Source organism: Eupeodes corollae, chromosome 2, assembly GCF_945859685.1.
Source record: "Eupeodes corollae chromosome 2, idEupCoro1.1, whole genome shotgun sequence".
Lineage (NCBI taxonomy): Eukaryota > Metazoa > Arthropoda > Insecta > Diptera > Syrphidae > Eupeodes > Eupeodes corollae.
In genome coordinates this window covers 10300300-10444478 of record NC_079148.1, presented here as the reverse complement: position 1 = coordinate 10444478, position 144179 = coordinate 10300300, and the positions used below count along the sequence as shown (strand labels likewise).

Sequence of the window (144179 nt, the reverse complement as noted above, 5' to 3'; positions counted from 1 at the left end):
TGAGTATAAATGTACTGACTAAACTGAGCAGTTAGGTCTGGAGAGCATCCCAACATATAGCGTTCATAAATCCTGCCAGTTATTACTTTATAGCCGACCCTCTCTAATAAAGGCATCATTTTACAGCAGCAACAATATAACGAGTACAAAAACAACAACAACAACAGCTTTAGATACATTTTGAGAATTTTTTTTCATTTTTATTTCACTAAATAAAACCATTAGATAACGATTGTTCATGGGATTTTGACCGCATGGCACTAAATTGGGGATATTTTCGTTTATTTTTGTTGGTAATAATTTGTGTGTAATCCGATAGAGCGGTTAGGGAGTGACAATATTTTGTCTCCTTATTTTTTTATAAAATAGTTATTGGGTTAGGAAATATTGTGTACATATTAAGAGATTGTTTTTTCATTTCACCCCAAAGTGGTAATCGATAGATTGTTTGTTTTGAGATTGAAAGTGTAAAGTTTTTGGAGAATTGTTTTGGGAGTTTAATATTATACGATGTTCAAAATTTATGAACAGAAAAAATTGTATGTGAAAACTTATTGATTTTGAAATTGTAGGCCTCGAAAATTTTTAAGTTTGCTAAAAGTTAATGGACATATGTGTTCCATTTTCTTTTTTTCACCTGAATGACATAATTGTTGTTCTTGTTAGTGAAATTGTCGATCCTTTTATGAAAATATTTGATTTCTTAATTTCACAAGGACGAAAAACAACTTTTCCAAATCGTTCTTTGTCAGCAAAAACCTTAGGCAAGATAATGCGCTGTTATTCGATTTCTTCAACATCGTCCTTGAAAGAATTATACAGAGCCGACACGTCATCACTGGAGGCACTTTCTTTTTAAGGTCTGTCTAATTACTCGCATATGCGAATTAAATAAGTCGTTGTCAATAGCACTCTTGTCAATTTTGAGTCAGTGGCAAAAATGGGTTAGGTGGTAAATAAATAAAAATGATCTGCAACATTGACATTTCAGTCAAAACGTCACCATCGGCAGTCGTACTTTGAGGTATTTAAGGACTTTTTCTACCTGGGATCCGCTATGAATGCAAAAATCAACAAAATCCCAAGCCAAAAAAAAAGTACTCTGAATCGATAAACCAGGGTTTTCGAAAGCGGTTATAGTCTTCAATTCATCCACTTGTTAAAATAGCTTAAAATATGCTACCCGTTTCTACTACTTAACTGATCTTCCACTGTTGACCAAACACAACATTAATATAACACCTCCCATAAGTTCAGATTGTCAGCAACATTTCCGATTGAGCATTTACAAAATAATGACATTGCTTGTTTCGAAAAGTGTCCAGACTTTTAAATAAGTTAGAAAGTTTAAATTAATTCGAAAGAGTTGTTCATTTATTAAGGGATGCGTTATCAGAAATAGCAAGCATTGGAATTGAGTATGCAATTTCGAAAAGGGTACATGTAGATATTTTGTCAAAAACTTTTTTATAACAATGTGAGGTAAATTCTTGTCTACACCTATTAAGATCGAAAACAGCAAATCTCTGGTATTAATTCGACTGCATATAAACGTCATCGCCTGTACATAAACAACTTCGAAAACGGCACATTATGGGAGATGTGCCTTTTTGGAACTTCTTGATTTAAAAGTACGTCCGTTATATCTCTCTCTCTTTTTTGGTTTGATAATATAATCAAATATTGCATCAGTCACTGTTTTGCAAGCAGTTAGCTAACACGTCACGTTGTGCTTTCATAATAAGTTCTTATGATTCCGACAGTTCCAAAAAAAGGTGTTACAAATACTGAGAATTATAAAAATATCGTCATTAAAACTTCTAAAATCAAAGGTTTACTTCATTTAAACCACAAAGGGAAACGATTACCAGTATGACAAACAGGAGTGAGTTTCCGGTGCCCCCAAAAATGTTTTGCAAAAATGTCTGAAGACAATATATATAGAATCAACTTTTTTTGGACAAAAAAACGAACAAGATATATATATATATAGAGTTATTTGTACCTAAAGACACCACAAAACGAACCGAGGATCAGACTAAGACAAAACCTAAAACGGTTTCCTTCAAATATTTAGTCGACATTGGCGCGGAAAAAAAAGGTTTTTAAATCTGTCTTTGTAAGTTTACATGAAATAACCGTTAAGAGATGTCGACGTTAGGCAGAACTAAAAAAAACAAAATAAAATACCACAAGACCTGAGAGGCAAACCAGGAGGTTTAATAAGTAATGTTGGTGAATATTGCATTAAAATCCACGAATTCATAGATAATCTTAAAAAGAAGGAAATCCATTTTTCCAACAATATAACAAAGCAATACTTGTCATCTTCGTTAAAAATAAAAAAATTCCATAACGTGTTTTTGAATCGGTTCCCTGAAATGACAGACAAAATTAATTATAAGTTTTTTCGACAATATTTTCATCAAAATTTTGACTTGTGTACGAAGAACTGACTTTTAAAATAAAGGATCCTCATTCAAATGATGGCACTAAGAGAACAGCTGTAAATTTTATAAAAAAGTTAAGGAAAAACAAGAAAAAAGTGCCAGTGATGAAACGGTTTTAGGATTGTCTTTCGACTATATTCAAAATTTACCTTTGCCTACTCTGCCTGTATAAGAATTTTGTTATTATAGACAACTTTGGGTATTCGAATTCTGTATACATAACATGAAGACTGGCAAAAAAACATTTTATTCTTATCATGAAGGACAAGCTTTGAAAGGTACAAACAAAGGGCCCAAGACAGAACAAAAATAACACTGTTATAAGATTTTTAATGGCCTTGTCTGCCCAAAAAAAAAATGATGATCAATTTATATTTTCCCTTCCGTGGCCATTCATTTAATGGCTGCGATAGAAATTTTTCTGTTGCCAAAAGGAAAAAATAACGCGGAGATCGGGTGTTCAGTCATGAACATTATATTGATCTGATTATAAAAACAAGTAATACCACGAAATTTAACGTGGAAAAAGTCAATCCAGAGGACATTTAAAAATTTAGGAAATGGGATCGGATAAATTTTAAAGCTTAACCTTTATCAGTGAGAAGTTACGGATACTTTCCAAGTATCGACTTATTATGAATTTGTTTTTGACCCAATAAACCTGGTAAAGTAATAGTAAAAAACTATATAGATAATGACATTTCTCAAGAAGTTTACATTCTTTCAAAAGTAAAAGGTGCCTAACCAAGCAAATTTAGTTTACAGTGGCAAAGAACCTATAAATAGTCTAAAAATTGCTGACATTTCATAGGTGAAACAATACGTACCTGCAGAATTTTATGAAAAAATTCGACAATGGCCAACTACTACCGAAAGAGAGCCTGCAGAAAAAGATTTTTAATAAAAATTCATTACTAATCATTAATATTAATAATATGTTGAATTTAAGATTCCAGAAATAAAAATTACATATACTATTTCAATTGTATTTTTTTGTACTTATTGTACTCAAATCAGTAAATTTCGACAAGGGCACATCTCACAAATATATAGTATCTAATAACACATTTTCATGAAATTAAAAATAAATCAATTAAGCATTTTTCGAAGGATAATTAACATCAAAACATAACTCAATACTCACTTTTAAAATGTATGCAAAAGTTTGAAAAATAAACAGTTTTTTTCAATTCCTAAACATTTTAAGTTTTCAGAGGTGTGGTCTTTTCGAAATTACATTTTCAATTAAAATATGACACTTCAAATGACAGCTCAGTTACCAACTTGATATCACGAAATGAAATACCCTAAATGACTCTTAACACTGATGTTTAAAATGGATCATCTAAGATTGGTGTTTCATGTTATACATGCTTGCGTTCAAATTATAAGAAAGTTTTAAAAAATCCATTTCATTGCAAAGTTTTTATTATCTCTAAAATATATGTTTTTTAAAAGAAACATACAATCGAATACCCAACAAGTGACTTCTTCTTTATCATGGAAAAATCATTACCTGATCATAAAATCTAACAAAAAATAAACTCATTTTATCCATCCCCATCTCTATAGGGCCTCAACATTGCAGTGCTTTCTTTATTATGGTTCATATAATATAAAAGTACATGAAAAAAAAACAAGAGTTTAAAAAAAAAACAAGGATATAAAATTATTCCTTTGTTTCCATGACCTCTTTTGATCTTAGGTGAACAAACTTAGTTTAGGTGTAGTAAAACTTCTTATGTTTGTATCTTTATCCTTTTTTCTTCTTTTCCTATAAATTTATTGTATAGAGGTGTTTTTTTTTCTTATAAAACTTGTGTAGTGGAAACAATAAACTCTTTCAAGGACATTATAAACGATTTTTTACAGTAAATTGTTCTACGAAGACGGTAGATGAGCTTGGAAGAATTAGGTTTGAAAGACTTTGTCTGTGTCTATTTTAAAATATGAAAGAAAACGTGAACAGGGATAAAGTTTAAGTTAATTTCGTTACAAACAAGATTGTGACGATGTTACATAATGTTCAATGAGCGTATAACATTTTGTATTTATTACAGTCACACCTGCAACTTCACATTTTCGAAACAAGATGTGTTCTTTGGGTTTTATAAGGCTCTGTTATAGTAATTGAGTATAGTCAAATATTATCTGAAGAATAATTTTGTCTACTGAATATAATAAATCTTTTTTTAACACAAGAAATAGAAGAAAGGAACTTGAAAGCTTGAGTATAAGAACATGCGTATAAAACCAAGATGTTACCTACCATATTCCAACTTTCTAAAATTGTGTGTATGTCTTCTGCAAACATTTACCATGTTCAACCTCATGTTTTATATCCAATCCATTTCTTCCAACAAAAATATGACACCATAAAATGTGAAAATATTTGGTCCTTAACCAGGAAATGATTCTGCAAGAGGTAACAGAAGGATAATAATAATTATTGATGAAGTTGAAAACTTAATGTTGCAATTCGATAAAGCTTCAAAAACAAATTAATATCATTCTTTGCATATATAGAAAATTTGCATTTGAATGGTATGTAAATTCGACTATTAATAAAAGAGGATTTTAAAGTTGTAGTGTTTTAGTATGTTAAATAAATATTGGTCTAATTCTAATAACTAGCTGACCCGGCAGACTTCGTACTGCCTCAATCGATAAATAAGACCTAAACTTTTGCATAAACTAATTTCAAAACAAACAAAACGTATTGAATAAAAAAGCATTTTTTAATGAAGCATGAATTTTTATTATTTTTTTCGACACATCATGTTGCTTACTTAAAAAAAAAACAGAGTTTTTCTGAAATACTGGCTATTTATAAGGTTTAAATTTATATTACTACCTTCACACACTGTTATAATACAGTTTGTTAATGAATTTAAACCTTGCTTATAAACTATATTTTTTTGTTTTGTGGCGCTTAAATAAACAAATAAGACGGTTTCTGCGCGAACACGCGACGCATAATTGTCCATGCGCGAAACAAGAAAACTCCAAGTTGTTCTTGCGATTTATTTAGTATCATCGCAAAGGTCAGGCGTACTGAAAATTGTAAGTGTTTAAAATCGAATGGTAACTCCGTTGGAATCATAGGTATTCGCGGGATCAAGACATCCTCTCCTTTGTATTTTCCTTTTATGATTGTTGCCTCAATCACGTTATTCATCAGCTTTTTCATAGCCAGTCTTTTTCCATTGCATAGAAGAGGTTGATTAATGTTACGCAGCATGATGACAACTGATCCTATTTTTGACTGCAAATTGTGAGGTGGTAATCCAGATCATTCCAGTGAATTTAAAAACTCCGTGGGATAGTTGACTACCTCATCCTGGTTCATAATGGTGTCGACTGATTTGAAGGAAGCCAACTGTCCTGCAGGAAAATTCTGAATGTTCGCTTTGAGATCCTCGACATCTTCATTTTTCGCTTCCAATATTGCTCTTTCACCCATCTAATTATTGTTATTGAACTTTTGTGCTTTATCTGGGAAAACACTCTGAATAAGCTCCTCTTTTGAATCTGTGATGTGACAGAAATGTGTGGGTAATGTGATGAATCCGGTCGAGGTGTCCATTGCAACTTTGTTATTTTCAATATCTAACAACTACTTCACAAACACATTTGGAGTTTCATCATGTTGCAAAAATACTCACATGTTAGTTGTTAATTGGAGTGTCTTTACGTACTCCCACAAATACGATGATTTTAGGCATGTATTTAGTTCATCATCAACATCTTATCGGGAAATGACTTGAAGAGTCTGACGAAAAATCACCTCACAACAGAAATTGTTTGTCAAGAAGATCTTTCAATGTTCTGTCCAGCGCCTCCATTGACCTCTTATGGCCATTGTGCATTCATCCCAAACGACCTAATCGAAGTGAGAAAATTTGTAGCTCAATTAACAGTAAAGTGTCACTATCACAAAATATCAACAAAAAAAGAGCACACTACTTGGAATGTCACTATCACAACGGATCACAAAAGTAAAGAAAAGTCTTGCGCACGTAGCGGTAATCATCACTCACAAAGATAGAAGGATGCACTCATAGAATATCGTAACCATGATCGTAACACAATATCGTCAAATGAAATACTTTTTTCCGTGTTCTGATTTTTTTATTTATTTTTTCGGAGTTCTGAAGTGCGACAGAATAATTGATATATTAGTTAGTTGTCAAATATTATGGTTGTGTTCAGAAACTTAATTTGTGACAAAACTTACGATTTATCACACTTAAAACATTTTTTGTCGCGTTCACGATTCACTTTTGTTTATTTTCGGAACGCGACATTAGATCCTCCAAAGCACACGGGAAGACTATTTTCATTGATATGTTTGAATTTGAACTTTATGCAGCGGTAATAAATTGCAAATTGACTCTTTGACGTTAGGAACACACCTAAATTGCTTAGACAACAGTAATGGCTAAATCACAAACATGCTTCAGCTTCGGCTTCGTCTGCGTTACGATGGGCCTGCTCCGAGGTTGCTTTGAAGGACATTTCTGTAATTACATCCCTCCAAACAGCAAACATTTTGTTTGTTGAAATTTTTTTTCAGCTTTTTAGCTGTCAAAAAAAGCAAATGTTCAGAAAATTGAACTAGAGCTTCCGTTTGGAGTCACTTTACGTAACATTACGTTCTTTTCCTTACGATTGTCAAAGGAAAAGTGAGGTCGAAGCTCCATTGTGATAGCATGCATTGAATTCCTTTGGCTGAACTCGTAAACGTCAGGCGAAGCCGAAGCTGAAGCGTGTTTGTGATTCAGCCATAAGTGATTATAATTTGATATGAACTTTATTGAAAAGCAATAAAGTTCAAATTTACTCTAGAAAACGTTTGTATGGGAAATAGAAAAGGGCTGTTTTAAGGGTTTTTCCGGAAATTATTCGATTTGTTCTAGCCTTTTAAACCTTCCCTAGACCACGAACATTTCAAGACTAAGATATGATAAATCCGTTCAGCTGTTCTCGAGTTTTAGTGAGACTAACGAACAGCAATTCATTTTTATATAAATATTATAGATAGATTAACTTTAGAAAAAAAACCTTTTCAAAGAAGTACATAATCTTATAAAATATATTTATGTAAAGAGTGTAAATGGTAAGTGCTATCATCAACCAACGACATTTAGTAGCAACCATCAATTTTTGTCCAAATCAACTTGGTGACAACAGTTTTTTTATGAAGTAGTCCTGTTAACTGGATCGTCGTTCGTGTGATTTAACGCCTCTAGATTAATTTTGGTCGTTGGTCAACAAAACCATCAATTCAAGAATTTTTGGAAGCCAATATTTCAACAACCAAAGGCCATACTTCAATAGCTGAAAAAGTGAAAATTTGAAATTGGCAAAAGGCCTAAAGTTATACTGAGATCGATTTGCTTTCATAATTTGTGTATCACATCAGATTAAAAAAAAAAAAATTTAATATTTGGATTCAACCAAAAACGATGTTTTCACGGAAAACACAGAATAGTTCTAAAAAATTAGTACAAATCTTTGTCTTCTATAGATTTTATTTTGTAGCTTATTTAGTTTCTGAAAAATTCTTGTAGGTCATAAGTCTTCATTAGATTCTATATTAACTTTGAGAAAAATAATGAATGTAATGCTTTTATGGTTTCAAAAAAAAAGTTTTTGGAGTTAATTTTTAAGCTAATTTTGTATTTTAAAAGAGGAATCGAATATTGGAGGTTGGGATTATAACGGATTATCCATTTTGTGGTTTCAAAAGTAGTTAGTTTTTTTTAGTTTTATTGACTTCAAAATTTGAATACTGTTAACAATTTTCCTTGTAAGTTTATCTTAAGCTCTAAATGGTAAGGCCGATGGGCGTCAACTAGACTGACGTTTGCATTTTAATTTTTTTAATACTAATACTAAAGAAAAATCTAATATGACGTTTTCAAAAATTAAATTTAACTATTTTGCAAATAATTTTGCATGCATTAAAAACTTTCATTGATTATACAGGTTTTGTATCGTAAGGCACTCAAACAATATTGGTATAAGACTTTTCAGTCTCGTTCTCCATTCATCAGTTTTATCGTTTCCTCTAGACTGATTACACCAATTCCAAACTATCTCTTGTGGAATTCTTCCAGAAATGAACAATCTCTCAAAAATGGAATAAAGTTTAAACTGAGGAGTTCACCTCTGACTTTAAAGATTGTACTGATTTTGCGCATGTGATTGGCCAATAAGTAGGTCTTTTTTTCCAAAAAGTGGTTAACTTTAATGTTGTAAGCTTTATATAATAATGATTCCTCTGTCTCAGTTAACTGATCGTACATCCTATTTCCGATTTAAATGAACAATTCATCAAATTTCGAATTAAGTGAAAAAAGGTTATCTTCAGTTGATATTGAAAAGTTGTCGCGCAATCTTTCGCCATTTTCTACCACTCACCCACGCTTACTCTTCTAGAACTAATAATGTGACTGATCCTGTTTTATCCCATCTCCATAATTCTTGACACATGATGAAAGTGTAATTTGATAGTATACAAGAAACACCTGTTTCTAGGTGCAGCATGTAGTTGGGTGTCGCACTCGGCAGCCTTAAGGTGGTTTTGATGAAAAAACGGAGGAACTTTTCCACTGCATTGAACCACATGTATCCCCACACTTGCACTTCGTACAGAAGAATTGCAGTGGCAGTTGCTTTGCTCGAAAAAATTTGTATTCAGCAATATGTGAAACGTCATTTCTCAAATAACTGCTTCTTCACACGTTACACATTGCACGCTTATCTTCCGCTACTTTTGCTCAGAGGTTGTTATCGAGATTCAGGTTTAAGGGTATTATTAAGATCAGATACTTGTAATCCTTAACTATTTCTACGACTTCTTCTTGAAAAGTTAATTTTTCCATTCTAGAGTATCTCCCTCCACCGTATCTTAATATAATTATTTAAGACTTTGATAAATTAACGGACATAGGTTCCAGACTTTGCAATAGCTCGGAAGTCTATTCATCATCAGCTGCATTTCGTCTATAGATTCGGCCAGGAAGACTATATCGTCAGCATACATGAGACCAGGAATGGATTTTAAACTAAGCACTATACCGCCTCTCACTGAGTTTGTTATATCATTTACGTATAGACTGAAAAGTAGCGCGCTTAAAACGCATCATTGCTTAACTTCCATTGAAGTTTGAAACTCATTGGAAAGTTGTTTTCCATCACACACTCTTGCCGCGTTTTTTGTTCACACTGCTCTGATTTTTTAAGAGATTCCATAACTGTAGAGCTTTTAGAAGAGAGCTTCCCTAGGAAAAGCATCGAATGTTGCCCAAAAGTCGAAAAAGACATACAGATTTTTGCCACTCTTCTTGTATATTTCGGCTATAGTTACTAAAAAAAATATTTGATCAATTGTTTAATTATTTTTTCTGAACCCTATTTGAAAGTCAGTTGAAATGTCCTTGCTTTTAATCTAATTGCATAATCTAGTATACAATACTGAAGTAAAAAGCCCTGTCGCAGTGTTTAAAAAGAAAAACTTCTGTAGTTTTTTTGATCTTCAGGGTTGCCTTTTGTATGAAAGGGAAATATGAATGCTGATCGTAAACTCACATCTCAAAAATGTTGTTGAATTCGACTGAAAGGATTTCAAGAAATGTTGGGGGTAAGATATTTATAAAATTCAAAAGGTAGTCTGTCCTCCCCAGGAGCTTTGCCATCTTTAGAATTTTGGATAACTTCTTCAATTTCGGAAAGAACAAATAGGCCATCAAAAATTTCATCGGTTATTAAAGGGCTTGCATATTGATTTGGAGGCGATATTTCAGTAGTGTTAAGAAGACTCGAAAAATGTGTTTTAAGAAGGTCGTCTTTCCACTCAAAAGCTTCACTGTTTTCCAGAAATCAGTTGAGTTTTTATCCTTGTTTATTGATTCAATATTTCTGAGGTCAAAATTTTCTTTTTTTGATCTTACAGAGCTCATTGTATTTTTGTTTTGCAGATGCATACATGACTTTAAGGTTAATGTTATTTGACGTTCTGAGTAACTTTAAGTACGTAAAAGAAAGATTTCTATCTGTTTTCTTTCGAACCACTTTCAAAACTATAAGTCTGGAAATCTACTTCTGTCAAACTAAATTGTTAGACAATTTTTTTCAGTTTAAAGTCTGGCATTGAAAAACATTTATTACTTAACGATCGTACAACGCATACAAATTATTAAAGCATACTACAAAAATTGTGATTCTGCCACAGCCACATATCGAGCTTTAAGATGAGATTGTGGTTTATATTATATCATCGTCCAACTACACAAGCAGTTGGTAAAAATTGTGAAGAAATTTTAAGAGACTGCGTTTGTTACAGATATTGTAAGGCCTGTAAATCATCGTTTCGGTCGTACCACTGAAAATATCGCTGCTGTTATCTCACACAAAAACTGAAGCTAGCTGTACATGCATAACGTCGTAGATAAGTAGAATGGGTGCTTAAACAACAGGCGGTGGACGGTGATTATTGAACAAAATTTTCTTCAGCGACGAAGCACATTTCTCATTCCGTGGGTATGTTAAGAAACAAAATTGTCATATTTAGGGTTTTAAGAATGCTCAATTATTTGAAGACAGGTCATTACTTACTTACTTACTTAAGGTGGCGCTACAGTCCGCTACAGAGGAAGACCGTGACTCAGGTGGCGCACCCAGGTGGGAGAGGACCTCAACCAACATGCGTTTCCAGCCAGCTCGGTCCCTAGCTAGCTGTCTCCAGTTTCGCACGCCAAGTTGGTTGAGGTCCTCTCCCACCTGGGTGCGCCACCTGAGTCACGGTCTTCCTCTACTGCGCCGTCCCTCGGGATTGGATTCGAAGACTTTCCGGGCTGGAGCGTTGATGTCCATCCGCTCTACATGACCTAGCCATCTAAGCCGTTGGACTTTAATTCCTAAGACGTTCTCATCTTTCTTTGACAGGGTCCAGGCCTCAGCGCCATAGATGAGAACTGGGATGATGAGTGTCTTATAGATGGTGATTTTACATGCTCGAGAGAGGACTTTACTTCTCAATTGCCTTCTAAGTCCAAAGAAGCACCGATTTGCAAGAGTTATTCTTCGTTTGATTTCAGCGCTGGTGTCGTTGTCTGAGTTAATAGCGGTGCCAAGGTAGACAAAGTCCTTAACTAGCTCGAAGTTATAGCTGTCGTTTTGTCCAAGACGTCGTTTTTCAGTGTCCTTTTTTGATGACAGAATATACTTGGTTTTGCCCTCATTGACCACTAAACCCATCTTCTTCGCTTCCGTCATAATGCTCAAAAACGCTCCACTGACATCACGCTTTGATCTTCCAATTATGTTATGTATGAAGACTGGTCATTATATCCACAAAAAGTCACTGTTTGGTGCTCTCTTCGGTCTGGAGGTGTGATTGGACCTTACGTCTTCGAAAACGACGATGGAACGACTGTCGCCGTCAATTCGGAGCATTATGGTCATATGATAACCGACTTTTTTTTCTATGCTTTTGAATAAGACAACTTACAGAATATGTGGTTTCAACAATTCGGTGCCACATGCTAAACAATTTGAGCGAATATTTATTTATTGCAAGAGAAATAATAATTTTTAATTGTGGCGATATAAATTGACCACCAATATTATGCAATTTGACACCGCTGGGCTTTTTGTTTGTAGAGATAAACTTTTAACTCTTGAGCACTTAAAAAATAAGATTTGTCTAGTTATGATTAAAATACCGCCCAGTATATGTCAAAAAGTGAAAATTACCTTAAACGAATCGATGCTTGCAACAATTTGCTTGGTGATTATTTAAATGATGTCAATGTTTAAACTTTATAATAAAAAAGAAATATAATGGAAAGAAATATTTAATGTGTGTTTTACTAACGTTTAATTTTGAAACCGCGAATCGGATAACCCTGTATATTCATAAAACCATAACGAATTTTACTGACAAAAAACAACTTGATACTTCATGAATTCTATCTAGCCTTAAAAAGCCCTTTTTTTTATTTTGTAATATTATATCCCAAAAACCTGTTATTAGTGATTTCTGAGTTCGAATAGAATTAAAACCACCAAAACCTATCGGAACATAACAATTTGATTCTCAACAACAAACCCTTTTTCGCCAGTATTAACAGAGAGTTATGAATATTTAAGTTTTGAAGCTCTTTTATGGAATGAGGTTAAACTAATCGTAGATATACATTGACTTCAAGTTCCAAAGGCAGTCTACCTCAAAAATGAAGCTTCATGAAAAAACTAAATATTGAAGTGTTTTTCTTCCTTTAATAAATTTTATAAAAGATATCAATAAAAGTACCTGCTGTTGGCGATGTTTAAAGTAAGTAAACCACCATTTGTCTTTTGTATCTTTTCTCTTCTTTCCGATTTTAATTATTTTCCAGTCCTGCTTGTTTTGAGATGATTTTCAGTGCACTGTCAAAATTAAGATTAAAGAAACTATATGGAAAGGTAGAGGAAGAGATACATTTCGACTTCCTTCAGTCTGAGCAGCAACATGATGAAAAATGGTCCTCATCGTCATCCTGTCTGCCTGATGACGGCTTCCTGCAAGAAATGGAGCAGATGGATATTTCAACCAATACAGTAGACCAAATAAACAGTGGAGAATTTTTCGAATTCCTTCGAAAACAGTGTGTGAGGAATATGTTCGTCTTGGTTTTATTTCCTTCACGTCAAACGACACAACGCAAAAGTGATTAAATAATAAAATGGAGTTTTCATGTTTTAAAGAAAAAGACAATTACTTACGTTTTTATTTTGACAGATTCGTCCTTTTAAAACAGAACACTCCTTTATTTTGCGCCTTTAATACCAAGACGAAAAAAAAGAACAAAACAACAAAAAACAAAGAGGAAAAGAAAAAAGAACGAAGAATCCTTACATATTTTGTAATGAAAATTGAAAAACTGAACGTATGATGGATTAACATTTTTTTTTTATTTTCCTTTGGAAAAATTAAATAATTTAAATTATTATTTTTTTCTTTTTCGCTTCTTCTTCTTTTTCTTTCTCCAATGATAAATAGCAGGATTATACTGAAGAGATGGAGTATCTCCCCTCTTTATGTACTTACCTCTAGCCACTCGAGGAAGCACTTCAGGATGGAAGCGGAAAATAATTATTTACCTTCAACAGCGAGATGTTATGCCAACGAGAGTACAACGAGACTACATATACTTTATGATTGAAAGTTAAATACGCAATATTGAGCCCATGATTTTTTGTACATTTTTTCGTTCACTTCTTTAAATTTTAAGCAAAAGTTGAAATGTACGAATCTGAAAGAATGTGTGTTGTAATACATTAAAAAATTTAATAATTTAAGGATTTAAAAAAAAAATAAAGTCATGAAAAATTATCACACTTATTGACACATTTTATTCGTTCGTGATAAAATAAAATAATTAAAGTTCAGAACTGTAACGGTGAAACTTTTCCTCTGAGTCAAATTACCAACAAACATATATTTGTGCCAAATAAAAAAGAAAAGATTGGGCAGTCGCAGAGATAAAATAAGTTCAAAGCCAATATTTTAATTTTTGAAAAGATAATCGAGTCGAATATCAATTTTTACCAACTTTGAGTAATATTTTTCTTAAGGTTTTTATTTTTTATAAAAAAAACTGTCAGTTCGATTTTACTCAAAATTTTACTAGACCTTGAAAACGTTATTCTTCGTTGCACAAAATTGTTTTGGAGATAAACCATTTTTTGTTACTAAAATTTTCAAGGTTTCAAATATTTTTGTTTCAGTTTCTTTTTAATTTATAAAAAACCTTTAATTGGAATTGTTTCTAAAAACATATTTACTTGGTATCACGTTACAATATCTAATACATAAAATTCTCCTGCCACCGTGTTGTTGTTGCCATACTCCTCCAAAACAGCTTTACCAATTTCAATTAAATTGTACATATAAATTCGTTAGGTCTGAGAATAGGTTTGTATCTCTTTTTTATATTCCTAAGTGCTATTGATTAATTGCATCAACATCGTACACGGTGCAACGATCTTACAATAGTATTAACCCTGCAGTCGTCGCGCGGATTACTATTGTAATCCACTCATACAAAATGGAGTATTCCTAAGAAACTAGTGGCGGGGATTTTTCGTCTCTTTTAGTACTTACAGCTAAATAGTTAGAACAGTTAATTAACTTTACTTAATATAACATGTAATTGCATTTTAAAGCCAAAATTAATTTGAAAAAATCAAAGCATTTTGGTTTTATTCTAATTTTAAAATGGATTACATATGTAATCCACGCGACGACTGGTGTTACATTTTGGTGCGCGACGACTGCAGGGTTAAGTGAGGCTATGTACAATGAAGCATTGATTGCTATTGAGAATTTTTGCGTCATTGCCAATTTATCACTCAGTAATTTCGGTAAATCGAAATGCATCTGATTTAATAGACACAGAATTGAATTTTGAACTATAATACAATATTGTAGAAATTTCAACGATATATGCTCGCAAAGTCCCACTAAAGGATGAAGAACAAAGAACCATTTTTGACCGCACCATTGTCGAAGTTTCGGCAGGACATGTTGGATTCTTTTTTTTGATGCACCAGGTGGAACTGGCAAAACAATCCTTATTTCGCTAATTCTTGATTAAATACGATGAAATAATAAAACAAAAATAGCACACAAACATTCGCTTAAGGCGTTGAACAGGATATTGAAAGATGTAAAAATAAATGTTAAAAGCTTCAAGATCTACCCGCTGAAACATTCTCAAAACAACTGTTAAATATAGGAGGCGGAAAAGTTACTGCAGACGAAACTGGATGCGTAAAATGACCGGTCGAATTGCTGCACTCATTGACCAGAGTGGCTGGCAGAAAAAACAATTTTATCAGCAAAAAATGTGGATGTCAACGAGTTAAATCTCAAGATACAAAATTGATTACCAGGAGACTTGGTGTCATAAAAATCTATTGTTACAGTTTGTGATTCTACTGAAGATGTAAATTATGAAACTAAGTTTTTGAAAGCCTTCAATTTCCAATTATATTGGCATTTGCAATATCTATCACTTATATATTACATCCTAACACACTTATACATTCAGGTATTTAATTCTAGCATAATATCCTCCAGAAATTATTTATAATTACAAAAAAAGCTTTTGTCGGGTCAGCTAGTATATTATAAAATATAATTCAACTCTCTAGCGTTATTGATTCGTGAGATATTTAGGGTTAACATACGAACGTACGTAGAAACGCATGCAAAGATATCTCTTTAAAAATCTTTTATTTCGACTCAAGGGACCTTGAAACGTCGAGAAATGTCATAATTTTCAATTTTACAAATCGGACCTATTACAATTACTTCCTATGGGAAGTTAAAAATGCATCAAAGAACTCCACGTACCAAATTTAAAAAGTTTCATAATAGTAGGCAGTATGCTCTCCTTTGGAGCTAATAACATTTCTGACACGGTTTTTATTGAAACCAGAAGAATTGAGGTGATCTACGAATGTATTTTGCCGCTATCCTGTACCAGTATAAAGTCACCCTGTTGCCCAATTTTTCCAGCACTGGCCCTTAAATTTGCAGGTATTTGTGTTTGACCATTGTGTTCCCAAAAAAAAATATTGATGATACCATTTGCATTCATAGCTCCACAAACAATAATGCATCCTCCTCCATGTTTCGCCGTCGGTTTTAGATCTTTTACATACAAGGCTGTATTCAGTTTCAGCCACACAAATCTTCGACAGTGTCGAATCCAAAAATGTTGAATTTACTTTCGCCAACAAAGATAATATTTTACTGAAAATCATTCGTCTTGGATACGTAGTTGTGAGCATACTTTAACGGGTTTAAAACATAAACCTTGGAAATAATTTTTTTTTATTGCAACTCTTTGTACTCAGGACATGTCTCTCTGTTTGAGGGACAGTGACACGTTAGGGGTTTGAAAGATATTATCTGCATTTTTAGGGGCAGTCGTTTTAGGATCACAATTTGTGTACGAGTATTTCACTTTTTTGTACTGATTTCAAAGGTTTTATTTCTTTTATAGTTTTCAAATATACTTTGCGTAACAAGTGGAACGTGTCTTTATAATTTTTGAAATTTCAGCAGAACTTCTTGTTTTAGCTTCAAAAATAAATTTTAAACTTCAATCGGAATTTTTTGAAAAAGACGCAATTTATCACAAATCAATCCGGGACATAATTGCATTAGCCAGCTTACCCAAAAATGCATATTCAATGCAAAATAAAAATCCTTACATGATAGTCTTCCAATGGAATGCAGTCAATCAATTTTGGTGACAAAGCAGGACAAATTGATAACAAAGTCTTTATACAAACTTCTTAATATATTCACTTTTTTTCTACTTATGCAGATCCTATGTAGCTTATAGAAAATACTGAAATCTTGAAATCTACAACCAGGGCTTAAAATTCTATCTGCTTTTTATTGTAAGTTTGAGCAATATTTATTCTGTTGAAAACATTTCTTTAAAACTTTCTGCAGTTCGTGTGTTTTTTTAAAAATAAGCTCTAAAAATAGCTTTGAAGCAGCATTTCGGAAATATATTCTTCTGCCACTACCAGTGTTCATGAAACTCTAACACTTAAAGAATATGCTTAAGTCTAAATGGTTGATTAAAATATTCATCAATTTAAGATGAATTAATGCACATGTATAAAATATATATATGAAGAAATGTCGCAACGTTGTTTCTTCCCATTTAAAAGTTTGACTGCTTTCAAAAAGTTCGAAGAAGATCTGCTACTATTAAATATGGGCATATTCTGATGCCTATTTATCTATCTATCATTTTTTGACACTGAAGATGTTTTCAAATTCATTGACATCTTTGAAGTTAAAAACTTTTAAAAATATTGCTGTAGCGTTTTCTTAATAATTTAAGGAAAAGAAAAGACTTGATTCTTGCTTCTATGTAATTTTTATCGATATAATATAAATTGATTTAGAGAAAAGTTTTTAAATCTACTTTCATTAAGATCCATTAAATACTATTTCTTCTTTATTGGATTTTCTTGTAATAACACTGGTCAGCAAAATGTTCGCTTCCCAGAAATCAAATTTCACTTTTGAGATGGATTTGTGTGCTCTTTATTTGAATCTAACCCCAAACTACTTATTTTTTAAAACACTAAAAGCATTAAATTCAAGTTTTCTGAAAGACTAAAAGATTGAAATGAAAACTCTTAACTAATGGGAATTTCTAGAAATTATTTAAGATACTAATTAAACTATTAAGATACTTAGCTTAAAACTGTAGGTCCCCTCAATCATTGACAACATTATTAGTACACAAGAACGGTTGAGGGAAATCACTAAGCCCTAGTTCTGGACGGAATATTGCACCACCTAATTTATTTAATTTATCAAAGGGTTTCTTATAACCCTTAACATTTGTAATAGGTTGAGGTTTACCATATTTTTGATGCGTGGCTGAAAAAAAAATAACTGTTTAGTTGACAGAACATCCGAAATTGAGCTCAAGGGTTAACTGATTAACAGTAAAATGTTAGAGTTGTTAGAGTTTCATCGTCAGAGAGTTCTTAAGCACCTAGCCATATTTTTGAACAGGTTGAATATGCGACCATTATGTAAGACGCTATGATTTATGACACGAGTACTAAAAACTAAAAGAAAATTATTTTTATCGATGAAAGTGCTTCTCATGGAAAGGGGCATTGGAAGAAATGGAATTTTGGAAGCATTTAATCTTACACGATTGATAAAAGCTAGAAGTTTCACAGCTGAATGCAACAAATATAAAAAACTAAAGGTACTGTCCTCACCAAATCAGTTCAATTTATGCGAAGTTGTTGCAAAGATATCTTTTAAGAATATAAATAAAAGATTTGGAGACAAAATGGAACCTTGCGGAATACCAGAATTTCATTAGCGAATTTCAGACCTTAAAACATTTGACACAACCTCTGTATTAAAAACTTTTGATTTTAAGTAAAATAATCTTTCTTTCTCAAATAAAATGGAGAGATTCGTTCCATTAATTACCGGTTGAAACTTTAGTTTTCAAGGTATTTGAGCTAATGATTGATTGAAAAAAATGCGATCTAAATTTTGAATTTATATTCTGTATATATATCTTAAAAACGTGATAAATCTAAGTTTCCAATGTGAAAGATCGGATTGATTGCACTGATTTCTAATGAGAAGTAAAAACCCCAATAAATATTGGTAAAATTGAAAGACTCTTTTCACTTGAACTGAAACATGAATTGTGAAATAAATTCTATTGGTACTAAAAATAGAAAAATTCTTTTAAACAATAAGCAAAAATGCTGATCTAGCAGATTTCTTTAAAACCCATTGATAACTACAAAAATATCTTCATCAGCTGTCTCTTGCCTTAAACAATTCAAAAGAATCACAGCCAATTTCAACACTTTCTAATGATTGACAAAAAAAAGTATACGACGAAATTTTCGAAACAATAAATTCTCAAATACACTTTCACGCGCCACCCTCTCAAAATAGTAAACGAGGATAAATCTACAGGAATACTTCAGTCTATGAGAGTCTGTATGCCTTCCCAGTTAGCAAACCCCAATCGGTCTTTTTTATTCCCATTTTATTAGCTCTATTCAAGGAAATCCAAGGATTTCTTTTCCCCTAAAAAATCCTCTTCGAACGATCAAAAACCCTGTTTTTCATCTCATGTTTATTTTTTTTCTGTTTTCTTTTCTTTTATTGAGTCTTCCAAAGCTACCGTAGTCATGTTTCCTACACATTCTATTCGTCATGGTGACTTGATGTAAATGGATTATGCTTGGCTGGCTTTTGCTGTCGTGTTGTATGTTTAGAACCGACACAAAATCCAAATATGACGGTAGGTAAAACGGCCGCCAACGCCAATGTCATCGTCGCTTGAATAATGTCAATTCTTCGTCATCGTATTTACTTCTTCGCGCTAGCAAATTTTTTGTCCTTCATCCTTTTTCCTTTGTAGCGGGCTATATTCCAACGTGAGTATATTCCAACACACGACATTACGTTATTTAAATATTTTGCCTCTGCCGTACAAATTTAGCTTGTTGTATTGAGGCACTGGCCTCGTACGAATAACGCGTGTAATTTGTTGCATTTGAAAGGGTTAAAAAGATTTCGTCTAACCCTCAATTTTTACTCTTGTTTAAACTTTACACTCGGGAACATACATATAATCACAAAAAATACACAAATACATATTTTTGTAGGTTTGTACGTACGTACATACTCGTACTTACCCCTGTTTACTTTTCTTTAAAATTGAAATTGACAGCGTTGTTGGCAGGATGTCAAGGATCAAGGATGAGTGAGGGTGTTGCTAGCTGCGATGATGTTGAGTGAAAATAAAAACAAGGATGTGCTGGAATGTTTTCTATTCTTTTTTCTTTAGTTGGGTCTATTTTATTTGTTGGTGTCTTTATTTCTTTTATATTCCTTCCTTTGTTTTCTTATTCCTAAGACTGAAAAAAAATCATAGCTCTTTCTTTTTTGTTTTGTGGTGCGATGGTCCTTTTTGAAATAAAATCAGCATAATGAAACCATTAAAATTCTTGACCTTTTCTTCTTTGGGCCTAGGAAACGTTATGGTCGTTTATACCAAATTGAATGAAATAAACTAGCTAATAGTCTTGGAAAAATTCTTATGATTTCAAGGGAGACGGAAAAAGTTGTATAGGGATACCAAATCGTGGCTGGCAATGTTAACACAAATAAGAATAAAATATTCATATAATTCACTTGGAGGAATTCAAAAATATGCAAAATAATTCACGAAGTCGGTAACAGCGCGATGAGATTACTGTACCTACATAGTAAGATTTTCAAAAAAGAAATTATAGAAAAAAAGTACGTTTACGACGTAGTAAACTTAAAATTATTGAACTAAAAATTATTGAATTTAAGTAATGTTGCAATTCCGAAAAACTTTAAAAATTCAAACGAGATCACAAGAACGTTTTAGGACAAGTTTGTATAGGTTCATTCATTTTTCGACAAATTATAGTACAATTGTGGAAAGATCATAATTATTGAACATTGCATGAATAGGAAAAACAGAGTGCGGTAAGGCATTCAACATTCGCGTAGTTTGGCTAAAGAACGAATCTCTGCACTTGAAAGTACGAGTAAAGTTGGGCTCGAGGTTATACTGATGAGCATTCCTAGAAGTGCAAGTATTACGGTTGAACTGTTTAAGGGGAGGAATGCAGATGGCTATTTCTGTTTAAGGGGGAGGAATGCAGCTGGCTATTTCAATAAAGCATAAACCGTTAAATAAAGGTAAAAAATGGTTAGACAAGAAATCTAAGGACGATGTTCAATCGAAGCAAATGAGCTTTAATATTATCATCTATGAGTATCAATTTAAATGCTCCACGCTCAATACTATCCATGAGACTTAAGTAAGTTGAAGTTACACCAGCCCAGATAATGGGAGTTATACTCAAGCCTAGGGGCATTTTTTGCGACATCGCGTATGTGATCGGTCCACAAGAGGTTGTTGGAGACACACGTACCGAGAATATGGAGATGTTCAATAATGGAAGTCCCACCAATTAATATTGGAAGGGGGTATATCTCGCTTTAATGATACAAGACAGTCTTGGATTTTCGAAGAATTAAATTCCGGGGATTTTTAATCCCTATTGTAAGATGATGTCCAAGTTAGAATTAAATGATCGTATCATATTTTGTCATTGCTGTTAAAATTCCGAAGAAGAGGGATGTGAGTCTGGAAACGAATATGAAAGCTAAGAGTGCTATATATACCTAGTTGCGAAGCAATAACAAGATTCCCATACGGACGGATATACTGTTGAGAACCTACGCAAACGAATTAAGGACAACAAACTTTGGATATGCACGTGAAATGTTAGGTCCCCTAACAGACCACGTGCAGCTGGGAAGGGAAGACATCTTTGGTGGAATAATCGGAAAAAAAAAACCTTCACGACAACACTTTCGACAACGCAATTAGGCTCATAGATTTTGCTGCGGGGCGAAACGTCATGGAAGCCAGTACGCGTTTTCCACACCTCAACATATACAAAGGAACTTGGATTTCTCCAGATCAATCTACCGTCAACCAGATTGACCATAGTGCGATCGACGCTAGCATTATGGATGTCCGAACTTTCCGTGGAGCTAACATCTACTCGGAATACTACCTCGTTGTAGCCAAGGTAGCACTTCGGGTTTCAAGACCCAACACAATGTATCGCAAACCAAAGGCAACATTGCCAAGATGCAATCAGAGAAGCCGCCTCTGGTATGCTGGGTCTCAAGCAAACACAAACACGGAACCCCTGGTTTGATGATTAATGTCGGCAGGCGAATGCCGGTGAGGATATGGAAGAACCACTTCTGCCGACTGTATAACGACGACGACGAACCAAAGTCCTCCATGATGATCCATTCAATATAGACGATGAAAGCCAACAATCCCGTCCTACCGACTAAGATAAAGTAAAGATTGCCATATCTAAGCTGAAGCCGCTGGAGCAGATGGCTTGAATGCCGAGTTCTTTAAAGAAGCTGGAGATAAGTTGGTTAGCAACTTATCTGTAGGATATGTTCGGAAGAAAGCATGCCCGATGGATGGAACCTCAGTATTTTTTGCCCGATCCTGTAAAAAGGAGACCCTCTTAACTCACCAACTACAGAGGAATCAGTCTACTTAACATCGCCTATAAAATCTTCTCTGCCGTAATATGTGAAGGTCTAAAGCCCATCGTCAACAACCTGATAGGTCCTTACCAGTGTGTTTTTAGACCAGGAAAGTCGACAGTTGATCAAATATTCACATTACGACAGATCCTGGAAAAAACCCAAGAACACCAAATCGACACCCACCATCTTTTCATCGATTTCAAGGCCGCATATGACAGCATCTACAGGGACGAGCTGTATAGAGCCATGTCTAGTTTTGGCATCCCTGCCAAACTCTTCCGTTTGTGCAGGATGACCATGGAGAATTCACGCTGCTCCATAAAGGTTGGAAACAACTTAACAGAACCTTTTGATGTCAAAAAGGTTTAAGACAAGGTGATGCGCTGTCATGCGATTTTTTTCTTTGGACTAAGAAAGCAATTGAGTGGTAAAGTCCTCTCTCGAGGGACCAACGTGTTGCTATATAAGACCCTTATCATCCCCGTCCTGCTATAAGGTGCAGAAGAATGGACTATTACAAAAGAGGATGAAAACACCTTGGGTTGTTTCGAGAGAAAAGTTCTTCATGTGACCTAAGGTCCCGTATGCATCGAAGGGGAGTGGAGGAGAAGATGGAACTACGAGCTGTACTGGCTGTACAGCGACGACGTAGGTGTAGCCAGAAGGGTAAAAGTCCAACGACTTAGAAGGCTTGGTCACGTAGATCGCATGAAAACCAATGCTGCGGCCAGGAAAGTCTTTGAATCCACACCCACAGGACAGCGCAGTAAAGGAAGACCGCGAATCAGGTGGCGTGCACAAGTGGAAAGTGACCTCACCCAACTTGGAGCGCGAAACTGGAGACATATAGCTAGGGACCAAGCTAGATGGAGAAGTTAGTTGGGTGAGGCCCTAATTCACACGGATTGTAGCGCGACCTTAAGTAAGTAAGTTAGTAAGAGTACTATCGTCGGCAAAATAATATATTATATTCGAAGCTGCAGACAGGAGATCATTAGGTAATTAAAATGAGAAACAGTGAGTAGAGATAGAGTAAAGGAGCAGTCATAACTTTTTCTAAAGAGCTAACAAAAGGAGTGTCATTGACAACGAGCGTGGGAACCGAGGAAGAGCAAGAATTCCTCATGTTTCTTACATATGACCAACAAATTTTACTGCGCTTGCGTCAAGGTCACGATCGAAGCATAGTGGCATAGAGCATAGAAGAGATAAAACACTAACAGTGTACTTATCAGGGTCAGATGTAAGAATCAAGTCTAGGTTGCTCGACCTTCCACGTCTGATATTCGGGTGGGCTCGTTGACCAGCTGAGTTAAGTGGTTCAACTCAGCGAATATCTCAGCAGACACTCCATCGGGTGTTGTCTGGCCTGAATGTTGCATCCATGAAGAATTGTTTACATTGAAAACGCCCGTAACAATGATTTCGGTGCGAGGAAAGGACGAACAAATTCTTTGGATGGAATCAGACAAAGCATCAAATTCACGGGAAGTTGATGCTCTGTCTAAATTAGGGCTTCGATAAAGGAAGCAATAGTGCATGATTTGCTTATTTACGGAAAATTTAATCCACATATTATTAAAGAAGGGATTGGTGCGAATACCATATTGTGGTAAGAACTGATAAACAACATCATTTCTAGTGTATATGTGGAGGCCATGTGGGAAAAGCATAAAGGCACCAAGCTATACCCATGAACAAAAAGTTCATCAGAATCGGAATCCTCATCTTGACTTTATTTTTTTATCTCGCACAAAATATTTGAATTAGTATTGTCGCATCCTAGCCTGTTTTCTGTTTAAATTTGTATTTCTTAAATTAATAAAAAGTTAAGTTTTCAAATCATTTCTTATACACCCTTTATATATCTATACTTGAAAGCAGTACCATGGCCGCACACTGGATACATGATTAAAAATATTGAAAATGCCTTTTTCAATTCCTTATTTAACTTTTTTGTTCTAAAAAACAAATTACTTGTGACGAATACAAAACAGCATAATTTTCCAAATTAAACCAACATAGAAACAAAATGTTCTCAAAATTTAATTTCTACTCGACCTACTCGACAGCTACCATCAGAGAGAGGTCATAATATTCAGCAAACAAAAACCATTCTTTGTAGGTTTTGAATATTTTTTTGGTCTGCATTTCTGCGACCTATTTAAACCACCAACCATTGGACTCTGAATAGCAATCTAATTACCACTTTATAGAGTGTATGGTAGTGTAGTGTACTATTTAGATATAAATAGAACATTTTTGAAAATTCAAAGCACGAGTAACAGTCGGAGCTTTGCAAATGGTTAAGAGTACACTTCTGTGAAACCAAACCATAGTTAGTTATTTAATACTATTATCTACCTCAAAACACTGATATTTCCATTTTGAGTAATTGCTGTGTAATTATTCATAAAATAGGTTCTCCACTCTTGTGAGTTTGTGCTATATACGAGTAGTGTCGAGCACAAGTTCCCATCCTGTTTTACAGGACTTTATACACTGCATGGAGTACATATAGTTCTTTGTACATACAATTGTGTTTGGTAGATGTATAGTACCTTTATGTTTGTGATGTGTCGTCTAAATGCGTGAATTTTATATTCAACCAATGCACGAGTTCACATCATTTTCAATTAAAATTTAGCAAGAGAGTTGTAAATTGTAAATTTAGATGCTGTAACATGATATAGAATACCTTAACAACTATGACCATAGAGCAAAGTCTGTACCTATGCAGGATAGAGTTGGTTGTAATGTACCTTTACTAAAATCACTTTACAATACATCCCAGATCACTGAATTGAGGCTTAGAATAATGAGGTTACCAAACGTTTCCTTTAATGAATCCAAAGTGACACGAGCTCTGTGACACGTTGTGGAATCTTGTTGAAACCAAAGATCTTGCTCATGATAGTGGTTCGATTCATAAACGAAAAAGTTAGTTATCATGGCTCTATAGAGAACTCCAAAGATGGAAACGTTCAGCCAGCATCCTTCTTAAAGAAAAACTAACCACCTTTTGTATCAACCAATAAAGCACAGCAAACTCTCAGTATTCGTGGATTTAACAGTGTCTTTACAAGCTACTTACTTGCTTACTTACTTGCTTACTTACTTATCCTGCTTTCGATCTATGAAGGGTCTCAGCCTGAGATATTGCGTTTTTTTCCATCGTTTTGATTTCTTTGAAAACTCAATATAAAAGTCGAGGCAAATCGAATCTGTGCGGTGTAAGAGAAAATAATTGCTTATAACATCAACACATGGCAGTGAGCCTAAATTTGATGGCAAGTTTATAGACTTGCTACCCTTGCCATTCTTTATTTGCTCAGTTTTTGAAAATAACCGAAAAGATTTACGTAAAGATTTACTCTCTCTTATTTGGCAAAATGCTTCGAGTGAGTTCTTCTTTCTAAGCTATCAAGGCATAATAATTTCACTTCCTTGTTAACCTTTGGTATTGGCTTAGTCTTACTTTTGAGTAAAGAAAAACCAATACCTTATGTATATAGGATAAACCACAACCATTACGATACTCTCACAAAGAGGCCTATCCAAAATATGTTCCAGGAATTAACCAGGGGGCTTCAACATATCTCGTGGTACCACATCTTCAGTGCTATGCTAATGTAGTCTTTGATGAAGTGACATCTAGGGAAGATAGCCCTAGAAGTGGTGGCCTGACTTCTTGTGGGATGCAATCCACCGAGCTTTATCTACAATCTACATCTTTTCTAAAAATAATTTTTAATTCCACTTCACACTTTTTTTTAAATATACATAATAAATACCGATGATACTTAATCATTCCATTTGTATATTTACTGGTACTTATTGGGTTTGTATAATTTTTATCAGCAAGTCAACCTCTGCACCAGAGGAAGGACGACAATCCTGTGTTTACCATCTTTCGCAAAATTTAATCTTAGGAAGGAAGTAAACCGTAGATTCTTGCGTTCGTTCACAAGTTAAGAAATTTCTCAGTGCAGTTCTAAGCTGTGCCTTTTTCAATAAAACTACTTCACCAAGAACCACGTGATTGTAGACAAGCATATAGAACCCCTACATCGTGCATACTTTCCTCTTAATGAACTATCGATCTTTTTTCACCGAAAAATCGTTGATGATTTCGTTGAAATCCAGTTCTAGGAGTAAATCGTTTTCAATATTTAGAAGAGAAAGCCTCGATAGACGGTTTTGTCTCATCGTGGTTCGAAGCCTATTTTTTATAATTTTTATTTTTGAAATTGAGCGCTCTTCAGTGCAATGTGTTACCATCAAAACCAAATACATTCTCAATGCAATTTAAAGGTTTGGGAATGTAGCTCTGAAATTATTATGGTTTTAGAGAATTTGGTAGTAAAATAGTTCTGTTCCATAGTCCTTTTCCTTTTTGTATGAGTCAAACAAAGACACAAATTGAATCAACTCATTGCCAAGTCTAGGTTCTAAATCATCCTGATACACTTTCACCAACGCCTATGCTGCAGCGTGCACATTTTTAGCATCCATCTTCTCGATGTGATTCAGTAATCCAAATCTCGAACGTACAGCTTCATACGCATGCAATCTTTTAGTAAGATGAACGGATACTTTGTACTTGGGTGACTAATTTGCCTCTTGTTCTTTCTCGTAATCGAGCGGACTCAACCTCACATTTCTCGTTCTGATGCGGGTGGGTGATTGTACATATTCATCAGTATGAGATATTTTTTTAGGCTGTTTCTTCGTATTTATCAAAACCATTTCGTTTGAATTCCACGAATGATTTCAATGGTCCTAGTGCACGCTTTGCCGATTCGAGAATTATTTTCGGGTCTTGCAACATCTTGTTTGTAGCATTGAATCGCTCCAAGATATCGTTCCAAAATGTTGTAAACAAAGCGGTTTCAAGACCACTCATCTTCTGTAAAAGGTGCGTTGCTTCATTCCTCACTATGTCTTTTTGCTCTTTATTGAAAGATATGCTGGTTAGAGCTTCTTAGATTTCCGAATAGCCGTTGACTAAGGCTTTCGTAGCTGCAGTTCGATAAGACCAACGAATGTAGCTGAGCTTTTTCAAAACTAAAAACTGGCTGCTTTTCTTCTCTGATACATTCTCAATCAGAATTCGGTGCCGCTCTGTACTGGCTGTGAAAAACGTGTACAAATTCTGCACAAAATCAAAGAATTGAACAGCCGAAACAAATTGCCAATTAGTCAAGAATAATTGATTTTCCCAAGAATTGAAGAACACCGATTCTTCATTTATAGCAATTAATTTAAATGTAAATGAATCGAATACCCAAACTCAGAGGTTGCGGGCAAGTACCACCCCACACAGCCATTAAGCGATTGGGGTACTCCCTCAAGATGAGTAGTGAATTGGAAGTGCTTCTTATCAGGGCCATTTGATGTTTGAATGGTTTCTGGTTTAAGTTTAATATAATTAAATAATCATGTATGTACAAAGTAGCAACCAAAAATACATATCAAAATTAAAGTTTTTACTAGTTGGAATTTGAAACAAAAAATTTACGAAGTCTCTAGTGTTTCGGCCCCGTTTGTGGAGGCCCCGGGACTTTCGCCCTGGTTGCCCTCCCCTCAATCCAGTCCTAACCGCATATTCTTCTACTTGGGTACTTCCTATATGATACCATGGTACTGATTCCACTAGTTGTTCATGCTTTTAAATGGGAGTATTGTTGAGAGTTTCCCGAACAATTGCTCTTCGTAGTCTAAAACATTCTCTGGTCTTCTAAAACATGCGTTATTGAGTTATTTCCTTTGGGTGGCCCTTATTTCCTTTAGGATAATAGGACTCTGAAATTTGTTGCTAAAATAAAGCAGCCAGAGAGGAAAGTTCGACCGCCCAAGATGTTAGATACTTGTCTTATGCTAATTAGCATGTGATCGCTTTGATTGGAAATTCGCACATCTGTAGGCTGCAGTGCATATTGTTTTTCTGGGAAACCTAGTTCTACTTATTACCAGCAGCAGCAAAGTCGATTATTTGGAAGCCATTACCTGTCGAAGCTACCGAGCACGATTTTGACAACGTATTCCGGACTTCCCCGTTAAGCTTACTCCATGTGATCGCTTAACTCCTCTTTGTTAGACTTCTCAGCATCATCGGTAGGGAAGTGTGGTTTTCAAAATATGTTCAGATGTCATCAATCTAGTCATATTGAAATTTCAAACCAAACTGAAAAAAAAACTTTACTTGACATCTGAAAAAGTTTCGGCCTCCGATTTAAAAGGATCTAATCAAGCGATTGTAAGTGTACTTCAAAGCCATACAAATGTATTTACTTTTACTTGCCAATTTTACTATGTAGGTTATTTGACTGTTTTTAGGGGCCAGTATTACAGAATAGGAATGTACTCTATGTCAAAAAAGAACTCTTTTTATTGCGTTCGTTACAAATATATGTACATTATATTCTATGTTTTTCTGTTTGTTCTTGTGTATGTTAAATTGTATACAACCTCTTTCAACTACAACCGGAACAACAGCTTGTATTTTCCTGTGTGTTGTTCATTTTGTTGCACACTCAGTGTACTCATACCTATACTCAACTTAGTGTACAACTACTGTTTTTTGAAAGCCAAAAAAACAAAGAACAGAATGAAAAAGTTAGTTTTATATGGTGGCAGAAATTTAAGCATAATTAGCTACGTGACTCCGAGTAGGGAAATTGACCAAAACCACAAATAATAGTTGAGGTCTTTCGTCCTGCTAGACTGTAATAATAATTTGTGGGTAGCAGAAAAAGTAATAAATAATATAAGGAAAAATGGATGGAGAAAGAAAGTTAATATATTGTGAAACATAAACTAAAAACACATATGTACACAATTTATATGGCATCTGAAAAGAAGCCTGCATGACCTTAAGTTACAGTTTTTGAGAATGGAGTAAATTCGCGTTATTTTCGAACAAATTATAGTGTGGTAAATTAAATAAGCATAACAAATCTGTATTGCAGTTTTGGGAGGGTAATATCATATTGAACAGAATTCAGAAAGGTCCGATAAAACTACACACATGTTGTAGAAAAGGTCTATTTTATCCACGTAATGTCATGTCAATTTTGGAAAATATTTTTTTTTAGTAACACATCAGGAATGTGGAATGCTTGACCCAAGTTTGTTTTTCCCTTTAATTCTAACAAATGAAATTTAGTACCAATGTTTGGAAATTTTACCAAAGGGTAACAAAAACCTCCCAAGGGTACCAAGCCCAAACCGAAGGCTGTAAGGATTATCGTAGTAGGACCGTAGTCTATGTTGAGAATATGGAAAGAGCACTTTTCCAAATTATATAACGGCGATGACGAACCGAATTCCGCTGTAAGGGAATATCCGTTTGTTTGTTGAATGATGACGGAGAATGCACGCTGCTCTATCAAGGTAGGACAAGATCTCACCGAAGGCGAAGAAGGCGATGTACTGTTATGCGACTTCTTCAATATCGTTCTGGAAAGAATTGTGCAAAACTCAGCAGTCAACACTAGAGGCATCTAATTACTAGAATATGCAGACGATATTGCCATAATTAGAAGATTAAAGCGTGATGTCAATGAAGCATTTTTGAGTATTGTTACGGAAGCGGAGAAGTTGCGTTTAGAGGTCAATGAAGGCAAGACCATAATAAAAAAAAAATGAGGCTGGGATGCGACCATCCCATCTGTCGATTTGTTTTGCTTAAAAGATTATCTATATGTAGATTTACTTTTTTATGAAAAAACGGACTGTTGGATTTTAATAAAAAAATAACTGAATATTGAAAACAATATTTTCTGTGAAATAAAATAAGTTTGAATCCAATATTTTCAATTTTTGAAAAGCTATTTGAGCCGAAAGTAAATTTTTACCAAGTTTTATTATTGTTTTTTTTTATAGTTTTATTTTTTGTAAAAAACTATCAATTCGATTTTTCTCAAAATTTATCCTAATGTTGAAAACAATATTCCTTATAAAAAAAATTAATTACAAGCTATTATCTCAAAATTTTTAAAAGATATTTGAGTCGAAAATTATTTTTTACCAACTTTTGTTAATTTTTTTTCGGTTTTTAATTTTATTTAAAAAAACTGTCAGTTCGATTTTTTTCAAACTTTAACTGAATGTTGACAACAAGATTTTTGAAAGATGAAAGTAAATTATAGCCAATATCTCAAAGTTTTGAAAAGATATTTAAATCAAAAATCAACTCTTACCAACTTTTATACATTTTTTTTAGGTTTTTATTTTTTGTCAAAAAACTGTCAATTGGATTTTTCTCAACATTTTTCAAAATGTTGAAAACAATATTTCTTATAAGATAAAATATGTTGGAAGCCTAAATTTTATGTTTTTGAAAAGATATTTGAATCGATATTCAATTTTTACGAACTTTGAGTAATGTTTTTTTTAGATTTTTATTTTTTATAAAAAAAAACTGTCAATTAGATTTTTCTCAAAATTTTATTTTTTAGAAAAAAAATGTCAATTAGATTTTTCTCAAAATTTTATCGATGCATTATTCGTCGTTGCACTAAATTGTTTTAGAGATGAAATCATATTTCAGTCGTAAAATTTTAAAATTGACAAATTTTTTTTTCAGTATTATTGATTTATAAAAAACCGTTATATTGATTTTTTTTCAAAAAATATACCTGTTTGGTATCACGCTACAATATATTATATAAAATTTAATTCAAGTCTCTAGCGTTTTTGGTTCGTAAGATATTTAGGGTTATTCAAAATGTTTTTTTTTTCAAACTGCGTCTGCGTTTCTTCTGCGTCTTTCTGCCTTATTATCTGTATAACAAAATTTATTTGAAATCGATATCTTTTCTGGTTCTTGAGCTATGGACGACGAAAAAAACGTCGCGAACGTACGGACACACGCATGCACAGACATCTTTCTACAAATCTTTTATTTCGACTCTAGGGACCTTGAAACGTCGAGAAATGTCAAAATTTTCAATAACTTCCTATGGGATGTTAAAAAGAACATTAAATGTCGGCGTCTTGGACAAAACGTCATCATGGACAGCTATAACTTTGAGGTAGTTAAGGACTTCGTCTTTCTAGGCATCGTTTTGAACTGAGACAATGACAGTAGCGCTGAAAATAAACGAAGATTGGAAAAAGCTTCTTTTTTTGACTTAGAAGGCACTTGAGTAGTAAAGTCCTTCTCATCATACCGTTTCTGATTATGACCTGAATCCTGTCAAAGAAAGATGAGAGCATCTTAGGATGTTTCGGTAAAAATTCTTCGGGTGATTTTTGGTCCCGTATGTGTCAATAGAGAATACAACGACGAACTGTACGGTCTGTACAGCGACACAGAAGTAAAGTCCAACAACTTAGATGGCTGGGTCTGGAAAGCGAATGGAAATCAACGCTGCAGCGCGGAAGGTCTTCGAATCCAGTCCCAAGGGACGGTGCAGTAGAGGAAGACCGCGACTCAGGTGGCGCACCCAGGTGCGAGAGGACTTCAACCAACTTGGCGTGCGAAACTGGACAGCTAGCTAGGTTGGTTAAGGCCCAGTTAGGGCCACCTTAAGTAAGCAAGTTCACCTTTCTTTTTAAAAAATGTTCTTCTCCTTATTTTAATGGTGTAGGTTTTAAATTTTTGGTGAGAAAAACCGTTGCTTCATTTTACTAAAAACCTACTCATTTTTTAAGTCATTTCTGCATATTTCGATATTGTTTTCTGTATCACGAAATTTATTGAAGAACAATATCTCTACTGTAACTTGAGATAAGGACGATCCAAAGTGGTATTCGGAACGTACGAACAATTGAACGAATTGAAAATTCGTACTTTGAGAGAAACTCTTTTAAATATCCAAACATTTTATAACTTCAAGTAGTTGCTTACAGTTACAGAAGGCCATTCATGCAGAGAGTATTACAAACACCGACTCAAAATGTTTATTGAATAGGTAAAAGCTGTCATAAGAAATTGAATATTGATATAGAACAAAATTCGTCCTTCTTGAAATTAAAAATATATTTGTTTGACTTTTTAGACAATTTTAGAATTAATATTTTACGTCTTTCAAAAACTCTTTAAATTAATAAATTTTATACAAACATATTAGTTTGAAATTATTTTTATTATTTTTGGAAATTTTGAACATAAATTTTACAAAAACTCAACAAATTGCACACATTTAAGTTAGGGAATAGATGTCCGCCTTTTTAATATTATAAAGTATGACTGTGTATGTGTTTCCGTATATTTTAAAATGTGTTGTTTATTTTGATCCAATTTTTTTTTAATTGTCCGTCCCGCCTAAACAGTGGTAAAAAGACCCACAATTCAATAATATTTGTCTTCTTGTCTTTAGTCAATCTGCTGTCAATCACCCAGTTAAATAATAAAACCTTCTTCATATTATGACGAAACAATTTGGCTACTTCCATACAAAATTTGCTTCAAATACGCCAACTTCCAACTTTGAACAAAAACCGAAATGAAAGTTATTTCTATAACCAAATCCCTGTTTAACCAAAAAATACTCAAAACAGGATATAAAATATATTTTTCCAACAAACCAAATATAGAACAACACAATCTTATAAAACGTATGTGTCTCTAAAATTAATTAATATTTTCCGTGTTAAATGTTTCCACAAACCATGTAAGCCTCAACATATTCAAAAAAAAACCACTAACAATTAATATTCAAAATTGGCAAGTTGTTTTCACAGCCACATAATAATAAAGTTTTCGTGTAGGAAGTTTTTGATACAAAGCGAAATAATTAACCCTTTCCTCACTTTATACCTCATGCTTGTATCTTTATAATATTGACCAAAAGAAAAAGGATTGCTGCCAATCTAAATGCTGACAAAAACAATCCTTTTGTCCCAAAAACTTATATAAGTACAACTTAACTATATCACTTTTGAACCACAAACAAAATATCACTTTCTTGGATTTAACCCTTTTAATTACATACATACATGAATATATTCTCCATAAACTCTCTGATATTACAATACTATAAATTATTTCTACTTTTTCATATTTTGTGCGAGAAAGGGGGTTGGATTCTAATTCTAAGAATATTTAATTGGGTGATACCCACTTAGACAACTTTTGATCCCTTTTCTAGTTTTGGTCTTTTTATTGCTGTTGTTTTAGTCTATTTTAAAGCCTATTCAACAGTTTTAAGTTCCCTTAAAATACATACGACATATTAAATGCAGGACTGGAACGGGAAATAACATAACCTATACATATATATCAAACAGCTAGTTTCAACCCCTAAAAAGCTCAAAGAAAAAAGACAGACATTTTTAATAAGGTGCAAACGAATTTAAATTGTCCTATTCTCTCTGGAATTTAAGTTGCTATATAAAAGAATGCAAAGGAATTCCAAAGGACCTACTTTCTTTCTCGTCGGAAAATTTATCACACCAATTTCCTCCTTTAGTTAATGTTTAATCATTACTTGAACTTTTTTAAGCAGCCAAAAGGAAAAAGGATACAAAAAAAAAAAAAAACAAATACAATTGAGGAAGCTTTATACTCAGCTGAGGAAAAGCTGGAACAGCTGAAAATAAAATCTGTCAAACAAAAAACTGCACGAAAAAGTCCTGCGTAAGAATCAGCATCCACATTCCAATGGAAAAGCTCCTTTAAAATTTTCCATGGTTACATCATAAAAGGATATTATGATGGTTTTATCACTCATATGGAACTTTCTCTCTTTTCTCGAATCGGCTCCAGCTACAGCAGCAGAATAAAGGGTAAACATAACTGCGTCTGTACCATTTTAAAGACCAACTTGTTTCTCTGCTGTTTATTCCAATCAGTTCCTTTTCGGTACTTGAAGAGTTCGCAACACATAAGCAAGGATTCTCGGGCGTTTTTCATTCGTAGTCGCGCCTTGCTTTCACATAGACCAAACACACATCCAGAGAAGTCTCTCTTCCTCCGTTGATCAAAAGGATTATTAATAAAAAATAAATTAATCATATTCTTAATACCTTACCAACCCAAGTTTTTACTAAAGGCGTGTTGTACCTTTAAAACAAAGGAAAAGACAACACATACAGTTTGTTGTTGCAGTGTTTTATAAAACTTAAACGTTTTTATATTTAGCCGAGTTGAGTTTCGCTTTGATATCCTTTTTTGCCATATCCTGCCGCGGGCCGTCGTCGTCGTAGTCGTCGATGATATGAGTGTAGACAAAAGGAAATTATACATTTTCTGGAAAGATATAAAATAAAGGAAAATAATTTTTCCTTTTTCCTTTTCGGAAATATATCTACGAGCATATTTTCTTTTTCATGTTCTGATATTTGTTGTTTTGTGTTTTGCTATTCGTGAGTGAAAAAGAATACGTCGCGGGCGGTGGTGTTGCAGTGCATTTTCCTAGAGAGTAGGTCAAGAAGGATATTTGTAGTACATACATATATACAAAGGTTATACTATATACATACATATATGTGTTTGAGAAAAACCGGAAAATTTTTTCTTATAGTATTTGTGTGATGTGTGTTTTCCATTTTTCCATTGTATATGGGCTTTCGGAAAAAGCGCTTGAGTGCGGCGAGTGTGTATTTTAAATGTTTGTTTACTTAAATAAAAGTCCTTAAATTATAACCTACATACATACGACGAAAAATAAAAGAAAGAAGATAAATAAATGAAAATTTAAAGGGAAAACAAAATCAAAACGTTTTTCCAAGAGAATTGAGTGCATTTTGTATGCGAATTATTGTTGTTTTACATACAGTTTCTTTATAGAGAAAATGTGTTAAGTGGTTTAAGGATACCATACCGTTATACATACAAACGTATATAGTACCAATTAATGAACATTTATAATAATATTATTAAATTGTGTGCGCAGCAATAGAGTTTATCTGCAGAATATAACCAAAGCAAAGGATATATATTTTTTGTTTAATTTTGTTTAACGTGCAAAAAGGATATTTGATTATGTGAATGGATATAATATTTCAAGAGGATAAATAAGGGTTATCGAAAGATAGGTAGGTACACTTATTAATAAAAAAATAACATATATTTTGTATGAGAATAAAAGGTTTTTAATTGTATGTACAATATATATTTTAATTAATTAATAATTATTATTTAAATCGTTTTATTAAAAAGAGTTCTTTCATCAATTGTTATAAAGTGGATTATTATTAATTTAACTTTAAAAAGTAAATTATTATAATTGTTTCGAATTTTATTGCTGGACACTTAAACCTGCTGATTGGTTTTGAGAATTTAATTAAATTAAGGGTACTCCTGGGCACTAAAGTAGAAACAAGCTTAACATTTAATATAAAAAATCAAACTTTTAGAGAATTTGGGCGCATCAGGGAAAAATAACTGATTACCGGTTGGGTTTTGGGTCATCCTTTGAGTTTGCCTACCGGTTTTTATAAAGCTTCTTTATTTACTTGTAGACTTTCTAGAAAACAAATACACTCGAAACAACGAAGGATTTTGACTTATTCTGGACTAACTGAAAAATCATACTGAAAAAACAAAATGTTTGTGGTACCCGTGGCATGATGGTTAGTGCGTTGGACTGTCATGCTAGAGGTCTTGGGTTCGATCCCTGCCTATGCCATCTAAAGTCTTTTCACGGGTACTGCCTCTTGCGAGGAATTGAAAAATTCTCCAAGAGTAACTATTGTCTTGAAAAAGTGCTTTCTCAAAATTAGCCGTTCGGAGTCGGCATATAAACTGTAGGTCCCCTCCATTCCTGACAACATTACTCGCACACAGGAATGGTTGAGAGTTGTAAGTCACTAGGCCTTGGTTCTCAACGGACTGTCGCGCCACCCAATTTGTCAAAACCCCAAAGTTCTGAAGAAAGTTCATAATGTTTAAAAAAAAAAACAATCGAAAAATAAAGAAGATTCGTGAACTCATAATTGTAGGATCATCAACTTTTGTGGTATTTCTCATAATTGTTTCCGGAATTTCCGCTAGATTTTTTTTAAAGAAAATGCTGGAAATTTGTTTGTATTTCTGCTTCGAACTGAAGCATGAGCTTGAAATGTTTGGGAATTGATAAACATATTAAATAAAGCCAGACCATCCAAATCTGTACTGCAAGTACAAAATTATTTATTAAGTTATGTTAACAGTGGGATAAGTATCGGCCGGTATTTTACTGCAAATTCCGACATCTTGAATCTGAAGAATTTGGTTAAAATGGATTTTTGTTCCCGATGAGTCATTCAGTTAATTGTCCTTAATTTTAAACCTTGCTCACCTACAGTTTATCAAAAACTGTTAGGTTATGGGCCAGTTTTTCAAAAGAAATTTCCTGAAATGCTCATGATGCAATATTATGGTCTTTTAGCCCACGAAATTGAGCCAAAAGTTCATTATGCACCACAACTCCATGGCTCGTTTAATAAGTAAACGATCACATACAACAATCCAAAGTTTTGAAAATATGGCGCAAATTTCAACTTAGCGAACAAGGCCTTTAATCCGTGGCTTAAGTAAACACGTTGAAATAAGAATTTTTGTAATTGGTATAGGTCTAATCCTGTTTATGCATTTAAATATTTTAATTTTTCAATATTTTACAAAATCAGGAACCTATGAAATTAATTTAAGAAATTGAAACATTTTTACTCTTCAATGTTTTTCAACACAATTAATTAAAGATACAGTTTTTGAATTGCCCGTCCTTGTTAAACTTAGGGTAACATTCATTTCACATCTGCTCCAAATTTAAGCAAACGTTTTGGTAATAGATGCATTTTTTTCGTAAGTTTGATTATATAGGTCATTTTGTTATAAAGTGAAAGTGAAAAATAATTTAAATATTTACTGCAGGCACTAAAATAATTCACCTAGCTAAGCTTATGGTAGTGAACTCTTTGCTTCTTCAATATTATTAGTTTTTTGTTCTACTGAAGCTGTTTGAACAGGTCCTCCAAAAATGTTTTTTAAGTTGGAAGCTTTCCAAAGTGATATTGTATGGCAGAGTACACATTACAGCTAAGTTTTTCCACACTTTATATGGTTAGTGCGTTGGACTGTCGTGCAAGGGTTTTAGGGTTCAATCCCTGCCCGTGCATTAGAGTTGTAAGTCACTAGACCCTGGTTCTCCATGGACTGTTGCATCACTTAATTTATTAATTTATTTATCTATACGAAAAATATTAATGCTGCAATAGCAACTTTTTGAGCAAAAATCAGAGGTAAGAGACCTTTTCCTATGAGAAACATAGTTTAGCGTAGCTTTTATTTTCCAGAACTGACTTTTAAGAAGAAACTTTTCAGTAATTTCATACAGCCGCCATCTATAAGCTGCTTAAAGCATAATTGTTTCTTAAGTAGCAACAATAACCTTGTGTTGTGAGCTGAAAACGAAGTTCTTCTTCCGATAAAAAAATTTCCAAATCGTTCCTATTGCATTTTCGAATGCCGGTAGTTTTTTCATAAGGTTTCAAAATTGAGGTTGATTAATATTGGTAAGACTAAGTACTGGTATTTTTTCATCGTTTTGATTATATCTTAGCCATGAAACTACTTTTCTTTTCTACCCAAGCATCCCGATCCTCTCCGAAAGACTTTTGTTTGTGACTTGGGTAGATTAATAGTCAAGTTTTACTCAAAGCACCAGCTACGCAATCTATTGATCAGTAACTGAATTCATTCAGGAGATTCTGCTTAAAGAACGTATTATCGGCGTACAGTAAGATCTTGATCTAGAGTCCATGAAAAGTGATTCCACAAGGGTTGATCCTAAGAAGGTCTACAATGTATAAAAATTTAACTGGTGGACTAAATTTGCATTCATGTTTAAGTCCTATACGGTGATGGTAGCATTCACACTTCCCAATTTTAGTGACATTCCATCCCTGTATAATTTAAACATAAGAACCTTGCTATTGATTGAATCAAAAGCTGGTCGAAGGTAGACGACATTTGTTAGCTTCAAAATATGATCTACTGTTAAGTAACCTTTTTTAAAACCAATTTGGTATTCGGTTAACAGATTAATGGTCTCACTCCATCACTCACAAGTGGACTTCTCAGAACCTCCATACTTATTTACTTGCGACATATAGGAACTATATGGCAAGTTTTGCATTCGTAAAAAATTTCGAACTCGAGAATTTAATCAAACATGATATTACGATGGTAGAGAAGTCGAAAAAAGTGGGCCCGCCATTCCGTCCGGTCTGTTTTATCTCTCTCCACGCTTCTACAGCCTAAACCATTGGGTCGGATGAGGTCAAACTTGGAAGTTAAGGTTTTGAGCAGATTCGCGTTAGACGTTTTTTTTTAGAGAAGAATTAATCTAAATCTATTAATCTTAGAGGTATTTTAAAAACTCTTCCTCTGCACTAGAGCATTTTAAAGAAGGTCTGCTTACTTTGTTTTTCAAGAACTGTCACTCTGGAGGCTTGTTCATATGTAAAATTGTTTTAAAAAGTCTTGTACTGTCTGTAATTGAATAATTTTGATCAGAGATACAAAAAACGATTTAATTGTTGCGTAATTGTTGGAATATATTGAAGAACTTCAATGAACAAAAATATTCCTTATGTCCCAAAAAACTGTTTAATTCAATTCATTTTATTACAAACATTTGTAATATGGGTTTAAACTAAACATATGTAACAAAAATTAAAAAAAAAAAACACAACTTCAAAAACAAAACAATCGACAACACTACATCAAAAATGTTCAATACTTTTAACAGCCAGGGTCAAGTCACTTTCCCAAATCAGTACTCTTTTAAAAATCAAACTCTTAAAATGATTATGTTTACTGTCAACAAGTTTTCATGTCATATAGAAAGTCACATTATAATCTGTCATCAGGCCTTTAAGACTGATTTTCTTTGGCGTCGGAAACTTTTAAAAACATTCTTCATTTTTTGGAGATGGCTTTATTTTAAATTATAAAAAAATATATCGATAGGGTGAATTATCAAGAGCCTAGATTGCTTTTAAGCTCGATAATTGGTATTATTACTGTACACTACACGTCATAGAAAAGCATTACATGTGGTTGGACAAAAGAAGAGGATGAAATAATTCTTCACCTCCTCTGTACACGCTTTCTCCTTATTCAAAGACTTAAGACCTAACTAGGAGAATTCTTCTTTAATGATCTCAAACGCTCTAACAAAATAAGTCCCTCACATTTCATAAGTACGTAACTCCATTTATTTTCATTGAGCTCAGAAGAAAGCCTCTAGATTCATTATTCTCACAATGGGCTAACAACTGCCTTCAGTGTATCCAACCCTAAACTGAACTTGGTTTGTGGTGAGGCTCCCTTCAAGTTCTTGAGTCAATAAATGTGTGATTAACCACATTCTTTTTATATTTAATATTTAATAATAACTACGTCACTTGTTAATTTAAAAAAAATTCTACCAGAATAAACAGCTTCACAAAGACTTGCTGAACTCTTTGATATTCAAAAACCCTTCCATGATCAAACATTCCTGTATGCATTAAGCTCTTACCAATAAGAACACACATTAAATTTCGTCATTCAATTTTAAATCTTCCTCATTTTCCTTTCTTCTAAAAGGAACGAAAATTTTAAATCGTTGAATTTAATCAGGATCCTTTCTTCACAAAAGTTTCTGCCAATATTTTTTTTTTCTTGTGAACAAAACTGCACCAAAATTACGCTCCACTGAATTCGTACTCCATTCAATCGACATACCATTTCTTTTTGTTCTCTTTGTTGTTTTTTCATTTTTCGTCTACGTCTAGAGCTTAACCAAACTTTCAGCTTGCTTCAGTGAATATACCTTCACTCGCATGCTCAGCAAATCATCCTAGAAAAGCATTGTTATGAAATCATATTGCATAAAACTAAGTTCCACTCTAAAGTCGTTTTTATCCAGAAATGTTCACATATATGTACTTCTACCTTACTATAGACCTATACTAGTCTCATATATCCTTGCTATATGAGGGTAACATAACCAATAATTTTCCACAGAACCGTGAGAGACTTAACGCTTGACTGCGATGCACTCCAGGAAATCGTGAAAACTTGAAATAATTCCTTCATTTTTCCGACAAAACAGAAAAAAAAACTTTCATGCAATGTCTGTGACTAAAGTTCCATATAAAGAAGGATTACCATAAAGAAAAGGAGCTTGAAGGAAGTTTAAGGTACTCGTATTGAGTATTTTCTTCAATTACAATCCTACGAATACAACGGTGCTGACAACATACTCAAGCTTAAGCGAGCCCATGCCATGCAAGGTACGTATGTTAACTACCCTTCACTTAATCTTTATGCCCTTCAACACGCATCTTAGAAGCGAGATTTCCTCGTTTCTTGGATTTAAGAAGTTGCCGGGAAAAAGTTTTTATCTTGATGGAAATAAAATAAAATTTCAACTTAATGTTAAAGTACTTACCTTACAGTCCTTACATGAGAAGTTTTTTATGTTCATAACGGATGTCAAAATATAATTTGACGAATATTGTTTAATTCATTAATTGGTTGATTTGATTAATTGATCGAAAAATTGCGTTTGAGAATTTGACGTCTCAATTGAATTTCTTGCGCTTCACTAATCTATCTTTAAAATTAACCACTTAAATTTAAAGGAAATGCTAAATTGCCAAATTTTTAAAAAATTGGCAACACTATATCGTTTGCTTTTTGGATTTTCAAAGAGTTAGACAGCAAAAGGGTCCAATTGCATAAAGTTTTAAATGTTTGGAATCATCAAATCAAAAGAGAGGCACAAGTTTTGGAAATTGAACTTTTGTCCCAGATTTGAATATCAGCCCCGATTTGAGATGCCAAGTAGTTATTATGGATTAACAGATAAGCTTCGGTTGTTATAAGGCCAACCCAACTTAAGGAAGAAGGTCAAAAACAGTAAAAATTGATTTTCTTTCTGTAAGAACATAAGGAATTCTTCCTAATCCTTGATTCCTACCCTAGCTGTCAATAGACCCTTATTGGTAGCTCTATACGGAAAACTAATCTCTTTGCTGGGCAATTCGCCAGAAATTGAATACTGCTGGAAGTGATTGATTGATCCGGTTTATGCCGTACGGTTTATTGCTGTACGGTCAAAATCGTGTAGTGTAAAACGAGCCAAGGTCTTCTGGTGATTTGATGAATTTATCTAACCCAAGAGTGGAAAAAATCTTTATATCGTTTTAGAGAAAGTGAGATGATTGCATTTGATACAGTTTGGCACAAGGCTCTCTTAACCAAAATACTATTTCAGCAATCCCTCCTCCATTGGATTAGTAGTAATATGAAAAATAAATGATGGTGTGCCTCAGCGATCTGTTCTGTCTACGAAACTCTTTCTCATTTTTATTAATAATCTTCTTACTGAAAGTTCTAATCCACATAGCTGGTTCGCTAACCATTGTACCCTTAGTTTTTCTACTTCGTTTCTAGATTCACAACTTTTTATATTCGAATGCGGATCATCAACGGAAATGTTTGATAAGTTCATTCAAGTCTGTTCTAGAGAAATGGGGAATCAAAAAGCGTCGTTAAAACATAATTTGTTGACTTTACGACAAACCATAAGAGGCACCACTTGCATCGAAGACACTGAAAGCCTTGAAATTCTCGATATGTGTCTCTAAATCACATATACCATGCCACCACAATAAAAATAAATTAGGTGGGGCAACAGTCCATTGAGAACTAGGGCCTAGTGACTAACAATTCTCAACCATTCCTATGTGCGAGTACTGTTGTCAGGGATGGAGGGGACCTACTGTTTTAAGCCGAATCCGAACGGCTTATTTGAGAAAGCACTTTTCATGACAAGAATTACTCTTGGAGAATTTGTCAATTCCTCGCAAGAGGCAGTACCCGTCAAGTTAATTTTAGTTGGCAAGGACAGGGATCGAACCCAAGACCTCTGGCATGACAGTCCAACGCACTAAGCATCATGCTACGGGTACTGATACGATGTCACCACAAATGCTACAAAATTTTGTATAATTCCCATCTCTGGACAGAAATGGTCGAGCGTAACTTTGCGAAATTCTAACAAATATAAACAATTTCATCATTTTTGAAACTTTACTCGTTGGTGATATGTTTTATGTTTTCAACTTGAGGATAACAAATTTTTTCCTTTTTATAGGGTTGCCAACACTTTATAACAGAAATTGCGCAAATTTCTAACATTCAAACTAATTTTGTCACATTTTTGTTACGGTTTTGTCCAATATCATGTTTTCCATCAAGGATATAATATTATGTAACGTATGTAACGTAAATAGTCCTACAAAAGATAATAGTTCCACACACACATTACGATGATGAAATTTTCTTTTTGTATTAAAAAAAGTTCCTTATATTCGAAGAAACTTCTAAAGAGAATCATAATAAGGATTACAATCTTCTTATATGAGAATATACCATTTAGAATTTATGACATCTTGATTGAACTTTACTTCAATGTGATTCGTTTACTTAACAACAACAAAAATTATATACATTCCCTTTAAGGACACATAGAAGATATGTTTGATATTAAAAAGAAATGTTTTCTTACTTCCCCCCTCGCCAAAAAAAGATGCTATCTCTGTTTTGTGTTTCAGGAAATGCGAAGGGTCATTTCTATGATGACTTGTCACCATCATCATTGACCATAATACCATGTGGCACAAGTATTGTCAACTTATAAGTAGTGAAGAGTAAATTGAAGTGAAGTGAAGTAAAGTTCAGTGTCCTTATATTCGTGTCCTTCCCAACAGCTATTATACTTAAGCTTTAGCTATAGCCCAAGGGAAACTGTCATCAAACGGACGAAATAACGATCGTACGTACACACGTACGCACAGACATCCCTTCAAAAATCTTTTATCTCGATTCTATTACCCTGAAAAGGTCGAGAAATTTTAAAATTTGTAATTCAACAACTCGGACCAATTACAACATCTTCCTTTGGAAATTAATAATTCAAACGAATTTCTGTGTTTAAAAAATGACTGCACTTTCCGTTTTTAACGTTATTTTAAACGATTTTGGATAATAAAATAAGCTTGTGTATTAAAAACCCTTCAGTTATTCAATTGTGATACTCGAGTTTCCAAAAAAAATCATCAGTATAAAGTTAAGTCCAATTTCGGTCATACTCTCACGTACAAAGATTTGTTCTTTATCCCTTTTACTCGAGTGCGGAATAATGTACTACATTGTTTTCCAACCTGTCACTTAGACTGTTACCTGTCATTCTAATATAATAATCTGCATTATTTGTTTTTATGGACTCAGTTGCCATTTTCAGTAACATTCAAAAATGTCTGCCTTTAAATAACCTACTTGATACAAATCGAAGAAGTAATTACAGAAAATGAAACCATAAGGACCCATTTGTGGACTTTTTAATTTAAATTTGTCGCCTCCACTATTTAGAAATAAAATAAAATCCACATTCTAAATAATGAACCAACCTAGATCATCCCAAATTGATGGTTTGCATCATGAATGCTTTGTTTTCAAATCCTTTTATAACTTCACTCTGCAATAATTTTTTTTTTCGTAAAATTTGATGGACAAAAATAAATACATATAACCCCATTGAATATTTTGTACATTAAAAATATTTGCAAATGGTTGACTAGCCAACCTCATCTTACAAAAATATAAGAACTAAAAGAATCCTTATCCCTTATTCAAAGAAACATTAAAAAATAAAACTCAATTATAAGTTGTTGTTGATAAAATAATAAGGAAATTGACTTTTATTTTGGTGTCTTCAAAAGGAAATGGATTTTATTTATATATTTTTTCTGTTGTCAGTCCCTCAAAGCAAAACCCATAAAGTTGAAAAGGAAAAGTAGAATAATTTATAGCTATAAATTTTCATTCGATACACAGACCAATAAAAATAAAAACTTTCGGCATCTATAAATAAAAAATGTTACTTTGAAGATAACTTTTTTCTTGTTTTTATTAAATTTCATCGATTTAGGAATTTGATTCCTTTAGGCGCATAATAACCTTTTACGTTTTAACAAATATAAAAGTATTTTCTTTATTTTTTTGTTTGATTCACTTTAACCCTAAAAACGTAAAATGATTTTTGAATTAAATTCATTTTTCAATTCAAAACAAAAAGAAACTTTTTTTTATGTTTTCTTTTTGGCAATTTACAATTATTTTAAAATTCAAGCTAGCCAATGACCAAGGGGTATATTTTGCATGTTTTTTCAAATAAATCAATTTTAATAATATTATGAACATGGACAAGATCCTTAGAAAATGAACACGATATTCTTCAATTAAAATTCACCTTGACACAAACAAGAGAACCAATGTCTTGAAATTAACACTTATCACAGATTCCTTAAGATGTTTTTAATCTTATAATGCTAATCTCTGTGAAAAAATTCTTTTTGAAAGAGAAAAGGATAATGGCTTCAAAGATTTACAAAAAAAAAATAAGAAAAAAACATATCCTTCTAAAATGTCCTTGGTACAGAAAGAAAGATTAAAGAAAAGTGCATACAGGAATGTCCCAGTTTCTAAATGAAAGGAGCTTGATGTGAGAATAGAGTTACCCTTATGATGATAAAAATGTTCCCAATTGAATTCAGTGCATGAAAAAGTCTGAAACGGTATTTAGATGAAAAATAAATATTAAGAAGATACCATTATTTAGGGTTTTCGAAAAAATTGCAAAGATCTTATATTTTAATCAAATAATTTTCAGGACAGTGGTGGTTACCCCAAAGTTATACAACTTTGGGCGACTAAGTTAATGATTACTTATATTGAACTAGCGTTAAACCAATTAGTTTTTTTTTGTAATTGAACAATATTTTTTTAAAAAGTCAGATTTTGGCTACACTTAAGTTTACCCTTGAGTTTAATTTGTATCGTTCCGGCAAGCATAGAAAATCTTTTTCAGCGGCACTTTAAGAATGTGAAATGTTCAACTGTGTGGTTTCATCAAATTTTGATATTTAAAACCAAATGCACTGGTATTTCAACTTAAATCCCAACCTATTTCCCTAACACCCCTAAAGTGTGTATACAAATTAATAAAAAGTAATACAATTTATATTTGATTTCACTAAGAATGAAGGCTAGAAATTTTCAAGTACACAAATTGTTTTTAATTTTTTAAGCTACTGCTTTAATATTACCATCGGATACCCAATTTTTATCTATTTTATTTTTTATATTTAATGGTCTCATACAAATTTTCAAGAAAAAACAAATCAAGAAAAACAAATTTGTATGTTTGACAGTTTCAAGAACTGGAGATTTTATTAGATATGGACCAAAATGGTAGTTGGATATCACAAGATTTAAAAAACTCAACGCAAATTGAACTACATATTCAGCAAGAACATATACAAAAACGCCATAGAATCCACTCCGCTGTGGCAACTTTTTACCCTTAAGACACTATTGTAAGCCGACTTACTTATTAAGTTTTTATTGTGCTAAAGTTACAGTTTTTTTTCTAATTCATTCTTTGCAATTATTGGAAAAAGACAACTTTGCCTTTATATAAGAGCAACGTAGGGTTGTATTTCCTAATTTTTGAAAAACATTTAAGGCCTTAGGCTATTCTAAGGGCCGATTTTAATAAGAAATACAAGAACTAATTCATATCAGTAGCTGATTACAATAGTGTTTGTATAGCGATTTATTTCAGACTGAAGATTGGACAACGTTACTTCGATGACTCCACACGGCCAGACTAACAGCTTCATTATTTTTGTAATTATAATGGGTCATAGGAGCTTTATCTCAGTCTAAAATCTCATTATAAGCTTCCCATACTAAGTTATTGTAATGGGTCCGATTTGTCAAATTGAAAATTTTGACATTTCTCGACGTTTCAAGGTCCCTAGAGTCGAAATAAAAGCTTTTTAGAAAGATGTCTTTGCGTGCGTGTGTTCGTACGTCCGTACGTTCGCGACGTTTTTTTCGTCGTCCAAAGGTCAAGAACCAGAAGAGATATCGATTTCAAATAAATTTAATTATACAGATAATAAGGCAGAACGATGCAGAAAGGGCTCTGAAGAAAATTGCTTGGGTGGTTTTTTACCATAGCAGTTTGAAAAAAAGGTGAACTTTTTTGTTGACCCAAAATATCATACGAACCAAAACCGCGAGAGACTTGAATTAAAGCTCATATAATATATTATAACGTTATTTCAAAGAGGTATTTTTTTGAAAAAAATCCATTTAACGGTTTTTTTTTATAAATCAAAAAAACTGTAAAAAAAAAATTGTCACCTCCAAAATTTTACGACTGAAATATGATTTCATCTCCAAAACAATTTTGTGCAACGAAGAACAATGTTTTTGACATCTGATAAAATTTTGAGAAATTTTTTTTTATAAAAAATAAAAATCTAAAAAAAAACATTACTCAAAGTTGTTAAAAATTGAATATCGATTCAAATATCTTTTCAAAAACTTGAAATTAAGGCATCAAACGTATTTTATCTTACAAGAAATATTATTTGCAACATTCTGAAAAATGTTGAGGAAACAAAAAATAAAAACCTAAAAAAAAAAAGTTGATAAAAATTGATTTTCGACTCAAATATCTTTTCAAAACTTTGAGATATTGGCTTAAATTTACTTTTATCTTTTAAAAAATATTGTTGCCAACATTCAGTAAAATTTTGAAAAAAATCGAATTGACAGTTTTATTACAAAAAATAAAACTCTAAAAAAAAAAACAATACTAAAACTTGGTAAAAATTGATATTTGACTCAAATATCTTTTCAAAACTTTGAGATATTGGCTTTAATTTACTTTCGTCTTTCAAAAAAATTGTTGGCAACATTCAGTAAAATTTTGAAAAAAATCGAACTGACAGTTTTTTTACAAAAAAATAAAACTAAAAAAAAACAATACTAAAACATGGTAAAAATTAACTTTCGACTCAAATAGCTTTTCAAAAATTAAAAATTTTGGCTTCAAACTTATTTTATTTCACAGAAAATATTGTTTTCGATATTCAGTAATTTTTATATAAAAATCCAACAGTCCGTTTTTTCATAAAAAATAAAATCTACAAAAAATAGTACGCAAATTTGGTAAAAATTGATACGAATACATATAAGCAAACTTTTAAGCAAGACAAATCAACAGACGGGATGGGAAGTTATCGGTGTGGGTCGCATCCCAGCCTATTTTTAAGTTTTTATTATGCTGCAGTTACAGTTTTTTTCTGATTCATTCTTTGAATAAATATTAAATTAAGAAATACTAAAAAAACAAATCATATCAGTAACTGCTTACAAAAGTGTTTGTATTGTGATTTATTTCAAAGTGAAGGTTGTACAGCTTTTCTACGATGACGCCAGATGTCCAGACTACCTTAGCTTTACCTCATTGTTTTAAGATTTTGCTAGCTTTAAAGTTCAATTTTCAATTCAATTAAATCTCAAAAATATTGTTAAGATTTTAGAGATTTAGCTTATTTGAGGAAATTTCATATACAAAATAAAGATTTTTTTTATAATAAGCGAACATTCAAAGAGTTTTGTATACTTTTAATATACCAAAGTTACAGTGTGAGCATTAGGAAAAGAAGGAAGGGTTATCAAAATGATCTCTCGAAGATAGAGACCTTTAAATATTAAGACTGTAAGACTATTGTCTCAAGAATCAGAATGGCCGAATATTTTTACTGATTCAGTACAAAATTATAAAATCATGTTAGGTATTCCTTAACTTAAAATAAGGCCTTAACATAAAATCGTACAAAAGTAATGCTTTTTATGGGCTGTTGTTTGAATTATAAAACGAGGGTATTGCTTTGTTTGTGATTCTAGCTTTACAGGAATCACTGAACGTTTTTGAATCAATCAAAATTCGTTTTTAAGGACATACTGCCTCGATGCAATTAATATTGACTTACACAGTTATTGGCTATTGTTTTATTATGGTCACAATTTTTGGTAGGCTTTCTAGTGCTCGGAGATTTCTGAGTAATGCTTTTTTTAGACAGAAGTTTTAGAAAACAACGTAACTTTTAAATGTTAATAATCACTATCGTTCGTGTCCAGGTGATGTGGCTCCAATTGTCTTAAAAATGTGTGCTGCAGTACTCTATGAACCTCTTTCTTATATTTTTAATCTCTCTCTTTCTGAATGGAAAAATCGTTGACAATTCCCATTAATAAAGCAGGACCCAAACAGGAAATATCTAACTACCGTCCAATCTACAAACTGTCCACCATTCCAAAACTTTTTGAAAAACCTGTTTGTGATAAACTTTCATTTTTGCTTAAAGAAGAATATTGCCTTTCGAGCATAGCTTTGTAACGGGCAGGTCGACAACTACTAACCTTTCCATTTTCACAAACTACGTTTTCAATAAAATTGTGGCAGAGTATTAGGTTGATATCATCTATACTGACTTTGCAAAAGTCTTTGATAGAGTCAGCCACACTATTCTACCGAACAAACTATGAAGAATTGGTTTTCATTAAAATATTTTGCAATGGTTGAAATCTTATCTTATAGGACGCATTCAATTCGTTTCCATTGGTAATGTTTTGTCTACTCCTGTACATGTGTCATCAGGAGTCCCTCAAGGTAGTCACCTGGGACCCTTACTATTTCTTATATTTATAAATGACATGCCGGATATTTTTTTATAATTCTCTTAGACTTTTATTTGCAACGATCTTAAGTTTTATAGATGCATAAAACAATCTGATGATTGCCTCCGCTTGCAAGATGACCTTAACATGCTTATTGAATGGTGCAAGAAAAATCAATTATCTTTAAACGTTTCTAAATGCCAACGTTTTCCATTCTATCGTTCTTACTATACTACTTTCTTTGAATATGAAACTGGCAGTGGTGTTTTTAAAAAAGTCAATGAAAAGAAAGATCTTAGTGCTGTTTTCGACCTCAAACTCAATTTTATCAATGATGTTGAATATGCTTCTGCCAAAGCTAATTAAATGCTGTGTTTTATTAAAAGAAATTCATCAGACTTTTCAGACCCTTATACTATTTAATCTCTTTTTGGTTGATACGTAAGACCTATTTTAGAATATTGTTGTGTGGTTTGGTACCCATACTATAGAATTCATTAAGAATTAAAAGAGTCCAAAGATATTTCACTAGGTTTGAAGTTCCCTCATATGCTACGAGATGCAAACTTATCGGTTTACAGTCACTTGAAAATCGACCTAAAATCTTCTCTGTTTTATTTATTCTTCAGATTCTGTCGCATCACATCAACTGCCTATACCTTCTATCTCTAATAATCTTAGAGACTATGATCTATTCCACGTAAGTTACCATAGGGTTAATTACGCAGTTAATGAACCTATAACTCGCTGTGTTAGGAAACCTTTGACTCAGTGCAGCACGGAGTTATAATAGTTTTAAAACATGGACATTTTATTGAAGTTGCCAGATTTATTGTTTCGTGAGATATTTGGGGTCACCTAACTTTTAGATTTTTTATAAATTTCTATAGTAAGAAACCCAACCCACCCATTAAGTTCATTTGAAAGTCCTTTTTGCATCTTTTGTTGCAATTATCTGTAAAACAAAATTAATTTAAAATCCCTATATCCAAAATTTTTAATTCGAAAAATGGAACCGATGATAACAACTGTTAGCTTCAAAACATCAAAAGGTGTATATTTTACACCAAATACACCACTCATTTAAAGTTGACGTTTGACAATTATTTTAGCTAAGTGATATCTTAATTCACCCTTCCCGTCAAAGACCAATGAATAATTATTTCGTTTCTATATTTTTTGGACAACTTCTCGATAAATTGACTTTGAACCGAAATGTAATTTGGAAAACATCAACTGGAAACTCAGTGAGCAAATGTATTAAAATATGCAATAAGGAATTGAAGTTTAGAGTAGGCAATGCCATCAAACTTCTTAAAGCTTATTTTTCAAATAGAACTTCAAAAGAGCCATTAAGAAAACATTGAACTTTTAATAATAACTAAAGAGGCACTCTTTAAATTTCCTTGAAAAAGATAAAATTAATTTTAAATGAATTTGAGTATTTTTTGTTTCCAAAAAACTTTAGCTTTTCTTCTCCAATTTAAGAAAGTTAGTTTTTTTCTATAAAACTTATAATATTCATAATGTGTTTTATTAAGATAAAATTTCCATAACATTTTTTTTTAATCTTTATAAAGTGGCAACACCGAATTTGCTATTTTGAGGACAAGGTTCTATGCTATAAAATTCAACGAAGATATGACTTAGTCCCCAAACGGAACATTTCCCTAGGATTATCTCGTCGAGCGATGAGCGGAAGTGCTTCGCGGCGTCAATTGTATGAATATGTACGTTCCATAGTCAAAAGCTCGTGCATATGAATGAGCCTTTAGCAGAGTGTTTTAGATGTGAAACGAAGCACCAAAGGGGGACTTTTCAAAAAGGGTGGTTCTATGGGTGTTGCAAAGTTGAGTGTTATATTATTATAGTTGGGGTTGGTTATAAGCACAAACGTTAAGCTCGCTCTATTTGGGTCCTCTAGAGAGAAAGCCGTATATTTAAATTTAATTTCTCTTCAAACTGCCTTGCGTGAGGATGTGGAAAAATATATAGACTTTGCCTTCACGCGATAACTGTGCTTCTGATGACTCTTTGTATAGTTTGATGTACGAACATTTTCCAACTCCCTATATTTATATTCCCCGGATGTAAGCTGAGGAACTTCCGTTGTCCTAATGATGGCGCGTTGTCGTCACCATCATCGTCGTCGTCATCGTTATCCTTATCAGCGAGAAATCTTTGCATATATTGTGTGTGTACTTCAAGGAAGCTTCTTTTCAACTTAAGCGAAATTATCTCGTGGAGATATATATCTAAAGGACGATGAATGTTAATGCAATCAACTTGGAAATGAACTAGCGCATAATGTGGTACTGTGATGCGATGGCGGTCGAAGCGTCTTCCTTTAGATATTGTGTATTGTGTTCTTCATCATCACGAACACGTGAAGGAAGATTGATTCAAGATGAAAATACATAACTATAGATTGGTTTGAACAATTCACCGGAAATTATTATAAGTTTTGTAGGTATAGACATAATTGCGAGATAGCCCTTTATATGTAGAACCCTCGTCGAAGCAATTTAATCTATTTGAGGCGGTAATATAATTTCAAATTATTGAACCTAGAAATTAATTGATTGAAGTGTTAATTTTCTATTCAAAGATGTTATATCTGATTTCATGCTTAGCATAATAATCGAAAGATGTTTTAGATTGCTTTCACAGCTTAAACACACAGAGGTTTTGATAACAATACCTTGGGAAAATTATGTATGGCAACTGCGAAATTGGATCGAAACTCCCAAATTTATTAATTCCATAGCTTTAGAAAACTATCCTTGATGTATATCTACTTACAAAATTATTAATATAATTGAGTAGGCTTAATCTTAGGATTTAATTAATTTTGGAAGGATATCATATTTGTCCACCATATCGAATTAGTCAGAGAAGATATGGATTTTGAAATATCAGTGCATATTTTATTAACAAAGCACTTCTTATGGAAAGCAACAAAGCGCCTAAGAAGACTGCAGAACAGATCGAAAACCCTACTAAAGTTCAGCAACAGACCCTTACAGGCTGTTGATAGGAACTACAAATGTGAAATCAATAAAAAAAAATTAAAGAACGATTGTAAAACTGCTAAGATTTTGAAAGAACCGCCTTCAAAAGTTTAAGGTAAGGTTTGGTAAATGGGTTAGCGTTTGATTTAGTTATCAACACACTTAGATCAATATAGATCCCTGAACGTTTTATAATCTCCCTGATGAATTGAATATCATTTTTAGCAAATTAGAGGCTTTGATAAATCCTGAACGGCTGATTGTTTTCTGCAAGGTCTTCGAGTTCTTCAAGATTACTGAAGAAGTATATGTATCTTGTATGGCTTAATGGTGGGCGTTGGCAAAAGAACTGAGTTGTGTCCTCGTGCTCTTCATCATCGTCACACATTTTGCATATGTTTTAGACAACAAGCCGCATTACCTTCCTGTATAGTAGTGGAACGGTTGAGCGTTGTTAATATGCTAACAAGTAATCGTAGTAAGTTTTTGTCAAGGTTCGTAATTGAACTCTATTTTTTGTCAAATTTGAGCCATAATTTTGTGGATGAGAAGAAGGTTTAAGGACTTTTCCAATGTTCACACGAGTTCCTCAGATCTCTCATTTCCAGGTAACATTACTGTGACAAAGTACCCAGCAGAGTCTAAAGTCATAATGTGAGTTTAAAAACCTTAAAAAAGCTCCAATTTATAACTAACGCAAACTAAACTAAGGTTCGTAGCACGTCATTGGTAAATTGTAGAAGTCAATTCTATACCTTAACAACGTGTGGCTTACGTTGCTAAGGTATCCACCAACCAGAAGTAACATCGAACAGACCAATATTGCTTTAACTAATAAAAATAACAAGAGAAAGAAAACTTATTTTTAGCCATCATTTTGGACTTTAAAATACGTAGACATTGATTGACCAAGTACATCGAATTACGAATGCCTTTGAAGAAAAACAAATATGCTCGGCTATATTCTTAGATACTATTCAAGCCTGACAAGGTTTGGGTAAAAACTGCATAGGCAGTGCTACAAAATACTTAAATTTAATTTTACAAACCAACTCCATTCGAATATGGTATGAGCAAAATTACTCGAAATGGTTGAACATAGAAGACGGTATACCACAAGAAAGTGTAAGGACCAACCTTGTACCATTCGTTATTTTTTCAAGGGATATTCCAGTGGATACCAATGCTATCATTGCCACCTTTGCAGATGATACTGATATAAAACAGTATTGGCGAAAAATAATTCCGTTGCAAGACTTACGTACAAATTTCAAAATTTAATCGATAATGTTAGTGATTGGTAGCAAAAATAGCATAAATGAACGAAAAATTTGCAAAGAAAAAAAAATGCTGAGCTTATCTATTAAAATGGACGAATGGGTTGTACAAAGTTACTCATGCAGGAGTTCAAGGAGTCTGTTAAAAAAACAGAAATTGCTAATCCAATAGCGTCCATTTTTTAGTATCTTGAAACAAAGCTCACTAGCTAAAGTGCTGTAAGAAACGATGTCTGTTGTGTGGTACGAATCGACAATAAAGGTGGGCCTGAAGCTCTGGATTGTACACTTAAATATTTTAGAGCTGATGAACGTTCGATGGGAGGTATTGTGATACTGTTCGCTGGTGATTTTTGACAAACATTGCTAGTTGTACCAAGAGGTTCAAAAAGTAATGAAATAAATGTTCACCTAAAATCGTCGTTTCTGTGAGCTTCTGTCAAACTTTTAAGATTGGTGATAAAAATGCAGCACAATTTTCAAGAACCCTTTTGGATATAGGAAATGGAAATATTTTAAATAATGATGCTGAAATACTAATAGAACCAACATTTGTAACTAGCGTCACTGGACTAAATTCAAGCGAAAATTTAATAAAAATCTATTGGCTAGTGTTGGAGAAAATTCAAATTTTCGATTTTTGACGAAAAATTTTGTATTGGGACTACTTTTTTTTTAAGTTTTATACTGACTTGAATGTGTCACGTTATGTTTTGAGATAAATAAACAAATAAAGACAAATTAAGTGACTTACAACTCTGAACCATTCCTGAATGCGAGTAATGTTGTCAGAGATGGAAGAGACCTACAGTTTATATGCTGACTCCGAACGGCTAGTTTTGAGAAAGCACTCCTTTTGTTCGCAACAGGCAGTACCCTTGAAAACTCTTTTTTTGTTTTAATTAAGGTGGCACAGGCAGGGATTGAGCCCAGGACCCCTTGCATGACAGTCTAACGCACTAACCATCACGCTACGTTTTGAGATACAAACTATTATAATTCGGAAAAAAGACCTTGTGTTAGTTAGCTATCTAAATTCATAAAAAAGTTTTTTAAATAAATCCCATAATGAATTTTAAACTTCGATATAAAGTTTTAAAAGTTTAAGCATCTTACTTACATATATATTTTTCAAAAAATCCTCATTTTTTATAAATCTTCATCTGCCATACATTTACTCTTATGGAACGTCGAAGTGTTTGTGCTAAAGTTTTTCTTAAAAAAATTAAAAAACAGTACAAAGGCAATTTCGATCTTAAAAGTAATGTTGAAAAAAGGCATTTCTGAGTTTCAGAATTTAAACGTAATCAAATTATCATTCAATTTATTATTAAGTGATATGTTGTGTTTAAATTTAGCCTTAAGAAAACAGATTTTGGTTTGTCTTTATCATTTTTAGGATGAAATATTTTAAAAACCTAATATGGTACACAAATTTAAAGGTGAGATTCGAATTCAGAACATCAAAATTCTTCAAAAAAGCATTGTTTCGCTTGTGCACCAAAAGACTGTTGCAGTTTTGTCGATCAGTCAATTGAAAAACTGCAAAGTTATTTCAATTTTGAGACCGCCTTAAATGTACGAAACAATGTTTGGAGGGTAAAGAAAAACCAACCATCTTAATGTTAATCTAAAAGCCATTTAAAGTATCTATCTCCCTTTAATTGACATATAAAATATGAATAACGAATCATGTCTAGAAATTGTTCGTCTAGATAAGTCCTAAATCACCGGTGGTTTAAGTGCGGTGTGATTCTTACGCTGCTCCGAACCGGTTATTAGAGAGTACCTTTTCAAGATTTTCATTCGGTAGGAAAAAAAATATCTTAGGAAAAAAATTTACTTGGAAGTTTACTAAAACATTATTTCACTTAATACAAAATATTTTTGTTAACTTTTGGTAAAATTTAAAAAAAGTTACCGGTAAGTGCGTTGGGCTGTTATGCTAAAGGTCTTGGGTTCGATTCCAGCCTATGCCATTTAAAGTTTTTTTCATGGGTACTGCCTCTTGCGAAGAATTGACGAATTCTCCAAGAGTAATTCTTGTCATTGAAAGTCCTTTTTAAATTTGCCGTTCGGATTCGGCTTAAAACTGTAGGTCCCTTCCATCCCTGACAACAGTACTTACATACAGGAATGGTTGAGAGTTGTCAGTCACTAAACCCTAGTTCTCAAACGGACTGTAGCGCCACCCAATTTATTTATTATTGACCTTGTTACACACAAGTAAATTCCTTCCAAAAATACCACATCCAATTGTTTAATCGACCTGAATAACTTAAAATAAAACAGCTTAAATCTAAATAATTATTATTTGCATGGTTTGCAAAGTTTCTTAGATTAAAATCTGTCTTATTGTAATTTTAAAGTGCTTTAATGTGAACTCATCAAGTCAAGCTTTCAAGTCTTTTTTTAATAAAAAAAATACAAGTTGGTTCAAAAAAATATTTAAAAAAAACACACATACGCCTCAGTGTACCATTTTACTTATGTCAATATTACTTCAAAGTTATTGTTTGTTTGACCAATTATAAATGGTATTTTTTTAGTTAACTTCATTCTTTTCGCTTTAATTGGGATTTAAAGAAATTTGCAGAATGTTATTCAGAAATATGAAAATAAATTAAACCAAAGAATAATTCCTTTGAATATTTTGCCCAAATATTTCAATTCAATTAAAATAATTAACACAATTTCATTCCAAATTGAATCACTTAAATTCCTTATTGGTCATTTTTCTCTGCAAAATACAGAAAAACAAAATAACTATATCCACCTACAACTTAATTCCCACCGGTGTCCAATTCTAATTTTAAACATAACATAAGACAAGAAAAAAACACCATCTTCTAGAAATACCGCCTTCAAAATGACAGCAAAAAAAAAGGAAGAAAATAATGAAATCCTTCGTCTTTACCATCGTCTCCGTAGTCGTTGGTCGTTGTCCCAGGATACCTCTGCTCATTTTCCATTTATTTTTATTAAATCCAAAGCGCACAGTGTGCTTTCAATTCAATTTGTCCGCATCCAGATTAACGGATATAAGCGCCACTAAACAAATTTAAATATCTTATAAGATACACTATATAACTGTATTCATTCCAACTATACTATATTTTCTGCTCACTTTGCATAAGTTTCCCTAGAAAATAAAAATAAGAAAAGAATAAAAAAACAGCCTTTATTCTAGTACAATATCGTTGAAATTGAATTTTTCTTTCGTTGTTGAAAGTTTCACTCACTTTTGTACCTAATTTGAATTCTTTTTCCTTTTTTGTTTCTAACCTCATTTTAGAGTGCACAAACCATAACGGAGACGGATATAGAAGCTGCATAAAAGACATAGAACCGAGTAAAAATTCCAATATAATCAACCCACCTTAAGAATACGGACATCCGGTATCCACCTTAACCATCATCAACCAGACAACCAACGCTGTCGACGAGCGAGAAAGACGACGTTGAAGACAACTTAAACAAGGACGAAAAAGGAGAAGTAGACGAAGACGAAGACGACAGACGAAGATTTTGTTTTTACAAAAAGAAAATAAAAATAAACTTTAACGTGCAACCGAGGAGAAGGTTTCTTTATAAATTAAACAAGACGAGAGTAGAAAAAAAAACACATCTTTGAGTGCGTGGGAAAAGTTTTCCGCAAGAAGTCCGTTCCGGGTTTTTGGTTCTTTGGGGAATCTGAACCATAAAGTGTACTTAAGTGCAACACATTTCCATTATTTGTGTGTTGCCATAGAGAAATCGAGAAATGGGGACAATAATGCAGTTGGAACGTAAAAGTTAACTGAACAGAGCCCCGCAATCTCCCCAAAAAGAAACCAAAAGAAATACAAAAAGATACAATATCTATGATAGGAAGGTTTTAGAAAATAAAACACGGTTGTCTTGGAATCTGCCCATATTCCGATGGGAATTTGATCCATTCGACCCTTTTGGCTATTGTGAGAGAAAGAGAGAGAGTGAGAAGAAGAAGATACACCTTTTTGCAGGATGAGTAAAGTATTATGTACCACATGCACCATGGAGACAACAAGCTGGCTTCTTGTCATTATTTGTATGGTCCTCGTGCACAGCACCAACTTCAGCAACTCTGCACCTACAGAAAGCAATTCCCCAGGCAACGACCATGTTACTGGCATCTATCCAACAGCAACAATATCACCGACGACTACGTCTACAACGACGACGACGATGAAAATGAAGACGACGATGCCAATGACGATGCCGATGACTTCAGCAGCAGCAGCAGTAGCAGCATCAGCATCAGTCTCAGCCAAATCCTGGTCTTCACAAAAACCATCTAGAAGTAAACACATAACAAAATCAATTCTCTATAAAAAACCTTCCAAGGATAAGGGCGGCCGGGCCAAAGTACCATTTCTTTCCCCGACATTAGTCCCGACAGGTTATGATGTGGAAAAGGATATAAGCCATCATAAGGAAGTCGAAGCACCCATGGCAACAACATCAAAAATAACAACAACAACAACGGCGACAGTTACCACCACCATAGACACTGTTGTCGACAACGTCAATGGCCCGAAAGATTACACCAACAAAAAGCGTACTAATACCTCCACCCTGCGGCACCTCGACTCCCCCTCTTTATTGGGAGTCAGTGATGGAGTCGTGGGAAGTTTACTCTCTACAAATGCGAATGGTGACGAGGATTCTGGCAAGGATATTGACTTCATATCTGATTCGAGAACAACAAAAGCTGATGAGACTTATGCAACGACAGAAGGATATCACGCCAAAGCACCAGGAGTAGCAGGAGCAGCAGTAGCATTATCCACCACAACAATGCCAACCACCCGAGTGGAAAATCCCGTATCCAATATGGAAACCATTCCATTACAACATGTCGAGGGGGCGAAAAAATCGATAGCTTCCTCCGTCGTTGCCGTCGCATCAGTGACTTACACTCCATCAGTGCAGAGTAAGTCAATGCCTGTTAATGCATCGCTATCCTTTTCAAGTCCTTTGACGACTATGGTCTCACCATCATCAGCACCCCCAAAACTACCAGACGTTGGCCATGATGGTGTTAAAGTCACAAAAAAGAAACAGCTGTTTGATAAACATTTTATAGCTGCATCGAGTCCTTTGCTATCGCCTTCACCCTCGCATTCGCCTTCAGGTTTGAGTTCGAGTTCGTTGCATACTTCGATGCGAAAGGATAATCCATGGCCACCGTCGCTAATGTCAATGAATAAGCCAACGAAGAGTAATTCCGCTAGTGGCAAAAAATTAATGGAAGTCCCCAATGGATACTTGGGACCGATTATGATGAAGGAGAAAACATTTTCAGTTTCGCATCATCATGGCAAAAAGCCAAAGCCGTCTCTAGTCGAACAGAAGTTAAAAGATAAGAAGCTTGTTGAAATAATTGCTCCCACGGCACTAATGGAACCGATAAGTAAAACGAAAAATTCACAGCCCGATTTTGTTGCCATTGATATGACGACAACGGTTCTGATGCCAACAACGACGACGACCATAACTACAACAGCTGCAACAACAACAACAACAAAAGTGGCTGCTTTACAAACTACAGAGGAAGTGAAAGATTCGACTGAAGTTAAAATGGTTGGGAAGAGTAAGAAAAAAGAGATTGAGTCAGAAACTGCTACAACTTATTTTTTGGTAGCCGCCCAAGAGGGTAACAATGAGGCGTCTTCGAAGGAAGTAGCCAGTGAAACTGTAAGACCGCCGGCTTATCCAGAAATGGAACCCTTAAATTCAGGGGAAATTGAAACTACACTAAGAGAAATTTACGCAGAAGTTATAAATGCAATGGAAGGAGGATCTCGGACAAAGACTACCTCAACGGAAATTCCTGTAACAGAGAATAAATCAAACCCTGCTACCACAAGCCTTCCTTTGAATCCAACAAACTTTGGAAATATTGACAGATCGGGTAAGCTTAGTTTCGATAGTGATCATCAGGATCTATCAGAAAACATCAATCAAAGAAATGGAGATGGTGGTTCTTCAACTGATTCTGCGTTGTTTTCAATGGGAACACCACTCACTTTAAATATATTTGATAAGAAGTACTATCAAAGCTCTGCGAAAGACACAACTTCAACAGCATACAATTTACCAACTGCAGAATCAACATCAGCAATCGAAAAGTTTACTTCTTCTTCCACCGTTATTACTGCACGAACAGATCCCCCAAAGCTAGCAAAAGATGAAAAATCCACAGAGTCGATAGAACAACCAAAGAATTTACCAGAAAACGATGAGTTTGTTACTCGAAAGACTATCAAAGCTGAGATTTCTTCAACTGAAGCATTACATATTTATCAGACCGCTCCAAATAAGACTGCTGAACAGTCGTATGAACTAAACAGTTCAACTGAAACACCATCAAGGGTTCAAACTCATGGTCCGATAAAGTCTGAAGAGATCAATATCAGTAGTACCACAGAGTCAACTACCAGTCCTGAAATAATGCCTGTCACTTCTTCCCCATTTAGAGCACTGGATAAATCTTCTAAACCAGTTCTAAATGATGAACTAATAGTAACAGCTCGGAGTTTAATAACAGATTCTTATATAGCAACCACTCAGAGCTCTTCTTCAACAACAAAACCCCTAAAACCTCCTCATAGAGAAGAACCAACTATAGGAACCCCTATTGAAGATATCTCATCAACAACAACTAAAATTTCAACGGTATATTCAATAGTTGATACTGATCACCCTGATGAAAGAAATCACTTCCCCACTACTTCTGGAAGTATTAAGCAGACAACCTTTCCACAAGCTCAACATCAGACTATGACTCCTCATACCGAACTGAATTCTGAACTAATATCTTCTTCAACAACAAAATTTTCAAGAAATGAAGATCACCCTGAAGATAAAACTACTCCAAAGAACTTACCAATATTTACCACAATAGACTACCAAACTTCAAAAACTACTGATTTTTCTTCACTTCTAAAACATGATTCTTCTACCATTTCACCATCACCAATCCCCACAGCAATTCCAAATCTTGAAGTGTCCTCAACTTCAATTCCACAAGCCACACAAAATAACGAACCTTCTGAATCAAAAATCTCCGATATCCAAATTGAAGTGTACGACTCGACTCTAGAACCAATAGTTTCCGCCACCAACTTCAAGCACAGCACCGATGTGTCCAGTTCGTCTTCCCATGGAACAACAAAACACTCACATAAAGATCATCCTCAGGAGAGATTCACTCAATACGTGGTCGATAGATCTTCAGACTTTGCCACCCAAGAGTCCAGTGCGATTGCAAGGACTCCTGGCAAGCCCGAACCAGCAGCCATCGAGATACACATAAATGTCTCTGAAGGTTTTGGCAACGAAAGTGAAGATTTGGAGTTTCTCTATCGCCAATCGGACTTTCGAAAATTCCCCTCAAAGAAGCCCCCAAATTCTCTAAAACCCTTCGATGTAGCCCCACAGAACGAGACAAGTAACGAGGCTGCTGAAGAAATTGTTGTAGAAATCATTGATGGCAACTCTAACAGCACCGAGAATTCCGCCAGCCGGGAGAACCTCAATGTAAATCCTGTTTTTACATTCCGGTCAGATGATGACTCTCAAGTGGAACTCAAAAACGTCAAGTACTATCCCGAGGACAGACCACCCAAAGACAGCCCCAAGTCCACTGATGACTTCTTTGTCCCCCATGTCGGTCAACAGCCATCTAGTGCCAATAAGCCCCTCATGGACAGGGACTCGGATACGATTTTCTACATTTCCAATACCGAAGTCAAAGTGGGTGAGTCCCTTCCCACGACCAATACCTACGACACGCAGATGAAGAAATCACGCCTCGAGAGCCAGTTCTTTCCGGCAAACTACGAGGAGCACAAGAAGGCAGCTCCACAAAGGTACGAGGAGGACATTATTTTGTCACCGCCAAAGAATGGCCCATTAAAGGTAATTCGAAGACCCTTGGACATTAGTTATGTTGGAGAGTCCATTATGGAAGTCGAGCAAGTTACAGTTACTACCACCGTGCCCCCATCACCTGTGCCCGGTTCCACACCCGATGTTATCATAGAGCCAGCCGTCCTCCCAGAGATGGCTATAGGGGTGCCAGTAATTGGTGAGTTACCTCCACAAATCGAGCTGAAGGAAATCGATTATATGCCAAATTTCGATGGCAACAAGGAGGAATCTTCGATTCAGTATGGCGGAGATCTCATCGATGAGGGTGGTGCCATGGGAGTGGGATTTGACATGGATTCCTATCCACTTGGAAATCTGGGAATGGGGAACAAGAATGATGCTTCTGCTGCTGTTTCATCTCAAATGCTTTTCAATCATCGAGTGAATCATTTGAAGAAGGATGTCCTCTCGGCGGATCTGGGTGGCTCCTCGGAAACCGCCGATGGAAACGATTTGCTTCGACAGGCTAACGATTCTATAAACGGAACAGCACTTGGTGAGAAAATGGGCAATGCCACTGCTTACTCTGTCATAGAAGACCGAACAGCTCTGAATGAGATTATGCGTAAGTATCTAATAGCTCATTTATAACTTAAGGGATGAACTCATTAAACTTATGTACTTTGTTTGTGTGCTTCACAGATTTCTTCACCTTACGGACTCTGGTTTTCATCGGGCTTTACACACTGATACCTCTAGTTCTGGTGATTCTCCTTATTTATATTTGGCGGTAAGTACACAAAATATCAAATTGTTTTTCCTTTATTGTGGCTAGAAAATAGAACGTGACCTTTTGCCTGATGTGAAAACTATCCCCAAAATTGTCAATTTTAATAAAGGATATCATTTTTGATAGCGTTAATTATTATTATTTTCGAAAATTGAACTCTGTTTGGGATTAGGGTTCTTGGAATCGGGATAATCACCAAAAGACGGACAGAATTATCCTCGGCTAAAGGAACATATTGTTTTTTGTAAACTTAAAGGTCGCAGCTTATGGAAAAGGACCCTTCTGATGGGTGACATTTATCCATGAGCAAGGGTTTGATCTTTAATTTAAATTTAAAGGCATTCTGTTTAAAAGAACGAAGTCGTCGGAGTCGTCGATAGGTAAAGAATGATTTTCGGGTCATGTTAGCACATATATCCTTAATACATACAAGGTACAGGATATTACGTACATATATAGAGATAAATAGAATTGAACCCCAGTTTAGAGAAGAAAATATCACATTTCGTACAAAATATGCAAACCTTCCCAAAGGGATTATTTATGTCTTCTTTGATCTCTCTCTTATTACATTTAAGGATACTTTTTGGGGGTTGAATGGAATTAGAATTAGAATTAAGGTTTCGATTGACATTTTGTGTATTTTGGTTGAGTTAATAAATGATTTTAACATGATTATAAAATGTATTTAGGAACGTAATACGAGTGAGGTACAGTTACGACTTATAGAAAACCTGTGTTTGCATTTTGATTCCCAAATAAATTTCAAAAGACCCTTTTATTTAATATCCTTATATACGTAAGTATAGATTTTGGTATTGTAATATTCATTATTTATGATTATTAAAATCAGACTTGAAATTCAAACATTCAAAATTCAAACGTCGCCTTTAATATTTTATGAACAATCATAGTTTTATTACATTAAGCTTCAATTGGATTTTATAATCTGGAATCGATCTAATTTATGGAATTAAAAATTTTGAAAATTCTCTGCGAAATTATGAAAAATTCCAAATATCGTTCCGAAATTCCTCCATATTAATATAGTTTTACAAACAACAACATCAAGATAAGCTGAAAGGACTTTTTGAAAAAAGGGGTTGGAATGCAACCCTCACTAATAACTTCCTATCAACATTCGCCTGTCCATTTTTCTAAAATTAAAAAAAAAATATTAGTAACAACAATTTCTTAAAAAAGCAAGTTGTTTGATGTTTAATAAGCTTAAAACAATAATTTTTTGTGTTCAGCTTTCTTGAAGATGACTGAAACTTAAATTTGAAATCAAAATCAATTTACCACATCAACTTTTTAAGATATCACCTGTTTATATTAAAAAAAAAAATAGGCATTAAACCAGGGGCCTGGTTATGGGATGCCAGGCTTTGCCATTTTTCAATTATTGCTTTCGCCTTTGCCTTCTTCGTTTTGAATTCGACCAATTAACGAATTTGAAGGCTAATTTGAAATGTCACAATCTTTGTTGGTGATACGACAGCTTTTTTTTGGCGGAAGTGTTTTTTATTATTCACTGTTCGATTTCTTGAATTCTTTCTTGATTGTAATTATATAAAAATGTAAATTTGCTTCATTTAAATTTTCTTATAATTTATCCACAATCCACAATAAAATATAAAATTTTACAATTCATTTAAGGAACTATAAAAACAAACAAACAAATCGACAAAAATGTTTGGCTCTCGTCGAGTTTATGAAGAAATATAGGGGCATTGCAATGGGAGCACTCGTCGCTCCTGAATATCGGGCTAAAACAAGTGAACTGTAGGATAATATTTCAAAAGTTTTAAATACCCTAGAACCCCTTCGAAAAAATGTTGAAAGCTGGAAAAAAGTATGCATACACTTTGTTCTTTTAACCTTATCATGCTATAATTTTTGTAAGGTTTGGAAGAATTTCAATTATAACATAAGAAAAAAACTTCGTCACAACACCAAATTCTTCCGTGGAACAGATGGGGGCCAAATACTCAATACGCGTTTTCTTCCCTAGAAAAAGACAGCCTAAAGGAGCTTCTTGATTTGAACGCATGTGAGACTCGGATTAATGTGTCTCCATATGGGTGCCAGGAGGAAAATCGTTCCGAAAAAATGAACATATCACTCCAATGAGAATTCAATCCCTAAACGAAGCACTTCTAGTCAAATTGTGAAAGGTGATGTACAACCAGAATACTCAGAACCTCAGCAATCGCCGAATTTTGAAAAATTCGGGCCCTCGACACCGATTTCACAACCTTTGTTGCAACTACAACTGCACCACAATGAATATTTGCAAAATCAAACATACTAAATTTTCAAAAGCACAGCAATTGCAGTGTTTTGAAAGATTCGAGGATTCGACACCAATTCTACAACCTTTTTCAAAAACATCTGTAACAACAACCAAGAAATTGCTGGAAAATCAAGTTTCACAGCAGGAACAATGTCAACCCAAAATGCTGGAACTACAACTGAACCATAATGAACACTTACAAAATCAAACTTAAGGGCTTAGGAAAATAAACGAAGAAAGTTTGGTATATCGAAATATTAAAGGAAGAGACTGTTGAATGTGATTTTTCATTTGTATTAATAAACAAATACTTTCAATTCACAAGCTATATTTTATTCGATTTTTTATCTGTTTTGGGATATTAGAATAATTATTTGCTTCAGATAATGAAACTAAGTTTGAGAGATCATCCATGACTTGTGAGAACTTCCCCCATGACTGGGATTAACTTAAGTTATTCTCATTTTTTGGTCACAGACCTCACCACCATTACATTTAAACTATGATATTCTTTTCTGTATTGGTACGTAGGTATCTACCTACCTGTTGTAAAAATGGTGTTAATTTGCTGTAGGACGTAAAATGCTTACATGTGTTCCATCAACGCTCATTATGACCCCAGGAAAACCAATAGCTTCTCCTGTTCGTTCATTTTAAAGTTTATCATTTTTGGCACAAATTTTTCTCAAGAATTTTAAGAGTTTCAGAAAAAAAGTTTGAGACTGTTGATTGTGCCATTTCAAGAAGTACGTCTTGTCCAACTCCTTTTTGGTACGATCCCTCAATAAGAAATCTCAGAGTAGCGGCAAGCTTTAGAATTGGAGGAAAGCTATTGATGTTGTGATCCTTGAATTCTTCATTGATCTCTTGCAAAATGAAGACAAAAGCTTTCTTTAAAAGTCGAAAAAGTTTGATAAACCTATTAAGGCAAAGTGTGTTGATTAATTGATTCAGTTGCTTTAAACTAAAGGAAAAAATACTTACTCAGTTGAAGGGAGATCCAAAAGAGAAGATTTGATTCTTAGCAGTCTCCTGGATACCTGTAATCTTGAGGAATCCTCCCTTTCAGAATAAATGCAACTTCTTGGCTTTAATCCTTGATCCATCCGGGAACGTCAGAACAAGGTTTCGGGCCACTGCCGTCGATCTACGGGGGCTGTTGTTGGTGACGGGTCTCCGGAAGCATACCAGTTTCGATTTGGAGGTATTTATCTATATTCCCCACTTCTGGTACTACTCGTAAAGTCTCATGCCTTTACGTCTCTAATCGTTGACTTGCAACTATGATTTCTACGAAGAAGTTTCTGAAAGAAAGAAAAGAAAACATTGGTTGTGGGATATTAAAAATTTGGAGCTTATGGATGATAGCCTCAATCAATACGCTGTCGAAAGCTTTCTCGACATCCAGAAAGCATTCAGCAGAGGCTCGGTGGCTATTGAGAGCAGCGGCGACGTCGGACTAAAACTTTAGAAGTGGATTGATCGTTGAGTGAGCTTGTCGGAATCCAAACTACATGTCGGGGATGATGCTACGCTCATTGCAGAATTTCTTCAGTCTCCTTAAAATTACTTTTTCTTAATCATATTGGTACTGCCTTTCTTCGGAATTGCCACACTTTGGCTGTCTTCCATTTATTATTATTTATGATAATGGTCAAGATTTTCAAACTTTGCGGAAGTTGTTTATGGGCTGGTTCATCGGCCTTGCAGTTGTCTTAAAATTGAACTATAATGTTTGGCTGTTGAGTCAACTGAATGGAGATTTCTACTTCGTTCAGGAAGGCTTGGTTCGTTGATGGTTTTGGAGCGAAACTCTGTTGGAAGTGTTGGCAAAAGCTTCCACTTTGTCATTCATTGATGTTAGCCCGATGTTGTTGTTCATCATGACTTCCGGCAGTGGTTTTCTCCTACCGATGAGGCGGTTGATTTCCTTTAAGACATTTGGTCCCGGTTTTATCTCTCTCAAATTCTCAATCTCTTTTTGAAGGCGATGTCGTTGTGGTAATGTGGTGTCTGATGGAGTTTCGGAACATGATGTTCACACATTCCAGTTCGCTCTTGATAGTCAAGTATTCGGGGTTAATCCTGTTGGGTTCCCTCTGATAGAACCTCTAGAGGTGCTTTCTCAGCCTTTGTCGGTGGGAGTATAGGTTCTGAACATATTCCGGGAGGTGTTGGTATCTGTCCTTTGTTGTCCTGTGGATTTTTTGGGCATCAAGTGCAATTGTAATGGTTGATTTCATGGACTCGGCAGCCGCATCAATTTCGTTGTACTGGAGGTTTTGCTTCGCTGGTGGAAGCACCAGGTTTCCCTCGATGTCCAACTGCAATCTCTCGAAATTTAGTCTCTTGTAGTCGATAAATTCCGCTTGAGGTATCGCTGCTAAAATGGCTGAGTTTTATAGACAGGAGTACTGCTTCGTGGTCCGAATAGCTTGGCACGGAGTTGCATTGAAGTTTTACCTCCCTTTATGAAATATCCTTTCATAAGTCGCTGTAAATTGAGAGTATGCGAACGACAAAAAACCTGTATAACAGAGAAAAGCTTTAATTTGATTTCCATATCACTTTGATCGTGATATCAAACTTCACATATGTAAATCTCTTTTTTACGATTTGCAGTACTTAATCCAAATATAGAAATAATCGAACGAATTAAATTTTTAGTGGAAATTTTTTATTACACACTATTTAACAAACCTCACCTTCGCGACCATGTAGCTATCCATATTACCTGATATATTTATCCTATTTTCAGCCAACTTATATCATGATTATAACCGTTTCCATTTTTGTTTTATATATAAAACATTTACTGTCAAGCTTCTTGAAAACTTGTCAAACTCTTCGGTGACATGAAATTTCACAATTAACTAACCCATCACTGAACTTGCTCGCACCAAATATGTCCCATTTGCAAAATTTACATCAAAGATTAACTTCAAGATACCCATTACCCTAATTAGTGAGTCCTTAAACAAGGACGAACCGTGTAAAGATTGAAGCATGAGACATCTGATGAACAAAAAAAAAATATACATATATATAGAAGAAAAATAAAGGAACTTTCCAAGCAACCCTTACAGTGATATCAATTATGTGACATATACATATCTTAGGTCTGTTATATACATGTGTATGTAGAAGATTAAATGACACGTCCTCGTCATATCCTTAAGCTCATGTTGTGTATATTTCCTTTTCGGCGGGAAACCTGTGAGGTGAGTTGGGTTGTGTCTTTGACTTGTGCGGTATCAGAAAGGATATAGGAGAGTAAAGCTATTTTATACTTTCCCGGACATTTAATTGAATAAAATGTCTTCTCATTTTTCACCCACTCTTATCCTCATTTTATGTTGTTTATGTCCTTCAAGGATTGCCGCATATCTTTTCGACGACAAAATCCTTTAAAACAAAACCTTGCTGGATATGGCCCTTAAGTTCCGGCACACGGGCATAACGTATAAAGTTTCTTCGGTTAACTTCATACAGTATACAACTAGATAGAGAGGTAAATATCCTAGAATCCTTTATAATCCTTCTCGCTCTTCTCCAATTCTAATATCTTGTCACGTGCACTTTCAGACTAAGAATACGAACAGTAGTAGATGTATACTCATAGTGTACTGTTACTGAACTTTGCAAAACTTTCCTTAAGTGGAAAGGACTTTTACTTTACATCAGCAAAAGCAAAGAGAAGGAATTTGCTATACGACTACTCACTCGCTCGCATATCCGAAAACGAAACGTGTTGAATTAAAATAAGAAAAAGAAGAAAGTTAAGTCAAACAAGCTTAAGGCAAGAAAATGTATTTTTAATTGATGCCATGTTGCAATGTTCCTGTTTTATTTTTCATTTCTTATTTTGTGTTGCTGTTAAAATTTCTAAATCTGGGGCGATCAAAAATTGCTTCATCTTAATATGGACTGGCTCGCCTGGTATGGTCCCTCTTTTCAAACAAAACTTTTCAAACCCAGAGAGTAGGGATCCTTTCATACCTAAAAAACAGATGGTAAATATTTAACTAGATTGAATAATCCAGTTTCCCATTCAAACTTTATTTTCTGGTTTGAGACTTCCATAAAGCTTTAGCTTTTCTTGAACGTTGAAAGGTGTGACCTCCTTAAGAGAGAGACATTTTTACACGCGCCACAGGACGACGACGGCGATAGCCGATAAAAATATCTACATCCTTGAACCTCAATCCGTCCTGAAAATGTCGGGGTATAGAAGAATGTAAATGTCAAAAGGCGAAGTTAAATCCCTTCTTCATCTTCGTCGTTGTCTTCGTCGTCGTCCTTATTGGTCTAACAACTGCGGGGAGTGCCATCAACGACCAACATTATCCTTTACCGTTTTCGTTTCCTTGAAATTTGATATTTCCAGTTCCGTTATAAATTCTCTTAAAACGAGGTCACATTAATCGTTTTGTTCTAAATTTAGTTTCAAGGATAATTTCAAGCTTCCTTTTTTTTAGTTCTCCTCCTTTTTCATTTTTTAAATTTTATGTGATGCTCATGTTGAAAAAAAAATCAAACGATTTCGACGATGACGATGACGATGACGATGACGATGACGACGACGACGACGACGACGTAAGAATACATTTCGTAAAATAAATACAGACAGCGACAGTCACACACCCTTCTCTCGTGGGCTCACGCACCACTCGTGCCAAAACCTCATGTAATTGCGTGGGATTTCAAAAAATGCAGAAGAAATAATATAAACTCGAATCCTTTTACATCCTTTTTTGTTCTGTATTTGAATTTAGCTCGTGGCTGGGTTTAAAAGATTTTAATTTGTTTTAAAGAGTCACGAAGTCAGTCACGATGGTCGTCGCTCGGTTTCTATTGTCCTTGATTTAATGATTTATTAATAAAAATATCAAGCTATTCCCTTCGCTTTATGTGACCTTCTTTTAGACGATTTGCTTTTAAGGTCATTTAAAATGTTTCTTTTTTTTAAGATTTAATTTTGGACAAATCAATCCCTGATTTATGACTTTGAAACGTGAGCTGGATATTTAGTATCGAAAATAAGTGGAATAGAAGTTCGAAAATTCATAGAAAGTTTTGAAGGTTATAATTAATGATGGGAAAAATTTGTATTAAGACTTTATGAGCACTAGAGAGAAATAGGAAAAAAATCCCAATAATATTTTGATGAAGAGATTAAATAAAATTGATTTGTTTTCAACAAAAAAATTGGATGATGATGAAGGTTCAATTAAGAAAATTAATAAGGATTTGTGTCAATTTATAAAAGACTCAACAAAAATATAGATTCAAGTATTCAAGTATTCCAATGTGCTGTTATACTTTTGAAGTTTTTATATTTTGACATTTAAATTGTTAAAACCAAACGTGCAAGAAAAATTGCCGGAGTGTATTGATTTCTCAAGGAGTTTATCGCAGTTGGCCTCCGAGATCTTGTGATTTAACACCTTTAGACTTCTTTGCTTTGAGGCAATCACGTGGAAGATTAGGTCCATCGAGTGTGTAAAGCTTCAAATTATCGAATTGCTCTTCGCCTGGTATTTCATGAAAATTGTCTAATATTGTTTTTTTTTTAAGGATAGATTTGCTAATCGATTCGATGAAGAATCAATTTTCCAACTTCGTTTATTTTTTAAAGGTCTGTTAATTGACATTGAAAAATTATTTTAAAAAATCTAAAATTATATTATTTTACATTATTTTATGTGTAAAAAATTTTCATTTAAGTTTTCTCAAAATGTTATCTAAAACAATATTATGTTAACAATTAAATACGTTTTGAGTCAAAATAGTTAATGGCTGAATCACAAACAGGCTTCAGCTTCGTTGCGTTACGGTGTGCCTGCTTCGAGGTTGCTTTAAATGACATTTCTATTCACACATTACGTTACATTATATTCTTTTCCTTACGATTGTCAAACGAAACGTGAAGTCGAAGCTACATTGTGAAAGCATGCATTACATTCCTATGGCTGAACTCGTAAACGTAAGGTTAAGCCGAAGTTGAAGAGTGTTGGGGATTCAACCATAAAGTTTTGCACAAAATTTAAAATTTATAGTGCTTTATCTTATGAATAGATTTTTATTTTTATCAAAAAACTGTTCACTGGGTGTTAAAAACTTAAGTATATATAAAGGTTTTCCATTAAAAGCTGTTCGAATTGAAAACAACAACTTGCTTGGTTGGCTACTTGGTTTTGAGAACCACGGCGGGTTGCACCACGGTGGGTTGCAGCTTCTTTGCATAGACAAGAGACTAAAAATAGTCTCATAAGAAAAATTCAGGTCGCCTCGGTGAGAGATAACCATCACATGAAACCGCTCACGCAGAATATCGATTGCGTCTTCAGCTGTGAGGTACGTAGCCGGTAGCACTATCCTGTTGAAACCATATGTCTTCAGTGTCCAAATCATTAAATTCGGGACAAAGGAAGTAGATGATCATGGTCATCATGATTTTTTGATTAAAAATTTGATCAAATTTTGAAGTGAATGATAAAAAATAAAAGTTGCTAATAATATAGTATGTATGTATTCTAAAATGGGTTATTCTTATTTAATTGAAAGTAAAGGTTGTGAGAAAAAAACACTAGATTTTGATAGCGTTAACTAAATTTTAATACAGTTTGAAAAACAGAATTTTGCCAATTTGGAAATGATTTGAAACACAAAAGTATTAACAATTTTGAATTATTATTGTATAAGCAAAAATTTCATAATTTTTTAAAATTTTAAAGTGATTTGGAACACAAAAAAAAATTCAATTTTTAAATGATTTGAAACACAAAAAAAGGATGCATTGAACTGTAGAAAAAGATTTTAATATCGAAACTGTTGCGGAAGGTTAATGCGTGTTTGCAATAATTATATAAAGTATACCATCCTAGTCCTCAGTTTAATATTTACTAAAGTCTGTTTGGAGAAATGTAGCTCTCATCAAAATAGAGTCGGCGGATTTCCTTCAACATTGGGCAAATGGCAATGAAATGGTTTGTATCTTCATTTATAATGTTTACATTATTGAGAGACCATTTTTCAGCGGGATGTCTTTTATTTTGACGTGCTTCAAAAATCATTACCTTTATCTTTCTTGTATATTGATGACTAACCCTCATTTCTCGCAAAATGCATTCCGCCTGTTTATTTGTAATTGCAGAGTGTAAGGGTTTTTGGCGAGTAGTACTAAGTCATCAGCATATAACAGAACTTTAATTTGTACCAGCAAACGATATTCCTCCTGGGAGTATATCACAAATGTCGTAAACAAACAAAGCAAAAAGTAATGGGCTTAAAATACAGCCCTGTGAAACACGTGCAGTTGTTTCAAATCATTCTGAGAACTCTGTTCCATTCCATACAGATGCACTAAATGAAGCAAGAAATTTAGAGCACGTGGTCAAAAATTTAGGGCAGACTCCTATCGTTGAAAGCTTGTACAGCAAAGCCTGTCTGTTAACTTTGTTAAATGCTGCCTTGAAATCTGCGAATCAAAGCAAATATTTGATCCATGGTTGAGGCGCCCGTATAGAATCGAAGCAAAAATAACTGCTTTGTTTAGGTTGTGTGGCACATAAGAATAGCTGCATAATCTGTTGAGGTATGATAGAAGGTAACTCTTGAATTGAACTGTGCTATTTTTGTATAATTCTACTGGAATTCCACCTATCCCAGGAGCTTTATTGTTTTCCATCTTATGAAGTGAAGAATCGAGTTCAGACAAAGATATTGGACAATCCAGTTCATAAACTACAACTTTGGGTAAATCTTAAGAAAAAGTATGGTGATTAACCTCGCCCGACAAAAGAGTCTTAAAATGTGCTGCTAGCGTTTCAGCTCCAAGAGAGTTCACCACATTTAGATTACGACCACCCAGTTCACGAACGTTGTTCCAGAATGTTTTTGAATTTTTAGATTCCGATAGCTTTTTAGCTAGATTTTTGAAGTACTCTTTCACATAGGCCTTTGTATTCCCTGTTGACCCAGAGGTAGATATTTTTGAAAAACAATGCATCTGTAGATCTTAAAAGCTTCAGATACACAAAAGATAATTTGGGTAGGCTCTTTCAATTGTTATCGTACCATATATTTCTTGGAATAAAAAAATGGGCTATGAGTAGATAGAGCTGATTTTTTAGTCACATTTATTATTTTTTCGTCTATTTGGTCTATTTCTGATGTTGATGGAGAAGGCAAGGAACTGCAGTTGTAATTTAATCGACATTTGTAAAAATGATCATTACTTTCTTTCCATTTGAGCTTGAGAAATTTACTTGGAATTCTTTGGGGAGCTTCAAACGAAAACATAGATTAAACTTGTATTGGTAAATGAGCAGAAAATTTTGCTACACTCACTTTGAAGTCTGCACATAATTTTAGCAAGTCTGACGAGGCTGCACAAATATCAATAACTGACTGTCCTTGGCTACTAATAAATGTGAGTACACCCACGGTATCACTTTTGGTTGCTTCAGTAAGCACGAATAGTCTAAGATTTTAAAAAAAACTCTATAAAGAGCTTCTCATTGCGGTTCAAAATTATTATCTTTTGAGTTTCTTATTTCGAATAATTTATTTTAAGTGTAAAGGTTTTAAATAGATATATTCTGATAGTTTCCAATCCCAGCATTAAGGTCTCCAATGATCATATGGCTTTCCAAATTTAAATTATTCAGAAAGTGTTTTAAACCCCCAAAATCATTCTGCCAGTTATTACAGTTTAAATACACGGGAAATATTGAATATTTTGAGTTAGTAATTGAAAATTGAAAAACAGGTCTTTTTTCAATGTTTTTTTTTTAACCCACATAACATTTCACCACTGGCCCTGCCGTGTACATTAGATCTGCTTGCAGATAAGCATATAAATTTAAAATATTTTAAAAATTGATTTTCATTTTTTCTTCTTAAAAAGTTTCTAATAAAATAATAACATCAAAATTTTGAATAAATTTAAAAAATCAGGTTGTAAGAGTTTACTCCTAAGACCTGTAATATTGTATGATATGATTTTTAAGTTTTTTTAAATTATAAATATTTTGGCAGACGACAGTTGTCTCTTATTGTGTTCCCGCCCTTGCTACTTATTGTAGTTGACTCATAGGTGCCGCAGGATGCGGTTGAGAGTGAGAAGAAAGTATAGATGGTTGATTTGAAACTGGAGCTAAGTTCGCACCACTATCGCAAGCAAAAAGTTCATACGATATGTCACCAAATAGTTGATTGATAAGCGTCAACTCTGTTGAAGTTTTGACAACTAGTCCTCTCGAGAATTTGTAAACAAAAGCGTGGTTGTTGATTTGCATCTTGTCGCTTTTCACAATGATTTTCGAGTTCGGGTTAATTTCTAGAAGTTTATTCCTGTATTGAATAAGTGTTTGACTCTTCTTTCTGTAGATAATTGACTGTTCTCGGAATGTCGGTGACTAAACTTTAAATAATCAACTTGGAAGACCATGTACCCCATAAAACGCGTGCATCGTTGTTACTACAGAAAACCCATTTTTATAATAAATTGTTGCTTGACGCTGTAACTTAAAATAATAGTTTGTCTGTACCTATAGTAGAAAATATTTTGACGGAAAGTAAACGAAACAATATGGCCGCCACGAGCTGTCACAATCAAACCATACCTATGGGAAAACCAAAAAAGAGGCTTGGATGCGACACACACTGATAACTTCGTTTGTCGATTTATCTTGTTAAAAGTTTGTAGGTTTTCGTGTTTTGTTAAAAAAGTTGTTAGTTGAATTATTCTTCAAAAATTTAAAATTACCAACAATATATTGGCGCATATAATGAAATAGTTTAGTTTTGTTAAATAGATTTTTAGTCAAAAACAAATTTTTACCATTTAGCATTTCTTAATTTTTTACAAATTGGATGAATGAAATTAATTTGAGAAATATCAATTTTTAACAAATTTGCATACTATTTTTGTAGATTTATTCTTAAATGGTTGGATTTTTATAAAAATAAAAATTACTGAATAGCGAAAACAATATTTTCTGTGAAATAAAAAAAGTTTGAAGACAATATTTTTAATTTTTGAAAAGCTATTTAAGTCGAAAGTAAATTTTTACCAAGTTTTAGTCCTGTTTTTTTTTGTAGGTTTTTATTTTTGAAAAAAACTGTCAATTCGATAATTCTCAAAATTTTACCGAATGTTGAAAACAATATTTCTTATAAGTGAAAATCAGTAACCAGCCATAATCTAAAACTTTTGACAAGATATTTGAGTCTAAAATCAATTTTTACCAACTTTTATTAAATTTTTTTCAGGTTTTTAGTTGTTTGTAAGAAAACCATCAATTCGGCAATATTTTTTTAAAAGATAAAAGTAGTTTAAAGCCAATATCTCAAAGTTTTGAAAAGATATTTGAGTCGAATGTAAATTTTTAACAATTTTATTAATTTTTTTTTGTTTAGGTTTGTATTTTTTGTAAAAAAAATTGTCAATTTGATTTTTCTCAAAATTTTACCAGTTGTTAAAAACGTTGCGCAAAATTTGTTTAAGATTTTGTATTTCTTAAATTTTCAAGGTGACACATTTTTTTCAGTTTTTTTAATTTATAAAACCAAAATGTAATTTTTTTTTTTCCAAAAATATACTAGTTTGGTTTCACGCAAAATTATATAATATAAAATTTAATTCAAGCCTCTGGCATTATTGAATTGTGAGATATTTAGGGTTTACCAAAATGTTCACCTTTTTTTTAACTGCTATATTAAAAAAACCACCCATGCAATTTTCTTGAGAACTGTTTCTGCATCTTTCTGCATTATTAACTGTATAGCAAATTTATTTGTAGTCGGTATCTCTAGTAGTTCTTCAGCTATAGACGGTAAAAAAACGTAACGTACGGACGTACAGGCGTACGAACTTACGTATACACGCAGGCACAGCTACAATTCTTAAAAAAAGAACTTTTATTTCGACTCTAGGGACCTTAAAACGTCAAGGAATGTCAAAATTTTCAATTCGACAAATCGGACACATTACAATAACTTCCTTGGAAAATTAACAAAAAATGATATTGACATCATATAACTTACACAAAATTTTGTAAGACTTTTAAAAATATCGACAGACGAGCGCCGATGAGAAGTTATCAGTGTGGGTTGTTTTCAAACCTTTGGAAACCACCGAAACCTTTCAGGCAGTTTAAAAAACACCCTTTATGTCCCTCATTTAAAACATCAAACAAAGTAGCTCATATAAACAAAACTTAAAAGAAATAATATTTGTTTTCTTCACTTAAACAAATATTTGCATTTATATTTATTTTTCACAGACCTAAATATATATAATAATTTAAAAAAAGGTTTTCTAGTGTCATTAACCAAACCAAAACAGGGAGAAACGTGATTTAAGGATCTCCTTTTGTTTTTTTTTTACTCAGTCTTCCCCCAGCATCAACTTAAATGAAACACTTTTCACTTGAAGCACAATATACTCCTATATTTTATATACACGTCTATATTTTTTGGCTTAGACAAAGACCATCAACATAATTAGAGACTTACATTTGTCAGTGTCTAGCCTGACATTCTTTGTCATTAGTTTTCCAAGGTTTACAACTATGGAAGTTCTTTGACAGATTTAAGAGTGTAGTACAATGGAGGACTAAACAGTGGAATAGGATGTGACGTCGGGAGACAATTTCAGGAAGAACAATATTTAGAGAAAGTATTTTTAATACAAAAATAAATAAATAAATTGGGTGTTTCAACAGTCCGTTTTGAGAACTAGGGCCTAATGACTGACAAATCTCAACCATTCCTGTATGCGAGTACTGCTGTCAGGGATGGAAGGGACCAACCATTTAAGCCGAATCCGTACGTCAGACTTGAGAAAGCAATTTTCATGACAAGAATTACGCTTGGAGAATTTGTCAATTCCTCGCAAGAGGCAGTACACGTGAAAGAAAAACCTTAGGTGGCACAGGCAGCTATCGAACCAAAGACCTCTCGCATGACAGTCCATCGCTCTTTTTATCGCTCTAATCATCATGCCACGGGTACTATGGTATTTTTAATAATGTTCTATAATCTGATTAACCTTTGCAAATTTTTTTTCTAAAAGTGTCTTTTCTGTCGAATAATTACAAATAATATTATCATTTTGCGTTTGCAATGTTGTTCTCTATTTTTATTTGACGACCACAAAATATTAAATACATATTCATATTTGATCCGATAATTTTTGATTTAAATATTTTTAACGAAGTCCAATTATTTAAATTGTGAGTTATTTTACCTCCCAATCGGTTTTTTCATCAAACCTCTGAAATGATAAATTTTAAATCACGAAGAAAAGAAAACATTAATTTAGTTATTTTTGATTATAAAATTGATTTTACTCCAATTGTTTATTTTTTGCCTCTTGAACACAAAAATTCAAATCAAATTTATTTACGAAATATTCAAACTTTGATTTGATTGAAGAAATGACCTTTTCTTGTTTGTGATTTTGATTTAAAAAATATTTAAAGGTCAAAATAAAAGAAAATTCTGCCCCACTGTGCTTATTCTTCGTTAGATGGGTCTTGTTGACTTTCATGTTTCATCTCACCCCTAAAATAAGTGCAAACAAACATATAAAACCATTGCCACAAATTCTAATGAAAATCTTCGCTGTCCACACCGCAAAAATAATAATAATTCAACAAATCTATATAAATATACAACCCATAGATATATATTCGCAGAACTTAACAAAAATATTTTAAGACTTTTGAGAGGAAACGAAGGGAATTTTAATCAGAAAATATTCAAACTTTGGTTTTGAGGTGATGAAAATATGAGTTTTACTGTAGACAGTCTTGATTGTTTTCGAAAAAGAGTTATAAATAGCCTTGTGATGCTTGAGGGGGTGTTTATAAAAATAGTGCTTAAAGAAACATAAATATTTAAGGTTAAAGCTTATACTACACATTTCGATTGAGATTTAAAACTGAATGTAAAAAATAGTGTCAAGTTCTTCTTCTGAACATAGAAAAACGTTTTAATACGTCAAATGGTAAACGGAGGTCATAAAATTTAATCTTTTAATATACTTATAAGTGAAAAGAAGTATAGAGCCACATTTTCAAATTTGATTATATTACAACAGTGGGAATTTGTCATTCTTAAATTTGAAATAAACTAGGATGTGACTCACACTGGTAATATTCCATTGGTGTCATTTATTTATTCCGCGTCCGCCGATTACGTCCGTCTGTCTGTTTCTTGCCGCTCTTACACTCAAAACCTTTCGATGGATTGAGTTAAGTTTAGTTTTATTGACTTCAAAAGATACAAGAAAAACACATTATATTCTTAATTTAAGATTACACAAGTCTTTAAATGGTTTGGTCGAAGGCCGTCTACCAGACTGACTTTTTTCTAAAAATTTATATATATAATAAAAAAAAGTGGGTTAGATATAATTCGATAAAATAATCTTTATAATTTTTAAACTTTAAAACCTTACAAACTATTCTAGTTCTCCACTCAAGATGTTCTTCTAAACCGAGTATATCTATCCCAAAATAACGCTTTCGGAACTGTTTGAGTATTGGGCAAACTCCCAGGAAATTAAATACATCTTCTCTTCACGTTCTTTGTGGTTGCATAAATCGCACAGTATTGGCAATTCTGGACGTTGAGGAATGTAGTTCAAATTGATTAGTTCACCTCTTACGTTAAGAAACAAGCTGATTTTATGTGTACTGCTTTTGGCCAAGAAGTAGGTGATGTGGTTCAAGAAATGGTTAACTTTATTGTAGTAAGATCTGTAAATGGATGCTTCAGCTTCACTCATAAGCTTATCGTACATCATGTTGCCTACTTTTGTCAGAAAGTCTTAAAAATTCAACTTAAGCGCCTCGATACTTTCGTCTGCTGATATTAAAAACGTAGTTGAGCATTCAATTCCCAGTTTCTTTCACTCTTTAACTCACAGAACTTCAGAGTTGATAGCTTGTGTGAGTATTATTAGCGGAATTTTTTCGTCACCCAAAACCAAAACTCTTGACACGTAGTTGAAATGTATTTTAAGTGCGCCTAAACAGCTAGTTCCAGCACATTTATAAGGTCTCGTAATTTGTCAAAATCGCACTTCCAATGGCTGCAGTTCAAGTAGATTGGAACAACGTAAAGAATACTCTCTTATATTTTGATTTCAAAAAATTGGGATTGCTCAATATTTTTAAAATTGATTGCGGCGTCTTTAAGTCCCTTTTTATACCCGAACAATTCACCACCACTTCCTCTACCAAATATGTTACTTTTAACATCTGGTATGAATTCAATTTCGTGGTTCATACCAATATCCTTAAAACTAGTTTAATCGCACCTGTCGTGCGAAACTGGAGACAGCTGCTAGGGACCGAGCTCATTATTTTAAGTGCTGAAACAATGAAGTTCACCTGTGAGACGGATTTTTCTCAGTTGGGATGAAGTACTGTGTGAATATCCACTCACAATTTGTACAGCGGGTCTAGGGTTCATTGTAATTGCACCTCTTGCATTTTGCAATTTGACGTTTCTATCAGTGGCTGACATTGACATTTCATTATTGTTGTTTATATTTTCAGATTGCAATTTATTTAATAATATTGTTAAAGAATGACGAATCTCCCCCCTGGAGTGTTTTATTACAGCCAAAATGTCTTTATTGCTCCAATTCTTGAGCTCAAGCGATTCAGCGTGAAAACAGTTTCTTCCACATGCAGCCTATCATCTCTTACGAAGATTTTCATTCTAGGTTTTGACTCGCGGAGTACCTTCATTATGGATACCATCTTACTTCTTCTTTGGCGGGCATTATGTGTTAAATCTTTGTTGATACTTATTTTTGTTAATTTAAGTTTTTTCGCGTTTTGTAAAACATTTGAAGCTGTTGCTCAGGAGTTCAATTTGACAACATTTACAGCAGTGGGTGCGTTTTCGTGGTTTACTTTGTGCGCGGATGCAATTTCATTGTTGTTTTCATTTCCGTCGAGTAGTCCAGTGCATACGGTTTTGGCTTTTTCAGCTGGAATGATGTGAAGATCAGTAGGAAAATCTACTAAAACGTTGTCTTCGACGCTTTTTTCCATAAGTCAATCAATTTATGTCTCGAGTATCTTATTCCGACTTTCCAGGAAGATAACTATTGCGGGTAACTCGGCTTGTTTTGTTTTTAGGTTCTTAGGGCAGACAAGTCGGCATAGAGCAATTGAAAATCGGCTTTCGAAACAAGTCCTGAGACGAGTTTTAAATTGTTTTCCACTACTATTTCCTTGGTCTACACTGATTCCTGACATTTCCACCAGAATTTTAGATGGACCTCTATTTAGATTATTAAATGAATAGGGGAAGTTTTGTCAGTCCTCTTTTATTCATAAGTAGGGTTATATTTGGCGGATCTTTAAATTTTGAGTTTATTCGTGTCTTAAATGATATGACTTACAGATATTTCAATCGGCAGACGTAAATATTTAGTTTAATTAGGTTTTCACAAGCACTTTTTGAATTTCTTTTTGAAAATATCGACTTTTTCTTAGTTTTTGAACAGAGCTTTTCTAAGGCAAACCACTTTGACAGATAAAATGTCAATCGAAGGATTGAGTTTGAAGCGTTATGGTAGCCAGTAGCGTTTTCCACACCACAATATTTGCAAAATAAATCGGAATAACATCGACTCGGACCTTGTTGTAGTCAAGGTAACGCTTCGGGTTCGCAGACCTAATTCTTTGCCACCAATACAATTTATCGATAACCAGTGTCAAGATTGCTAAGATGCAATCAGGGAATACTTCTACTGATGTCCTGAGTTCCATACAGGGACTAAGAAGAAGCTCCTGTTTTGATGAAGTTTGTTAGCAGAAAAATGTAAGCCAACAGAGGACATGCAACACGCACTGCATTGAAGGTCGGGGGCTACTCACGTGCTCTAGTAGTAAAAAAGAAAATATTAGGAGGTTCAGAAGCAGAAATTAAGTTCAAAATTTCAATTATCAGATGAAACGAAATTTGTATTAAACTCGAAAATGAGGATTCGGAGACGTCATAGTAAAACTGCAATCAATCGTGAGGATATGGAAGGACCAATTCTGCGGACTGTATAACGGCTACAACTTACCAGATTTCGCTGTCAGACAGGAAGATCCATTCACGACGAAAGCCAACAATATCGTCTTCCCGACTTAGACGAAGTAAAGACTGCCACTGAAGTATAACAAAGCTGCTGGAGCAGATGGCTTAAACGGCGAGCTCTTCAAAGTAGTAGAAGATAATATGGCTAAGAACATGCAACACTTTATCTGTAAGATATGGTCGAAAGAAAGTATGCCCGATGAATAGAACCTCAGTATTGTTTGCTCGAATAAAAAAGAATACCCCCAAAACTGCACCAACCATAAAAGCATTAGTTTACTTAACAGTGAACGTCTAAAGTCAACAACCTGAAATGTCTTAGGCTATGAAAACCCAAGAACATTAAATCGAGACCATCTATGATTGGCATCCATCCCAAACTCGAAACAAGTTAATCAACCTTTTGATGTCAAAAACGTATTTAGACAATGTGAAGGGCTGTCATGTGATTTCCTTCATATCGTCCCTAAACGAACAGTGCAAGGCTTTCACGACAATAGTAGAGACACTTTCTTTCAAAAATCTGTTTAATGACACTGAAATTATCGCAAGAACTCATCGAAAGGTTAATGAGGCTTTTAAGTATTGAGACAAAGGTATTGAAAACGTGCTTAGCGGTTAATGAAAGCAAATTACAAACTGTCATCAAGAAAGGATCTCTAACAACGACGTTATATCTCGGTGAAAACGTCAACGTCGACTGACTTTACTTTGAGTAGTTAAAGACTTTGTCACCTGAGCACCTGATAAAAGCGGATAGAAGCACCTTGAGCCATTTCAAAAGAAATATTCTCTACGTGATCTACTGTTCCGTATGCATGGAAGCTGATTGGAAAAGGAAATGGAACACCGAGCTGTTAAAGCTGAATAGCGACTAAGACTAAGGATACAAAATTCAATGCCTGTAACCGCTGAGTCATGTAGAGCGCATGGAAACCAATGTTCCGACTCGGATCTTCGAATCCATGCCCTCAGGACAGCGCAGTAGATTAAGGCTACGGATCAGGTGAAACGCACAAGTGGAAAATGACCTCACTCAACACGGAATGGGCAACTGGAGAAATCTTGCTAGTAACCGCAATAACAAGTTTGCTTTAAAAGTGTTCAAACCTCAGACAACACAATAACGGATCCTTCAACCCCAAAAATTATAATAATTCTTATTCTGTCAGTCGGTAATTGAGCCCGAAAAACAGTCAGCCAATCTTCGTTTTTATGATTTTTGAGTTCCTGTGTTGAGGTGTTGAAGTGTGGTATGATTGATTTATTGACTAACTTAAATTTGATGGAGTGAATTTGAAGTTCTTGACTATTTTCCATAATTATTTTAGAGCATTGTAAGAAATCACGAGAATTTAGTCCTATAAAATGGATTTAGTGATTTTTGATTTCTTTCCAACGAACCCATTTTTTAAATTTGAGTCTTAATTTTTGGACTTGTTTCTAGAGGTTTGCGGACGTAGAAGTTTGCTCCTTTTTAATTTTGTATTGACTTTTGTTCACATTGCAAGTGAAACCCCATAATTCCTGTTATCATTTAAGGCAAACGTTTTCAACTTCTGCCACGTATTAAATTCCGGTCCTATTTAAAAAATCAAAAAAAAGAATAAAGGGCTTAAGTACAACTGTCAAGCCAATTTGCATGAAATAATTTAAAAATCTTTAGTACTAACTTTTTCGAGCAGAAAGTGAAATAAAAATCACAAAAGGAAAAAACTTCAAACGTTTGGATTATCTCTGATTAGTAGAAAATTCAATTCAGAATTCGCGATAGCGATAGGAGATATATATTCACAGGTACATAAAAGGAAGTCAAACTGCAGCAACTCCCTTATACCCTTTAAACCTTTTGGTCCAATCCTTTTCCTCAATTATACTTTTTTTGTGGTTTTCTACAGCTGTACAGAGGTACAATTATTTCAAAAACGGAACGGAATTCGAGGAAAAGTTCACCCACCTCCCTTTGCCACAAATCTTTTGGTTTTATACTCCTCCATTTCCCTACATATACACACAAACCATATAGATAACATTTATAGTTGAATAGGTATAAAAATAAAATAAAACTGCACACTAAAAAATGCCAGGAGAGAAAGAGGATTCAATTTCGAAATGGCGTCGCGTCGCTGCAAGGTTTGCTAACCAATTTCCGGTGCTCGTATTGCGATTGTGGTATCTCCTCAACTCTCAAACTCAAACCTACAACCTATAACCTACGACGACGAAACGACGACGACATCGACGGACGGGGTTAAACTCTTCTCGGGAACACTGCAAGGATATAGAGCGCCACTGCCACTGACGCGACGGATGCGACGCGACGAACGGGCCAAATAACGAAACCAAACCAATATCATTTAATTAAAATTTGAGGTAGGAAAGGAGCTTCCCTGGCAAAACATCACAGGCACCACATTTTACTTCGACCAACCACCAATGATCGTCCCGTCCGGATGGGAAGCAATTAAAAATTCACTTCATGGATATGAAATTAAATTTCCCATTCAAGGATGTGTCATTTGGGGTTTTGTGGGTTTCCTTACAATCGCCGCCGCCGCCGTGTCCTCGTGTCCTCGTGTCAGTCCGTGTCCCTTATCCCGTGTCGTGTTTCCAATGGCCAATTAGTTTGTGGCACTTTCTATCTTTTAGTTTCATGTCACGTATTACATTTACATTAACCTTTGGTCTTTTCATGATTTTGTCTTTTTTTCTCGTGTTCATTTTAGGGACTATAACCGGAAGTACAAAAGGAACCCGTTCAATGCGATGGGTCGCAATAGCAGCACTGATCCTTTGGATGCCGAAAAAGGAAATGGCGGTGATGGAGATGCCGATGGGGTCGAGACTCCCGAAGAGGTCAGTATATAATAGTTGTTAAGGGAAATATATAGTATGTTTGGTACATTCACCCCCACTCCACCGTACTACATTTACGTACATAAAAAATCCACCTGATTTTTAACAAAGAGATAAGGTTAAGGGATTTTTTATTTGTTGGTAGTTGGTTGGTGCAGCGTTCACGATACCACCTCTATAAATTTTGGATTAAGCCAAGAAATAAAATTGTGTTTCTTTTTTATATATTTTATACGGTATTTATAAAGGATCTTAATTTCGGTGTAAAAAGGTCAATTTAGTGACCATTTTCAGTCTTGTTCTTGTGGCATGATGACCAAATACCGAGAAATCCTTTTAGGAATAAAATTTACTGTGTTTTCTTTTTCTGTTGGTTGGTTCCCTGGTAACGTTTTTTTTTACAGCGATCATGTGATAAGGTTCATAAACTAAGAAACATAAATAGCTATAAGCCAAAGGTAAAGACTGCTTGAAGCTTTGATATTGCAAAGATAGAAAAAGAGAACTACACGTTGGTCGCTTTGTATAAGTTCAAATGGCATCAGGACTAAAGATTATGTCCTTTGTGTGTTATTTACGTTTGGCCAAAATGACTATGCCACCCGCTGGACATTTAATCTAAATCTGTTTTGCTTTGTTTCTTTTTTTTGTATTCATTTTCTTTCACGAAAGTTGAATTGTGAAAAAGACGTAGTGAGATGCTCTTCTAGGAATAAAGCAAATTATTCCAATTTATATCAAAGAAGTCGTACATAGGAGAAGATGTCTTTAGAAGGAATTTTGTCATCAAAAGGGTTTAGATAATGACATGATGTTCATGATAAGTGATGGAAAAAATAATTAGGGGATTTAGTCACTCCTATAGTCAAGCCACATACAATTATACATATTTATAAGAAAGTCTTGACTTTGAAGCTGAAATTTACAACAACAAAAAATTTTGCTAGTTCTTTTAAGTTGCTAAGAAAATGGAAGAAATCAACAGCTCAACATGTTTAACTTGTAATCAGAAACAAATGTAAGAACCATTTAGTGCCGCTGACCTTTATCAACTCAAAGAGACAAGTATAGCTAACTATTAATACTGATGTGATTTAAGTACTATCGTCTGTCTTTTAAAGAGCTTGAGAACTTTATGTAGTAATACAATAGCAAAAATATTGTTGGCACAATCATAATTAGAACTACAGGGATTTCTCTCTCTTTTTAACGTGAAGTAATTGCTGATCCTTTCTATGGTAAGAACATCCTTTGGCCCATTCGATGATATTACAGGTATTACAGTTAAATTGTTTAAGAGAAAAAATTCAACTAGCTATTTCACTAGAGCATAGTCCGTTAAAATAACCTTAATAAAGGGTAAGGCAAGAAACCTTCCGTCGAAGTTCGAGTGACGTAAACGATTTTATGATGTTAATGTCATCAATCATTTTAAAATCTCTTCTTCTGTCCAAGAGGCTTAAATAAGTTACTGGGGCACCAGTTCAGATATGAGATTTATATTCAAGTTTTGGACGTATATAGGTTTTGTAGAAAGCAGCCAGATCAGACGGAGAGAAAAATGTCTTGAAATGCCTCAAAAAACCTAGAAATCTTGAAACATTTTTGGCAAAATCGCGTATGTGATCGCTCCACAAAAGATGGTTGCTGATGCACATTCCGAGGATGTCAATATTTTCCGTTTCGTTGATGCAAGTGCCACTCATAGATAGCGGCAAAGAGGGTTTAAAGTTTTCGAAGCATTAAATTCCATACGATTTTTTATTCGCTATGCTGTGTAGGTCGGAATTAAATGAGCTAATCATATTTTGGGTTGCAGTTCCACATCCGAAGAGGGGGTAATGAGTCTAGAAACGAATATAACAAGCTAAGATTGCTATCGTCAGCGAAACAATGTACTGAATCAAAGTAGCAGACAGGAGATCATTTATAAAATGAGAAAGAGGGTCGAAGACAAAACGGAAACCTGGGGCACACCAGCATGTATTTATGGGTTCAAGACTTGAATTCGTCCAATACAACTTGTATTAAACGGTTCGAAAGAAAATTACTAATCCAACGAAGAAGAGATTCGTCGATACGGAAAGCACGCAATTTCGATAAGAGAGCAAGATGCCAGACTTTATCAAATGCCTTTGAAATATCAAGTGCAATAATCTTACTCTCTCCAAAACGATGCGATGTAAAGATTTGTTCCACTGTTCGGTGAGATAAACCATGAGATCACCAGTGGACCTATTGCTACGAAAGCCGTATTGCCTGTCAATAATAAGCTTCTGTTCCACAAAATATTTTTTAAGCTGATAATTTATCAGCGTTTCCATGACCTTAGAAAGAAGGGACGTTAATGCTATCGATCGGTAATTTGTGGGAGAAGAAGATTCGCCTTTTTTCGGGATAATAGTGGGGATACCATCTGGGCCAGCGGATTTACGAATAATGAGATCTTTAAGAACTCTCGCCACAGTTCGAGTACGAAAAAGATTGGTCCCATAGAATCATTTACGCGTTCAAGAACTGGGGGAGTCATGACACTATCTGGTTAGGTAAAATTTTTGGCAAACTGCCTTGCAAATAAGTTGGCTTTATCAATACAGGATAGAGTGTCATTGACAAGAAGCGTAGAAACCGAGGAAGAGGAAGAACTCCTCACGTTTTTACGAATGACCAAAATTCTTACTGCCTTTGGGACATTGCTGTATTTTTTGCCATAATTTATGGTCATGTTGTCCTTCAAATATAGGAGTTGCAGGCCTTCCTGGCTTGTTTAAACCTTTTCCGGTTTTTTCAGTTGCGTTGGCTTTAAAACATCGGAAGCTCACCTCTTTCTCCTTGATAACCTCTTTAACTGGATTTGTTTGACACTATAAATAAGCAGATATGACACTGTGGTCCGATGTGACTAGAAGCGTCAATACATTGATTGTGTATTTATCAGGATAAAAAGTGAGAAACAAGTCAATTGTATTTTCTGCGCGGCCGGTAACGTCTGATATACGAGTAAGCTCATTGACAAACTGTGTAAGATGGTTAAACTCAGTAAAAATCTCTGCACACATTCCTTCGGATGTATTGTCTGGCCCGAATGGCGAAGCCATGAAGAATTGTTAACATTGAAATCGCCCGTAATAACGATTTCAGTGTGAGGATACAGGGAGATAATTCTTTGTATGGAGTCAGACAGAGCATCAAATTCCTGAGAAGTTGAAATTCTGTCCAAGTTTGGGCTCCTAAAAATAAAACAGTAGTGAATGATGTGCTTATTCACGGAAAGTTTTAACAACATGGAATTAAAATAGGGAGTTGGTACAATGACCGTATTGTGTTAGGGAGTATATTCAACCTGACACTACTAGATTTTAGTATCACTCGCTGACGGTAGATGCAAAAGATGTCTTTTAGGAGAAATAAGTAGGGCCATAACTAGCCACAACTACCTTTTTGTGAAAGCCGAAAGTGAAATGGCAACAGGCTATAAATGTCTACTAACTCATAAATGTCTAATATTTTAAATTTGTACTGGTCCTATTTGGTTTCACGAGTTGCGGTCCGTCTGTATAGCGTTTCACACTATAGATAAGGCGTATTAATCCGGAGGTCGCCAGATGTCCGGATATTCCTTTAGCGACTAAGCTATTTTGAATATTGGAACCAAGCCAGGCTGATTATTACGGATTGTTTAAAGCCTTAAATCAAGCCCAATTTTGAAAGGATACCAGTAAAAAACAGATGTAGTGTGAATAGTCAGACAATGTTATAAAAATTTAATGTTTTTTTTTGTATTTAAACTTATGTACATGTCTAAGAATTGTTCGTTTTCAGGAAATTTGTGTCGAATGTCAGAAATAATTAATGAAAGCTAATACCAAACTGTCAAAAAAATAGAATGATTGGTTTCAACGATGAAAACCAATTACAGTTTTGACTGGCCTCTTAAACGAAGTGTATGACACCATACGACTACTTACCATTTACCGTAACAATGGATTTTTCGTCATTTCGAAAGAAATAAGAACCTATGCCGCCAACGTGTAAAAAGCTTGCACTGCACCAAAAAGCAAATTTAGAGGGATGTATCTAATGGTAATACGATAATGGCTTGAGGATTATGTGCGCACAATATTTTTCGGGCGAAGTGTTCTATGAACTTTGCGAACATATTTATTTCTTTCAAAGTAAATTTTCTCCGTTTAGAATTGTTTATCCGGCGTTAAAAGATTCGTAATGAATTCTTTGACCTCACTTAACAGAAATGTCAAAACAATCTGACATTCTCAATTATCAAACCGTATACGACCTTCAAAAATTCTCACTTATATTAAAAAAAAAACAACCATTACTTAAAAAGTAAATAAAGAGAGGGTTTGATAATGCTCTAAGTCTGAAATTTTTAAGCAAGTTTTGAAGCCCATACCTAAAAAGGAACACTCGATAGACAAGTTTGTTGTGAGAAAAGCAGTTATTGCATTTTAAGTCTTTCTAAAAATTATTAGAGAAATTAAAATAATTTGGTCAGATCAATGAATATGCGGCTTCAGTTTATTTTTATTTAACGTAGCTCTCACTTAGTGTTATTCTATTAAAGCTACATGTCATTGGTGTCCATATCATCCAATTTAAGACAAATGCTTCCGTCGTTGATGGTGTTTTCCTGGTAAAGCCGTAAAAAAAGAAATAATGGACCTATGCCTCCGTCAGATGAAAATTGATTCAAGGATTGCCTTTTTCGGAATGAACCCTAAGTTCATCAATTTTTTTTATGACGAAGCAGATATTGACTTCATCACAAAAATTGATTTCTCTAGAATATGTGTATCGAATTCATTCAGTAACCATCCAGATCGTTGTCTAAGGTTGTGCTTCTTAAGGCACATTTCAAAATTCAACAAGTTTTGATTTTTTTTATTGTTCTTTATCAACGCATGGGCATTAAACGATAGTTTATTTAAGCAGTGAACCAGCCCCGGAAAGACTATTTATTTTAAATTTTAAAAAATGTATCATTTCCAATTAAAGATTAGTATAGGTTCACAAACTACGGCATTGTTTTTTAAGCAGAAGAACTTGCGTTTTCTGAAGTCGCAATAAATCTTTATTCACATTTTTTTCTTAGCAGCAATCAGATGAATTTCCGAAACTGTCATAAAATCACACTGGTAAAACACTGCCGTAGGGAGTTGCTCAGCGAAGTTAAAAAGATCCGAGTAACAGGAGACTGTGAAATTGACGGAAGGCCTCATTAATCCTTCCTGAGCAGCATGAGCATTTGCTCATCATGTAGGATATAAAGACTAGATGACAGAAGATGGTACCTTTCACTTTTTTTGCCAATACTCAAGTTCAGCTTAGAGAAGAATGACAATACAATACAAATAAATACATTCTGAAAGTCTCCCAAAAATCAAGATGTTTCAATTAAAATCGTCATCCTCACTAACCTAAACCTTATTATTTTCTGGGAAGCACAATCTGAGTAAGAGTCTTTTCAACCATTATCGATGCATCAACCCGTAAAATGTAACCTATAGTTGTCAAAATTTAAAAGTCCTTTATAACCTCATGAAAATGAAATATATTTTGAAAGCATTTTACTTTGCTTACAAGAAAAAATAAAATTCTAAATCAAATTGATATAGGAGTTTTCTCCTTGAGTAAGAAATCTACACGTGGCGTAATTCCAAAGGACCTTTTTAATGAAGGTATATTCTCCAACAGAGAAAAAAAACATTTGAAAAGGTTTTTGAACTCAGCAGACATTCATTACTTTTTTAACCACATGTCAGAAATAATAAAAACCTACGTAACCTCCTGATAATATACTCAAATCGTTCCAACATATGATTAAATCCCCAACACACGAAATGAATGAATATCAAAAATCAATTTTTACCATCTAAACGACTTTCCTCGAATATGCAAATGAAGCAACCACAACCATTTTTATATGTGTTTATAGATTGATATAGAATAATTGAGGCACGTTTCAAAAAGCAACAAAAAGAAAAACCACTACATTTCTATAACATGTTCCTTTCAAATATATAAAAACCACCTTTTTAACGTTTAAACTCATATATAGAGCTCTATATCGACAGAACTGTTAAAAAAATCAATTCACAATGACAAACACCGAACAGAAAATAAATTTTCCATTTTTATTTACAAAAATAAAATATTAAAACCTTCTCTCATATAACCTTGCCTTGTCCCATCGTCAGCGGTAGCAGCAGCAGCAACAGAAGCAAGAGAAAGAGTCTCCTCATTCTTGTGCCGTGAAATTTACGGGGACGTTAAATTTATGTTATTGCCTGCAAGGACATTTGCCAGTAATGTTTGTTCAGAGCAATAAATTTTGTATGTCATTTAAAATGATATAATTCTCGAATTGCTTTTCCACTCTTTCTCTCTCTCTCTCTCGATAGAAATGGCGCCCAACGCCGAACCCAGGTCGTCCTTATGGATCCTCCTTTCATTTGAAAAATAATATACATCTATATAAAAACACAAACAGGATATGTGTTGTGCATAATATGTGTCACATCTAATGGACCAGGACAAATTTGTCCGGATGTTGGCATTAAATGCGAAACACATATAAACCAGCTACTCAGTTGGCAAAAGCAAATCCTTTCGGTCTAATGAGACAACACGTTTATTTTGAATAAAACCAAAACAAATTTTAATGACCTGTACTGGATTCCAATATAGTAAAAAAAAGGATGTTTATCAAAGCGATAAGTGTAAATGTTTTGAATCCTTTCCCTCCCTATGGAAGCAAATACGAACATCTGAGTATTTAATTGCATTTGAAGGTTTAGCTAATCCTTTAAGTGGCCGTTTGCACTCTAGCACACATTTAATTTTAAAACAATAGAAACACCAAAAGGCGCACATACACTGCACTGAACAGGACACTGCACACAGGACTTACAAGTGGACTATGGGTGAAGTTTTGCACTTAGATTGTTGCTGGTGTGCTCATGAGGAACAAGGAGTCCTTTTCGAGCGTATTTTGCAAGGAGGCAGTGGTGTTTTAAATTAGATGATCGACCACAGAAGACTTTTAAACGCCGACCGGCAGTACTGGCCAATAGTCCTGATGACAATCGTCTAAGCGAACGTTCCAGAAGAAAACAAGCCCAAACAGAAGTGGTAATTAAAATCCTTTTGTGTCGCTTGCATCCATTTCCTGCAGAATGGGGTGTACCTCTCCAGTAGATGAACTAACGGTGAATGTAATCGGATTTGGGAAAATACGTGCTCTTTCCCGCTTCCTTTCCTCCTCCGTCTCAATGCTTTCTGTGAATTGCTTATATACAAAAAGCTCATCAGAAAACTTATTGCAAATGTTAATTAAGTTTCCCGACAGATTGTCCTTTGTACAGCAGCGTGCATCTCGTTCCTATAGAAACCAGAAAACAGGACTTTGCACTAAATTAATTCCCTGGAAAAAAAAGTTACACGAACAATATGCAGGAAAAAGTGTAAGGACCTAAGTTCATATTAAAAAAAAAAAAAACAAAAAAAAAAGCGAAGCAGGAAAAAGAAACGCCAATGAAATCAGCTTTCAAATAACATTATGTAGAATACTGAGTGTTTAACAGCTCAACAACGATGAGAACGACAACGACGTAGAGTACACCGTTTTGTCAAGCCCTACCTCTATACCTACTTAATATGGAATGGGAACAAAAATGCAAGCATAGAAAAAATGATCACTCAAAAAAGTGATTTTTGTTTTGTAGAACTGTCTACAAGTTTTAATTAAAGTTTTTAATCAACTTCACCAAGTTGAAATTGTATTCATAAAATGTGAATAGTAAATTTGTAAAGTTTGAGAATTTAAAAATGCAGGAAACGCGCAAAACAAACTGCTATATACGCTTTCATATACTTGACTTATTTTGTTTCATGCTTAATGCAAAACTTTGTATTTTCAAATTCAAATTCTGGGCGTTTAATTATTTTGTATTAAAAGGGGCTTTGAATGAGTCTCAAGAACTTGTTTCTAGTTTTAAAGGAGTAGCTACTCTTCTTGATTTATTCTGATTAACAGTTTATATAGTATTTGAATTCGGCCATTGTTTGTAGACCCTGGCCAGGAAATCGATTTCCTGAATTTAGGTTTTTTTTTCCAATTTCGTAATCTTACAATATGAATTTTTAATAATACTAGAAAACAGAGCTGAATTTAAAAAGTTTAAGTAAAATAAAACAAAATTGGTTATGATAGTGGATAGTTTAACTTTGTTCGGACACCAAATAAGTATACAAACTTAAAAAAAAACTTATAAAAAGAAGGTTTAAGGCCTTGATGGAGCTGAAATCTATAAAAATAAGTTTTAATAATTGAATTACAAATTTTACGTCGTCAGGTCCTCATGCAAGGCCCGTGGGTGTTCCCTTGAAGGAAATATAGCCTTGATTACTCCTACGCGCTTTCACATGAGGTTTCCAGCTATACCTATGTTTGAGCAAGCTTTTACAGAACTCAAGGTCTTCCTAATCTTCTGCCCTCCTGAGTGAGTGGATGTCACTGTAATACCTTCTCGAAGTGTATGTCCAAACCACTTCTATAGTGTCAATGGGTTTTTGAATAGTTTTCCGGTGCAGTTCTTCGTTGGAAATAGAGTGAGCTAGGTACTGCATCCGTTTAACAATATTAACTAAAAGTTTGAGTATCGTTGTAATGTAACTTTGTTGACATTATCCTATGTGCAGACTTTACGATACCCTTGAAGATATATTGTTCGGGTCCACCTTAAATGGAGGCAAACTTCCAAGATACTAGAAACTCACTTCTTTCTTTGCTGGTTGTTGAGCAATAATTATCAGAGAGTATTACGGCTGAGAAGTTCTATAACTGGATATATTAGATTTAAGGTAAATTGTCCTCCCTCCATTTCATTTTAAAGCTGTCCGCATCACATCGCTTACTCAAGTAATCAGAATTGGTGACATTAGGCAGCTTTGTCTGACTTTGTGTGGAATTCAAACTCTTTTGATGAACTGATGTACTATTTTGGCGACTTTAGGCAAAAATACTATCGGTCTATAATTTGTGCGTTTCATCAATACCCTTACTTTGTTAGCTTGGAAATCATTTTCTCTTTTCAATGTTCTGGGAAGCATTCAGAGACCTGGACTTAGAAGGCAATTTAGAAGTAAAGCCCTCTCTCGAGCATCTAAAATCACCATCTATATGATACTCATCATCCCAGTTCTCATTTATGGCGCTGAGGCCTGGTGCCTAAACCCTGTCAAAGAAAGATGAGAGCGTCTTAGAATGCTACGAGAGAAAAATTCTTTGGGTGATTTTTGGTCCCGTCCGCATAGATGGAGAATGGAGGAGAAGATATAACGACGAACTGTACGGGTTGTACAGCGACACTGACCTAGTCCAACGGCTTAGATGGCAAGGTCATGTAGAGTGAATGGACATCAAAGCTCCAGCCCGGAAGGTCTTCGAATCCAATCCAACCAACTTGTCGTGCGAAACTGGAGACAGCTAGCTAGGGACTGAGCTGGCTGGAGACGCATGTTAGTTGAGGCCCAGGTACTCCCCGGACTATAGCGTCACCTTAAATAAGTAAGTACTATTGTGGAACTGATCTTTTCCATGCATGCGTGCGGTATGTAGACTTTAATTTCTACATCAGCCAACTCAGGAGATATCATTTACACGTTGCTGTTGAAGACTTGATATAAGGACAATATTTATATCTTTCACTGGTATGAGGTCCGAACGACCGGGAATGACCCTTTGGTTGTATAGAGTTCTGTTTGCCGTTCCTATTTTCAGTCTTTTCTGCTTCTTAAGACAAAGGGTTGATCATCTTCAAGTGGTATGTTTCTCTTCTTGAGCTTAGTAGCTGCTCAAGCTTTCAGTTGTTACCTTTCGTTGATCTTAGCCCGGGTGTTTTTTGAAAGCCAACTATTCTTCAGCAATTGATATACAATCTTTATTTAACATTGGTTTCCTAAATAGATTCAGGTCAATTGGTGTTGATTGTTATCACCATCCGAAGAGCTGGGTTGTGAATCTAAAAATCTGAGGGTTTTATTATCAATGAAGAAGGAGTGCGTAAAAATTATAAAGAGTGCGTCTAAGACAGAACAGAGCTCTATGGCACACTTGTATTTATTTTGTATTTCTCAGACTTGAAAGCATCTGCCAGTCCAAATTGCAATTTCTTATAAACCGAAGGAAGGATTCGTCAGAAAGTTGGTTTCTTCAAAACAAGTTAAGATTTTGTCCACTTTTCGGTGACAAGAACTATCAGATCAACAGTGGATCCATTACTACAAAAGCCAAAGTATTGGGTCTCTGACATATTTCTTAAGCTGGAGGCTTTTAGATCGAGAAATTAGCAGGCATAACACAGTTATTAGATGTGCCTAGAAGAAGAAGAACAATGATAGTGTACTTAACAAGAAAAATAATTTTTTCTGCTCTATTATTACCGTCTGATATTCGTTTGGACTCGTTAACCAGCTGAGTAATTTGGTCTAACTTAGCGAAAATCTGAGAATACACTTGTTTTGGTGTTGTCCAACAATTTCAGTGCAAGGATATGAATAAAGAATTCGTTGGATGGAGTCAAACAGAGCATCAACTTCACAAGAGCTTAATACTCTCTCCAGATTTGGAGTTCTGTATGAGAAACAACATTAAATCAAGTTCTTTTTTATGGATAATCTGAACTAAAAGTAGTAAGAAGTAAAAGTTAATAAGCATTATTCTTGATATAAACGGCGATGCCATGGTGTAAGAAGACTAAAGGGGCTAAGTTATACCCATGACTGATGAATATTAAAATCAGCAGGATCAAAAGTCTCATCTACTTGGGTTTCACTTAATGCCAAGACTGCTAGTTTATTTTAATCAGTATAGAGAAAATTCGCCCTAAATCCATGAATATAACATTACTATAATAATAATAATTTTATCTAATATCAAGACATACAAAATTAAGAACAACATCAAAATTGATACAAAATTGGAAACACTTATTTTTGAGCAATTTTAAAATTTATTTGAAATGTAAAAACTAAAGCGGACTACGCGCACTGTTAAACTTTTAGTCAACAAGATTTAAAAATTAAAAAAAAAATCAAGTTATTTCAAAATCTACAAAAACCCTCTTTATATATTCTCAAAATAAATGTTTCAACATGGTTTTAAACCTTTCACCAATTGGTATCCCTTTAAAAGCTATATGGGTTAATTTTGTACGGGTAAATAGATACCTATTGGAATAAGTCTTACGAAGCCACTATACGCAGTCAATTTTTGTATTTTCTACCTGAATCACGTTTCAAAGAAGGTAGGTATAGATAGATACTTTACTTACCTTATTCTCAACTTATTACTAATCATAAACATCCATAGAAACAAAAAGAAACAACTTTTCAAACCGTTTTTCTTTTTCTTTTCTTTTTGTTGATGTTGTTGTTGTTGTAGGTACTAAAATTATGATAAACTTTCCAATTATCCTCGAGCAAATCGTTACTTCTATGTTAAAGTATCTAATAACTAACAACTTAAACCTGAACACGCACAAAACGGTCTGTTAACCTGAATACAACAACAACAACAAAAAAGGAACAACGAAGAAAAACATAATAATAATAACAAAACGCAAAACAAAAAATGAAAACATAAACGCCTTGATAAAACAACACGCCAACCATCCAGGATGTTTTACACAGGACGATATCAGGATTTCTTTTCTTGTTATTTTTGTTTTTTTTTTTTTTTTTTTGTATTCCTGAAGTGTTGAAATAATATTTACTCATAAATGAAATTATCTATCAGGATGAGTGGAGAAAGGGAACAAAAAATAAAAACAGACAAGAAAAAAGAAACAAAACGAAACGAATGAAGGAAATTGGTCCATATTTCGTTTCGTGGGATATCGTAAGATAAAAATTCCCGCACCAAAACGGAAGCTACTCACTCTCCATCTTTTACCCGAGCACGAGCACCTTTTTACCGTTAACCGTATCGCTGCCGAAATCGAAAGAAAAAAAAAATCTGCTCTGCTAGCCACGTTCACAATAAAACTCACAGAAAAAACAAAAATAAAGGCGATGAGGGAAATTTCAGGAAATAAGGTTTTCTATGCCTTTATCAGTCAGTCTCTGGCTCGAATTGGTTATGGCTAAGAGTAAAAGAAAGGGAGCAATAAGCATAGGGTGGTAGGTGGTGTATGGAGAGTGAGATGATGATGACGATGAGATTTCATTACAGGCCCGTTCCCTTGTTTTTGTTGGGAAGATCAAGATTATGTAGCTTAAGAGCTTTGAACTTGAAGTTTGGTCAGGAGTGTAGAAGTTATTCTTTTCTTCCACAATTTTTGAAAGCGGTTCGTATCTCCCTTCAAAGTGTAACTTGGCCAAATAACCCTTTAAGTGGTATACGAAAACTATAAGCAAACAAAATTAAATCATATGATGCTTCTAGACCTCTAAAAGCATTTTTTCACTCTTCCTAGAGTTGCTATCAAAGTTAAGGTTAAAAGTCAAAAGTTGAAGATTGTTTTCCTTCTATCAGGTATCATTTCAAGGCTTAAAGTTGTAAAGAAATCAGAAACAGTTTATTATAAACTAAAAATAATTATACTGGTCGACAAGGTTTTGTTTCGTGGGATCAAAGTGACCTTTTCCAAAGGCTTTTGACGGCTGAAGTCAGGTTTCTGAGAACTTGCTTTTGAACATTTTTAAAATCACATATAAGAGGTTATAGTATATGTAATATCAATTAGGTCTTACCTTTATTTTAGAGCCCTATCAATGACAAAATGTGTGAACTATACTATTTTTAAATAGGCTGGTTAGGCTGGTCATAAAGTCAAAATTTGGAATACTTTGACTTTCTGTTGTCTTTGAAGGCAACGATGGCTTGCAGCTTATTCGCATAGACCTGTGACTCTTAACAATTAAGCCATCACTCGAGCAGAATATCGATTTTGATTTGTGCTGTGTATCATGGACCGCCATACTAGTGAAACTATGTGTCTTAGGCACCCATATCATCCACTTCAAGCCACAAGAAGTTGGTGATCCTGATTATCGATTTATAGCGTCGTCGTTGACGGTAACGACCTAGCCAGTATCATTTGCGAAGAAGTATGGACTGATTACACTTTCAGCATAAAATCCACACCAACCAAATACTTTATTTGGATGCATCGTCCCAAATCCAAAAATTTTGCTTTTTCTTAAACCCATTTATCCACAAATGAGACTAACTGCTAAAAATGCTTGTTTGACCAAAAGTGGCATCTTTTTCTAACTGCTCCGAAATTCGACTGTCGAACTCACGACACGCTGCGATGTTTTTGGCAGAATTTACGTTTCGTTGATGTACAAATTGTAGGCTAATTGTTCAAACTCAAACAAGGGTCACGAAACATTGAATTGTCGATTTAAAAGGACGACCATTAAAAGTTCGAAAAGAGTTTATACTTGCTGTCAGAGATAACCCATTTTAATAGAAAGGGTTTATTATTTCCACGTTCTTACTTGTCATGATGGATAATCTTTATGGCTGAAACAATAACACGCTTCAGTTTCGACTTCGTCTGCGCTACGCTAGGGCTACCTAGAGGTTGCTTTGAATGACACTTCCAATATGACAATTCTAAAATGGCATTTCTGTCCTTAGCAACTGTTATTTTTTCAGACAATAAAGAAAATATGAGTTTTGAAATCGAAAACATTAAATTTATTGCGGAAGTGGCTTATAAATCAATCAATTGGGTGGCGCAACAGTCCGTTGTGAACCAGGGCCTAGTGACTTACAACTCGTAACCATTTCTGTGTGCGAGTACTGTTTTCAGGAATGGAAGGGACCTACAATTTTAGGCCGAATTCGAACGGCTAATTTGAGAAAGCACTTTTTTATGACAAGAATTACTCTTGAAGGAATTGTCAATTCCTCGCAAGAGGGAGGGATTGAACCGAAGACCCCGTGCAAGACAGTCCAACGCACTAACCATCATGCCACGGGTACGGAAGTGGCTTACACAGCCTTATAATAACCATTGAGAATCCCTCCAAAAAAATGTTTTTTGTCTGTCGACTTTTTTGCAGCTATTAAGCTGTCAGACAAAGCAAATGTTCAGCAAATTTGAACAAGAGCTTCCGTTTAAAACTTGAAACCCCTTCAAACTAAATAAAGACTCATATAAGTCTAATGAATTTCTAGTTCCTAAGGAACTAAACGACAAAGTTTTGTAGTTTATAAATTTACTGTTAAGAAATCTGTTAAGAAGCTTACTTAAAAAACTCTGAAGTAATTGAAAAACTGTTAGACAAGATTTGACTTCAGCTGATTTTTTTTATGAATTGGAAAAAACAAAACTTGTTTAAGAAAAAGAACCCACGCAACTTCTCAATTAGTTTTCTTTGTTACTGAATGCGTTCATTCTTTTGAAATTTCCCAAAACCTATGTCTAGTCTCTACAATTATAACACTACATTGGTGGAGATGGAGGATAAGGATTAAATTGATTGATTTCCTCAGGGTGGAACCAAGGGTCTGAGAATTTTATTAGAACTATATGAATCAATTAAAATTAAACTCAGATATAAACTCTGGAGTTCCTTCGCCATTTTATGGAATAACTGGATTTTTTTTCTTTCATGCTACCGATGGGGCCAAAGATCAATCATTGTTAAGTTAATTTAAGTTTGAGTTTAACAGTTCAATAACTTTGTGGCTCAAATAGTTGAGTCAACTTTAAAGGCCCTTGTACATGAGAGCGAACAACGAATGAACGTGCTTTTCTAAATTTGGAACGAATGGACGAACAAACGTGATTTTACACATTTCAAAAAGTCAATTTCAAACAAAAACACATTTAAATCACAAGAAACCAATTGACACTTATGTAAGGATAATAAAATTTGCATTTTGTTCTCTAAAACAAGACAATTTTTTAGTAACGAATTGCAGTGTGGTTGCTACGAACTGTCAAACTCTATTCGCGTTCCACATGCCATCCACACTGCAACGAATACATTGTTCGCGCTCAACTTAACCTCAAAATTATACCACTCTTGTTTTGTTTGTTGAAGAGTGTAATAATTATAAATTGATTATTCGTCGCTGTCTGCGAATAGAAATAAAGCTCTTGTGGAGGAAAAGTCAAAATATGCGATCATCCACAGTTCGCAGTTCGTAGTTCGTAGCTCATGTGCAAGGTGCTTAAGACCAATGAATAGGAGCATCGTGGTCGTCGATCTCAGTACGGAGTCTGTGTAACGCGGACTCGCGCAACAAGGAGCCAGACCGCATGAAAAATAAAGCACCTTTTTATTGTATAGGTTTCACGTTACGAGGCGAAAACTGTTCTGATCCAGCTCTACGAACAGTGAACGCTTTGAGAAAGTGATGTTTTTTTTAAACAAACCAAAATGTAAAAAAACTTTTTTTTATACAACATCACTGCAGCGTTTTGAATATGTTATCCAAAACTCATTTCTGTTGAAGTTCTCTAAATCTACGGCCCTGAGTTATTCAGCACATGAACATAAACGAACACGGAACTTTACTCGAACCCTCCAATATAATCGAAAAAAAGGAGTTCCATGCCACGCAACGTGACATCATTTTTGATGGGCAACAGTGCGCATCAATTGAGTTCATGAATCGAATCTGAATTTGCAGTTTTTTATTATTTTGGCCCGCTTTTGAAATTTTTGTTCTCATCCTCAATGTTTCGCTCTCGATTTCGTCCTTAAAAATACAGTACAGAATACAGGTATAGAGCACAGATATAGAGAACATGCACTAGTGTTTCAGAATTTATGTATTCATTTTTTCCCTTGTTTCCCTTCGGTTATCAGTGGAAAAGAGTGGAGGAAAAAAAATATCGACATTCCCTTCGAATTTCGGTCGTTGATTTTTTCGCGTTGTTGCAAAAAAAAAGAAAGAATTGCACGTAAATATTGGTTTTTCGACAATGTTCTGAATATATCGGTATAAATGGAGTGGAGATGTAGATGGTTTGAATTCTATGGGTAAGGTAGATATAAAGGGTAGATGTGTTTTGTATAAAACGGTATCCACACAGAATGCGAGTTTTTCAAGTGTACACATTGGCCAAAGGTTATTTATATCGAGCGCAACAAGGATACCATTGATATAGGAAAAATGGATGACATTTACTTACCTATCCTATATCGACTTTTTTCAGCTTGGTCAACCTTTATTTTAAGAATTCTTTCTAAATGTCATGGTGAAAGAGGGTATTTCAGGATGTTTTGTAGGGGATGACGTACTTTAAATAAACTTGATATTTAATTAAATACTTTGCTTAATTTCATTAAGAAAAAGCTTATAAAGGTCATCAGTTGATTTTTTGATTAAAAATTCGGAGATCAAATGGTTTTCATAAGGCTGTTAACGCACTTTGTTATTTTCTTCAGACTTGTTTAGCTGTTACTTAAGAAAATAATTTACAAATTCACTGCAACACATCAAAAAATAACACCAAGTCTTAAGGTACTATTACACTGTCAAGTAGAAATGACGTCAAAAACTATATCACTAGGGTATCACCTACTTTAATTATTATTGGAAAATTCTGTCAGGTACTTTGATACTCACGTTGACAAAGTTTTTAAAATACCACAATGTCAATTCATCGTGACAGCTCAACCAATGCTAATGGAATGCGTTGACGCGTTTTTGGTACTGACGGCAATGACCACGCATCGTTGGAAACTATTATTTAGATGACAGTAAGCTTTTCTAAATTTGAAAATTAAACTTTTAAGATTTGAAATTCTTGCTAAAAGCCAGTAATCTTAGGGTTAGAACTAGTCGAGTCGTGTTGTGCCGTTTCGTCAGGGTCAGCAATCAATTAGAGTTTAGTTCCTTAGTGATTTCCTTTTTCTCAATTTTTTGTCAAGACAGAACGCCGATTTGACATTTCTGATTTCGTCTTGTTCGTCCTCAAAAATTTCATACGCATTAATTGGCAGCTTCAGACAACATAAGGGAATTGATTTGCTGTAAACTGCATTCTTTGAACGTACATATTAACGAAATCAGCCAGTTAGTTTTTCAAGTGTCATACATTTCAAACAGGGAAATTTAACTTCAGTAACCTCTGCCTTCAGTTCATCGTACATAAACTATTAAAAATATAAGTGTCTACAAAACACTCCTTAGGCAAACTACAAGTATATCACGATTTGTATTTTGAATTGTAAAGAAATATTGCTTATTTATTTCTAATTTTACATTGAATTTTTTTACACGAAACATTAAATGGAATTGTGCAGAAAATAAATTAATCATAAAGCAATAAAGTTTAGCTTTCAGTTGACTAGGCATTTTCCCATTCTGTCCAATCTTCTCTTGCTTTTTCCTCAGTAATGGTTCTTGATCTTGGGTCATCTTCGACGTACTCTTCGGCACTAAGAGCAAAGTTGCCTGATTCAGCTGAATAAGTGCAAAAACCAAGTCGCTCAGGTTGTCTTCGCGTACATTCGCTTCTTATTTGAACATTCGAGGTATTCATTACTATTTTCGCTTCGGCTGGTACTGTTGTTACCGATGCCGTTTTCTTCGACATCGTGGATTCTTTCAATGCGGTTACTAGCCCAATCCAAATCAGAGCGGTGGAATATTCCATCGCCGCCGTCAACAGGTAGATTTTCCAGAGTTTCATCATTTTGTTCTCACCAAATCGTTCGGCCTCTGAAGTCGGTATTTCTGTTATCTTCGGCCTTCTCAACACGGAATCTTTATCTAACGTTATGTTTCCGGGATAAACCGATCGATGAAGCATACCCAAGCATAAGACATTTGTTCGACTTACCTTCAAATTTCGATCGCTTATCTTTTGGTACGAAATTAAAGCATTCTGAACCGAAAATTCTTAAATGGGACAGATCTGGTTATCTTCCGAACCAAATCTCAAGCGGTGTCTGCTTCATAAATTGCTTTCCAACAGCACTCGGTAGCGATCGATCCTTAATATAATTTGCTGCAAGAATCGCTTCGTTCCAGAATTTATGATCCAAACCACTTGCCACCAGCATAGTTGTAGCTTTTTCTTGAAGTGTTCTATTCAATCGCTCAGACACGGAGTTCATCTCTGGATTGTAGGGAGCAGTAAGCATCATTTGAATACCCTTTGACTTTCAGAACTGTCTAAACTCATTTAAAGTATATTTTCCACCGTTGTCAACTCTCAGCTTCGCAACTTTCTTGCAATGTAGTGCTTCAGTTATGGCTACGAATTTTTTGAACTTGTTAAGGACTTCACTTTTTCATTGAGTGCAGACTATCATTGAAGCTCTGGAATAGTCGTCAGTTAATGACACAAAATATCTGCTTCCAACATAGGCCAACGTTGCCATAGGACCACAGACATCACTTTGAATCAGTTCCAAAATGCGATTGGATCTAGTATTTTTGTTCCTTGGAAACGATGAACGTGTTTGTTTTCCAAAACACACAAGATTCGCAGAATGTTAATTCAGTTTCAACATTCACTTCTTCCAAACCTTTAGCCATCTGATGACTGACCACCTTCCATCAAATATGCTAATCTGTAATGCCACTAAGATTGTGAATCATTTTTTCTCCTGAGATGCCAACGAATTTATTTTGTTCAACATGCAAATCTACTTCGCACAGCTTGCCTCTGGTACTTGCTTCAAACATATGTAGGTGTTCCATCGATCGATGCATATGCCTTGTAGTCTTCAAAAACTATACGGTAACCCCTTTCTGTCAGACTTCGGATAGGCATCAAGTTGCATTTTAGATCTCTTACAAATAAAATGTTCTTCATAGTCTTTGGTGTGAAATCACCATTATGAAACGTTTAAACAGAAATGCCACCAATTTCAGATGCTGATATGCTTTCGTTTTTCTTGGCAACTGAAATTTTAATTTCCTCGATGTTCTTCAAAACGTTGAAATAATCTTTTTTGTTGACCATGTGCTGGGTAGCACCAGAATCCAAAACAAACTTCACTTTATCATTCAACGATTGTACAGTTTGCGCTGCATGCTCTTTTTCACTTGCTTTGTCAACAACTGCACACATTGTAGAGTCCTTCTTTCTGAAAGCTTTGCTTGAACTCTCTGAGTCCTTCTTTTCCTTCAGCTTGGACAAACATTTGGATCTGATATGTCCGGGCTTAATACATCCATCTTCTTCTTAGGCTTGACACTCATTGCACCGGGCTCATTAGACCTTGCCGATGCACAACCATTAGTCTTGTTGTATTCGTCTATCAACCGAGTCTTGTCTCTAGTGCAGTTACTAAATTGTCATAGCTTGCTTTCAAAGTAAGCAACAAATGGACAACAACATCAAGCTCTTCCATCTTAACTCCGGTTGATTTCAGCTGACGAACCTTCCTATCGAATCGAAGAAAATGTTCAATGATGTCTTCACATTCATTGTACTTCATCATCAGAAGCTTTTTACGGAGTAGTAACTGGCTCGAAATGCTTTTTCGTTCAAAAATACCACACAATGTGTCGAACATCTCATTGGCAGTCTTCTTCTCCTTCACATATTCCAATTGTCCGTCATGAATAGTCTGGACCAAAATTGAAATACACTTCTTCTCTTCTAACTTTACACCGTCTTGGTTAGCAGGCTTAATCTTCGCAAGAATTTCTTCTAAATCTTCCTCAATATGTTTTCGTAGAACTTTCTCGTCCAACAAAATACCCACACGATATTTCCAGTTGTTGAAATTCGAACCATCAAATAATGGAAGCTTAAAAACCGAATGATCATTTTCCTATTTTTTTCGTCTCAAATCAAAAACGATCTCGGAAATGCAGTGAAAAATATTTTCAGACTCAAAAATTAATTTTTCTTCAATTGAATCATGTGCCTATAACCTAAGAATGTTCCGAGATCCAGAGAAAAGAAAAAGACCAATATTTATTATAAAAGAAGTATTTTACTGTTTGAAGTTTTAAAAAAAAAAGACTAATTATATTTTACAAATTAAAGAAAACATGAATCGAAAAGTAAGCTGAGATTAATGTAATTTCGAATGAATTACTGAGAGTAGCTTTGTACAAAGTACAAATTAACAGATTTTTCTTGACTAACTTTCTACAAAACCTTTAAATAAGTTGCCTTAAGTAGAAGTCAATTTTTTGGCAGCTGGCCAATCAGATACTAGAAGTCTCTTATGTCACTTGAACCTGTATGATGCATTTCAGAAGAACGTTGACCCAATCGAAGGCTTGTTAAAAAATGCAATGGCTTAAGAATGCAATCATTGTAAACCAACTTTAAGATTGCATTCATTGATTTCATTAAGAGATTGGGACTTTAAATTTTGCAATCACCAATCATTTGACTTTTAAAAGACTACAATGACTTACTCTCCTATCATTTAACTGCAATCAATTGATTAAAATCATCTGAGAATTCATGTATTTTTTTGATCGACTTGAAGTCGATTCATTCTTAAGTGAAATTTCACTTCACAAAATAGTCTAAAGTGGACCATACACAACAACATTCGGAGTTAGACACCGATTTTCTATGTCATACGATACACCACGAGATTAAAATCAAAACTTCGAAAGTGTGTACTTAAATTTCACTTTAGATTACAAAAGAATGCGAGGGCTTTAAGTGAATACAAAGACTTCAAAAAAATGCAAGGACTTCAAGTGAATGCACAGACTTCAAATAAATGCAAAGGCCTCAAGTAAATGCATGAAGTCTCAAATGCTTGGAAGAACCAAATGATTGGAAAACAATTTATTGTTCTCTTTTTAAGGTCAAATAGTTGGTGGTTGCAAAATTTGAATTTCCAACCTTAAGGTGAATTCAATAAATGGAATCTTTAGAGTTAATCCTTGAAGTGTCGATATGTTCTCTTCGTCCCGATTCTGAATTTCTCTGATTTTATTATACTATTTAGGCCAAAGTCAAGTTGAAATTGCCTGACATTGTTTGTTTTAAATTCCCAAATAAAAACAGAGAAATTCTGAAAAACAAAAGATTTTAACTATTTCTTTTTACATATGTAAGTGATTTTGTTAAATTTAAACGATTATCCTGCTTCTTATCAATTTACAATAATTTAAATCACAAAATGGCTACTTTAATTTGTAGTAATTTTCTAAACCCATAATGACTTCTGGATTTCTGACATTTGATGTCAGTAGACCCGTTTCTTTATAAAAAGGTTTGTTTGTTTCATTTTTGTACGAACTTGCACTTTTTAGACGTGTTCAGATTCAGCATTTTTAAGTGAAGGAAATTTTAATATTTCAGTAGTTAGCAAATAATTCAAATATTGGAATAGTATGAAAAATTATTTATAAGAGCAAATAGTTTTAATTTTTCTGACTGATTTCAAATTTCAAAAATAAAGAAAAATCTTATCTTTACAATCATTCTTATCAAACGAAGATAAATCACAACTTGAGTTTCTTAATATCTCTTTGGCATATAATTTAATAAATGTAATTTTCTGTATCCTCTTTTGTGTATCTCCAAATTGAAAGTAAATCATTTTTTCAATAAGAAAGAACTTTTCATTTTTTAATTATTATTGGTCTTCAAAATTTGAAATTCTCCATGATGGCCAGAAGTTTTCATACCCGTGATGATGTATCCAATTTCTTTTCTCTTCTTCTACTTTTTTTTCTTCTTCTTCTCTGCAATTTCAGTTGCGAGCATCCTCACTTGCATTTGGCGCCACAACAAATACTCCAAGTCTTGAAATTTGCACTGATTCTAATGAGGCTACAAACGGCAATGCTTATGCCAGCGATGGTGATGGTGATGGTCGTAGCAATTGTTGTAATAATAGCAATTCAAATAGTAGGGCAGCATCCGATACAATGGACTTAGGTGAAATTAAAGCTTATAATTCCGGCGATGTCCAAGAAGAAAATTCTACACTAACCATACATAATTGTTGCAACTTTGATTCTCCTCGTCCTCGACCACAACAAATGGTATCATCAAATATTCCACCACAATCTGCAACCACCACCACCAACGCTGCTGTTACTGCTGCTGGTGCTTCTTCTGCTTCTACTTCTGCATCTGCCACAGCCACAGCTAAAGCCAGCTCTGGCTCGGGCTTGGGCTTGGGCTCCGCCTCCACAGCCAACGCCAACGCTAGCGCCAGCGCCACCAGTGGTTCGAATTCTGGAACAATGCATTGTAATTATTCTGGGGCAAATGGTTCAATTACCACGATGACCCTTAAAAATAATCACCTCATTGTTGAGACTGAAGAGCGAAATGTAAGTTGAGTGTTGTGCTTGTGTTGTGTTGTGAATTGTGATGTGTTTGTGTTTGTATTGTGATGTGATGTGTTGTGATGTAAAATATTTTTGTTGTATGATGTTTCGAAGAAAAACCCTGAGGGTGCTTTTTTAGCTGATGTGGTCTTGTACATAATACAAATTTTTCTTTATAAAGGATGCTTGGAATCGGTTTTTCAAAATAATCTCAATGTTGTAAATCTGTTTTGAAATGTCTCTTTTGTTTTTTGTTTTATTTCTCGCTACTAATGATGTATGTAAATATATATAAAAATCTTTGATGTGCTATAATCTATTTTTCTCTCTTTTTTTAATGTAACAAAATTTTAAAAAGTTGACTATTAAATACAATATTTGTTTCTTATCGTCTTAATATAAGATTGATTAAGAAAAATAGACTCAAAAAGTGGAAGAAATAAAAAATACACGCATATGGTTGCGACATCTATATCTGAAAAAGCGTACAAAGATTGTGTTTAGCACTTTAAAATTATATGTCAGTATCTGTCAAAAAAAGGCGTGTTCACTTAAAATATTAGATCTCATAGACATCTATACTTCAATTGTCTCAACTTTATTTAGATTTATTGGTGTTTTGAAAAAGTGAAAGCTAAGACTGTTTCACTTCTATTTTCTAGAGATGAGAAGTAGAAATTCCCTGTGTGTTAGTAAAAGGCAAAAGATGTTTTCACGTTTGCATTTTTTGATATTTGATCTAGTTAAGTCTTTACAGGAGATAAAAGACGTCTAAGGGCTAGGCAAACACTTTGAACTTTAACCACAAATCTGTCAAAGAAAAGAAACTGTTAAAATAAAAATGGTGTCAAAATGAATGTAATTGACTTAAATTGTATGTATTAAAGACAATTCAATGCAGCTACAACAAGCGGAACACTTTAATACAACAAATTGATCATAAGTTGCACTATATTACTTAGTTTATATGTAGTCTTGAAGCTTGAAGATTACTCCGACTCCTTGTAAGCCTGCGTTCAGTTGAAATGACGCTGAATCAACCACTGAATACACTCGAGGAGCTTATTATCTGGGTTGATAAACCTGGTTCGAAGAGTTGATTTGGCAGATAGGTTCAGAGTTTAAGGCATGTAGAATTTTAAAGAATTACAATGTCAGTGATGCCAGGTGACGATTATTTGTACCTTTATTGTTTCACATTGTACTCCCAAAAGACCCCGTGTGATTTTAATTCCCTGCATAAAAAAAGCTGTTTGAGCCATTGGCCGTGTTTCATTTACCAGATCAGAACGTCTTATTGTTTGGGTTACAAATACAAAGTAAAATCCTGCTTAACGCTTGGATTTGTTTTTGTGATCCAGAAATTAGTTTTTCTATTTCACACCAGGTTACATATTGTCTTGTACAGTTTGGTATTACTTTCAGCTATTTCAATAAAAAAAAGTGTTTCCGCGTTAACATTTTCATTTATTTTTAAAATGAACGAAAGGCAACTACGCTCTTAATGTCAAATAATGTAATTTAAATATGATGATCCGAGCTGTATTACTTTTTGGATCTGATCGGTTTTGGATCATTGTTATAATAAAACCTGCTGTTGTTTAAAAACTAAGCAAAATGTAGAGCGGAAAATCTCGAAATTTGGGACGAAAGTTATCAAATGTCATATCAACCAATTCAAGCTGTCAACGCAAAATACAATAAATCAGAGTTTTGAACTCTGCTCAAATACATAAGTTCGAATTGTTGAACTTTCAAACTTTTAAGTTAATGTCAAATTATGAAGGCAGATTAAGTAAATCAAAGTCAATTGATAGGATGTATCTTGAATCACCTGTCAAAATTTAAGTTCAAGTTATTGATATTTCTACCTTTGTAAACTTGTTCTTTATCAAAACGTAACTAATTTAATATTATAAGAAATGACAGAAGAACATTAAAATAAGCTGAACCCGCCATTTTCCTTCTATTTTGACAGATTAAAGATAATCAGTGGATTAAAGTTCATGATCTTTGTTATAGAGGGTTTTGAATTGATATTGGTTGTCACTTTTAAGTTAGACAGGAGGTTGAATTATTGAGAGGTAACAATGCCTTTTTCTTTTAAACCGGTACACACTAGTACAGACGTTAAATATTAATAGAAATCAAAGCTCAACAATTCCTACACATAAAAGTTAATTTATGAAAACATGATATTGACTTGAATACTATCTTTATTCTTGCAACTTGGCTGGTGTTTTAATACCTTACCTTATTTAATGTCAAATAGTTTTTTGTACATATACTTCTTAATAATAATAATATTTTTTATTAATTTAATTAACTTGATGTATCTACTTATTTTGTAATTTCTATAAAATGAAAATGCAGACATATTCTTAAGAGCTTCATAAAAGAAACCTATTCTCATGTATTTAAACCTAAACTGCTATTAATCGTTTGCATTTGAATGATCAAACTTCTTCATTTTCCTATCAAATAAGTCTTTTTGTAATATTTGATCTTTATATTTTCGTATAACTTTTCTCTGCGTATCTATATTAATTTACCATCATTATCATCAATATTCTCCTATTCTTCTTTTTTTATTTTAAGGACATTTCTCGTGACACCCGAGTAACAAAAATGCACTACAACAATTCTGAAAAGGATGGTGTTTTCGTTGTCGAAGTATCGAGAGGAGCTGATTCGAAAATCATGCCTGGCAGTCCGGTATCTGATGGCACCGAAAAACGTCCATTCAATATTGATGCTGATGTTAAAATTGTCCAAAGTGACACCGAAGCACTTCTGTCCAATCATGAAAAAGTCCAAGTTCATCAACCGCCATCACTCGAAAATCTTATCAATCACGGTGGCAGTGATGAAATTGATACAAATCATCTGCATCAAATCGACGAAGTTGATGAATTTGAAGAATGTCCCAGATTTACCAAGAACTCCAACACCGGTCTTTCACAATCCGATTTGAGTTCATCGTCGTCAGTGGACTCGAATAAACGATACTCCTATGGCAATCAGGAGCTCTATACCATCGAAAAACAAGATTATACAACTCCGTCCCCGACAGCGACTAAGGCGCCACATCCACATGCCGAATCGAAACATCCCCAGCCCGAGAACCACAACGATGATAATGGACATCCCGAGAATGGTCATTGCCTTGAAAAGAGCCCTACGCCAGCTCCCAAATGTGACTCGTCCATAGCACCACCACCGCCACCATCAACACAGCCGCCGCTGTCAAGTGACAAGGTACACGATATGAATGGACATCATGAGAGCGCTGTCGAATCGAAGCCAAAAATCACAGCCGCTCTATTGAAGCAGGACACAGTTGTTGTCAACGAAGTGACAAATGGTTCAAGCCATGACAACGGTAATGAGAAGAACGACCATCAGAACGAGGAAAACGTCGACATAGAAACAGAGATAGAGAAGGCCAACGAAGATACTCCACAAAACCCCACCATCATGGATAACATGAAGAGCATGATGAGCCCCAGTGAACCGGCTGTTGCGGATATAAAGACCCATCTTGCTGACTACACCAGCGCCAACACCGAGAACGGCTTCGACAGCATAATCAGCCTTCCCGATCCACCATCCACTGAGGAGATAAAACAAATGAACGACATTATCCTAATGGAGACGAATCAATTAGATTCCCTGCCACCTCCTCCACCACCGGCAACAGACAACTACCAACATCACAATGGCAACGGCAACAGCAACAGCAATACCAACGGCAACGGCGTGGACCAAAATGGCGATGGAGATGGCGACTCACACTCGATAGTATCGTCCACAGAGTCACCCATTCAAACGCCTACAAAAGTGATGAAGCCATTGGTGCCACCGACGATAACGGTGGCAGACACTTCGGCGCTTACAACAACTGCTGCTGACATTCCCGTACACGCCAATGGAAATTGCATGACATCAGGACATGCAACTACTGCTATAGCTGTAGAGGTCTCTGGCAGTAGTTAATACTAAAAACAAAAATAAACAACCAACCACAAAAGAAAAAGTATACTTTATCCATCCACCATTTTAGCAAAACCCCAAAGAGTCTGCAAGAAGAATTAAGCTGCCCCAAAAAATGAAGATAACTAAAGCGACACAGGATAATGACCAAATGCCAACAGAAAGAAAACACTACTTCAGCAACTTTAGATAAGGTGGACATGCAAGTTACAGGGTGTATTAGCTGTCAGAGGAGGATAGGAGAGATTTCGAAATGATGACAGATAAGAATTTCAAAATGGCGTCTAAGCAGGCTGTCAACGTTGTTTTTCTTTTCAAACATCTCGCTGGAAAGTTGCTGAATCCATTTAAATTGTCGATGTCCCTGAAACACCCTGTGCGATTTGAGTTATTTTATTTCAACATTACTAAAAGTCCTCTCCTTTCATTTTCTTATCGCTTCATCAAAAATAAATTCCAATAAAACCTTAAATGCAACTTTTCCATTGAAATTGAAATCACAGCAAAATAAAAATTCCAAAGTACACCATCAGACCATCAGGACACATATTCATATCGCAGATTCAAGATTTTTTAAAAGGAAGTCATAAAATCCAGAGGTACATAGATATTACATATATTAGTCTGTGTCTCCACCGCCGCCATATAATGGTGGCGCTGGCTGGCATTTGGAGACTTTTCAAGTCGACCGGAAACTGGAAACTGCATATGACATTACAAGAATGTGTATAAAACTGGATAAACATAATATGAAATATATCCTTTTCCTGTATGAGTTTTGAGAGAAATATAAGAACATGACGTCAGGAAAGCTGGACTCTGCGTTCTATGATATGAAAATACCGGATGGGAGGACATATTATATCTACCCTATACTCGTCCTTAAGTTTATATTTTATTATGAATAAACATAAAAACGCTAAACCACCCACCAAAAGGAAAAGGATAAAACTCCTTTTAGCAACGATGACGATGATGGCGACGTCCAATTTTGGCAAGCCTTTTGAATCCTTTCTCCTCATATATGGGTATGTATGTACCTAGCCAAAGAACAAAGATATATACAGATTATTCAGATGTAAAATGGGGTAAAATATATACAGTCACTCAAAAGTTAAACAAGGACAATAATTGAATTTGTGAGTAGAAGCTTATAGGGTTTTTGGAAAGGCAAGTTGCGTATATGTAAGTTTGAATGAAAGTTTAAATTGCTCAATAAAATTTAACATTTGAACAGGAATTTCCTTATTTTAAATCCCATAATGGAGATTTCATAGTCTTGGTTTTAAAAGGAATCACAAGAAAGGGTTATTGCATATTGATTTTAACGAGAGAGGAATAAGGCGGGTTTAAGGTATCTCGAAAAAACTAACTTCAATAATCATAACTTAGCAACTATTAAGGATGTAAGAAGTGGTTTTCTCCATTTTGCTCTCGTATTAATCTTAAATTATTGCACAGTCATTTTGAGACTCATAAGTGGAGTATCAAATAAATATAGATTGTTTGATTTTAAAAACCGGAAAGATTCACTGTTTTTCATTGCTAACAGTCAAAAAGTTTCTTCACTGGATGTGTGTTTCAACCTTTTGGATTTCCTTCATCCTGTTTATAAAGTTTTGTCATTGTGATTCTTCCATTAGACCCAAATACCTTTAAAGTTGAGTTGAAAGGTGTTAAGGCTATAAAAAGAGTTCTAATGTGATGTAGTTTGGAAATAAAGGTTCCGTAGGCTATTTATTGTCTGATCTCTATTTTCAATTATTGTTTCTAAGTTGTAATTGAACTCCTTAACTGTTGATATAAAAACAGTGAACTCGTGAACAGTGATTTTCAGAAAATGTGACAATACCGACAAGTAAAACATAGTTTTCAATAACCATAAAGAGTGATTCAGTTTTAAGACATTAGACTTGATAAATTCCATTTAGAATAAAAGTTGGTGAGAAAGAGCAGGCTATTTTAGAATTGATTCGGAAAAACTTAAATGGATTTCTACTATCAGTTCTTCTGATATTCCAATTTCAGTAATCTTTACATAGAAATATTAGATGATAAAGATTTTCAATACCAAAATGCTTTGTTGAGGGTAATTTTTAACAGTTTTAACAAATGCTTTTAGAGAATTCGAAACCGTGCAATTTTCAAACCAAATAAACAATTTTCGGTAATTTCTTAAACTAAAATTTGGTAGCTGATCAAATATCAACCAATTCAGCGTTTAACATGATTTCGCGATGCTTTTGTTAACAAAGCAATAAAATTATCTTTAATTCTTGATAGAAGTCTGTAACCTTTGCCTTTTTCGAAAATAAGTACGTTCTAATGATTCTAGGAACCTGATAGTTACACTAATCAGTTAATTTCTTTACAAAACTTAGTTGTTCTTTGGAGACCTACTAGGAGAACCAGAAATTCTTCGTCCTAAGAAATATAAAAAGTTTTTAATATTATTGGATGGTATTAAATCTGAAAACCACGAAATAAATATTGGTGTACCTCAGGCCTCTGTCCTATCTCCTACACTCTCTTACTAATGATTTTCTCTGTGAAACTTTTAATCCACTTACAAAGCTTTTCATAGTCGTTTCCAGATTCAAATGTCGATCTTCAAAGGCAATACATGACAACCTCATTAAATTCTAACCTTGAGAAACCGTTAAATAGGAGAATAAAAACTTGATAAGATTTATGGCATCGAAAGCCCAATGCCGCCTTCTGTCGTTACAGGAAAACACTCTTGACTTGTTTCTTACCTCTGACCCTGGTAAGTATACTATTAGTGTCCTATCTCCTCTAGGCACATCTGACCGTTGTGTCATATCAGCAAATTTCTCGTGTCAAAACTGTTCAGTTAAAGAAAGAGCTCCTAAGAGAACCGTTTGGTAATACGAGAAAGCCAACTGGGACGGTCTCAATAATTACTTCAGGATCTTTAACTGGTCACTATGCTTCCTCGATAGTGACGTTGATACCAGCGCTGATATGATCACAAGTTTGATTCTCCTGGGAATGAGAACTTTTATCCCGAATAGGGTTAAAAGCATCAGACCTAAGGAAAACGCAAGGTTCGATGCGAGCTGTAAAGACGTTATTAGGGTTAAGAAGGTAAGTTTCCGTTGTTTTATGGCCAATCCAACTGAGGAAAACCGGAATAAGTTCAAGCAAGCCAGGAAGGCCTGCAACGCCCATATTCGACGGACCAAATTTTTACATGACCAAAAATTACGGCAAAAAATAATGCAATGTCCCAAAGGCAGTAAAATTTTTGGCCATTTGTAAAAAATATGAGGAATTCTTCTTCTTCCTCGGTTCCTACGCTCGTTGTGAATGACACTCCATTTGTTAGCTGTTTAGAGAAAGCAAATCTCTTTGCTAGGCAGTTCGCCGCCAATTCAACGCTGCCAGTGAGTGTTATGACTCCGCCTGTACTTGAGCGAGTTAATGATTCTATGGGGCAAATCTTTTTTCGCACTCGTACTGCAGCGAGAGTCCTAAAAGATCTCAACATACATAAATCTGCTGGTACGGATGGTAGCCCCGCTATTGTTCTGAAAAGATGTTCTTCATCGCTGGCAAAACCACTGCGTAAGCTTTTTCATCTGTCCTACTCCTCAGGTCTCGTTCCGAGCGGATGGAAAACCGTATTTGTCCAGCCTATTCCCAAAAAAGGCGAATTTTCCTCACCGTCTAATTATCGACCGATTGCACTTACGTCCCTTCTTTCCAAGGTCATGAAACGCTGATTAATTATCAGCTCAAGAAATATCTTGAAGAACGGTAGCTTCTTAATGACCGACAGTATGGCTTTTGTAGCAATAGGTCCAGTGATGATCTCATGGTTCAACTCACCGAACAGTGGAACAAATCTTTACATAGTTTTGGAGAATGTAAGATTATTGCACTAGATATTTCAAAAGCATTTGATAGGGTTTCGCATCAGGCTCTCTTATCGAAAATGCGTGCTTTCGGTTTGCATGAATCCATCCTTCATTGGATTAGTAATTACCTTCCGAATCGTACAATAAAAGTTGTATTGGATGGATTCAAGTCTGAAAACCACAAAATAAATGCTGGTGTGCCCCAGGGCTCTGTTCTATCTCCAACACTCTTTCTCATTTTTATTAATGATCTCCTGTCTGCAACATCTAATCTAATACATTGTTTCTCTGACGATAGTACTCTTAGCTTTTCATACTCGTTTTCAGATTCACACCCCTCTTCTTCGGATGTGGAACTGCAACGGCAAAATATGATAAGCTCATTAAATTCCGACCTAAACAGTATTGTACAATGGGGATTAAAAAACGGCGTGGAATTTAATGCTTCGAAAACAGATTGCTGTCTTGTATCGTTAAAGCGAAATATACCCCCCCTGCCATTATCCATGGATGGCACTTGCATCGAGGAAACTGAACATCTCGATATTCTTGGTATGTGTATCACCAACCATCTGTTGTGGAACGATCACACACGCGATGTCGCCAAAAATACCGCAAGATGTTTGGGTTTTCTAAGGCGATGCAAGAAGTTTTTCTCCCCTTCTAATCTGGCTGTTATTAACAAGACTTATATACGTCCAAAGCTTGAGTATAACTCCCATATCTGGGCTGGTACTCCTGCAACTTACTTAAGCCTCTTGGATAGTATTGAACGTAGAGCATTTGGATTGATTGGTGATATTATCATCAAAAGATCATTTACGTCACTTGAACATCGTCGAAATATTTCTTGTCTCACCCTGTTTTACCGTTATTTTAATGGTTTATGCTCTAGAGAAATAGCTAGCTACATTCCTCCCCTTAAACAGTTCAACCGTAATACTCGCGCTTCTAGGAATGCTTATCAGTATACCCTCGAGCCCATATTCGGTCGTACTGTCAAATACAGAGATTCGTTCTTTAGCCGTACTACGCAAATGTGGAATGCCTTACCACACTCTGTCTTTTCTATACATTGCAATATTCAGGAATTCAAAACCAATTTGCACCGATATATCCTTTCAACCGCTCTCTCCCTTTCCTAGTGCTCACACTGTGTCTACATAATAAGGGTAATATATCCCCTTGAGTGTGCGCTTATTATAAAAAAAATGCCGCCTTAAAATATGCCAAGACTAAATATGGTTAGGTAAATTAGCTGGCGGTCGATTTAATCATTAAGATCAATGGAGATCCCCTGTATAACCCTAAAAGTAGTATAACTTTACTGAAAAGTGAGTCGTTAATTCATATATGGACCCTCTATACACTTGGAGGGTTTGATAAACCCTAAGAGATTGTTTCCTACAAAGTGTTCGATTTCTTCAAGACAACTGAAGAGGTATTTTGCTAAGAATTTGTATCTTGAGTGCCACAATGCCGGGCAGTGGCATAGGAAGTAAGTAGTGTTCCTTAAGCTGTTCCTTTTCGTTACACCCTTAGAAGACGGGTTACCTGCTTAGAAGATGATGCTTTGTCCAAAGTTACAATAGAACTCCCATGTTCATACTAGTGTAACTATAGTTATAACTTAAGCCCATTAGGAACAGAATGCAACGAAGAGCATTCAAATTGATTAGTGATGTTATTGTCCTTCATTTAGTTACGTCCCACTTAAACAACGTCGTCAAGTTTCTTTTCACAACTTTTAAGCATTATTTAAACGGTTGTAAGGCAACTCCATTTCAAATAATTCAGTTGTAACACTCGCGTCTCCAGAAATGCTAATCATTGTATCCCGAGCCAAACTCCAGTCTTACTGTTTAGCAATTAGATTCGTTCTTTTGCCGTAATCCGCGAATGTAGAAAACTGTCTTACACACTGATCGCAATATTCTGATATTTAAAACGTTCCCGTTATTAAATCATTTAATAAGTTCTGATTCTTGTTTGACAGAAAGTTGTATTTTTTTCTATTGAATTAGTTTAGTTTTTATTCAATTTTAGTTGAAAAATAAGAGACTTAAAAATAAATATTTGGTGCCATAAAAAAAACAAATAAATTCTTAAATTCAGAAAAAAACAGAATGTCCTTAAATTAAACAGCAACTTTAAAAAAACCTGCGAGTGACCGTAAAAAAAACACCCTTAAGCAAAGTAAATGCAAGTCCCAAAATCCTTCACTATCTAAACAAAAAATAGAAAAAGAAGCAGAAAGTAAAATTTTAATGTCGTTGTAGAAGGACGACGACAAAAATCTGAATTGAATAATGCATAGTTGCTAGGAATCCTTTTCATCTACAAAAAACATACAGAAACTTTTATACTACATGGTATATGGTGTCCAGTCCATATCCTTTCCATAGTCATCATCCTATGAACATGTTTTTCTACATCCTCCCTCAACAAAAAAAAAACACGATGTGCGACACCATAATGTTGCATATTCCTATTTTATGGTATTTTAAACAAAAAAAGAAAATAAAAACTATAAGAAAAAATTTTTACATTTCTGATTAAATTCATCCTTTTTTAGTTATTTTGTGTGAGAAAGGATACGAAGTAATTTAAACAAACAAACAAAAAATAAAATAATATTATTTCTTGTGTATGGCCCATTATAATAATGTTATTATGTTATTTTTTATACAGAACATTTTTACACTCTAAAAATTATAAAATAAATTATGTAAATGAATAAAGTTTAATATTATTAAAGATTAAAAAAAATCTATAAATAAATTTCTGTAAAACTAGGTTATACAGTGAAACTAATAAAAGATGATCGTGCTCTTAGAAGGATTAAAAATATTTCAAAAAATTAATCTACATATTTTTAGTTATTTTGTTAACAACAATGAAGAAAAAAAAAAACAAAAACAAAACTTAACAATTACCTACCAATGCAGAAATTCAGCATTTAGAAATTGTACCAAGATAAAACAAAACTATACAACAATATAACATTTTCTCTCTTTATCTAAACTTAAGATGAATATATATATATTTACTGTATACCTACTTATTACTCATTAAGTGTCAAACAAACTTACCTAAAAAAACAATGTCAACAAAATAAATACAAATTTATTAAGTTTCTTAATAAATTGTTCTTAACTAAAATCGAAATGGCCAAGGATTATTTTGAAAGAAAAATACAAAAATAAATTAAATTTTAGAGAATGTGTCAATATAAATTAAAAATTAAGTAAGTATATATAATAAATTAATCTAGATTAATAATAATGTTTTTAAAAAATAAATTTAAGAAACATTTTAAATACAACAAATGAAAAAAAAACAAAAAAACCGAAACAAAAATCAAACAACAATTTTTATTTTAACTATAAAAATGTTATATAGATGTTTTAAGTATAACAATTTATTACTCATAAAAATAAATAAATAAATTAAATTATGGATTGTAGAGTAAAACAACAAAAAAAATAGATGTTTCTCGTCTTTTATTATGATATGCATGAACAAAATACAAAATAAATAAACCACTAGGCAACCCTCCCAAAAGAAAAAACAAACAAACCTTTAAAATATTACATATATCTGTCCCTCTCTATTTGATAAATAATATTTATATAACAATACAGAAATATGATGTCTTTTCTCCCGTTGGCCAAGCTATTTTAATTAAATTACACCACAAGATAAATAAATAATTAAAAAAAGAAAATTTAAAAAAAACCATACACCTATTTAGATTTTTAAGCGAAATAACAATAGAAATAAACTGAAACATAAAATGAAGTGAGACAACACGATTTACGCAGTGGCAAAATAAAAAAAGCCAAACACAAACAGATCGTGTAGAATTTTTACAGAGATTTTTGCATTACGTGTATAATAAAAATTTAACAAAAAAAAAAATCCATTTAAAAAATGATAAATTTAAATTTAACTTTAACTTTAAGTTAAGCTTAAATTAAATTAAAAAAAAAATGTTATACTGAAGGTGAATTAAGTTTTAGAAAATAAAAATAAAAAAAACATGCATACGGTGAAAAGTTGTGAATATTAAAGCTAGGTTATTGAATACAACAACAAAAAATTAAGAAATAAATGTGATTGTTATTATAAAAAAAAATAAAACATTAATTAATGAAATAAAATAAATTAAATTTTAACAAATTAATTTTATTTGAATAAAATTCTTGTTTTACTTATTTTCGAACGGACTTTAAAGTGATTCCTGTGAAGTTTTGACAGATGACAGGTAAGCACAATGAAAATAAAAATAAAAATTATAACAGAAAAAAAATAATAAGTTTTAACTTGTAAGAATGACATGAAGGACGTCTTGAAAGAAGATAAACCTATGACAAATCAAAATTGTTACCATATATTTCCTTTTTCACGAAGCTACAAACAAATAAAATAACATGAGTTATCGTCTATGTGATAGTGTAGAGTTTGTTATATTCACAAAATCTCAACATTAAACGTTGGCAATGCCTTTTGAAATAATTGAATTAATGGTTACAGAATTACCAAGCTAAATTATAAATAAAAAAAGAGGCTGGGATGCGACCCATCCCGGCTGTCGATTTGTCTTGCTTAAAAGTTTGCCTATATGTACTCGTATCAATGTTTACCAAATTTGCGTAGGTACTATCTTTTGTAGATTTTATTTTCTATGAAAAAACGGACTATTGGATTTTTACAAAAATATTACTGAATATTAAAAACAATGTTTTCTGTGAAATAAAATAAGTTTGAAGCCAATATTTTTAATTTTTGAAAAGCTATTTATTTGAGCCGAAAGTAAATTTTTACCAAGTTTTAGTATTGTTTTTTTTTTTTTGTTAGAGTTTTTTTTTGTAAAAAAAACTGTCGTTTTTTTTTAAGTTTTATCGAATGTTGAAAACAATATTTTTTATAAGATAAAATTAGATTGAAGCCGATATTTAAAATGTTTGAAAAGATATTTGGGTCGAAAATCAATTCTTAAAAACTTTTGTTAATTTTTTTTTTAGGTTTTTAATTTTTTTGTAAGAAAACTGTCAATTCGATTTTTTTCAAAATTTTACTTAATGTTAACAACAATATTTATTGAAAGGTTAAAGTAGTTTAAAGCCAATATATACAATTTTTGAAAAGATATTTGGGTCGAAAATAATTTTTTACCAACTTTTATTAATTTTTTTTTAGGTTTTTATTTTTTGTAAAAAAAGCTGTCAATTTGATTTTTCTCAACATTTTTCAGAATGTTGAAAACAATATCTCTTATAAGATAAAATAAGTTTGGAGCCTAAAATTTAAAGTTTTTGAAAAGATATTTGAATCGATATTCAATTTTTACCAACTTTGAGTAATGTTTTTTTTAAATTTTTATTTTTTATAAAAAAAAAAACTGTCAATTCGATTTTTCTCAAAATTTTATCAGATGTCAAAAACATTATTCTTCGTTGCACAAAATTGCTTTGGAGATGCAATTATATTTAGTCGTAAAATTTTGGAGGTGACAAATTTTTTTTTCAGTTTTTTTGATTTAAAAAAAAACGTTAGATAAATTTTTTTCAAAAAATATATTTCTTTGATATGACGTTACAATATATTATATACAATTTAATTCAAGTCTCTAGCGTTTTTGGTTCGTAAGAAATGTTCACCTTCTTTTTCAAACTGCTATTGTATAAAAACCACTTACTCAATTTTCTTAAGAGCCCTTCCTGCATCCATCTGCCTTATTATCTGTATAACAAAATTTATTTAAAATCGATATCTCAAAAGAAAGAAATGTCAAAATTTTCAATTTGACAAATCGGACCCATTACAATAACTTCCTATGGAAAGTTAATAAATAATGAATGAATTCTTAAAAAATATTTAAAATTCTTTGTATACTAATTTCTTAAACAAAGTAATTTCAACTAGTCCGATTGTTCAAATTGAAATTTGTAACAGTTCTCGACGTTTTAAAGTCCCTAGAATCTGATTCAAAGATAATAAGAGAGATGTCTGCGTATGTCAAGGTCTATTAATGATTTTGAATTCAAATACATTTTTCTCATAGTTATTAACATGAGAAGATGACGAAAGTACTTTAAAACAAATTTAGCGTAGTTTCTATAGTTCTCTTAGGCGGCCAATAGAGTCCAGAATTGTGTGCACACCAGTGTAATGACACCCAGTGTGGCTTTCACGAAAAACCGTATTAGTTGTACACACATTAGTTTTTAAAGAGATCTCAAAAAGGAAAGATCTGAAGAAGTGACTTTGAAGCTTGAAGCTTCAAACGCACTCAACAATAATTCAGTTGCAACTGAATAGTAAATGCGCACGCGCATCCCCATACACATCACACCAATGAAGATTGATGTTTTAAGATTCTAAACAGTAATAATATTTATTTTCAATACATCAAACATATAAAAATTAGTACAATTTGGTAACGATAAAATAAGCTAAGTATTTAAAAACAAAGTATCAAATCTAAACTTTCAACAGAGATATTGAAACAGAAAAATCAAAAATTTTGAATTCTACTCGCTCTGTGTCTAAAACTGCTTCAGCCCAAGCAAAAATTTGGATACAAGTGTAATGTCTATGGGCCGCTTTAGAAAAATGCAGTATGTATTTTTCGTCATAAGAAATAAAATCTTTTAAAAACAAATATTGGAAAAGATGACGCTTACTATTTTTTAGTTTATTTCCATTGTCTGTACAAAAACACATATTTTTAAAAAATTTTAGGTTATTATATTTTTTTTAAGCATAGAGACTCAATTGAAAAATTCTGCCCCTTCTCAAGTGTTCCAAGAAAAATCATTTAAATCTCTGCCACAACAACTCTCCAATAAAAACCAAGAACGAAATTCCACAAAGACCCACCCACAACCAAAATGTAAATGCAAATTGTTGCAGAACCAAAGATTTTGGCTCACTTTCCATTTTTTGATCTTGATCAAACCCAATATCATCAATATTTTCAAAACTCCTTCTCAAATACGGTAAAATTCCAGCTTCTTCCATTTTCATAATGATTTCGTCTATTTTTGGCTGAATAATTGAGTGTTTTTTAAAAAACATGCATACAATTTCCATTAGAACAGGTTCCAAAAATAGTTTTTTACAATTTTCTTCGGTGTTGAATGTAAAAATAAATCCAAATGACGCTACCAATGCCAACTTTTCCTTATCATCGAAAAGATTAATTCCATGATATGCTTGTATTGTTCGAAAATTGGGATATTCCAACCCGTTCAATTCATTTATGATTGCATGATAGTATGAATGAGCACAAATAGTGTAGTTTTGGGCGAAGAGGTCCTTGATACTGTGAGGTGTTTCTAACATTTTCTGTCCACGATATGCGTCAAATAGTTTTCCCTGATAAGCTGCCCTCAGGACCATTGTACCCAAACTCAAAGCTATGAAAGAAAAACGTACAGAATTCCACCTTGATGACAAGTGACCCATGGATGTTCCCAGAGCAAATGTTAACAGTTCAAGACCTCTTGGATATCGTTGATTTCTGCTAATCACAAAAAGACTTCCAAAAATAATGGTGAAAAACGCTACGATACAAATCCAGGTAGTGTAGTTGAAGGCTACAAAAAGCCAATAACCTTTCGTGTGCAGTTTGTTCGGTTGGGGATGTAGGCTGATCACCAGCCATGACAAGTAATAGCTCACACTCTTTGAAAAGAAACGTTCATCCAAATAATTCAGCTGGAAAAAACCGATTACCAACTCGGTTTTTCGGTCTGGCGTCTGAAAGAAAATAAAATAATTATTTTTCTTTTAAAGTGATTTTGTGAGTTTTTGTCAAAAATACTTACCAAATCATGAGCTTCGGGAGCAACAACTTCAGTATTATTCAGAATCATAGTGGCGTTGAGAATTTCAAAACTAAAGTTCATTCGAATAGCAAATTCCTTGACCAAAACGAGTTCTAGAACAGACATCGCATAGTTAACCACTTGATAGCTTAGCTCATAGCCACCTAAAATGAGGATCAATTCATTTCTGGTTCGTATCCTAAGCGGGCATCCATGCAAGTTGTCAGCTTTGAAAGCGAAAAATTGACAGTCATTAGGTTTAATTGAATCAATTTTAAACCGATGTGTTTTGAAGGGCTTTGCTGATTGACAGTTGAGCTCTTGGTAGGGGAAGAATGTGTAAAATGAGACCTCTCCAACAGAAGTGTTTTCTGTGATTACATTGACATTGGCAATGGACAGCTCTAAGAAATCAGAGAAAATTTCTTCTATGACATTGAAATGGTCTTCTTGCTTTGAGCTCTTTAGAACAATGAAGAAAAACAGCTGTGAGTTCCTATGATAGTCCTCAATCCATGGAAACAAACGTCTTAAGGAAAATTAAACATGCTGTAAGGTTCTTAAACTCATTACCAAATAAATGTACTTACAGAAATGCTTCGTGAGAATCTATAAACCATAAATTATGATCACTCACAACTTTTCCGTCTAAATTATTAACATCAATTAGAAGTCGAAAATTCCAATTTTTCGCCAAAATATTATCAATTTCATCGAAGAAGACTTCCCTTGTGTCATTGAAATCCGTCTCGATAACAATATGCAATATATGAATCTTTTCATTAAAAGAACAATTCAAAGCATACGTTATAGCTTCCGATAAAATTGATTTTGAAAGAACCAGAAACGGTTGATAAACTATTAATGTCAAAGTTAGAATTTTAAGTAACAGCATGTTTAATAGAAAACTGAATGACTAAGGGAAAATCGACTTACTCTAATGCATAGTGCATTTATTTGTTCTTACTTTGTAAAATTTAATAAGTACTGTTTACATTTTTATTGATAGCTGGTCTAACATACTTTTTAAAGCTTAATTTGTGTGGAAATTATTGGTTATTGCTTTTGAATGGAATCGAAGTGTTTCTAAGTTTAATTATTATATTACGATATGGCTTGATTCACACGATTTTCTGTCGGTACCATCGACCCTTAAATTACGTAAATTCACTTAAACCTCTTAAAAAAATGCAATATCAGGGTAGCCAACGTATCTGATGAATTAAGTCTACAAATACATAACTTCTGAATTTTCATTGTTTTATTGTTATCTTGTGCTTTAAAGAAATTTATCAGTCCCATTGGTCACTTAAAAACGGAAATAAAGATTGATTAACAAAGTGAAGACTTGCCTAAGCCTAAGTGTAGTTGAAGGCTACAAACAAAGTGAAGACTTGCCTAAGCCTAGAGAAACAAAATTGAAGTGAAAACTGTGGACTTTATGTAGTGTTAAATACGAAAACGAAAAAACGCGGGGGTTAACCCATAATATCTCACGAACCAATAACGATAGAGACTTGAATTAAATTTTATTACTGCCACTAAATATTCAAAATAATCCAGAGGCGGTGTAAGATTTAAAAAACAATCACCCTTGGCCACAGTGTAAAATTATCATCTGGGATGAATGTACTATGGCACACAAACATTCGCTTGAGGTGTTGAACAGGGATCCATCTGCTGAAACGTTCTCAAAACAACTGTTAGATATAGGTTTCGAAAAAAGTTACTACAGATGAAACTGGATGCATAAAATTATCGGTCGATTTCTGCACGATTATTGATTCACAAGATGCACTCATTGACCAGAAATTTCCCGATGTACACAGACAATATGTAAATCAAAAGTGACCGAAAGAAAGAACAATTTTAGCAGAAAAAAATGTGTAAGTCAACGAATTTGTGATTTGTGATTTTACCGAAGCTGTGAACTATCAAACTAAATTTTTGAACTCAGATTTACAAAGCATGCCACCGAATAATATACAACTGAAGGTTAGATCTCCCATTATTTCGTTTCGTAATTTGAACCCACTACGGGTGTGCAACGGCACGCGATTAGTATTTAAAAAATTAATGAAAAATGTTATGGAGCCATAATTCGGAATGGAAAATTCCGAGGTGAAAATATATTATTATCGCGAACCCCTATTATAACCACAGATGTGCCAATTTAATTCAAACACCTTCAATTTCCAATGAGACATGGTATTTGCAATGACTATCAATAATTCTCAAGGCCAAACGACTTTGTAGTTTTACTGCTGCCTTAGAGACACATTTGTCGGGTACCGAAATTGCGGTATCATCTGCAAAAGTAGCCATTATGGTGCGATTACCCACTGGAATATCCCTTGTGTATAGTAAATACAGGGTAGGACCTAGGACACTTCCTTGTGGTACACCGGCTTCTATTTTCTTCAATTTCGAGTATTCTTGATCGTACCTTGCTCTAAACAATCGGTCTGAGATGTACGATTTTAATATTTCAAAGTACTGCTGGAAAGATCCCTTTGCAGTTTGTACTCAAGTCCATCATGCCAAACCTTGTCAAAAGCTTGAGCAACATCTAAGAAAATAGCTGAACATACTTGTTTTTCTTCTAATGCTTTTCTATTACATCTAATATTCTATGAACTTGGTCTATCGTGGAATGTTTATTTCTAAAGCCAAGCTGATGGTTTGGGATTAACCTTCTTTCTTCTATGATTTTGCTAAGTCTCTTCAGAAGCAGTTTTTCAAAAACTTTTGCCATAATTGGTATAAGCGATATTGGTCTGTAAGCCGTCACTTCTGTAGGTGGTTTAGCTTGCTTTGGTGTAACAATTACTTCAGCAATTTTCCAATGGTGCGGGACATACCGGTGCTTAAGGCATGCATTTATTATATATTGGAGTTTTATGAAGGCTTTCAATGGCATTTCTTTCATAACCTGAGCAGTTTTTAGATCGTAACCTGGTGAATTTTTATTTGGTAGTTGCTGTTAACACATACTTTTTTTTGGTTTAAGAGTTATACAATTGGTATTTCACTTTCATCTATCTTATCAACAAACTTAAAAACATTCGCAAGATGTTCAGCGAAAAGGTTAGCTTTTTCGTTCGGGTTACCGATTAATTTCCCATCTTGAGATTTCAAGGGCGAGTTTTGTAACTGCGGTCTTTTCAGGTGCTTGGCTGCTTTCCATAGCGGAAAATCGGTTAAAGCATTAGTCGTTAAATTCCTTAGGAATAAACTGAGTGAATCATTTTGGAATTTGTAAATTTGTTTTTTAAGATTGTTGCTTATACGGTTAAAAGTTGTTTTATCATCTGGAAATCTACTATTTTGCCATTTTCTTCGAGCTCCTCTGTTCTCTATTATCAACTCTCTTATCTTGAAAGGATATTTTATTTCAGTTTGTCTTCTATTAGAAAATGTTGGAGTACTTTCTTCAGAGGCCTGTTGCACATCAGCAATAAATTGTTCCACTTCATGGTCAATTTGCTGGATTGTATCCATGGGAGATCTTAAATTTATAAAACTTAAAAGCCTTTCTCTAAAATCATTCCAGTTTGTTTTCTTATTTACAAGCTTTGGATTAATTTTTTATGGTACTTCCGATTCACTTAGTGATAGAATCACTGGAGTATGATCTGATGACAGGTCATAATTACCTTCGACACTAATGTGATTTCGTTTGATTCCTTTAGCTATGAAAAAGTCAATAAGGTCTGGTATTTTTTTAGTATCGGAAGGCCAGTAAGTTGGCGACCTGGAGAAATAGAATTCGCAATTGTATTTACAGCCTGCTTGAAAAAGTCTTTTGCCTTTTGTTGATATAAGTCTTGAACCCCAATTGGTGTGTTTCGCATTGAAGTCTCCGCCAACAAGAAAGTTATGCCCAAGAAGATTAAATAGAACTGTATAGTCATCTTCTGTCGGGGAGCGCCTTGGTGGGCAGTATATAGCTGCTATCTTAAACTCTTTCTTTTTCATACCAACACTAATAGTTGTTACTTGCATATTTTCACTAGTAAACTTGGCTCCTTCATAATGCTTTAAGCTTTCTTTTATAAGAATCGACGATCCACCTCTTGCCTTATCAGCTGGATGAGGAGTGTGGTAACATGAATAGTTTTCTATTACATTATCTAGACTTTGCCCATTGGAGAAATGAGTTTCGGACACCAGGCAAATATCGATATGTTCTAGATCAAAAAAGATTTTTTATTCGGATGAATGTTGTATAAGACCGTTTGCATTCCATGTAGCGATTTTAAGTGTCCATCATTGTTTTTTAAGAGCGACTTTTTCGCTTAGTAGTTTGATATTCAAATCCTGTTTATCAATTCTTTTAAGAATAAGTTGTAGCTTTTCTTTTATGGAAGTCTCTTTATTTTTAACAATCTGAGAATAGCCTTTCTTCTTTCTTTCTTTCTAGAATTGGTAAAAATTTGTTTTCGACTAAAAATCTCGTTAACAAAAATAGATTATGAAATCAGAATATTTCATTACATACAAAGTATTGTTGGTATTTTAAATTTTTTTAAGAATAATGCAACTGACACCTTTTTTAACAAAACTCGAAAACCTACAAACTTTTAATGAAGACAAATCGAATCCCAACCTCTTTTTTGATCTTTGTTTCATTCCGAAAAGGCTGATTTTTTGTGGAGATTTTGAATACCCAAAACTTATTAAAAAGTACTCTTAATTTTTTGTTAAGCAAACAAAATAATAATTTGCAAATTGATGTGACAGTTTTATCCAGAGTACCCACTAAACTTTTAGAGTAAATTATGAGTTAAGGGTACTTTTAAAGTTAGGGACGTATAAATAAAAGCGTTTCTCCATATCTCTTCTTAGTCAAAATTGTATCTTTATGAATATCTAATCATAAAGAAATAAGAATCAATAAGTTGTTTTTAGCTATGAGATTAGGGAAGACTACGTTTTTTGGTAAGAAGGCTAACTTAAAAGTGAGCTTCAAACATAAGAAAATCGGCTTCAAATTTTGCGCAAAATAAAACGTTCCCATTTTCTAAATTTTGCCTTAAGCATACTTAGAATAAATACTTTTAAAGCTCTGTCGGATTATTCAATCACTCAAAAACCATGCTTCAAATTTTTGCTATGAGCAAAAATTAGGTAAGGTATAATTTCTGAATTTTCAATCTAGAATCAATATTCCGCTACAAAGTTACCGACAAAGAAAGAGAAATAATTTATAAACTTCTGGGGGAAAAATGAGGTTTTTAAATAACACATTTAAAATTGTATGACTTTTTTACAGGCTCAAGGGGTTACTAGTACCCTTAAAATGTTTTTTAAACATAGTGCGAACCTTAGGAAATTAGTCAAATACCTTCCAATTTCCAAGCTCTTTTTTAGATTATATCCAAAGAACTTGAACTTGTTTTGGGGGCACCTGCCCAAATATAAGAGTTATATTTTAGTTTTTAATGAATGTGTGAACAATTGTTGCATGATTTTCGGAGAAAGTCTTAGCACATAGAAGAATTTTTGGCAATAATGTACGATCATTCTTTAATTTGAATATTGAAAGTTGATTATTTTGAATATAGAAAAGAAAATCAGAGACAAAACGAAACCCTGGGGGACACCAGTTTTTATTTCATGAACTTTAGACTCTTACTTGCATTGAACGGTAAAAAACGTAGTTCCTTATTCAACGAAAAAAAGGTTCATCAATACCAAAAGCTTTTAAATTTCATAAGAGAGCTTGGTGAGAAAGTCCATAACGATGCATGGGTTTGTTAAAATGCTCGGTTAAATAATTCATCAAACCATCTGTGGACCTTTTGCTACGAAGGCAAAATGAAGGTCATTAAAAAGCTTTCATTGTTCGAAATATTTCTTAAGCTGATCAGTATTTCCATGGCCTTTGATAGCAAAGACGTGAGTTCAATTGGACGATAATTAGAGGGGGACGAGAGTTCACATTTTTTAGGGACAGGCTAGACAAATGCTATTTTCCTGTAGATTAGGAGAGATTGAAAAGCTTGCGCAGTGCTTTTTCCAGAGTTGTTCAAGAACACCACTTTAGAATAAAAAGAGTAATACTATCTGAGCGGATTGTTATTTCAAGTAAGAAACAAGTCTGAAGTTTTAGCGGATTGACCAGAAGTTCGAGTTGGCTCGTCAACTGTTAAGTCAGGTTGTTAAAATCAACAAAACTTAAGACATAGCTTTCTTCGTTTATTGCCTAAATAAACAATTAATTTGTACCCTTACTAATAATTTGTTTAAAAAAAAACTGTTGGAACTTCAATTATTGATTGTATACTTTTTATTGTATCTTAAATGTCAACATAGATTTTTGCAAACTAAATATTAAAATAAATTAGGTGGCACAAGAGTTCATTAAGAACCAGAACTCCTGTGTGCAAGTAGTGTGGTCAGAGATGGAAGGGACCTACAATTTATATGCCGAATCCGAAAGGCTCATTTGAGAAAGCACTTTTCATGACAAGAATTACTCTTGGAGGATTTGTCAATTCCTCGCAAGAGGCAGTACCCGTGGCACAGGCAAGGATTGAACCCAAGACCTCTTGCACGATAGTCCAACGCGCTAACCATCACGCTACGGGTATTATCTACTAATCTTTCAGGTCTGAAATTTAAACTAAATATTAAACATTTTAAAATCATCAGTGTAGGTCACATCCACGTTAGTTTTTTGGCATAAAGAAATCGAATAGGTTTTTCTTTTTTGGAACCATTCTGTAATACGCAACAACAAAATTTTCATTAAGTATAGAAAATATAGAATAATTCAGAGCATACACATGAAGACATGTCTTCCTTTGAGTAATAAGAAAAATGCCAGGACACATTATTTTTGCTCTTCATTTCTGGATTCTGAGTTCTAACTTACCAACTTCATATACCCATAGATATATTCTGTATGTTCTCATGTGTTCATACATAACTCGTAGATATTATATGACTATGGTGTATGGTGAACAGATTACCACAAGGAACTTGACTCCCTGGAGAAATTGCCATACCCATAGCTACCACCCACGTTATAATATGTATGGTAATTTAAGGCTTCATAGTCCAAGTCATTTCAGACGAGAATATTGCTTCAAGCTGAGAGAGAGAACGCAAAAGGACCTTGACAAACTTAATTCCTTGACATAGAGGTATGCACATACCTACAATCTACATCTTACATCCATAAATAGCCCAGTAAATTGTTATTGTTCCACTCATTCTTTTGGTTTATTCGAAGGTTTGAGCTCATTTTGGTGTTATTAAAGATTCGTCAAGAGCTCTTTAAGGAAACTAGAATCGACGAGATGGAAAAAGAACAAAAATTACCAACTTATATAGTTAAGGACCGACAGGTCCTGATTATAGTTTGGTATGTGTAATTGCCTTTTGCCTTTCCCCACAACAAACGCCTGAACCGGTGTTGAATCTTCAAAAAACGGTTCTGGTTTTACTTGAAATAGCAAATTGAAATCATAATCGTATTATACTTCTGACCATCTGATTACATTATTTCCAGTTCCGGGGTCAGAGTCAGAGCAGCACACCACATTCATTCAGATCCTTCCTCTATTCTATTATATGGAAAAGGGTAGAAAATTTGAATTTGGTACAAATACTTTAGGTTAGATACACGTATACGAAGGTTTATAGATATAAAGAGATATTATAGTAAAATAAATCTGTCTGTCAGATTTGGGTAATTGAATTTGAATTAAGGATGAACATGGTTGGTTAAGTATTACGGTGCTTAGCCAATGAAAGGAGACAGAACAAAAAATCATCCTAGTTCTTTCGATACATAGGCATAGGTAGATACTTTAGACTTTGGAGGGGCTAATAATATTATAACGTAGGCTGATGGTTCTGTTACCGCAAATCTAATAGGGTTAATATACTGAAAGCTGAATATTTATCTTAGAGTTATAAATGCTATGCATTCATATCCTTTTATGCAGGATAATATTCCATTATCGGTGCTGAGTAACACATACCGAGGGTAATACATATGATATTCGTTCAAAGCAGGAATTGGATTTGATTTTTTATTCAACAGGATGGGATTTGATGTGGTTATGGAAAGGAATCGAGAGTGGAGGTTGGTTCTCCTGGAAAAATATCATAAGAAAAACAACCCTAACCAGATAGTTCAACATGTTTTCCAATATCAGTATTTTTTAAAGAAGTGGAAAAAATGTGACACAGCGAGTTTTTTAAAAATTTCCGTAACCATTCCACTTTGAAACTCACGATTTAGAACGTTATTTCTGAAATACCACGGTATTCAACATAGGACTTTGTTTTAGAAGTTTTGGATAGGCTTGAGTTTGTTACAGCAGTTTGTATTTCACTCTGATAACAGAGTTTGTTACAAGGTTTAATTGTCTTCCAGAACTGTCTTAAGAATTAATATTGATTTATCGATGAGTAAAGAAATTTGGTAACTTGCCTCAAGAGTACGATCGATATTTCCATGTTGAGTAGTAAATAGGGATTTAACTGTTCTTTTTTTTTAAACATTTTTCTTTATAGTTTGGAAGTAATTCAAATTTAAATATATATGGGCTTTATGTTTCGCCTTGAAATTTGCTTCAAGACAATCTGGTGTCATTGATTCGTTGTTCAAGCATTGTTGGCATAAAATACGAAAAGGGGAACGTTCATCATAAACAGCAGGTATGAAACTAAGTTTTAAGTATTCCTTAGAACACTGCCGAATTTTGTTCTTGCTTAAACCACTCATTTCAATATTATCTATGGATCGAGGATGTTTATACCTATCTGTGGGGAATAACCAGACTAATAAATTAAAATATTAGAAAACAACTGATTTATATTTGACGAAAAGTGTCATTGATTGAAGTAAAGTTGGTAGCAGTTGACAAAAATAATGAATCACAGATCATGGGTGCGTTTAGGAATATATTTTCAAGGGTGAAAACACAAGAACCATAGATTTTTCGGAGAGTAGTCTAATGCAGCATAATTATCAATTGTACAATGTAAAATCAAATTGAGCCTATGTGGCGCCGGGTCCCAACTTACAACTCGCAAAAACTCCTGTGTGCTAGTAATGTTGTCAGGGATGAATGGGACATAAAATTTTATTCCGAATCCGAACGGCTGATTTGAGAAAGCACTTTTCATGACAAGAATTTCTCTTGGGGGATTTACCCATAAAAAATTTCAGATAGCAAAAGGAGGGATTGAATTTTTCAAAAAAAAAAACAAAATTTATAAATTACCAGCAAAGTATTGTATATAATGAAATAGTTTAATTTCAAAATCTATTTTGACTTACGCCAATTTAAGTCAAAAACCAATTTGAATCGAAAAATTGATTTTCCAATTTTGCGTTATGTTTTTCATAGATATTAATGTTTATGAAAAAACTGAGTCTTTTTAGATTTTTATAAAACTTTTACGAATGTCGAAAACATTATATTCGATAAAATCAAACTAGTTTGAAGCTAGTATTTTTCATTTTTTGAAGATATATTTTAGGTTTTTTTTTGTAAATAAGCGGTAGATTCGGTTTTCTCAAAATTTTACCAGATGTCTAAAACGTTATTTCTTGTTGCTGATATCGAACATGTAGTTCAAAAGTGATACAACTCAAAAATCTTAGTTTTTCAGAAAAGGCGAACAACTATATTGTTGGACTAGATACGGTTTAACTACAAATTGAACTATGTTGACAAAAGCAAATAGAGTATTAATCACAATGGAAACAATATTTGCGTTAATCTTTTTTTGGAAACCTTATAAAAACTATGTTTTTAGAGTTATGACATTTTTGACGATCATTTCTTTCCAACAGGAATGTACTATTTTGAGTTTTGCCACTTTTGTTGATTATTTTTTGAGTTGTGACAGTTTTGATTTAGTATTTTTAAATCATATTGTCAAGAAAAATGCTGGATGATACCAGTTCATAGGTAGTTTTACTTTAACGAGTCACTGAATAACAAATCATCATAAGAAAAAGGACATTTTCATAATGGAACTTTGTTTTTATTTAGTTATAAAAAGAATTGAAAATGCTTTTTGAAATTTATAGTAGAAAAAAACATAAAAAGTTGTTAATCTAAATAAATAAATAATTTAAATGTAAAAACCATTAAATATTTAAATTTATGATTAATGTATTAAAAATGAAAAAGAAATAAAGGTGAAGATTCATACAACAATTATACAAGGATTCTTAACCTAAAGCAAGTATGTTTTTATAAAATAAATCGAATTAAGATTTTGGAATTATATTTTTGTTTATAAGGTCTTGTATATCTTCTTTCTTTTTGTGTTGTCAGCCAAAGGAATTTTTTTTTGAGTACGCTTGAGTCAATCCGAGAGAAAAATTAATAGAGTCCGAAGGTTGGCTTTTTCTTACATTGCGTACTTTAACTCTTTTGTAAACCTCATCTTGATAAAAGGTTTTGTAGAAGAATGCATAAGGGTGTTCTTTTTCCACACGTATAAACTTAATATCGTGCGACTTGACTTGCATCCTATCAGTATCAACTGTAAACTTACTTGCCCATTCTTCTTGCAGAGTTTGTAACTCATAGAAATCCTTGTAGGTAAGCTTATTTTTTTTTTTTGCTGTTTGGATCAAAGTAACATACTGCTGAGGTAAATAGATTGGGCTAGATCTGAGGTGTCTTTTGACCTGTTTTTCTATAACACTATGGACATTATCACCATCATTTTGAGAGTGCCCCCGAATAAGGAATTTGTGAGTAATACTTCGAATGTTTAATTTATTTACTTTGTATACGTAGGCAGATAGCAAATATTTGTTTTTCTGTTGGCCGCAACAGTTATCTGAGTAAAAAAACAATGTCCAAATCTGCATTGTTGTGTTTTGCCGACAACATTTTTATATAATAAAGCACACAGCTCTCGATTTCCAATGCGCCTCGTTTGCCTTCTATTTCGTTCTCGAAGTGACACTCCACAAATTTCAGATTTAAGTCACTTAAGGTGAAATTGAAGCAGTTCATTTTACTTTTGTAATAAAATGAAGAAACAAGTCCTCTTGGTAACGGCATTTTTTATCAGTGTCCTTTTCTTTGCGAGATAGCTCTTTTTCTGTTTGGTGGGTGTTGAAAGACTCGAGCAACAATTGTTTACCGTCTTCGTCTGCATTTTTAAACCTGTAATGGTCATATTCGACGAACCAAATTTTTGCATGATCAGAAATTAAGGCAAAAAATACTACAATGTCCCAAAGGTAGTACAAATTTCTGGTCATTTGTAAAAAACGTACGAAACACCACATCATCCTCGGTTCCAACGCTCGTCCACAATGACACTCCCTATGTAAGCTCGATTGATAAAGCCAATTTGCTTGCAGCACATTTTGCTGTTAATTCAACGCTACCGGATAGTGTCTTGAGTCCTCCTGTTCTTGAGAGCGTAAATGATTCTATCTATCGAATCTTCTTTCGCACTCGTGTCGTCGAAAAAGTACTGAAAGACCTTGACATACACAAATCCGCTGGCCCGGATAGTATTCCCCCTATTGTTCTGAAGAGGTGTTCTTCAACGCTGGCAAAACCACTGCGTAAGCTTTTCCATCTGTCCCATTCTACGGGTCTCGTCCCGAGTGGATGGAAAACTGCATTTGTCCAGCCTTATCCTAAAATAGACGAATCCTCCTCCTTCTTTCTTAAATCATGGAAACGCTGATTAATTTTCAGCTTAAGAAATATCTTGAAGAACGGAAGCTTCTTAATGACCGAAAATATTTCTTTCGTAGCAATAGTTCCACTGGTGATCTCATGGCTCATCTCACCAAACAGTGGAACAAATCTTTACATCGTTTTGGAGAAAGTAAGATTATTGCACTTGATATTTCAAAAGCATTTGATAGAGTTTGGCACCAAGCTCTTTTATCGAAAATGCGTGTTTTTGGTATTGACGAATCTCTTCTTCGTTGGATTAAAAATTACCTTTCTAACCATTCAATACAAGAAATTCATAAAATAAATGCTGGTGTTCCCCAGGGCTCCGTTTTGTCTCCTACTCTTTTCCTCATACTCGTACACGATCTCTTGTCTGCCACTTTTATTCCATTAAACTGTTTCGCCGACGACAGTACCCTCAGCTTTTCATATTCGTTTCTAGATTCACATCCTTGTCCTTCCGATGTGGAATTTTAACGGCAGCGTATGATAAGCTCATTAAATTCTGATCTTGACAGCATTGTCCAATGGGGAATAAAAAACCGTGTAGAATTTAATGCTTCGAAAACTCAATACTCTCTCCTGTCGTTAAAGCGTAACCCACCCCCGATGCCACTATCCATGAGTGGCACTTGGATCCAGGAAACTATAATCAACTTTCAGTACTCGGTATAAATATAACAGATCACCTCTTATGGAATGATCACATAAACGATATCACCAAAAATGTTGCCAGGTGCTTAGGTTTTCTCCGAAGATGCAAGAAATTTTTCACCCCTTCTGATCTGGCTATAATCTACAAAGCTTTTATCCGTCCAAAGCTTGAATATTATTCACATATCTGGGCAGGTGCCCCCAAAACAAGTTTAAATCTCTTGGATAGAATTCAAAAAAGGGCTTTAAAAATGATAGGCGACAGAACTATAGTCGAAACATTTACAACGCTAGAACACCGTCGCAATTTTTCATGTCTTTCGTTATTTTATAAATATTTTTACAAACAATGTTTTGTCGAATTAGCCAGTTGCATTCCATCCCTTAAGCAATTCAGCCGTAATACTCGCACTCTTAGGAATGCTCATCAGTTTACCCTTTAGCTCAATTTCGGGCGTACTGTCAAGTACAGAGATTCTTTCTTAAATCGCACATCGAGGATGTAGAATGCTTTGGCCAACTCTGTTTTCCCTCCCATTTTGATGTTCAGAACTTTAAGACCAATGTGCACCGGTATCTCCCTTTAAATCCTTCCCTATTTTCCTAACGCTCGCACTGTGTTTAAATATAAACATTTAAAGGGTACTAATAACCCCTTTAGTGCTTGTGAATATAAAAAACATTCACTGAGATCACACTATTCTTTCTTTGGTATATAAAATGAGATTTTAAACTCTCCTCGAAATATCCGATTAAACATTGAAGATTGAGCAAATGGAAGCCGAAATTCCTTTCGATTTTTTTTATAATCACGGTAAAGATCTGAAAGATTTTTGCCACTTTCAATAAAATCCCGTGTAGCTTGAGCTCTTAAATAGTGTGATTCTACTCTAGGAACAGAGTTAGTAAAATTTCTGACACTCTCCTTAATTTCAGGGTTAACTCTGGGCTGTTTCCCATGCTTTCCTTGCATCTCGCTCTGAAGGAAACCGGTGTTATTTATCTTCTGTAATGCGGTTCGAATTGGTCTATCATTAATGTCAAGGGTGGCTTTAAAAAATTCCTTGTATACTCTTATACGATCGGTGCTTACTTCAAAAAAAAATTAGTATTTAACTTTCTAAAATCATTTTTACTTGAATACCGGTATTTTGGTTTGATTTCATAAGTGTTTTTGGCAATGAATTCTCCCTGTTTTTGCACATCAGCAAGATCCCAGTAGTTTTTGAAAATTTCCTTCCTGGTTCTGTCATTCATTTTCGCAATGCACCCTAATCTACACTTTTCTCCACATGGTAAACGCACTTTCTTTTCAAAAAATTGTTTCTTAGTTTTCGATGATGACACATAATATGCTTTCCCAGAGTTTCTTAACAGCTTAACTTTTTTATTGTCCAATTTTCAGGTTTTCGTTCCCTTTTTCTTCCTTTTTTCTCTACTTTTTCTTTGTTTTCTACGGTGCCTGAAGAACTACCCTCACAGTTGGAAGAAGTGACTTCAAAGTCAGCAGAATTATGATTGAAATAAGGATCTCCGTCCGAATTGTCAAAATCACATTCATCGCTGTTTATAGGAGAAATGCTGTAGTTTCCTTGCTTAAGCTTAGTTAAACGAATCTGTGTGGGGCACTCAGAATTATATGAGATTTCGTACAAATTATTACCTTCACGATTTGATGTACTGGGTTGGTAGGTTAAATCTTTAACTGTGCTTGAATTATTGAATTCATTTTCGTTTTTTATATTTTGGATCGAACCCTCGCTAAACGAACCGGACCGACTGCAATAAGAGTCAAAGTCTTCACTTTAACTTTAGAACTAATTGACTAACACCTTGCCATTAATATATATTTTTGAGATGATTGTATTGTCTTCAGGATGTTCTCAGCTAATTTGGAATTATAGAACAAATGACGGCGGGGTTTCCAAACTGAAACTTGGCTTTTTAATAAGGAATATATTTTTCTCGACACGGTGCCGAATTTGTTTGCCAAATCTCTCAACTGTACAACAAATTGTCCGTTCTTCTTTACCTCACGTGGTGTTCCACAAGGTTCAATTTTTGGGCCTTTGTTATTTTGTATCTTTGTAAATGAATAACATCATAGTAAGAAAACTGTTCAATTCACATGTTTACCGATGACGTACAAATTTATTTCCCCTTTAGGACTCATGGAAAATAGAGTAAGCTGCCTTTATGTATAACTTGACATAATTGATCTATTACGAAAATTTAAGAAGTTTGTATGTCTTGTGATTTCAAAAAAAAATGTGTATTTCTTCCTTTGTTTCTGCAAAGCTCTCCTACCAAACGAAATGGTGTTTAATCGAACTTTTATCTGGAATTTTAAGGATAACATAGGTTTCAAAAACAAAGTAGTTCGAAAAACCTATGTAATCCTTTAAAGCTTATGGCCAGCAGAATCATTTACCCTTATAAGAGTAAGAACGTTATTTGAAAAATAGTTTCTCTTAATGTTTAGTATCCTCCAAGTTTCTGACATTTCATATTTAGGTTTGTTTTTTTTTCACGAGCTGTCACATTTAAGACGTGTTCAGATGCAACTTTTTCGATAAAATGAAATTTGTATTTTACTAATCTTATTTCGAAATAGCTTCTAAGCTTTCGATGTAATGCTTGTAAGAGACTTAATAAATTATAAAATCAATTGCCCTCACTTGCTTTCGTTGATTGGCTTTCATGTTCCTTGTCGTGAATTACGTAATAATCGTTTATTTTGTGTACCCTTTCATAGGGTCAATTATGGAATCAATGAACCCTTTACTCGCTGTTTAAGACAAGCTAATTCTGTTTGTAATGCCATTGATTTTAATTTATATTTAAGTAGGGACTGTTTTAAAAAAAAATTGTTATTAATAATAAACTTCGGTGGTTAATGTTAATTGTACATCCTATTTTTTGTTTTGTTTTATTTATTATTATTTATATAAACTTAATATTGTTCTAAGTAGTCTTTAAGAGCTGTGTCTCTGCTTGATGAATAAATAAATAAATAAATAAAGTGTTTGAATATTTTTTAAACTTGCAATGTAATAAAATCCTTAACCTTTAACACTTAATTGTTAAACAATTTGCATCCTTTTTCCAATATTCAATAAAATCCGCTCCTGTTCAATAAAAATATCATCGTCTAGCAAAATGAAATAGTAATAATTTCCTATTCTATTGAAGAGGATACTATTATAGAACTGGCATCACTGAAGTAGACAGAGTTCGGTTAGAGAGAACAGAATATGTTTGCACCACATCAGTGCACGTGATCAAAGTGAATGCGAATCAATGAATTGCATTCCTAATTGCAAGACACGAGAGGCCCTATGGGCTAGTCCTGCTTTAGTATTCCTATATATACGACTATACCCCATCAGACAGTATTCCAATAGGTGGTCCTTGTGCATACCTCGATGTAAGTTCTTACCACACGTACATTTTTGCAGCGACTTTAAGTACTGTAAATATGCATATCAAGGATAACACAGCGTGGAATCGCTGAAATGTGAAATATGAAAATGTTGCAAGTAAGGAAATCGCTAGAAGGAATTATAATGAATTGAATTAGCTGCTATTGCAAGGAGAGAAAGAGTTTTGAAACGCGCGCATATTTGCATCGAAGGCTGGGATTCTAAAAAATGAATATATGCACATTTGCGAATAATAATAATTCAATGAGATAAAATTGATATTGGATTTTGTGCAACAAGACAAAATTCTGAAAGGATCTGAAAATTACAATTTGAATATGAATGACGCTCATAATATATTGAAATTCTCTCGAAAATGAAACTTATTCAGTACCAGTACCATAGACCGATGTAAGATCTTCTATAGACTCAATGGGAAGTAAATTGATAGCTTCATGCATAAAGGACTTAAACCTTATAATTTGTCATATCCTTACAGAAAACCATCAGGCATTTAAATATTGTAGCTACTTCAAAAGTGTCTGATGATGGCAGGAATATATATTTTGTAAACTTATTTTATTGTTTTCATACAACTTGGCCTCCTCTACCTCTGAAGGAGCTTTTGAAACCTTTCCAATCCAAAAATGTGTGCAGATTGGTTTTTGTTAATTTTTCAAAAGCAATGTTCACATTTTGAGTTACACCAGACCGACCAAAAGAGGCCAAAAGAAAGGATAATAAATCATTCAAAAAGAATATGGGCGAAAAAGGCAGAATCATATACAATTCACATAGAATAGGGTTTTCGGTATAAATCATTGCCGCAACATGGCAGGTGGGTAAAATACGCAGGTTTGTTCGAAATTCAAATAAATTAAAATGGACAGGAAAGAAAGTCAAAAAAGGATAACATACACTTGAAAAAAAAACAGAGAGCCTACGCGTTCAAATTATTGACAAGGGGTTTTAAAGTATAAAGATAAGTAAGTTACAAAGTTAAAAAGAGGCTTTTTTAAAATAGTATTTTCATCAACAAGTTTTTGGTACATTTTCATTGAAATAAATTGAAAAGAATCAAAAGATCTATCTGTTTGCAGTTAGAATAAAATTCGAGAAGGTGAATCAATGTAATGGTATTTTTGGTAGAACTTCGAAATTCTGTCTTTTCATGTTAAAAAATATGAACAACAATAATTATATGGAATTTAATAATTTTGAAGTCAGAGAAAATTCATTTTTTTAGTAGTTTTTGAAATTCGTTTGCTAAAAGTTTTTATTGTGCTTTAAATTGTTTTTTTTTTTTTTTTGTGAAAGTTTTACAAAATATTTTTACAACATTTTGCATAAGATGAACAAACTTGAACTCCATATTATTTCTTGTTTCCGATATATTTAGCAGTATTTTTGTTGGTTTTTATTTTTGTCAACAAGATAACAATTTTAAAAAATTTTAAAGAACCTATTGTAAAAAATTTAACAATTTTCTAAAAATTTATCATCATTTTAAACCTTTGCTAACTATTAAAGTGATAATAGCCTTTTATTAAAAAGCGAGCATCCAAACGTGTCTAAAAAGTGACAGTTCGTGAAAATTCTTCAACGGACCTATTAATTTTAATTTCCGGCTGTTGACTGGATCATTTCATCCACTGTTCTTATAAGAATAATTTTTAAAATGTAATATAGTAAGATTTTAAAATCGTTTAAAATTACCTAATTCAACTTTTTTAACTAAGTCAAATTTTTCTATTGAAAGAAGCCCAGTTAAGAAAAAAAATATTAGAGTCACATTTCATAAGAATCTATGGGGCCGTTCTTGAGAAAATTCGAATTTTCAATTTTTGACTTCGAAATTTGTGCTGGAACTACTCTTAGTTTTGGTCTTAAACAAATGAAAAAACGCGAAAGGCGAATACAGACAGAAAGAGAGAATAACCGGGCCTATTTTGACCTCCGTTTTAGCATCGCTAAAGTAATTTTGTTCAATAATTTTTCTTTGTTTCGACAATCTAACGAGAGAGGGTGTTTCCACTAAGGCTTCTCTCCTAATCCAGGCGGCAGCGGACGAATTCTCGAGATAGAATCAACGGTGGTGTCTACAGTTCCAGTAAGGTTGAACTACTTAGTGAACACCTTATAGGGCTTCATCGACATATTCGGAGCCCAGGCCTGTAAGGAGCGGTTTATTCGGCTCCCCTTCCTTGGAGTTATACTAAGGATCTGGCCCTCCAGGTTGGGGGTTGTGCTTTCGGGGTGACTTCCTGGCCACGTAAAAAATACCTCTAGTTGCGAAGCAACAACAAGCCTTGGATACTTTTGACAACACACGCAAACGAAATAAGGACATCGAACTTACGGGACCTAACATTCTACGGATATGTACGTAGAATGTTAGGTCCCTTAACAGACCACTTGCAGCCGAACAATTAGCGGAAGCCCTAAACTGCTGCAAGGCAGATATTACAGCCATTCAAGAAGTGCGATGGGATGGACCGGGCAAACGCAAACTAAAAGACTGCGATATCTACTACGGTGACTGCTACCGAGAACAAAGACAGCGTCTATGTGGGTGTGGATTTATTGTTGGAACTAGGCTCAGGCAAAAAGTCTTGAGTTTCAACAGTGTGAGCGAGCGCATCACGACAATCCGCATCAAGGCTAAATTCGCCAACATAAGCCTAATATGTGCGCATGCCCCAACAGAGGAGAAAGATGAAGACACCAAAGACATATTCTTCGAGCTCTTGGACAAGACATATGAGCAGTGCCAGTGAGATTTTAATGCCAAGCTAGGAAGAGAAGACATCTTTGGTGGCATAATCGGCAGATACAGCCTGCACGACACTACCTCCGATAACGGATTCAGGCTGCTCGCTTTCGCTGCTAGGCGAAACGTTCTGGTAGCTATAAAGCAGTTCACGCATCTTAATATTCACAAGGGGACATGGAAATCTCCTGATCAATCAACCGTCAACCAGATTGACCACATTGCGATCGACGCACGACACTTTTCCACTATCCAGGATATCCGAACATTCCGAGAGGCCAACATTGACTCGGACCATTACCTCGTTGTAGCCAAGGTACGGCTACGGAAATCCCGATCCAAGACAAAACAAGGAAGTACTGTGAGAAGATTCGACGTTAGACGGCTACAATCGCAAGAGACTACCATGTCCTTTTCCGATCGAGTCTCTAATAACCTCTTAAGGAGTCCTATGCTTCCTGCATTAAGCATGGCCTTGCAGCCATCAGAGATGCCGCCTCTGAAGTGCTAGGTTTCACACGGCCACCACAGCGAAACCCCTGGTTTGACGACGAATTCCGGCAAGCGCGCAGCGAAACAAGAGGCATACAAAACGGTGCTGCACAAAAGGACTAGAGCTGCTCGCGAGCTCTACGAGCAGAAAAGGAGAGAGGAACAACGGCTTCTTAGACGGAATAAAGCTGCTGGAGCTGACGGCATCGCTGCCGAACTATTCAAAGCAGCAGGCGATGACTTGGTACGGAGCATGCACCAACTCATCTGCAAAATATGGTCGGAAGAAAGCATGCCCGATGAGTGGAATCTCAGCATAGTGTGCCCGATACATAAGAAAGGAGACCCTATAAACTGCGCCAACTACAGAGGCATCAGTCTCCTTAACATTGCGTATAAGATCCTCTCTGCGGTATTATGTGAACGTCTGAAGCCATTCGTCAACAACCTGATTGGTCCTCATCAGTGTGGCTTCAGACCAGGAAAGTCCACTATCGACCAAATATTCACACTACAGCAGATCTTGGAAAAAACCCAGGAGCTTCTAATCGATACCCACCATCTCTTTATCGATTTTAAAGCCGCGTATGACAGCATCTATAGGGAAGAGCTCTACCGAGCAATGTCTAGTTTTGGCATCCCTGTCAAACTTATCCGTTTGTGCAGAATGACGATGGAGAATGCACGCTGCTCTATCAAGGTCGGAAAAGATCTTACCGATGCATTTGATGTCAAAAAACGTTTTAGACAAGGCGATGCACTGTCATGCGACTTCTTCAACATCGTTCTGGAAAGAATTGTGCAAAACTCAACCGTCAGCACTAAAGGCACAATCTTCCAAAGGTACATCCAATTACTCGGATACGCAGATGATATTGACATAATTGAAAGATCAAAGCGTGATGTCAGTGGAGCGTTTTTGAGCATTGCGACGGAAGCGAAGAAGATGGGTTTAGTGGTCAATAAGGGCAAGAGCAAGTATATGCTGTCATCAAAAAAGGACACTGAACGCCGACGTCTTGGACAAAACTTCACCATGGACAGCTATAACTTGGAGGTAGTTAAGGACTTTGTCTTACTAGTCACCGCTATAAATGCAGACAACGACACCAGCGCTGAAATCAAACGAAGAATAACTCTTGCAAATCGCTGCTTCTTTGGACTAAGAAGGCAATTGAGAAGTAAAGTCCTCTCTCGAGCATGTAAAATCACCATCTGTAAGACACTCATCATCCCGGTTCTCATTTATGGCGCTGAGGCCTGGACCCTGTCAAAGAAAGATGAGAGCGTCTTAGGATGCTTCGAGAGAAAAATTCTTCGGGTGATTTTTGGTCCTGTACTCATAGATGGAGAATGGAGGAGAAGATATAACGACGAACTGTACGGGCTGTACAGCGACACTGACCTAGTAAGCAGAATTAAAGTCCAACGGCGTAGATGGCTAGGTCATGTAGAGCGGATGGACATCAACGCCCCAGCCCGGAAGGTCATCGAATCCAATTCGGAGGGACGGCGCAGTAGAGGAAGACCGCGACTCACGGGGCGCACCCAGGTGGAAGAGGACCTCAACCAACTTGGCGTGCGAAACTGGAGACAGCTAGCTAGGGACCGAGCTGGCTCGAGACGCTTGTTGGTTGAGGCCCAGGTCCACCCCGGATTGTAGCGCCACCTTAAGTAAGTAAGTAAGTTCTACAATCTATTGATCATCAATTCGAGACATCCCGGCAACTCAGTCAAGACAAACGATGTCATCTGCAAACATAATGACTTTGATTAAAAGATCAGCTAACACGAGTGCTCTTTCTTGCAAGACCTCTTCTTTGTCAACAATAAACAAATCAAACAGTATAAAACTCAAGTAGAAGCCTTGTTTCAATCCTCCTTATTTTCAAAATTATTGCGAAGTTTTTTTTTCCCAAAGAATTGCAGAGTGTTTTGAAATTTATCAGTAGATCTGAAATGTCCGAAACTTTGTCAAGATTCATTTGTTGTGCACATGTTGTATCGTCAACTGTCAATAGTTTTCGTAAATAGTTTTCTCGAAAGCCAACTTGTGATTGTGACTCACTCAACCAAATAAAGTTACTATGAATCCATTTAAAAAGTGATTTAGAACATTTTTTGGCAAGGATTTTCATTTAAGAATACAACTACGAATCGGGACAGGTTAATAAACAGTTTATTTTTATGCTTTCGTAGAATGAAGGAAAGTACTAAAATTTTAAAAATCTTGGGGAAGTCCATTCAATCCAGGAGACTCATTGTCTTGAAACTCATTTAAAATTATGTGAAGCTCTTAGCAAGGAATTGTTTCATCAAGTTCTTCGTCCTTTATGTAAGGTCTAGCAAGTTCTGAACATTCTGAAATATTCTACCAAATTAATCATTTCAAGAAATATAGAAACTTTTAGAATAGAATCTTTATCGAACCGTTTTTAGACTATTGTGATGTAGATATTTGGCGTACATGCAGAGGTTTCAATTTTTGGAACATTTCAAAAAGTGTTACTTTGTTACAGAAATCCACCTTCTACCTTCCCTGTTAACCAGAACCTCTCTCGAACAACGATCCCTTTCCATGAGCTTAGTTCCATATTCTTAATGATCTGTTTGTGTATTGAAATCCACAATCAGGAAAATGTTGGATTCGTTACTAATAATCAGATTAGCGTTAAGTAATGAAGATAATATGTTTAAAGTAGTGTCATGTCAAGTTGAAGTCTCAAGTTTTAACAAATGCAATACTTATAAAGTTTCCACATAAAAGGACCACCGAAATCTTCCCCGATGAGTACAGAAGAAGTTAATGATCATCAAATTCTCAAAAAAAGGATATCTTACAAACCGCGAAAACTGGAAAGGAATTTGTGTTCTACTAGCCGTAGCCAAAATAATAGCAAAAATCATGCTGGAAAGCATTAGAGAACACCTCGAGGCCCTACTCGATGCTGAACAAGCAGGATTCAGCGCTGGATCCTCCTGTATTGATCATATTATAACTCTGCTGCTCATTATTGAACACCACTACTACAACTGCTTTTTATCCCAGAAAAACTAATTGGTATTATTAAAGCAAGATATGATGGATCCAAGTGTCACGTTCTGCACGATGGTAGGTTGTCACATGATTTTGAAATCCATAGCGGCGTCAGGCCGCGATGTACTGCGCGCAGCTTTGTCAGGTAATGGGGGGATCCAATTGACATCCTATTTAAAGCACTTAGCTTACACGGACGATGTTTGCTTACCCTCTCATTGGATCATGTATCTCTATCAAATGACAAAAGGTGTGGAGAGAGAAGCAGAAATCTTGAGGATAAAAATTAATTCTGGCAAAACAAAAATTATCAGCCTCGGAACTTGACCATCCTCTCAAATAAATGTTTCTTCACAAAAGTTGAAAAAAATGGAAAGCTTTCAATACCTTGGGAGTATCTTGTTCATCCAAGGCGGAACCGAAAAAGACGTCATTTGCTGTATCGGCAAAACAAAAATGGCGTTCGGTATGTTGTGGAAACTTTGGAGGAATAACTCTATCAGCTTAAGAGCAAAGCTACCATTATTTCGCACAGATGTAGAATCTGTGCATCTTTATGGGTTTAACACCTGGAAGGTTATTTCAGCAATTACAAGAAAGCTGCAAACTTCCTGAATAGATGTCTTCGCAACATCCTAAGGATTTTCTGGAAGGACAGGTTATACGATTGCGTAAGTGGCAATGGAATGGATACATTGCAGGCCAAGCAATTTAGTGGAATCCAGGAAGAGCTGGACGATCGAGAAGCACATGGTGCAGGACAGTCTAGAAGAATCAGCGTCAGAGTTGGAGGAATCTGAAACATATCTGCGGAAACTGCCCACGATGTCGCGTAAGCGTAGTAGAGGCCCTATGAACCTTAAGGGGTTCCTAACGGACTTTACAGGTCTGAGAAGTATTCTTCAAGTCAGTAAGTATTCTTGAAGTACGTTGACGTAAACACACAAAATAAGAAAGAAATCTATTACAACATTAATTTCGGAAAGCAATGAAGTATAACAAAGCTTTACACTTCTCTTCAATCTCTCTAAACCTGAAACAATAAAACATAGCACCAGCCAATGCATTAAGCACGACCATATAAGGACGCGGCTAAAATATTATGTGGCTTTTAACATTTACATGCTTTCAATTCACAGTGACTTTTCACGGAATATTTCATACAGCGCTAAGAAATGTCACAAATTAGTCTTCATGCAGTTTGATCACCAATC

The 144179-nt window shown here is 34.2% G+C and overlaps 2 protein-coding genes across 2 annotated transcripts; one reads left to right on the top strand and one right to left on the bottom strand.

The window, feature by feature from the left end:
* The first annotated feature begins 56536 nt into the window (after window positions 1-56536).
* On the top strand, window positions 56537-110828 carry LOC129947915 (mucin-2). Its single transcript, XM_056058679.1, has 5 exons — window positions 56537-61491; window positions 61569-61656; window positions 82798-82927; window positions 104613-105197; window positions 107793-110828. Exons 1-5 carry the CDS (start codon window positions 56976-56978, stop codon window positions 109188-109190), a joined length of 6717 nt encoding a protein of 2238 aa, XP_055914654.1. The 5' UTR covers window positions 56537-56975; the 3' UTR covers window positions 109191-110828.
* A 9002-nt stretch (window positions 110829-119830) lies between these two features.
* LOC129944112 (uncharacterized) lies at window positions 119831-121798 on the bottom strand. Its single transcript, XM_056053304.1, has 3 exons — window positions 121494-121798; window positions 120904-121432; window positions 119831-120835 (listed from the first exon to the last, which is right to left on the bottom strand). The coding sequence occupies exons 1-3, from the start codon at window positions 121796-121798 to the stop codon at window positions 119888-119890; spliced, it is 1782 nt and encodes a 593-aa protein (XP_055909279.1). The 3' UTR covers window positions 119831-119887.
* Between the last annotated feature and the right edge of the window lie 22381 nt (window positions 121799-144179).

What these genes read in the sequence shown, in the direction of transcription:
- LOC129947915 (XM_056058679.1), top strand. Translation starts at nt 56,976, where the DNA reads ATGAGTAAAGTATTATGTACCACATGCACCATGGAGACAACAAGCTGG. An exon ending in CTCCTTATTTATATTTGGCG is followed by an intron (nt 61,657 to 82,797) that starts GTAAGTACACAA and finishes TGTTCATTTTAG; the next exon opens with GGACTATAACCGGAAGTACA. An exon ending in GGGTCGAGACTCCCGAAGAG is followed by an intron (nt 82,928 to 104,612) that starts GTCAGTATATAA and finishes CTGCAATTTCAG; the next exon opens with TTGCGAGCATCCTCACTTGC.
- LOC129944112 (XM_056053304.1), bottom strand. Translation starts at nt 121,798, where the DNA reads ATGCTGTTACTTAAAATTCTAACTTTGACATTAATAGTTTATCAACCG. An exon ending in GATTCTCACGAAGCATTTCT is followed by an intron (nt 121,433 to 121,493) that starts GTAAGTACATTT and finishes ATTTTCCTTAAG; the next exon opens with ACGTTTGTTTCCATGGATTG. An exon ending in CTCCCGAAGCTCATGATTTG is followed by an intron (nt 120,836 to 120,903) that starts GTAAGTATTTTT and finishes ATTTTCTTTCAG; the next exon opens with ACGCCAGACCGAAAAACCGA.